The 125,220-nt window shown below is 34.3% G+C and overlaps 5 protein-coding genes and 3 non-coding genes across 8 annotated transcripts; 3 read left to right on the forward strand and 5 right to left on the reverse strand.

The window, feature by feature from the left end:
* Window positions 1-11,267: 11,267 nt before the first annotated feature.
* Window positions 11,268-29,246, forward strand: LOC149415263 (neprilysin-1-like). The gene is made up of 14 exons (XM_089642838.1): window positions 11,268-11,313; window positions 15,455-15,551; window positions 17,007-17,101; window positions 17,175-17,287; window positions 19,515-19,701; window positions 20,332-20,605; window positions 22,410-22,689; window positions 26,744-26,938; window positions 27,068-27,404; window positions 27,731-27,779; window positions 28,040-28,107; window positions 28,191-28,321; window positions 28,600-28,755; window positions 29,070-29,246. The coding sequence occupies exons 1-14, from the start codon at window positions 11,268-11,270 to the stop codon at window positions 29,244-29,246; spliced, it is 2,205 nt and encodes a 734-aa protein (XP_089498964.1).
* A 2,312-nt stretch (window positions 29,247-31,558) lies between these two features.
* On the reverse strand, window positions 31,559-68,194 carry LOC149415264 (uncharacterized). Its single transcript, XM_089642839.1, has 7 exons — window positions 68,141-68,194; window positions 51,292-51,430; window positions 48,552-48,710; window positions 47,510-47,701; window positions 46,399-46,596; window positions 44,804-45,136; window positions 31,559-31,692 (listed from the first exon to the last, which is right to left on the reverse strand). Exons 1-7 carry the CDS (start codon window positions 68,192-68,194, stop codon window positions 31,559-31,561), a joined length of 1,209 nt encoding a protein of 402 aa, XP_089498965.1.
* On the forward strand, window positions 39,367-39,438 carry TRNAD-GUC (transfer RNA aspartic acid (anticodon GUC)). The gene has a single exon. It is a non-coding gene; the product is annotated as a tRNA-Asp (tRNA).
* On the reverse strand, window positions 54,228-54,299 carry TRNAD-GUC (transfer RNA aspartic acid (anticodon GUC)). Its single transcript has one exon. It is a non-coding gene; the product is annotated as a tRNA-Asp (tRNA).
* TRNAD-GUC (transfer RNA aspartic acid (anticodon GUC)) lies at window positions 67,348-67,419 on the reverse strand. The gene has a single exon. It is a non-coding gene; the product is annotated as a tRNA-Asp (tRNA).
* Window positions 68,195-78,056: 9,862 nt separating the features above from the next.
* Window positions 78,057-105,291, reverse strand: FucT6 (alpha-(1,6)-fucosyltransferase 8). Its single transcript, XM_089642245.1, has 10 exons — window positions 105,163-105,291; window positions 97,810-98,449; window positions 94,884-95,201; window positions 94,177-94,342; window positions 88,364-88,550; window positions 86,177-86,414; window positions 82,584-82,737; window positions 81,371-81,544; window positions 80,250-80,492; window positions 78,057-79,101 (listed from the first exon to the last, which is right to left on the reverse strand). The coding sequence occupies exons 2-10, from the start codon at window positions 98,058-98,060 to the stop codon at window positions 79,012-79,014; spliced, it is 1,821 nt and encodes a 606-aa protein (XP_089498371.1). The 5' UTR covers window positions 98,061-98,449; window positions 105,163-105,291; the 3' UTR covers window positions 78,057-79,011.
* Window positions 105,292-105,773: 482 nt separating this feature from the next.
* On the forward strand, window positions 105,774-112,327 carry LOC149415269 (V-type proton ATPase subunit D 1). Its single transcript, XM_089642246.1, has 6 exons — window positions 105,774-105,893; window positions 106,058-106,175; window positions 106,357-106,504; window positions 107,411-107,626; window positions 108,335-108,465; window positions 111,063-112,327. The coding sequence occupies exons 1-6, from the start codon at window positions 105,850-105,852 to the stop codon at window positions 111,147-111,149; spliced, it is 744 nt and encodes a 247-aa protein (XP_089498372.1). The 5' UTR covers window positions 105,774-105,849; the 3' UTR covers window positions 111,150-112,327.
* A 4,719-nt stretch (window positions 112,328-117,046) lies between these two features.
* LOC149415270 (uncharacterized) lies at window positions 117,047-123,159 on the reverse strand. Its single transcript, XM_089642289.1, has 4 exons — window positions 122,900-123,159; window positions 122,210-122,694; window positions 121,222-121,712; window positions 117,047-119,915 (listed from the first exon to the last, which is right to left on the reverse strand). Exons 1-4 carry the CDS (start codon window positions 123,026-123,028, stop codon window positions 119,677-119,679), a joined length of 1,344 nt encoding a protein of 447 aa, XP_089498415.1. The 5' UTR covers window positions 123,029-123,159; the 3' UTR covers window positions 117,047-119,676.
* Between the last annotated feature and the right edge of the window lie 2,061 nt (window positions 123,160-125,220).

A 125,220-nucleotide genomic window follows, 5' to 3' on the forward strand; every position in this document is an offset into this window, starting at 1 on the left:
CCTACATCCATGACATTTTCAACAATTTATTCATAAACGACCAGTCTGTTAAGAAAACCTGTGCAGTGTATACCGTGAAGTAACCCTGAATGCGTTTAATTAAAGAGCTTGTGCAGTAACAAATCCATTATATCGATTGAAAAGACCAATATTAAATCAGAATACTTTTCATTTCTAACTGTTAACCACAGTTAACCCAATAGTTGTGTCAATAATAAAAAGTACACAGTAAAACTAAAAAAATATTAGAAAGGGATTACAGAAATCATTAAAATAATTGAAAAAAATCTCTCTGGATTATACATCCCCAGTTTACAAACATAAAAAATATTACATTTTATTCGGAGGTAAAATATTTGCCACGCCTGCTAATGCCCAGCTGAGGGGAAGGTCGGTCATCTCTGAATTTTACCTCGATCCAGATCTGATGTTAGATGTATAAAAGGCTACAGCAACCACCACTTGATATCAGTTGGTTTGTGAACAGTTCAGTTCAGTGATCTTACAGAGTCCAAGCAAAATGCAAGCATTCGTAAGTAAATCGTTGAATGTAGGGATTACAATTTTTATTTTTGTAAAAAAATATTTTTTTAATTTACATTTACAAAGCAATACTGGACGTATTGTCATATTAATTAATTAAGTACAAATATCAATGAATTGAACATTTTAAATTGAAATACCTACTACCCTAAATATGCATTGGCAGTCCGCATTTACTTTTTGACACTTAAAAGGCAAAATTAGTTAATGAGTTCTTTTTTCTCAACTTGTTATGTGAACAAATTCATTTCTCCAAGCCCTAACCAATGTAGCGTCATTGGACGAACGGATTCATCTCGCCGCGTATACGACTTCTTTCAATTCTAAGAGCTTCGTTAGTTCAACTCCGTTCATTAAGAAGTAATTTTGAATAACGAATGACATTATTAAAAAAGATGTGTATTTTGAGAGTTTTTTAGTTTGAGAAAGCCGCGCTAAAATTTATCTATCGTTGACTATGCTCGCAAATATCTCTAACTGGCTGATAGATGACGAATTTAGTCAACTTCGTATTGACATAATGCTTGACCTCCTGATCCTGTAAGGATGTAGGGATGTATGGCAATAATAATTGTGTAGCTCCTATCTATCCAAGCACGTTGAATCCTAAAAATTATAGTAGCGTTGGTAATGTAGTTTTAGTGATTTGTCTTATATGTAGTTTTGTACTAGTTTTTATTTTATTTTATGTTACTGTTATACACTTTAATAGTATTGTTTTATATTCAGTTTATCAGTTTACAATATATATAATAATATCATGCTTTAAAAAAGTATAATATTCGATAGTTCACTAGGTATATTCTGTTCTTAAAATCCATGCTTAAGCCCGGCTGGGCGTAAAATAAAATAAATAAGATAACTGACTATATGTTTTGATGGTAAGTCCTTGTTGGTTTTGCGAGTTGATGTTCCCATCAAGGTGGATCATTAGAACCCTATAAATAGTGGAGATTTTGATAGTGGAAAGCACCAATTGGCTTAACATTTTCTACAGCGATTGGTGCTTTCCATTCCTAGAGCTGCACGTTTCTTCTGAGGTGAAAGTGTTATGTTTGATCCTTCATGCGCCCTTATTCAATTTCTACAAAAATATTGAATAGTTTCCAGGCTTCTTAAGGGTTTTTTCCTTCTGTGCGCATCTAGTTTTTTCTCATGTTATTTGAACATGGCATTTTTTTCAGATCCTTTTCTCTTTGGTGGCCGCCGCTGTGGCCATGCCCTGGGGTCCCGAACTGTCCCACGCCCCCGTGGCCTACGCCCAGGTCTCCCAACCCCAGATCGTCAAGCAGATTGTGCAGCCTCAACTGATCCAACACGTTCAGCCCCAGATCGTCCATGCTGCTCCTCAGTATGTCCATGCAGCTCCACAATACGTCCATGCTCCCCAAGTCATCAAGACTGTTCAAGCCCCCGCTGCCAGCTCCTATTCTAGCTTCTCCCAGGTTTGAAATACATTGTTTTCATCATTCACACTCCATTGAGCCAACATAATTATTTTTATTCAGACCTGTGGATACACTATATCAAAGCACAATGGAATTCCATGAGAGCTTAACAGCGCTTCAACAGCGCTTATAGATTGATAATTGTTTCGGTTATCGGGGTCTTGCAGTGCCATCGCAATGTTTTGCATCAAATAGAGTTATTGCAAATTGTTTTTATACTAAAACGAGCCATATTTGTAGGAGCAAAACGATACCTAACTGGGGTATTCAAATATTTTCATTCTTCACCTCAACGTGAAGTAATTTCAGACTACCTTGCCCAAAAGGGCATTCTGTGGACATTTAATCCTCCTGCCAGTCCGCACTTTGGTGGGCTGTGGGAATCCGGAATCAAATCGGTAAAACATCATTTAGTAAGAGTTGTCGGTGATACTTCCCTAACATTTGAGGAGTTTACCACACTTCTTACTTCCATCGAAGCTATTCTAAATTCACGCCCTCTCTGCCCCTTATCGGTCGATCCAGAAAATGTCGATGCCCTTACACGCGGCCATTTTCTGATAGGAGGATTCCTTTTGGGACTTCCCGAATATGACCTGTCCGATACTGAGTCAAACCGATTAAGTCGTTGGCAACACATACAAAAGATGTCTCAGCACTTTTGGCGACGTTGGAATGTAGAGTACCTTAATACTCTACAACAACGTGCAAAATGGTTGAACGACCAACCCAATTTAAAGATTGGTCAATTAGTGCTAGTCAAGGACGAACGACTTCCTCCCATGCGATGGACTTTAGGGCGAATTATCGTAGTTCATCCGGGGAAGGATGACATTGTTCGAGTTGCCATTAAATACTATTATAAAATTCACAATCGGTTTTTTGAACTAACTGCCAAAAACTGGAACTGGATCTAACAAAGTAAATATTATTTTTTAATTTTTGTGTTACTCCTCTATTTTTATATTTAATGCACTTATGCATTTCTTTTCTTCATCTTGTGTGTGTTATAATGTTTATTTATTTCCTTTATGACTCATTTCCTTTATTTAAAATAATTATTCATTAATCCAATATTGAAAAAAATGCGTTGCACAATCTCCGAATGGAGCCGGGAATAAAATAATTAATGTATTTAGTTTCATATCAAAAGGCGATTATTTTTAAATAGTTGAACACTTAAGCATTCTTACAATTTGAACCGTGGAGTGCGCTAAGAAGTCTGTGATATAGCAAAATGAAAAGGGAAGGAGTTGGGATTTTTTTTTAATTCTATGCTTTGTTACAATGAACAGATTGCAGACATTCCTTTCATTTTTCAGGTCCACCATTCCGTCCCCGTCGTGAAACAAGTGTACGCCCAGCCCATCGTAAAACAGGTTGTTGCTCAACCCGTGTACACCCAGCAAGTCGTGAAGCAACTGGTCTCCGCCCAGCCCTCTTACTCTCACAACCCCTGGTAATCTGTCATAGACCACCAGCCATAGTTGACAGAGACGCAAAAGAGACGATATTCATCAAACTCTTTGTCATTTAAAATTTTAGCGGTCAGCTGCTATATTTTGACATGGATCAAAATTTACAATTCTTATTTTGATATCTGTCAGCCTCTTCAATCCTTCCAAAAAATGCATCCTTATGTTTTATGCTTTCTTCAACCAATTAATTTATTTCTGCAAATTGAATCACCATTATTTATTGATTATTTTATATATTTACAATGCCACATTTTCTTAATTTTTGTAAATTAATATACTCTTCTCCTGATCCCTTTGTAATTTCATAATATTCTGTGAATATTTTACCGCTGTACAATTTCATAATTTGTGGTCTTTGTTATATTTATAAAATAAAGAAAAATGAAATGTAAACAGAATGGTTTATTTATTAGACTGGAAGCAGGTTATACAAATGTCTTGGTGATAGAAAAATATATTATAGTTCATTAAACTTTAAACAAGTGGGTAAGTACTTTGAATTCATAAAATAAGGTATCGATTTTCTAAACAGAAATAATAAAAGCCTTTTTGATGAATATGAACGCCTTCCTTCTCCCTCTTTCTTTCCACATCAGTCAACAATTTGTCACACTTTGACAGGTTTTCACTGATTGACAACTGATAGAGGACTAGACAAACATGTGTTTTGTGTTTGCGTTTAACAGACAGTGGCCTAAAGGTGGCCAATGGGGTTACCAACCTCCAACAGGATTTCAGTTTGGCTTTCAAAAGCTTAATGTTATGTTATTTTTCGTGTTCGTAAAAGGCATTTACTTTGTGGCTTGCCATAGTTACAATATGAACTCAAAATTTTATTTTAAACCAATTTAATTTAGCACATCTCCAATGGTTTCAGAAGTGTCTCTCCTTCATCGGGAGGATATAAAAACTATCATTAACAGATGCAATATACAGAAGAATAAGTTTTTATACAGAATAATTAGGTTTTGAGTGGTGAAAAGAGAAGAAGTAATTACAGGGCAGCTCACTGAACATATGTTCAGAAGACTGTTACAAGATAAATTAGTTTTTCAATTTACTAAAAATCTTATTTACAGATTTTATAATTTCAGTTGATTCTAAGTTTTATAATTTATGCCTTTTTAGAATATTTTACAGCCACAAACTACTGTATCAAACGTCTATTTTTCTAATGTCTTCTGTGAGAATGGTTTATTTATTTTTTATGTCTGTAAGAGTCATGGTTAAACCTATGCCTCTGTTTTGACTGTCAGATTTTTATGAAAAGATAACAACTGCGTGATTGTTCAGATTTATTTATTTTAAATCTCATTATATATTTTTAAGCCGCTTCTTGAAAATTTTTTATACGGTTTATTTTCAATAATGTAATAGCGGATACTAGAGTTGCAGGTAATGTGATTTGAGGTTATGACGAGTACGGGAATTAAGCGTACCAGTGCACCCTGATAAATTCGTAACTTGTCGTACGGATGTGAGTCTTTATGAAGTTGTATCATTCAGAGATACATCCGAGAAACCTACTTGTAAGTAAATTATGGGTAACTTAAAATTTAGGTAGGTAGGTACTAACATTATCAAAACAAGAGAATGTATGACATAGAAGTGAATGGTTAAAGAGGTCATGGACGATCAGGTGTGACAAATACTACAATACAATGCACGCTGTTAGGAACACTAGAGTTCACAACTTTATAACTTGAACCAAACCGTAAGTCTCCGAGCAACGTCAGCTAGTTATTAATAAATGGAAAAATAATTAAAAAATTTAACGTTTACCATTTTGAACATAAAAAATGTATAATATCTCAAATATTATTATCATTATCACCCTTGCGACATTTCCTCGAAGCTCGTTAGGAGAAAATCAATTCACGGACTCGGGTCATTTGCGGCCGAGGACGTAAATGACCCGAGTTCACCTGAATATTATATTATATTGGACACGAGGGATACCCTGATTGTTTGATTGTCTGATGTATGATTGTCGATTGACCAGTAAGCGTCAACTTGACACCGGGCAGAATGTTGACCGATCGATTTTAATTTATTAACGGCTTGGCTTGGGGTAAAGTTTAATGCCTACGTGCTTTTAATGTTTGTATTAAATGGGTGTTTGGTTTCCTACAATCAATTATTTTAATGATGGTTGTACTAACAGATAGTACTCGGCTTAGCAACAATATTATCATAATCACGCTTTTGAAACAACAAAAATTACTTATTTATTATTGTAGAAAGCAATAAATTTGTGGTTTGACATTTTATTTTTATTTTATTTTATTAGGAACATTAACAGGTTTATAACATAATAGTGAGATATGCATAGAGAGAGAGAAAAAATAAGTAAAAGAATTAGGTTACAACCCAATAACCAATGTTCACATCATGCAATAAAGATAAAGAAGGTTAAAAAGCAATAAACAAACAAAGAAAACAAAGAAAGGTTAAAAACAAAGAATTGTTAAAAACAAGGAAATAATAAGAGAAAATGTAAATATATATATACACGTATAAACACATACATACATATATATACATACACATGCATATACACATATAAATACATACATATTTAATAAAATAAAATAATGTTTGTTTTAAAACCACGAATTTCTAATAATTTTTAGAACCGATCGGTTTCGCTTTACTCAAGCATCATCAGGGTATAAATTATTTTTAAACAAGAAGTGCAAAGTGTGGGCTTATATATAAAAAAATTGAGGGCTAATATTTTACATACTAACGGGCATGGTAACAGACTCAATAATCTAGAAGCACTGAAAATAAAAAAAACTGTAAAAACCAAAAGTCCTGTTCTCAATAATCAATTAGACATATCAAGTAGTCCAATATTAGGTTTGTTTCCAATTAACCCTTAAAAAATGTCCAAGTTCTCCTTATCAGCCCATGTCAGTTGATGCTTTGTTTCTCCAGATATATTATTATAATCCATTAGTCTACATAATTATCTTTCGGTTTTTCCCATGTCTTTTGTACTTGTGTAAATGTATTGTATGATTTTGTCTGTGTTTGTTATATTTATATCATGTTGTATCCCTCAATTTTTTTATATATAAGCTCACACTTTGTACTTCTTGTTTAGTAATAATTTGTACCCTGATGATGCTTGAGTAAAGCGAAACCGGTCGGTTCTAAGAATTATTGAAAACTCTTGGTTTTAAAACAAAAATTATTTCATTTTATTAAATTACTTATTAACATTACGTAGATACCTAACTTATTATTATTATTATTTTTTTAATGATAATGAAATGTTTATAGACAATTTTTTATGCATTGGAAAACAATTTTTTTACCAGCATTAATTATTAGCCTGTATATATTAATAATATGCTGTAATATATTTCACCAATAAATGTAGGTATAATATATCTCAACGCCATCTAGTTGGAAATTTAGCATTAACAATGCCTTTCCTACAAACATAAAGCTGTTTTTTTTTCAGGTAAAAATTTAATTAGCGATAATTGTTAAAAATACTAGTTCATAATTAATTATTTTAGGGTTTAGAATAAGCATTCGAGCAGCTGACCGGTAATTAGTAGGCTGCCGGTTCAATTCCCGTCGGCGCCATTTATTTTTTCTCTGAACATTTTTTTATTTGTTTGTGCGTTTCAATTTAGTAATTAATACTTATAATAATTAATTATTTATGCCATTTTTCTTAGCTTTTTTAAAAATAAAAAATTAAAATTTTACAATTCTTTTCATTATTTTAATGCATAACTAAACTGCCTCATAGTATTTGTTTAGTTATATATTAAAGATGTCCACTGACTCAGCATAATGATTTCCCTCCAATTGTAATTAAGGCAATTAGGAGTAAATACATATAGAGAACATACGAAGCCATTCTTCGCAGTATCCCGGAATATAGCTCCATTATTTGGGCACCTTCTGAAAAAAACCATACACTAGAAATAGAAAAAGAACAAAAGAGGTTTATTCATTACCTGATACTGTACTTAATAAAATTATGTTATAACAGATTAACTCATATACGCCCAACAATTATACTCGTGGGAGACCACATGCATTTTTTTTACACCGAATGCGAAGACTTCTGCCTATCAGAACGCGCGAATCAACAGAGCGACTCAACTGAACGATTCCGCATGAATATCGAAATTTTCAATAGAAATAATCCTTAATCCTTTAAGGGATCAACCATTCGAGGGATCAACTATCCGGAGGTCAACTGTCCGGGGATCAACAATCCTGGAGATCAACTGTCACGGAATCGTATATATTATTTTTGATAAAGTGCGTAACTCTATCTATAACCCATTCCTCTTGTAATACTATAGCTTAAAAGCTTGTTTAAGATGCCACACGCATGAACAGTTGTTCTAGCACAGCATATAAGAGGAATAGTGTCATTGAAAGAAATTTCTATTTACTATAGATATTAGTCCGTGCGTCAGTATTCCTTCTAATTAGTTATTATTGTTGTTACATACTGCTCTGACCACAAATTATTTGTGAAACTCATCAAACTTCGTTATGACATATTTTATTTCTTTTATGTATGTGTTTGGGTTCGTCTTGAGCCTTTTGCATGGTTCATACTAAAAATTTATTTGATATTATTATTGATTTGCAACTGGTTGCTAAAAAGAAAAATTGAGTGTATTTTTTACAGTTACAGCGGGTACCTACTTACCCTTAATAAACAACAGCAAAAAATTACATAAAAACAATCACGCTGTTAAAACTACAGTCGTTTTAATGTAAGAAGATGATGAATGGATCAAAAAAAAATTCAAATTTAGAAGGAAAACAAATCCAACAAACAAGGTATGGATCATTAATTGAGCCACGTGGTCTCGTGACGTCACCAGTGCCAGCCTATCGCGTCTCCGCATGCAAAGAAGCTTTTAATATATTTATATTATCTTACAGTTTTCCTATTTTCACCAAATAGGAAGGTTTTACCATGGGAAACTCCGGGAAATAAGTTTGGATAAAATCATTAACATTGTTTCAATGGTGTTTTATAATTATAAAGGATTATAGAGTTCAGAAAGACACTGAGCAAGAAGAAGACACATTTAACTCGTCAGGCTAATTGAGAACAAACCGGTATTATCCGTAGAGTCAATTTGTTCGCTTTTCGGAACAGCTCATATGATCTCATAGAAATCATCGTGTTTCCATTGATAGAAATATGAACTTAACAACGGTGTTAGAAATTAAAAACACCAAGCTTTATCATCAAATATAGAAGTTTACCACAGAATAATTCAAATGTACACCTCTATGAAAACAAAGGTTTCGACCGCAATTTGACATAAAAAATATATGTTTGATTTAAAAAATATATTTTGTTAGAAAATTATATGTTTATTTATAATAATAAAATGTGAAAGTGCATTTCATCACCTTTCAAAAATAGTTTTTACTTTTTAGGAAATACGCAAAAATTCTTTCTGACAGCATCTTCAAGAAATATAATATGCCAGAGGCCTGAAGGGTTGAGATCAGACAAAGAAGGTTTTTTTCACTCTTTTGTTCGCATATAAATAAATAAGAAAGTACATTTAAGCACACCTGAAAGCTGATTGTCAATGTTTGATATGTAGCAAAAAAAATCTCTATAATCACGACAATTGTGCATTATCAATATTTTTATAGCATGTAAAATGTAGGTTTAGTAAACACACGCGGTGATAAAAACAGTAAAATGTTCCCACAGATAGATATGATCGGTGCGGATGTTTCCAACTTCATAAAATGCCGTGACTGAAGGCTTTAAACTCAACAGGGTTGAACAGAATCAAATACTTATTTATTTAATGACGTTATTAAATGTTAATTTGATAGTTAAATGCATAATTATAAAGCAATTTCATCTCTTACCAGGACTAAGGATGCGACTACGCAGTCTAATATCTCAGTCATATAAAGCACAGTTAAAAGTTGCTTCATAAAACTGTTAAAACCACTGGACCTTAATTGGCCACATTTTAGCCAATTTGCTCACACTGGCCAAAATATGGGCAATTTGAAGTGATATTTCATTATAATTATATTGTAAGCTCTTTCGCGTTGAAATCTTATTTTAATCAGAAAACTAATTTAGTAATTTAACACTCTAATAAAAGATTTCTTCGTGAACCGAAATTTTTGAAATATTTAACTTACAAATCATTTTTTATGTGTTTACATATTAAAAAACGCATGTTAGAATTTAAATTTCTAGCAGTGCTTCTCAACTAGGCCATAGACATAGATGTACAATTTTTAGGAGTTATACATTATTATAAAGGAAAATAAAAATAGCTTTAATAGAAAATAAATTGAATAAATTTTGTCACTATCAAGAGACAAGTCTCTTGTGAAGGTGATGGAATTCTAGCTCAGTCATTGTAAAGTCATGTAAGTAAATAATAAAATTTTGTAAATAAATGGCAAAAAATATATTTTTTTAATTTCAATAATTACAAATTTGGACGCTTATCGTAGTTTTGAGTAATTTTTTCAATTAAACTGAATTTAAATATTTTAGATAATTTTCGTTTGTTAAAATAAGTTATTCCTAGACAGATTTTATGTAAATTGCATACAATGTTGAATAAGAACAAAAAACAGTTTCAGCTGTATTCTTTATATATTGTAGATATTAAATAGTTACAGGCAAATCATCACAAATAGGACACTTTTGAATGGATAATATCGAAAGCTTAGAAAAAGCTTTTTGATTGGGAAAACCCGTCCTCAATCCACACTTACTTCACAAATGCTCAAAGATTCCGGGTGGGCAGCAAAGTTTGTGCAATATGTTTAAATTTAGAGTCACGATTCAATTCGACACATTTTGGCACATTTTCATAGAACCGTTTTATTAAAAAAAAAAATCAAAACACATCAAAAACCAATTAATTAAACGAAAATATTTTTTATGCAGCCTGTGAAAGGGTATCTTTAAAATAATTTACCTGTACTTAGTTGAGCAAGGTATTATTGATTTAATCATAATATTTCAAGGCTGATATACGAATGGAACATGGGGGCGGAAAACCCAACATTTTAATAAAACAAGAAGATGCTATATTTTTTGCAATTTTTAAATTCTTTATCTATTACAAACTTCACCATGAATCCTGCAATGGATACAATACAATATAATACATGTCAATAGTTTTCGAATGTTTTCACTATCATCTGCAAAGTTTTATTTTTTAATAAGTGTATATTTAAAAATGGGACTCCCTCATTTCTAAACCAACCGATTTAACAAGTAATTTTCACAGCCCTTAAACATGAAATGGAAAATACGGCCTAGGGAGGGGAAAACCACCCCTCCTGGAACATGAACTGTCACCAAAGTAGGTACAGGGTAGTCTCTTGCCAACCACCAACTTGGCAAGTAGTTAAATCAAACGTAAAACGTAGTCCACGTTTTACACTGTTTTCAGTAAGAGTTAGTTTCGCTGAAAGTTTTGCAATTTTATTAAAATTTTAATACAATAGAATTCAAAGTTTTTACAGTGTGATATTGAACAGCAAATTTGAAAGCTTAAAATACTATTTAAATTCACGGTCGCATTGTTAAAATATAATTAATCATTATATTTGTTACCTATAATATAGTGATTTTATATACGTTGAAATTTTATAGAAAACTTTGAAATACTTCGACTACTAATCAAGTTGAATGGTAGCGTGAGTAAGTCTCGTGATATCTTAACTGTGATAGTTTAACGTCAAATGATTACTCGTTGAAAAGAAATCATGTTTTACGCTCGTTAATTGAATTAAATTAATGAAGATGAATGCTTGGAATGATGCAGACGGCAAATCTATTGCCGTATCTGGTAAGTTACGGAATTTTTAATACATTTACCAAAATACACAGTTATTGATAATAATAATAATATTTGGTCAATTTATATAGCGCTATTTTCGTGAAAAATCACCTCAATCACCTCAAGGGCGCTGTACAAATATATTTATGAAATACTAAATACAGCTGGCTTACGACTGGGATTCATAATAACTAGTGACTTACACCTAAGACATATTTCTAGTGACTTATGACTAAGGCTCATAACTACTGACTTAAAACTAGTGACATACATCTAAGACTTATATCTAGTGACTTACGACTAAGACATATATATTTACATTTGTAGAGACTTACAACTAACATACTTAAAATTAAAAAGACACCATTAAAAATATTTAATACTTTTTTATTAAGAATCTCTTTATTAACCGTAACCCGGTTAAAAACGGAATTGCAGGCCCTTAACGAATGAATTTATATGTGTTCTTATAAATTTTAGTAAAATATGAACGTATTATCACGATGTTCATAAAAATCATAATATTTCCGAATTTCGTTACTAAACACGTGTGCCGATATGATAGAAATTTACTAATAGTTTATCAGGAAACGGCCTGCATATCCCGTTTTAAACCAGATTACCAATAATTTTAAGAGATTTATTTATATATTAGCAATATTAATTTTTCTCCGTGTAAATAAAAATATGTAACTAATATTTTTATTGGCTGCCATCTTCATGTATGAGTGCAAGATCCTGAGAGTGTCTAGAATAATTACATTCAATTAAATTTGGAAGGGATTAAAACCCACGATCTTCTGCTTGCTAGTCGAGAGCTTTACCCCTCCACCACGGAGGCAGTTAAATTTAATTATTTATCTATGTTATTACTAACTATATATCCAGATAATATACACGACCATACATACCTGGTAGGTCACTTGAGATTAACACTGTTTAATTGTTTATTAGCGAAATTTAGATACGGTTCGCATGCACAGGACATAATTGGAAAATTGGACATTATTAGACTTTCCGGTATTTATTTTAATAATATATATTTATGTTCTTTAATGAGCGTGTTTAGGAAAGGAAAAGCAACTTATAAGCTGGGCGGTACTACAGTACAAGGTTTTGATTAGAATTTACTTTTTGTCTCTTTGTCTCTCGGTATACGACAGATTTCGAATAATGTAAATCCAATAAGAAAAGGGTGATTATGATGTATAATAGGCAATACAAGAATGCTACTCTCGGAAATTGTATATTTAATTTAAGGGTGTAACAGCTTTAATTGGTAAGTTAGTTAGATTTGCATTCTGTCGGACTTTTTATGGGTCCAAGTTAAAAACCCTCCACATTACAAATTAGTTAAATGACCAACGACGACACAAATAATTTCAAAATACCAATACCTCAGATTGATTGATTTCGTGTTAATAAACGAAAGTACTACAAATTAAACAAGATGCTTATTAAGCTAACAGCTTTTCGGAACTGGAGAAACTTTGTACGGCAGTTATCATTAAAAAATATTGACATTTTCTTTGGAAATTATGATTAGACATTGGAAATGGAAACAAGATTGATCGGTTTTTTTTATATGATACCTCACAAGAGTGCTCCTTATCTGTAGAGTATAAAGGCAGGGGAACTATGTCATCACCCCGTTAGGCACCGTTGCCAGGCGGGTTAAGGTAGGGGGTGTAGGAATGGATTTATTATGTTGGGTCTTGAAGAAGCCCGGATTACATGAAGGAGGAAAAACTGATGCCAGTAACTCGTTCCACACACGATCTGTATTACACAAAAACTAGTCGAAGAAGCGGCCCGTTCTTATTTACTGTGTATCGCTCGTGTACGTCGAGGATCACGCACGTACGCCGGTGCACCAATGCTGCTACCTCATCAGAGTAGGCCCCATTGAAATACATGTAGAACAGACTCAGCATGCCCACATTTTGTTTGTTACATTAGATATGTAAAATCTGTTAATAATGGATGGTTAATCAGTCGGACCACCCTCCTTTGCACAGAATCAAATAGGTTTATCAAGTATTGTGGGGCTCCAGCCCTGAGGCGGCTCCCAAATTCATTTTTAGGCGTATCTATAGTGTTTGCAGCTGGCCATTATTGAAGAACTTGCCAGCCCTATACAAACGCCCAGTTTCTTGGAAGCTTGATGTTCTGGGACTTTCATAGAGCCCTATTTTCAATAATTATAATTAAGTAGATCGTCCGTCAGTGGGTATCGTGTTATTTAAGGAGAACGGGAGGGTGAAATATATATTACACAAAAATAACTGAAGATTTGAATTTGTAAATATGGAATAGGTACGTGGCACGAAACGACTTTTGAATTACGAGGAGTCAAAAGTGTTTGAAACAGCCTTGACCGTGGAGTGATTAATTCCTCATTTTAATGAAAATGAAATCATTTATTGTAGACTTGTGTGACCTCTTGGCACACAACCAGAAAATTGTTTCTTCGCAAACAGCTGTTTATGTTTCTACCTCAAATGTTAATGCATTTATATGCCACGGAATAAAATATGGATTGTTACTGCATGTGCATAATTAAGGAAATATAGTATACAGTTTTCATATGATGCAATACGTCATGGTCTTCGTGTCTTATAAAACTGTATAGGTACGTATTGCAACGTTCAACGTTTATCTAAAAAACGTAAATGACTTCGTAGTTCATCTTCGTGAATGCATTTAATTTTATTAATTTTCCCCCGGGAATCATTAATTTGATAACCAACACCTCTGCCATAGGTCACCCCAAGAGGTTAGCTACGTTTGGTGACTTAGCAGGGGTGCCCGGGTTCATGTGCTGGGTATTGTCTAGGTCTTAAATGCGTCTGTCCACCAATTGTGTGGCGAGCCGGATTTGGAGAGACTGATTGAAGGATTTCTTTTTACCTCTCCAGCAGTACTCTCTCGACCCATCGCCTTGCACCGCAGTGTGAACGAATGTAATGAATTGACAAGAGAATGTAATGAATTGACAACATGAAAGTGTAATGAATTCAAACATCCGTCACATTTGGACACACTCACCCCAGATACCTATCCACCTCCCATACCCTGTTCCATCCCAGATTTCATTTCTATCCTTCCTTTCCTAAAAAAAAACCCTCCACACAGCATCCCCAAAGATGACACAAGCCCTGAAGGAAATTATTTACCTCAGAGCCTCCTGTGTGGAGTTAATGTAAAAAAAAATAAAAACCATTTTTCGTCAAAAGTTTTTAGTTATTATTAATTAAATAGTGTACATCTTAATACAGATAAAGCTATATTTTAGATAATAATATTTATCTCTTTACTAGTGGAATGACCTACCATTCGGTTTGAGGCACGAAACCGGTTATGAAAATTAACAAATCATATTTTTTTCATAATTTCTATTCTAATGACCAATTCACTATTACAACAGTCTAATTTAATATATTGACTATTATTTGTGTTGTTTTTCGTCAGTTTTAATCCATTATTAATGCCTTGTAGTGAATATAGTTTTATGTTATCGGAAAAACAATTGTTTATTTCGGAATTATTATTTTTTAATTAACATTTACCGAGTGAATGTAATTAAAACTTCATGAAAGTGAGATTTTTAAATAACAATAAAATTGATCCAGATTTCAGTTTTTTGGGTTATTCTTTGCGAATTATCATTATAATGTTTATTTCTAAGAACGAGATACAAAGAAAAGTCACAGCTTTTTTGCGAAATTCCTTTAAAAAAATGTGTTCAGTGTGTTTTTATTAAAAATAAATTTTATTCACTTACATTTTTCGACCTTTTGATTAAAAATGTTTGTGAAAAGGTTTTTTTCAACTTATTTCATCTTTGAAATTAAAACATTGAACGTTTTAAATATATGAGAATATTTCAAATATAATGCTTCTTTACAGAGACTACCTACTTTAGCAAAACTATAAAGCGCCCTTGAGACGTTTTATTACAAAACGGCGCTATATTATTATCATTTATTATAACCAACACCTCAAGGCGATAGGTCACCCCAAGTGGTTCGCTACGTTTGGTGTTTAGCAGGGGTGCCCAGGTGCATGGGGAGAGTTTTGTCCGGGTCTTGGCGACAGATACTTCTGTCAGATGCTTTCTGATAAGAACAAGGAATATTATGTTTTTCAGCAAGCAGTGCCGTATCCCCCCCAGTGGACGTTATAAGAAAAAGACCTGACACTGTAGCTGAAAGTTATTTGGTTGCAGTCAGCTCCAGAACTGCGAGGTTAGTTCAGAAATAACAATTATAATGGACAATAAAATGTTGATGATTCGATGACGAACTTTTTGTAATTTTTTTAATGTGATTAACAAATATACAATTCACTCAATCAACGCACAAATAATAATGATATTTTATTTTAACCATTTGAACATCCAAGTTGGCAAATTACTATTTTATTATAAACTTACACACACATACATACATTTTTAGTGTTACATTTTTTTTCTTTTGATTAATATGGCTCCTACAAATCCAGCTTGAATCTACCAATTGGTGCAGACTTTATTATTTTTGGCAGCGCATGTTAATATTGCACTCCTTCTTATGTTGTATTGTAACTGTGTTGTACGTTAGCTTTGTCCTTTTTACATAAATCCTTTTTATTTCGATTTGGTTTTCTTGATTGAATGAATGATTGAATGATTGAATGATTGATTGATTGATTGAATGAATGAATGATTGATTTCTTAATTGATTGAATGATTGATTAATTGATTTTATTATTTGTCAAATGAATGAATGATTTATTTCTTGATTGATTGAATGAATGATTGATTGATTGATTTCTTGATTGAATGAATGAATGATTAATTTGATTTATTTCTTTGTTGAATGGATGAATAATTGATTTATTGATTTCTTGATTGAATGAATGAATGAATGATTGATTTCTTGGTTGAATGAATGATTGACAGATTGATTTCTTGGTTGAATGAATGTTTTTGACTGATTTCTTTATTGAATAAATGAATGATAAATTGATTGATTTCTTGATTGAATGAATGTATAATTGATTGATTGATTTTGTGATTGAATGAATGAATGGTCGAAGTCATTTACAGTCTAATTTCATTTCATGTCCTTGTGTTATGTCTACGAATGTCTTTGTTGTATACAGAGTGTTAAGGGACGTGCTCCTTGACCAGTATTACCATTATATTATTACACTATTTCGAGTAAAAATGTAAATTAAATATTTCGTCTCCGGTGACATTTTCGACGAGCATACACAATCAGTAGACATTGGACAGTTAGGGTTGAGTGATCACTTGGCTGAGTGGCCAGTGAAAACATGTGAAAGAAAAAAAAACACACATCAAAAAATTCATCGGATTCGAAAATTTCTTTTGTATATTTTTCTCCAAATAATATCAGAAATCACTGATTAAAGTCAGTCAAGTCACTTAACACCCTGTGAAATTGTGTTTGAAAAGTATTTTGGTAAAAGGTTTTATTATTTTATATAAAAATATTAAAGGCAATAAGAAGCTATTCAGAAATTTCGTATCAAAAAATACATATTAATCTTAACAACCTAAAACATGGAAAGTTACTACTTAAAGAATTATAATAAATCTGATTGAAAGGTAGTTACTATTCTATCATAAATATATTAGGTTATCAAAAAAGTTCCCGCCGCAAATATAATTTTTCAATGCCTCCAATTTGTTTCAGATTCAGGCGAAAGCAGCAAGAGAAAATTTTCATCGTTGTCCTAATTATTTTAATAATTATCTTATTGATATTTCTCATTGTGATCTCTAGCTACTGTAAGTATCAAGTAGTTCAATAATAACAATAGTTAGTTTAACAATATTATATTCAATTGAATTTTCATTTCAGATGTTGCTGACCAAAAACGAAGCATTTGTCAAACAAGAGAATGCGTCAGATCGGCCTCAAATCTCATAATGTCCATGGACCAAAATGCTAATCCTTGCGAAGACTTTTATCAGGTAAATACTAAACTCATATGATCAAGGTTCTCGCGGCCAATAGTACTATTACGTTGTTCGAACCACTTTTCCTGATAATGGACACATCAGATTGTCGGAAACGCTGGCTAAAAAACAGAACAACAAGAACAACAAGCAAACATTTATACAGATTTATAACAAATGTCTGCAATTGCTTAAAAATTTTAATGTGCCTATTTACAAAATAGATTAGTTATTTATAATTGGATTGGTCTCAATTACCTTAGAACATCTTCCAAGACCCAGTATTAATAAATAAATAATTGAACTCATAATCTAATCTACCTCATAGCGCAATCAAGCTAAACAATTTACTGTATTTTTAGTTGCAATTTCATAAAGGTAATATACATTATACCTCAATGTATACAATACATACATTCGACAGTTCTTATACATATGTTATGTAGGATTACTTGATACTTAGTGTTATTTGATGGCATAAACTGTGCCTAACAACTACTGTCGTTAGAGTAAATGCAGTAAAGCCCATTTATAGAAAATCGATCAAAGATAGTGCATGGTGATTATTGAAGGTGATGCACTGGTAAACATAGCATATTACGTATCTACAATTATGCAGCTCGAGCCAGTTAAAACAAAAGTTAATTGCAAAAGGATTGAAGTCATGGTGGTATCATATATTATTTTGCAGGATAGTTTTGATGCCCTTTTTACTTGGGGAGTAAATATTTTTCAACTTTGGCATATATCCTGAAAAAACACTATAAATTTTACAGGTGCATTCAATTGATTGGATAAGAATGTGACCTGGTCACGAAGGTTCCATTAGATACCAAAATGATTAATAATGCATTTTGTAGTTGCAGTTGGTTTTTTACGACCCGCAGTTATTGATACACCTTTAGCAATATATGAAATCTATAGTATTCACCAGCATTTGTGTAACAACGGTTAATATAATCAACGTCTTGTCAAACGTACTCTACATTAGGTGCAATTGATTTTTACAGTAAGTGTTCTTTATAATTACCCATAATCTACTGCCAATTTCGGTTCCATCGCCAAATTTATTTAAACTAGAGAAATTTATATAAATATGTCGAACATCAAGGAGTAAAAAATGACCCAAACAAAAAATGAGTTGGATTTATGTGCCTGTTAGAATTGTGTATCGTTTTTTTTATATAAATCTGATCTGCCTATTTAAAGTAGGTACGTGCGTTGTATTTTTGTATTTTAAATCAAAGCAAGTCATGTAACCAATGCAAGGAACCATAATTGCGATCTAAAGGTTAATTGTAAGTAACTTCAGTTTCATACACGAGTCCCATAGTTTATATTTTATATGTGCTTTTAGAATCGAGATACTCTGCACTTTGCACAAATTTATGTACGTACTGTGTGCATGGTAAAGTTTAGAGTAAACAATTGATCGACTGACCGCATGCTATTTGGAGCCATCAATCGATAGCGAGTTGAACGGTTTACAACATTTATAATGATTGTCATATACTACCTACTTCTCTTACGTCTTTAGTCTTTACATAATGGAACTGACCAGGTTTAATAAATTAAATTTCAAATTACAAACGTTTTTTATAATGTCTATTGGTAAAATATATTTAAAAACAGTTAGGCACACTAGTTAACATTAACAACACTTAAAATTAATTTACAAAAATTTACAGGAAGAGAAGGGATCATAGAATTTGTTCATGGAAAGGTGGCTACAATTTATCTTTTTGTGTATAAATAAGAAAAATCAATAAACTTCTAAAAATAATATAATCCGTACTGAAAGGAAGTCCAAATTTTATTTTTTTTTTATTATTTAATATTAGAAAAAATATTTTTTTTACATAGATAAATACAGGATATTAACGAGATATAAAACAATAGAAATTATAGTCTTTCCTCACCATAAAGAGACAATGCTCTTGTGTTTGGTGAGGGAATTCTAGTTCAATTATGTATCTACATGTTAGTATTAAAGTAAATAAATTATTTAGAAACAACACAAGATTTAAACAATATTACTTCTAGATGTAAGTAGTGAACGTATTTTGGACTTATAATATTTTAAGGTAATTTTTTAATTTAAGGTGAAATTCCTGAATGTTTTCGATATTTTTTAAATTTAATGGAAAAAATTTATTTTCCATACTTATTTAAAGAAATCTGAAAGCATCATTTTAAGTTTTATCAGGCTTTGAGCTATTACTTTTAACAATTTTATTTTCAGTATGCATGCGGGAACTGGGCCCAGGACCACCCGAGGCCAGATTTCCTCTCTTCCTACGACTGGTTCACAGACAAAAGGAGGAAAGTGGAGCGGATGGTTCGAGATATTCTATCTACCAACATATCCAATAAGGACCCCCTTCCTCTGAACCAGGCCAAGGCGATGTATGCAGCTTGCGTTGATACCAGTGAGTGTGACATCAGAAACTAGCAGATGAATTTAAAGATTCATCATTGTCATTATTCTAACTTTCTTCTTAATCTTTCTTAACTACGATATCTTCAACGTCTATTTTCTTTGTGAGTTCATCTGTTTTCATCTACCTTAATTGTTTCCTTTTTCATTGGCCTTCTTCGTCATCCGTCTAGCTTTCTCGTGGTGTCTTTATCAGCCATCTGGCTTCTCCTCTCCAAAGCAGGCAGTACTCGGAAAGTCATCAGCCCACCCCAATGATGGCCGACATCTGTTTCTCTCACTCAACCACTCCGAAAACTACAAAAAACATTTAAAAACTATTATTTAAAATAATAATAATTGAAAAATTTTATATGAATCGTTAGGACACCATACCTAAATGATTAATTACGAAACTCTATGTATGGGCGTTCAGTATTATGAGGTGACAATTTAACACAATACCATTAATGTACTGTGTTTGTTGATTGTCCTTTCTGATTCCACGATGATTAATGATATCAGAATATCTAGTTAGTTAAGCACGTTATAATAACATTGTATTTATGCAACTGCACTAATTACCTAGTTAATGTAATGTCGTGTCACTTTACTGAACCACAAAACTTGTTTTCGTTTACAGAAACTTTAGATAGTCTTGGAGTGCAACCAGTAATTGATTTCTTGGCTAGTGTTGGACTGCCAGCTTTGCCTACCTTTCTAAATATCTCCAAGGAATCGAACACAACCACTGCTACTGTCTCATACAAATTTGACTGGTTGAAAACAATTATAAAGGTAAAGAAAAAAATGGGAATGGACGTTTTTATTGGTTTCGATATATTCCCCGACTCGAAGAATAACTCACACAAAAGACTTGCTTTGGGAGAACCATCTGATGCTGAAACTATTCCAAGGTAAGTTTGTTCAAATAAGATTACAACCGATGAATGTTTAAGATCGCTTGGCAAGGAACAATGGCTGCAAGAATGTTCGAGGAACCTAGAACGGGCTTACAATGTAGAGGGTTCATTTTTTTCTATTTTCATTGGTGCTTCTGATCAAAACATTGACTGATTCGCATGAAAAATAGTGAAATTGTTCCTTGTGACTAATTTATGCTTCAGACGTTTTCCTCAATTATTTCTGTAAATATTTCGTCTTCATATTTATTGCGGATACCTGCCTATGAAATACTAGTGTGTATATGTACATCTGTTTCTACCTGATATCGTACATTGCCATTATATTTGATCGGAAAGAAAATTTCACAGTGATCTAACAAACTTCTGTATTTGAATTTTAAGCAAAAAATGGTCAGACTTTTGGAAATCGCATTTCTAATGCTACGTATACATACGCGCGCCGAACTGCCGAACTGAACCTCAACTTATGGGAAAGGAACAAAGCTTCGTTCTTTTTTTACGTTACTCGGTTCGCGTTTAAGTATACGTACCATTAGGTTCTTCTTTATTCTATGTATCATATAATATAACATAGTATTTTATAAATCGTGGATCTTTACTTAAAGTAGTTTTATGTTTCATTTGCTGGAACAAATAATTTACCGTGTATTATAACAAAAAAATAATAATAGCTGTTCCCCACCATGAAGAAACTTTAGTATCTTGTGTGTTTGGTGATGGAATTCATAATAAAGTCACGAGTAATAAATGAAATATTGTAAATAATAGTAACAAGAAAAGGAATGAGAAAAAAGCAAAAATTATTGATAATAGAAAATTAAGAACTTTTTCAAATAATAACAAATATGGACTCATAAAATTGTTTTAAGTAATTTTTTAATAATTTGTATTCATGAATATTTTCGATAACTTTTACATTTAAAAGAATGTGGTTAAGATAAGTTATTCCAAGATAGAAGTAGGTATTTTTAATATGCTTGTTGTTCGATTCGGGAATTTTAGTGTTATTCTGATATCTTACTGATATATGATAATTTGTTGATATGATAAGTTAATTAAATGTTTTCTTAGTATTTATTGATTTGCAATTGCAATTGACCGGCATTCAAAGAAGGTGCGGGTTCAATTCGCGTCAGGGGCATTTATTTTTCTCTGAAGATTTTTTGAATTTATATTTATGTTTCAAGTTAATAATTATTGCTTTTAATAATTTTTTACCGTTCGTACTTTGCATAAAAACATTGTCTTGTAAAAATAAAATTTTCCCTTCAATAAAAAATAATAACAGTTAAACAGATTGACGGCCGGCGTGGTCTAGTGGTATACGCTTTTGACTACAGATCCGAAGGTCGCGGGTTCGAACCCGGCGTGCGCAAATAAATTTTATTTGATTAATTTGTGTTATTTCACAATTAATTAATTTAAAATAATATATAGTATATTTGCGGCACGTTCCAGAGTGGAAGATACTCTCAGTATCGCCCTGGTGTAAGACCACCATTCAGAATTGAAACGTTGCTTGAAATGGCTTTAGCCGTGTTTGGTGACCAGATCTGAATAGCCAGGTACTTCCCCACCTTCCTCTTCCCCATCTCCCTCCCCTCCCCAATACCCTCAGCCTCACAACATACCCCAATTGGGGATGCCATAGTCTCACTGGCTCCAGACGGGAGCAGTTGGGACTCTTGTGCGGTATTACTGTAAAAAAAAAAAAAAGATATTTTTGAAAAAAAGTTTTTGTAAAATGAATCAATTGTGATAAACATTTCGTATGTTTCTATCCTTAACCTTCTAGCTACACAGAGCTAGATAAAATGTTACCAACAATAAAGAAAAAAATCCTCTTCCCGAAAATAACTTCAGAAGCTCCCGAGGATGATGAAGTCGAGGAAGAAGAAGAAGAGGAAGAAACTGTTTACAGGAAGCAGTACAAGATCATGTATAGAGGAGTTATAAAAGAGTTCATTAAAGTCGTGGATCCTAATAAACTAACTGAAATGACTGACGAAGAAGTGGACAAGAATGTGGATGCTGCTTTAAAAGAGTATATAAGTTTGTCGAAGTTATTATATGCGGTAAGATGATTGTTTTGTGCTATGTATCTTTACATTATAATTTAGGTTACATTCACAATTGGGCCCTTCGTACCACGAAATACTTACAAGCTACGTGACTGTGACGCAACCACTAATAGCCTACCAATATGCTACTCTGTAAAGCTGGCTTCCGTATTCCTTTTTTACAAGTGTAGCCGTAGAATATTAATATCAATATTAATATTAATACAAAAATCTGTTAATGAAAAAATAAGAAAATACACAGATTTAGGAAATGAAATAAAAAGAATTTGGCATTCTCAGACTATAAAAATATTACCATTCGTTATTTCGGCTACTGGCATTATACCTAGCTCTCTTATTAAAAATTTAGGCGTATTACATCTATCAAAAAATTAAATATAAAGATGCAAAAGTTCGCCATTTTGAATACATGTAGGATAACGAAAGATTTTTAAAATATTTATGTTGAGGGATCAGTAGGATTTATATGCCCTGTTAGAAGTTCTACCGAGCCGAACCCTCTGATATGAAAATATCTGGAGTCGGTGAATTATTTTCCCATTTGATCTCTGATGAGTTGACGTGTTGTTCTTGTATTGTTTTGTATTTATTTTGCTTATATAATGCACTTGCATAATGTTGATTGACTAGATGATCATTTGTGGAAAAGTGTGTGGAAGGGTTTAGTTTTTCCTATGGGGAAGATTTAACCCGGACATAAAATCGGAAGTTATCTAAAGAAGATATTGAGTTTACCCATACTGTTTAGTATTGAAAGAGTTTGGGATAATAATACCTACCATCATTTCCCATCATATACTATCATACCTACTATCCATTTCCTTCCTTAATACAGCCTTACCCACATTGGAAAGAAAAAGATGATTTTGTTGCATTGTAAATTGTCGCAAGTCAGTGCATCATTCGCATTTGTGGCAAGCTGTTGCATTCGTTGTGTCGTCGTGAATTGGAGTCGTATATTCACATGCTTTGTGCTCTGTTTTGTGTACAGTGCCAGTTCCTTGAGAGCCATACTGCAGGGATTCATGGGAATTCAAGGTAGGCTGTTTCCATCATTCCACATTTCCCGTGATATTCAAACCCAACTGAATGTGCTTTATATTTTTGCATCCGTGTTGATTTGGTTTACAGTCCATTCCGTGTAATAGAATATGGTACACATACAATGAAAAAATGTAAATTGTAGGTGAATTGGTCGCTGTCAATAAACTACATGAGAATGATGTCAAATTGACTTTTCTGTCTAACTTCAATCCATGCCTTCTCCGCTAAATCCTTTCTGACGTATTCCGGTAAATTATACTTACATAATTTGGGTAGAGGACTTAGGTATCGCCACTCCTGGAACCATTAATTGGATAACCAATACCTCTGCCGTAGGTCACCCCAAGTGGTTCGCTATGTTTGGTGATTTAGTAGGGGTGTCCGGGTTCGTCGGGTGATGTGTGTTCAAGATGCGCCTTCCCACCATCTGCGTGGCATGCCAGATCGAGGTTGACCTGGTCGGCAGGTTATGCGAGCGCGGATGAGCTTGCTGCAAGGGAGATGCAGGCCGGCGAAGATGTCGTAAGACCATAGGCGCAAATGCGTTCGAGAACAAACCAGCAAATCGCGAGTAGGTAGATGCGCCGTGCATACAATTTTTCACTAGTAAGTTTTAAGGCGATGCGGGTTGCATATATAAACGTTTCCGATCCTTCTAGTAGCTACCGCTACATATTTATATGTCCGTCACTGCTGAAAAAACTAATCCCTAGATTCCTATCCAATCCTCATACCTTTTACCTCTCCAAAACTTCCTCTCTTTCTTTTCTTTAAAAAAAACCCCTCCGCACAGCATCCCGAAAGATAAAGGCCCTGAGGGAAATTATTTTCCTCTGGACCTCCAGTGTGGGGTTAGTGTAAAATAAAATATATAAATATGGATATTTTTCCACTTCCAGAAAAAAAATTCTCATCTTCGTTGTTACGTGGTGTTCCACAATTTTGAAATTGTGATTCACCACAAAACAACGAAGATGGAAAAATCCATAAAAACTAAAAATAAAAACTATAGCAGACTTAAGATCATGCGACGACCAGTGTTTTTTTGATATATTTTCCTCTGCGTGCAGTTCTATCTTTTATAAGCATAAACTTTTTAATATAAGTGTGTTTGTTGGAAGTGACTTGCCAGGTAAGTATGTTTTGGTATCATTTCTAAATAACAAATGTAGATCCTAGGAAATAAATTGTACAGCGCCCTTGAGGTGATTTTTCACAAAAACGGCGCTCTACAAATTATCCAATTATTATTATTATTATTATTATATAATTATAATAAATTCATTGTGTACCATTCCTGTGAATCCCTACTCCTTCCCCCAAATGTTATGAATATAAACCATAGATTACATATTTGTACACTCCTCTTCCATCCACAAGCAAATGCTTTTAATGGAAGTGTAGTATAAATAAAACAAAATATAAAAATAAAACAAGTGGAAAAACGTTTTAAATTTGTTTCAATTTATCATTATAATGGAATACCACCACGAATAGAAATACTAGCAAAATAGTTGGGCAGATATTCACTGGCGGCGCGTATTCAACGAGCACAAAACTTGAGTCGCTTGTAAGTATCTCCGTGTACGAATAGCCTTAGTATTTCTTTAATACCAATGCATTATTTTTCAAGATCGGCGAAGAATTCAAAAACGCTACAATGAATAATACTTCAGATGGCGAAAGTTTATCCAGCGAATCCTTCGACGTTTCAGTGGAAACTCTTCAGAACGAAACAAACATTCGCTTGAAAATTGCCAATTTTTCCTTTGTTGAAATATGGGCGCCGTATTTGCTTGGAATATTCAATGAGACCAACGTGAAATTGAATTTTAAAAATGACACGTTAATGACCAGCGAATATGATTTCAATTATTTAATGAACCTGGCTGTGATTATACAAGGAACAGATCCTTTGATATTAGAGCTGTATTCTTGGTTCCAGGTGAGTTCAATTTGATTCACAATTGGCAAAAATTTTAAAGATATGTTAATTCGAATAACTCAATCAATAAGAGCTGGTAGACGAGCAAGATAACTTTTAATGCCTATTACTGAAATATTGTCGTAATGTACAAAACAAATTAAGAATACAATAAATGATCTCCTGCAAATTTCCACCAAAGTCGCATAAACTTATATTAATTTACATTCTTCACTTTCGAAATTATTACAGTTTTGTTAGCGGGTGGGTGTCAAACAGAGACGCCCATATTGTTTTATTTATTTTGAATTTCACACCCAGCTTTAACGTGTTTTTTTTTAACAAAAAGAATATCAAAATGAGCATAACATCAAAAAAAATACTACACCATGTAAGACGGAAAAATGGTAGATTGGGAATACACGGTGAAATAAATAAATTAAATTAAAAAGTCGAAGCAGACCTAGGCAGTTTGTTTAATTAGGATTGTTGTTCTGTTTATGTTTAGTGAATGGTATATTAAATGTGTAAATTTCCCAAATTCTGTACGGGAGTATGTAATTGTGATTCCGTGTTGGAGTTGTAACAGAGCGAGAAGAAAATAGATTTGGCCCGGAAATATTGTCGTAATTAATGTCAGTAGTCAAGCGACCTCATCGTCAAGACATGGCAATACGTCAACAAGAATATACAATACCCGACAAGCTTGTGCAATATTATCAAATAATACGGAGATTTTGACAGAAATACCTTACGGGCAAGAAATTTTCGTAAAAAGTTGTTCGTTTACCAGAGCCTACGTATTTATAAAATATTATAATCGGATCCCCATCAGAAAAGAAAAAAGACCCCTTCTGAATACTTCCTCTGTTGGCAGTGCAGTACATGCGCTGGAATGCCTTGTTATGCATTTTCTTGAGCACCACCCACAGTCTCTTACAATTCTTTTCACAGAACTTAATGTTTTCTCTGAAAATTATTTTTAAACCTACTTTACCGTTGAACGCGTAAAATTTTAAGAAATCTCCAAATCGATTTTTTTAAACCGAAATTTAGTTATATATGTTTTGTTTCTTTCAGGTGGTTGATATATTCATTCCCCATACCAGCACAGCGATACGCGAAATGTACGAGAAGTACATGAAGGTGGTAACGGGGTCTGAAGGGACCATTCCAAAGTCCATCCGGTGCGCCAGTAGTGTGAGCGTGACAATGGGAATGGCCGTGGGCTATGCGATTGCTGATGAAAATTTTCTAAAAACGACGCTTCCTAAGGTTTGATTACAGCTTAGATCTACCTAGCTTTTGGTAGCCACTACGAAACAACGATTCGATTCTGAATGGTAGACTTTCTGATTTTTGAAGCGGACTGAATTCTTACAAAACAAAATCTTCCACTTGCAGGTTCTAAAAATGTTGCATAACATCAAAATGGCTTTCGAAGACCTCATCATGTCCATTAGTTGGATGGACATACCAACAAAAGCAGCCTCAATCGAGAAGGTCAGATACATGAAAAGCCTTATAGGGTTCCCCAAGTGGCTTTTGGAGCCAGGAAGGCTGAAGGAATATTATTCTGGGGTGGTGATAGACCCCACCAAGCACATTCAGAACCAGCTTTCGTTGATTTCTGTGGCTTTCAACAACAAACTGAACTATTTCAGGAATCCCTACGTATTCAGCTGGGACACGGAACCGACTGAAGTAAATGCGTATCATACTTTTCAAGCTAATGCCATAAGTGAGTAGATTTTCTTAAACTCCATTTGAAAAAATACCATATTTATGTAGGCAATGGCTGTTTGTGATTCTCATCGAGTCATCCTACCCATTTTTCGTCAATGGTCGAACCTTTGCATGGGTATTCTTTGGATAATAAGATCAGATATTAATCAGTGTTTTATAAACTGGATGTTCAAATAAATACATTTATAGAATGGCGTCACTAAACTAGATCAAGTTAATGAACAGCACTACACAATGTAATTTATTATTATGTAGCCATTGTTATATTCAATTATGATGTTGCGACGATCTGTTAATATTTGTACATTTCAATGGACGCAGCTGTACCACTGGTTATGTTACAGTACCCATTTTATGACTTGGGATTGGAGTAAGTTTACAATAACTTGTGTATTTAACTTATTTTCCGACTCTTGGAAATTTGAAATGTTTACATTTCGATTCTCAGAATTACACTTAAGTTGGTTTGTTTTTTTTTTCTAACAATGAATTTTTTCCTGACATTATTGTTCTGGTTATGCTTTAGAAACATTACTGTAGATGGGTCAAATAAATAAAAATGAACAAATTGGCTTTTCTGAATATTTCTCAAATTGTGTGAAATGAATAATATATTTATTTATGGCAAAGGGCACTGAATTACGGATCAATCGGAACCGTTCTGGGACATGAACTGACTCATGGATTTGATAACTACGGTACGTCTAAATCATTAATGAAAAAATAAATTACAAGTACAAGAAACAATTCTCACCAAGGAAAAATTGCGTATCGCTTTCAGGACGCAAGTACGACAAACTCGGAACCTACGTCCAATGGTGGACCAATGCAACAATTTCTGCCTACGTCAATAAGACCAAGTGTTTCGTCAAACAATACTCTGATTTCTACTTGCCCGAAATAGATGAATACGTAAGACGATCTTTGAATAATTACGATTCAGAACACCAATTTTTAAGCTTTTTAGTTATTTCAAAACTGGAGCCTGTTATTGGATATACCTCAAATCAGTCCAATAAGAGTGCACTTACCTACTTTTTAATAGCTTATGAAGATTTCTTATTTATTTAATTTCAAAGTTTTTTATCGTTACTTGAACATAACGTCATGAAGTTACTGTGTGGAATATTATGTTTTATCACTCTTTTCTCGGACTCCCTTTATAACTAACGTCTTATAACTATATTTAGGTAAACGGTAACCTAACCCTCGGAGAGAACATAGCTGACAACGGTGGGGTTAGATCCGCCCTGAAGGGATATTGGAAAGCATCTTCAGAGGATAAAGTCCTTCCAGGGCTCGCATCTCTCAGCAGTGATCAGCTGTTTTTCTTGGCTTATGGAAATGTAAGATATAGTGTCCCTGCCATGTTTTCAACAACAGTAACAGGGTTTCTGCACCACCTGATTTATAACGATTAAAGTCAGCACTATTGTAAATGTATTGATAGCACCGGAGAAAACATTAATAATCCACAAAACTTGCCAACATTGTTGACTCAATTTACCACAAATTTCACTTTTTTCAAAATATTTTACAATTTTCGCAAAAACCGAACTATAAAGCATCCAAAGACATGTCTTGCTGACTCATAAAACTCCCTGATATCACCATGACAGACAATTCGATATTTGTTCATTGAAACAATTTTGATTTTCAGCTTTGGTGTGGTATTCGGACACCTAAATCCTTGTCCTACGAAGTTAAGGATGAACACTCTCCAAGTCACCTAAGGTTGAAGGGGGTCCTCCAGAATGTCCCAGAATTTGCAAAAGCCTGGAACTGTCCCACCAACTCAACTATGAACCCAGCAAGGCAGAAATGCGTCATATTTTGAAACCCTTTACAAAATTTCATTATTAGACAGAGTTACCATAACTCAAATTTGTTCTTCTCATGTCAGCAACTGATGAGAACTTTAGGCTCACCTGCTAAACACCCACCCCAGCACCTTCCCTTACTGTCTAATGCTACGGGGATGGGGTGGTGCGTACTTCGTGGTATCAGTAGGCAGAAGTTCTTGCCGGTGGAGACATCTTAGAGAAATAAATTTTCTTTGTTTTACTTAGATAAGGCTACACTTCTTTATTGTGTGGATTTCAACCAACCAAAATTGGCATTCACAGTTTTTACCAGGTCAGTCGGGTACATCTTGTTACACATTTATTAACCTAAAACAACAATGTAGTAATGAAGATGCTTATGATTATGTTGAATATATTTATTAACTGTATTTTTTGGAGCAAGTGGACGAGTTTGTCTATTTGACTAGTAGGTATCTACATATTAGGATCTTGTTAAATACGCTAGTTGTATGTGAATCCTTGGAGAAAGTGAACGAGTTGTAGTACTTAGTAAAATTATGCGAATTCTTGGAGAAAGTAGATGAGTTTTTGTATTTGGCAAGTAGGTATCTATGTACGTATTGTCATATCTTATCTTGTTCAATATGCCAGTGAAATGCAAATACTTGTAGAAAGTAGATGAGCTTTTGTAAAGGATATGGCAAAAGTAATCGCCCGATGTTCTTTTGCGGCAATTTTTTTTTATGATAAACTTTGGTAATGCTTGTTATTCCGCGTTTTTGTGGAGTAAACCGATTTATGTCTTATTGATTTTAATTCTGCGTTTGTTTACTTTACAAATATTAAAACCGAATTAACATTTGCCGCCATTTATAACAGTTATAGCGTTTTTCAATAGGGTGATTACTTTTGCTCCACATGTCTTGTCGATTTGTATTCTATGTTTGTTAACTTCACAAATGTCAAAACCGAATTGACAAAACCGAAATGTTATAGCGTTTTCCAATAGGGTGATTACATTTGCCCCACCTGTATTTGGGAAGTACGTTCACGAGAGATAAGGCTGATAAGGACATTTATAGAAAGGTGAATGCAGGTAAATTAAATGGAGGACTGAATACGGTTGTTGCTAATAAAAAGAAGTGGTTTTTAACTTTAATACATTCACTAGTTCTGTACACAATACAGGGAGAATTGTGTGTGCCAACACAAGTTAAAGAAAAGGCCACATAAGGAACGAAACCAGATATATAATTATAGATAACAATTTATTGAAATAAGTTGGATTTTTCGTCCTTAAAATACTAAATGATGTAATCATACATTTCATACATTATACATTTATGTTATTCCTAATACTACGTACATATTGTTGAGCTTAACAGCTTTTGTTTTTAAATTGTAATGATGTTTTGCACCTTATAGAGTGATCGTGTGCTTATGTATAAGGGACCAAATTTTGTAAATAAATATTAATATTTCTTTAACACCTCTTTGTAAATAACGTTATTTATTGCGGAAAGTCAGGGGATTATCAAAGAAAATCTAAGAAATTAAGTTTACTTAAGATCAAACAACAAAAAAAACCAATTTATTTGTGTCCGTTGAAAAAACTATATACATATTAATATGACTGAGTCGTGTAATCTTAAAAAATAAACCTACGCTATTACAACATTCTTTCAGCAAAAGAAAAAGAGAATTATACCTTCGAAAACTTTTGAAAACCCCCTAAAGTTTCGCTACGTGAATATAAAACAATGTGAAAAATACATATTCATAAAATGATTATTAATTATCGCAGATAAAATTTGTTATCCTATTGAAGTAAAATATTGAGATAAATGACTGGATAAAATATTTAACATATTCGACCATTGAGTTGACTCCTATTTACCAAATGGACGAACCTCCATAGACCCCGTGTCCACCTATAACTCCCCCCTTGATAATACCGCCCCCAATAATTCCACCTCCAATCAGTCCATGTCCCGACAAACCACTGCTGATGATTGGAGAACCATGACCAATAAAACCAGAATCGATGAATGCTGGACTGCCAATATGACCTCCAATCAACGATGATCCACCAAGAAGTGAGATGTCGCTTTCAATCGGAATGGAGTGAACTGATTCAATAGGTGCGATGGATTCAATAGTGCTAATAGATGGAAGATGTCCAATTGAGCTTATAGATGGAAGGTGTCCAATTGAGCTAATAGATGGGATGTGTCCAATTGAGCCAATGGTTGGGATAGTTTTGATTGGGACAGAGTACGTGGCCTTAATCGTTGGGAGTTGGATGGTTTGGATAGTTTGGACGATTGGTCTACTCAACCCTAAGTCATGTACTCCCAATCCAAGGTTGTGTCCACTCCAGGGCTGGATTACTGGTGCACCCCATCCGCCTAGTCCACCAAGGCTTCTCTTTTGCTGGAGAGGAGCGCTCTTGGTGAGAGATATGCAGGCCAAGAAACCCTAAAATAAAAACAATTGGTTCGGTTAGCAAAGTTTTCCAACAGATATTTTACTAACGTTGATAATATATTAACATTTAAAAACAATTATAAGTGTATTAGATTTATTACCCGGTTTCGCAGCGATTTAAGCTAAATTTATTGGCTGGAAATAAGATCGAAAGAGCGACATTATTCCTAAAAATTTTAATCAAACACGGCAAAATCTTTAAACAAATTTTGAAATTGTTGACAGAAATCTGTTCGGATTTCATGAATCAGATCAGATCTCACCTTTCAAGAACTCTATCTTTCTAGGCAACCGAACATTATCATGATTTATTTTTGGGGTATTATGCCGTATTTCACTACCTCCTGCTTTAACAAACGTCTCGGTAAGCATTAGAGTATCATCGTCTACACATCTGCCCTGATGATGGACACTGTAATGCTGTCCGAAACGTTGGCTGAAAAAGGAGGTAGAGCAATACAGCATAATACGGATTTTTAAGTTGTTTAAATAAAAGTTGTTTTTCTTGTTTCTACTTATTATTTACTCAAAACACGAAAGTCTACAAAGCCAAGACTGGTAAGTATGAAATGAGATTATAAAAAAATAATAGCTGACGTGTACTCGGCGTTTTTAAGAAATTCGATTCTTTCGTACATCATTTTAATATATCTCATACGATTTAGCCAGCGTTAGAAATGTAAGGGCCCGAAAATATTTTTTTGGTTTGTTTGCAAAACATCGACTTTTCTCTACTTCTATAAATACAGGGTTTTCCAATAAGAGGTGTTATTTTGAATGCCCGCTATTTCGGTAGATGTTACTTTTGAAGCTGTCATTTTTTTAATATTTGACAAGTAGAAACTATGCCATTAATAAAAATGAAACGATACACGCTTCAACAACGCATTGAAATTATTAAAATTCACTTGAGTGAATCAAATGCAAATCATCTTGAGCGATGAGGCCCATTTCCACCTCGGTGGCTTCGTCAACAAGCGAAATTGTCGCATCTGGGGCTCGGAAAACCCAAGAGTTATTGTTGAAAAGCCTCTTTATCCTTAACGTGTGACTGTTTGGTGCGGTTTATGGTCCGGCGGAGTCAATGGACTTTACTTTTTCGAAAATGAGGCTGGAGCAACAGTTACGGTGAATGTATTGCGCTATCGAGAGATGATTAATGATTTTTTATGGCCGGAATTGGATGGCATTAATCTAGACAACATTTACTTTCAACAAGACGGCGCTGCGTGCCACACAAGCAACGAAACCATTGATCTTTTACGATTGAATATCAAAATAACACCTCTTATTGGAAGACCCTGTATTTAGAGATGAAATTATAATGAAAACCTAGTGAAATATTACGCACCAATACAAAAACTTTTGCGACCATTTTTGGTTTATTTTTTAAACTTGAGAATAAACAGAAGTAAACAGATGTCTTGACTGTAGTTGCACTACCAATGATAAGAAGAAATGGACAAGCCAGCCTTTTATACGAAACGTTTAACAAATAAATGATTTTCAACAGTTCCAGTTTTCCGAATAGGACTTATTATAATTTTGATGCAACAGGGAAATACTGGCAGAATGCGCCGCTGTTATTCAGAGTAGTGGAATGGTACACTAAACGTGTTGCTGGTTAATGTACTGTCGATTGAATCTACTTGTTTCTTGTAACATGTGTTCCACTTTTAAATTAAATAATATATTATATGTAATAATAATATTATGTCATTTACAGGGAGAGTTGGCTTTTCTGATTAATTAATTTTATGTAATATGATATGTTGTTATATAACTCTGTTCAATTTGTTGTTTTCTTTCTGAATCATATGTTGTTAACCACAGAGGTATTTATCACTTAGTTAAACGGATATTTCATGGATTCATAGTTTTTGATGCGAAGAAGAATTAGAAGTTGATTAATGACAGAAACAGCTGATCAAATTTCATGACGCCAGAAAAGACAGGCACTATAATTTATTATTGCTTTTTTTCTTGATCAGCTTTCTGCAAAAACTTTTCTATATCTTATTTAATTTATTTTCCTTATTTATTATTTAAATCTTGCCACATAAATATTGTAATCCCGGTGAGTCAGAAAATTAATTTGGGATATTATGAAGAATTTGCAATATACGTCGACTTATATTTTTGAATGCGAATACAGCACAAGAGTCCCAATTGCCCCCAACCGTCTGGTGTTAGTGAAACCATGGCACCCCCAATTGCGGTATGTTGTGAAGGTGAAGGTAGCGGGGAGGGAAGGAGATAGGGGAGAGGAAGGTGGGAGAGTACCTGATAAAATATCTACCACTCTGGAACGCGCCACTAGTATCTCAATATATATATTTTTTAATGAATAAATAGTATAATAACACAAAATTTTATAGTATTATTTACTTGCGCACGCCGGGATTTGAACCTGCGACCGTCGGATTGTAGGTTGAGAGCGTTGTCCCTCGACTACGGAGAGGAGATGGAGATTTAATTTTGATTATGGGATATTTAACATATTTTAAGAAAAATCAAAATTATAAATTTCACATCGACAAATAAAGAAGGGAGGTAATAAATATAAATAAAAGATTATAAACTTAAGTAGAAAACAACAACACAAAATAACAATAATTAAAGTTATACAATAAATAACACATATACAGGGTGTATCGGCACGTACCCGACAAACTTTAACCAGCTATTCCTTAGCACATTTGGAGTAAAAAATGTTATGGGCACTTTGCTGTCCGGTAACATTTTTTTTCTTTTAAAAACAAAAAATAAATAAAATTTCCACACTCCGTTACTGCCCCCAGTATAGGGGTAAAGTACTTGGCAACGCCGCGCTACTGTCATCTCTTTCACACGTATTCTGTCTCAAGTCCCGTGTGGGCTATTATAAGCAAGTGTGTCGAAAACCATCTTCGCTCTTTCCTACACACTAAATAATAATAGTTAAAAATGAGACGAATGATGCCATACCATTGTTATTGTAAAAGCGCGCCAATACGTAAGTATACAACGAAACTCGAATAAGAATTGCCAGGTGGGTTTTTTAATCGCTTTAATCTGACTTCAAACAATAATTAAACACGTAAAAAATTTATTCAAATATTTCCAAGTATTATTTAATATAATATTACAGTACAGTACTTTGAACCTTCGCAATAAATTTATTTGATTTTAAGTTTTGTTTGTAGAACTCCATTTCAATTTAGAGATTTTTTTAATTTTTAACAGTCTTATTATTAAATTTATAAAAACAGTGTGTTTATAAACAAGTTCTGCTAGTTGTAATTATTATTACGCGTGACAGCTGTTTCACCTTCTGACGGCATTATCAAACTGTGGTGAAGCCACTTACAGATGACGTAAGTGATAACTTTCTATTTTTATTATCCTGGCTTTATTGATTTCCGAGTAAATTGTCGTAAATTATTATATGCTAATTCCTATTATTGCATTGTTTAAAATTTCACTTAATGTCGTTGGTATTTCTAACTGATGACTCAGGGATTTATTTCCCTGAATAATTAAGTATTTTGGGGTCTAATTATCATGCATTTCATTACATCCGATATATCTACACAATTTTTATGTTGAATTGGGGAAAGTTTTATGGCTAAGGGAAGGAGTGGAAGGTGAGGAGACCTGGATATTCAGATCTGGTCACCAAATACGGCTAGTCATTTCAAGCAACGTTTAAATTATGAATTAATTAATCAATTACAAAAAAGCGTGGGGTTAAGAATATTTTTTTAAATTATAGTTGTAATTTATTGTCGAGTTTTTAAAAAATTTGCGATGTTTTAAATAAAATTTAATAATTATTATGTAAATAACTTAGCAATCTGGCAGCATTCATTTGCAGGTGGTCAATCCAATGCAGTCATGACGTTTGTGTGAGTGCTTTCCTTTGTGTGAGTGTGTTGCGCAGCAGTTTTATATGAACCGTTTTTTTATTCATCAGGATTGTTTTTAAAACTATACATTCTTTGTACCTTCAAATTAGTGGAAATAAACTTAAGTGTGTCAAGCTGCTCGTTATGTTCCGGTAATTCTGGAAGGCTTTTAACATAAGCAATAATATTCATAAATCACATTCCGCGATGTTGTAAGTAACTAAATTTATTAAAAAATATACGTTGTAGGATAGCCTAGCAAGTAACATTTTGACAGAGCACTTACGGTGATTTAAAAAACAACGGCGCTGTTCAAATAATCCAATTATTATTATTGATAAGTACCTAAGTGAGGAAAATTGTTTTTAAAAGTGCTCAGAATTATTGGACTTCGATTATAAATTCAGGAAACCTACTAATTAGTTTCTTAGTTTCAAAATTAGACTATTTAATACGTGAAACGCGTAAGAGGTGAAACCAGAGCATTCCAGAGGTGAAACAATTTAGATACAAAAATAAAACTGATGTGTACAATACAAGAAGACAATCAGTGATTCGCATACGAAAAATGTGAATAATTATTATTGTTAAATAAAATATTTATTTTCTGGTACTGGATTATGTAATACGGGCTTCGTTCGCAGCGGCACGCGAGTTGCGACGTTGCTTTCAAATTTTGACAAAGGATAAAACAGTGGTGACATGTGGTGAAAATATGTTTAATTATTTTTTTATTTAAAAAAAACGTTACCGGACAGCAAAGTGCACATAACATTTTATACTCCAAATGTGCTAAGGAATAGCTGGTTAAAGTTTGTCGGGTTAGTGCCGATACACCCTGTATATCTACAAAGCCTTTGACAGAGTCTGGCACCGGGCGCTTATCGGGAAGTTACCATCGTATGGGATCCACCCAACCCTGCATAGTTGGATTGCGGACTTTCTGAGGGGAAGAACAATTCAAACCGTGGTTGACGGCTCTTCTTCCTCACCGCACCAAATCAATGCGGGGGTGCCACAAGGATCTGTGCTGTCTCCGACGCTGTTTTTATTGCACATCAACGATCTCGTTGAATGTGCACCAATTCACTGCTACGCTGATGACAGCACCGTTCACGAGGGTTATCTTTTTGACAGGCCCCCTTCCACCTATGATGTCCGAACAGCTCGGGAAGTTTTGAAGCAAAAAATTTACCACCACCTCGAGATGGTTCGTGCCTGGTGTAAGGCCAACTTGGTCAGTTTCAACGTCTCAAAAACCCAAGCGTGTCTGATTTCGGCAAAGAGGGAGATCAATGACTGTCTGGTGCAATTTGATGGGAGCACTCTCCCCAATAAAGACTCCATTGAAATGCTTGGAGTTACTATATCAGACCAGCTCAAGTATCGGGGATCCATAGAAGCCCGAGTAAATCAGGCCTCCAAAAAGTTGGGCGTCTTGTACAGGGCTATGGAGATTCTTCAATAGTGACCAGCTGCTGACCCTGTACAAGTCTCAAGTCCGCCCAACTATTGAATTTGGGAGCCACCTTTGGGCTGGTGCCCCAAAATACTTAATAAACCTGCTTGAATCTGTGCAAAGGAGAGCGATCCGTCTGATTGACAATCCGTTGTTGACAGACCGATGTTTCTCTAATGCATAGACGCAATGTAAGCATGCTGTGTCTGTTCTACAGGTATTTCAATGGAGCCTGCTCGAAGGAGCTAGCAGCATTGATTCCTGATGCACCGGTGCACGTGCGCGAAACTCGACGGACACGAACTGAACACCCGTTCACGGTTGACGTTGGCTTTTTTTTTATTTTTATATTTACTCCACACAGGAGGCCCTGAAGAAAATAATTTCCCTCGGGGCCTATGTCATCTTTGGGGATGCTGTGTGGAGGGTCTTTTTTTGGAGAGGAAGGAGTGAACATGGGTCTTGAAGAGTCCCATGTTGTAGGAGGGAGGAAACACAGAGGCCGGCAGTTCGTTCCACAGCCGAGCTGTTGAACTTAAGAACGAATCGTAGAAGCGACCCGTTCTCATGTGACAAGTGTCAACTGTGTACAAATGTTGGGCGCGCGTTTGGCGTGTATCCCGACTACGCACCGGTGCCGAAGGGATCAATGAAGCTAGTTCCTCAGAGCATCTTCCATTGTAATGCCGATAGAATAAGGACAGCATACCTACCTGACGCCTGTGCTCTAAAGATTGCAGTCCGTTTGTTAAGATTGGGGAATCTATCAAACGGACCGCCCGTTTCTGCACAGAGTGCAGAAACTTTTGGCTTCATGAGAACGGGTCGTTTTTACGACTCGTTTTTTGTTTTGAAGTCAGCTCGTATGTGGAACGAGCTACCGGCATCTGTTTTTCCTCCCTCCTATAATCCGAGCCACTTCAAGGCCCGCATTAACAAATCCCTTCCTACAGCCCCTACCTTATTCCGCCTCACAACGCCGCCCAACCGGGTGGTGACATAGTTCCCCTGTCTGTACACTGCACAGGCACTGCTCACACTCTTGTGAGGTGTCACATAAAAAAAAATAATAATAAAAATAAAAAAAAACACGTCAACATAAACCCAAAGAGGAATTTTGTTGAAAAGCATATTATATAGGGATGAATATCAAGGTATGTGTTTTCTAAAACAAAATGGCAAGACCAGAACGCTTACGAGCAAGTAAACTCGGCAATTCTGACAAATTGGCAATTACCAAACACTTATTCGAATTTTGGATTTATTCCGAAAAGACCCAAAACGCATGGCTCACGCCTAACTACGGAGGCAATTGAAATTCATAAATATCACCGAATAAACACAGAAAACCATTTTAAATTACATTGTAATACCAGCTCTTAGAGGATTGGAGCTGGTTAATGAAGGATGAACTATAAGGAGAACTGTAATCATGTCCGAAACGTTGGCTAAGGAAGGATGTAGCGTAACACGTCATAATACCCCAAGAACAATATTTTTTTTTTAAATTTCTGTTTAACAATGTTTATCTATTTATATATATATATTTTTTATTTTACCCTCTAAATTTTTTCAAAAATAATTTGTAAATTCTTGTAAGGATATTGCGCATTTTTTTCATATCTCTATTTGTATAATAATATTCTTATGTATATATTTTTCCCCTATTTATAAGTCAAAATATTTGTATATTATGATTTTAAGTGCTGTTTAAGTCAATTCGTGAGAAATAGTTTGGATGCAGGTGAATTCTCTGGTTGATGTTTTGTATATTCTTGTAAATTGATATCTGTATCTGTTCCACCCTATTAAACAAAAAAAACAAAACAAAATTCTATAATGAGGGGCTTAAATAGCGGAAAACGTCGATTATTTATAGTATCAAAGTACCAGCCTTGAGGCATTAGGACTTTTTAAATATATCTATTTGTTTTTCACTTTCATTTTCTTGAATGGATTAATGCAAATCTTGGAAGCGGAAATTAACGCACTTACCCACACCCGATCAAGTTGAAACTCTGCAGATGGACTCCTTGTCGATAACAATGCATTCTATCAACTGTTTAGTGACAATTAACGAATTACTCACAAACACTCGGATATACCTATACGCATTGCTGTGAAATAGGATGACATTACTAATATTGGTCCTACCTGCAGTTCTTGGGTTCAATTCAAATGACATTTTAAAATCGATGTATTATAGTGAAAAAAACCTACTATGTTTAAAAACACTAAAATGCTTTCTTTTTAAGACCGATATATAAGACAAAAAATCATTGCAATGTTAAATTCAAAAATTTGCCACTCGATTGAGTATCTTCAGTAGTATAGTGGTAAGTATCCCCGCCTGTCACGCGGGAGACCGGGGTTCGATTCCCCGCTGGAGAGAATTTTTTTTAGGTTAAACGCGACGCTCGTAATATTCTACGTGTTCATAGATGGCGTTAATTAATTTATTTTTATTAAAATTCGACAATGTTACGACGATGTTTTTTGTTTGCAACCCGTGCGTATGCAATATGAATAACAGTAGATAGTTTTGTCCATATAAAAACAGAATTCCTTAAAAAAAGCATACAAATACAATATTGTATCGGTGATTCAATCCAATATTGTATTTGTATTTTGTATGCCTCTTATTCGTTCTTCTTCTTCACTGTCAAAGAATAAGGTTATGTTCGCCATGTTTTTACTGTACAATTTTTTTTTTTAGGAAATTACCGATTTTTTAAACATTATAATTATTTTGTTTAACACTGGTTCACACTTATTAAACAGCTCATTAATATTATTACGAGTACAACCATTCCTTGGTAATAATAAATCTACCTACAAATGACCTCTCATTCTAGATCAAATGTTTGACACTACATTTATTTTTAAATTGGTGACGCAATCATCTAAACCAGGGGTCTCCAAACTACGGCCCGCGGGCCGTATCCGGCCCGCCAGTGTCTTCCATCCGACCCGCGACATCTTATGACCAGTGTCATCAAGGACCCGCGACAGCTAATGGCTAAGACCTTGCTCAGAAGAGGCGAAAACTCCGCGAATTTTTTAAATAAATATGCTCGTTGGCGAGGTACTTGGCACCAATACATTGCGTCCACAAGTATCGCGCGCGAATATATCAAGAGGATTTTTTTGAAAAATCTTTATTTGATTCGCAATGATATCAAGGTCTGAGAAACGAGTATCAAAAATTATCTTCAAAGCTACGTTATCTAAAGCTATATTTTCATCCCTGAAAATTCTATTGTCTACCCCCCCCCCCTTCCCTAGGACAGAATATATGGGTGTCTAGAAATTAAAACGGTTTTGGCCCTCCGAACTCACTGGAGTGGTCAATGTGGCCCTCCAGCTGAAAAGTTTGGAGACCCCTGATCTAAACGGTAAACATAGATTATTATTTTAACAAGACATAATTATATATTTTTTTAATATATTGTAAGACAGATTAATCATTCATTATCAATCATTCCTAACAATTGGGAAGACATATGTACAAAGAGTTATTGTTTGTATCAATTATTTTATAAATTTTATTCAACAACACTATTCCTCGCGAGGACTTGAGAACGGTTTTGGATAAATATTTGACATTGTGAATTTTATTGTACCTATCAACTGGGTGCATTTTATAAGAGGAAGTACTGTTATTGTATTATAATAAGTATTCGTTTCATTTGATCGTGCCATGTATTCCTCGGGCGTATTCGACTTCTGTGTCTTTTCTACCATTCTCTGATGTGAATCATGAAAGTACGAAATCCACATTTTTAATGTTAAAAAACTACATTAATTCGACTACATATCTCATTCCAGTGCTTTTTCTTTGAAACTTTTTCTACCTTTCCCTACTGTATAAACCAGATTGTTACTTTAGATAATCTACATTATATCGCCTCTAATTCGACTCCATATCTTATTTCCGTACAGAGATAATGCGTAAAGTCTTCCTCGGGCGTCCCCGACTTACTCTCTTAATTAATAAATTAATTTATTGGACAATTTATATAGCGCCGCTTTTGGGAGATATCACACCAGGGGCGTTTTACAGTTGATGCAGGTATTACAAGAAATATAAATACTACAAAACTAAAGTGAAGTTAATAGAAGATGGAGACTCTGCAGCAAGAATCGTAAGTGGTGAAGAAACTGGACCAGCTGCTGCAGCGAGTCCACCGCGTCCACCAACAGTGCCAGCACGAGGTTCGTCATCCGTCCAGGTATGTGTCTGCTGCTAATAAAGCGCTGACACAATATCTTCACATAGATAACATACTTCGGCAGCACCGCTGTGACACGGATACCCAGGTACCACCACCTTCCTCTTCCCTATCAACCTCCCCTCCCCAATACATTCACCTCACAACATACCCCAATTGGGGATGCCATAGTCTTACTGGCTCCGGAAAGTTGGGACTCTTGTGCGGTTTCAAATATAAAGAGAGAATTTAAATAGAGTCAGATTATTTTTAACCCAGGAATGTTAATTTCTTTATTTTTTTTTAAATTCATCCTCATTATCTTCTGACACCCTTTTGGCAGCAACAGGCACACCGCAGTGTTAACACTTCTGGCACCAATAAAAACAAACTTTCAGAGAAATCATTTTTATGTACACAGATATATGAACTGCAATCCCTGCTCTCTTAAAAACAAGACACCATTCTTAAATTTGTATTTAACATAATCCTCACATGAAATTTCCTTCATCACCTTTTCAGATGCAAAGCGTTTCTTTCAGGTTAATTTATTTCGTCATGAGCACCTTCGATACATTAACAATTTCCATATTAGACTATTGAAGTTAGTGTGGCACAGAAAAACGTCGCACTTATTCTGTGTAATTACCAATCTGTGTATCTTATTACAAAAAGGTGTTTCAGTAGCTGAGAAAATACAACGTGTTTCACATTTTTCGCTAAGGTTGTAAATTTCTAAACATTCTTAACTTATAATGTTGCTCTACGAATTAAGCAACGCGTTAAGAAATTTACAGCTACTACAAATAAGTACATCAAGGTGAGTCAACGTATGGAAAAAAACCCTAGAATTGTGATCTTTAATAAAGACATTTGACGCCGAGGACTCACATGTGCCAATGAAATTCATCTGTTCCAAAAAGGCTTTAGGTATCGAAAGACGTCCGTTGGATGTCACCCTTTTTGAATCACAAGTGTCCCCAGGTAAGATAAAATCAACCTTACTTCAGAAACACAGATAGGTACACAATACTATTCTTTATAGAATATCTCTTCGGTGACGGTTATACTTACGTAAATGCATGTGGCGGTTTTCTCTACAGTGCGTTTGCGCAATGAACTCTCATAAAAATAGTAAGAAAATTAGACAAACTTGTATTATAATTTTACTACACTAAAAATCCACCCGTTCGTATTACTACTACCCGAGAACAAGTCCGTAATGAATCGTTTAAAAATTTTGTTTGTGTGCGTTTAAAAATCAGCGACTATTTGACTTTTTGCTTCAAGAAATAGTTCATACAAAACATACTCCGCTGCACGGAGAAAAATAAGTACTGCTAATTTATTAAGAATCTCTTCAAATTATTGGTAATCCGGTTAAAACGGGATTGCAGCCCTTTAACGAATGAATTTACAGGTTTCCTGATAAACTTTTATTAAATTTTGAATATATTTAGCTGCACGAAGAAAAATTTGTATTGCTACTTTATTAAGAATCAATTCAAATTATATCTATTGGTAATCCGGTTATTAATCGGATTGAAAGCTGTTTCCTAATAATATGTTACAAGTTTCCTAATGAATCGGAACACGTGTTCGAGCACCTGCTAATTTATTAAGAATCTCTTAAAATTATTGGTAATCCGATTAAAATGGGATTGTAGGCCTTTAATGAATGAGTTTACAGGTTTTCTGATAAACTTTAATAAAATTTCGAATATATTTAGCTGCACGAATAAAAAATAGTATTGCTAATTTATTAAGAATCAATTCAAATTGTTGGTAATGCAGTTATTAACCGAATTGCAAGCGTGTTTTCCTAATAAAATGTTACCAGTTTCCTAATGTATCGGAACACGTGTTCGACGAAATGCAAAAATATCAGGATTTTTACGAACACTTGTTCCGACATCATGATAATATACTCGTATGTGTATTTTACTAAAATTTCATCAGGAAACCTATTAATTCATTCGTTAAAGGCCTGCAATCCCGTTTTAACCGGATTACCAATAATTTGAAGGACTAGCAATACCGATTTTTCTACGTGTGTACGGGTGTGCAGCGACTATGAGATAACACCGACTTTGTACGGAATAGTATTTTGCAAGAATCGATATATCGACATAGAGATGTTTGTTATTCTAGTAAGTTATCTGAAACGTAACATTTCTAATATGAATTGTGATTTTCGATTTAATCGCCAAATCGTATATTGTTGCTATATGTAGGTCTCTGGTGCATGTGATGTCATGAAATTCCTTTAGAGAAAATCAATTGTGCAAAAGACAAACATAGGATATACGGATGAGTGATTTTTTTCTCCTGTTTAATCTCCGATTGAACTCCCAATGACTCCCAAGGGCTACCAAACGTCGCAGGTAAATTCACTAGGGTGGATTTTATGTGACATATAAAATATGAAATAATTACAATTTTTATTTATATTTTTACTAACAATATTTTTATTAAATCAACAATAAATAGTGACAAATAAATAAATAGTGAAAATAAATAATGAGTGACGATAAAAAACATTCCAACAAAATTAAATAATACTAATCAAAAACCTACTACCATTTCATTCAATAAATTTCTGAATATTCAATATTAATATTTTCCCGTTGTGTGAACAGTTTCCACCATGAAAACTAACACAATTCAATGAAAACTTTAACATCTGTAAATAAATAAATAATTCATTTCGAAAAAAGCATCTAGATAAGTACATACTTTAACTTCTAATATTGCCTAAACGTGGCTAAAATTTATTGCAATTTACAGGTAGGTACTTCAAATAAATAGTTGGATAAATAGAAGTAATTGAGAACACCGTTTATATATAGGTACCTACCTACTAACATAGATTACATAATAGTAAAGGAAGTACCAACTTAATAAAAATATCTGATGTAAACACACCCGCTTATTTCATCAGTCTATTAAGAAATGAACGGCTTAATCAAGAAAGGAGTATTGCCTATTTTTTAAATACTTAATTTAGTTTCTTTTTAAAATACCTTCATCAGTAAGTGTGTGTTTTTTCAGTACTCCCTAATTCATAAAACAACTTCAAAGGGTTCAACTGTAGAACTCAAATTTATGTCATTTTCAAATTTGGAACTGTTGTTTGAAGTATTCCGACAAGCGATAAAGTAGGTACGTACCTACTATGTAATGTTTGTAACAGAAATTTATTTAATTCGCCATTTTCAAAATTGGAACTGACTTGTCAAGAATGACCGTGATTTTTTAGTCAATAGATTAGAAAAATGTTATTCAAATGAATTTACGAGAATTATTTGAATGACAAATATTTGCATCAATGTTTTTCATGAATCAACTATCCTACAAAAAATTTGCTAGCTTTAGAGAATTAAATTGAGTTATCGACACGGCTTACATAAAATTAATCTCTTATGTTTCATTATCGTCAGTGCTGATCGTGGCGTTTACGCCATTTGTGCTAGTAACACCAGTTGCGCTATTTGCGTTACTTGCGGTATTTGCGGTATTTGCGGTATTTGCGTTATTTGCGTTACTTGCGCTACTAGGCCTGCTTCCGCTACTTTCGCTACTCTCACTACTCTCGTTACTTCCACTGCTTCCGCTATTGATGGGTTTCACGCCCAGCACAGTGGTGTCTTCTTCGGAGTTCTCCATCAGCATTGAGGAGTTGAAGTTCATGTCGATGATGGGCTCCGAGGGTGTTTTGGGAGAGGTGGTTGTGACGGGGAGCATGGGGGACAGCTCGCACTGTCTACCTTTGAAGCCAGAAGGACACTCGCAGCGGAAGAGGCCATCTTCTTTGGGGAGACTGGTGCACTTTCCGCCGTGTTGGCAGGTTCCGTTATTCATCTCGCAGTGGTTGAGTTCTGAAAATATTAGAAATGATAAAATTTAAAATAAATTAAGCAAAACAACATTATTGTTAACAAACATTCTAATTTCGGTTGTCTGTGATGTACGTTAGTCCTGCGTGAAATCTGGTTCAATGAACTCAAATTTGCTTTGTGGTGTCATTTAAAAAAATAGAACTGATTGTGCGAAGAATTCCGACAAGCGATAAAGTAGGTAGGTACTTTGTTCTTTTCACAGTCGGTTCCAATTTTGAATACTAGACTTAAATTCAGATCAAATCCGTCGTACCTGAACCAGAGTTACGTTCAAAGAGTGACGGACCAACAACTGAAATTAGTATGTGAGATTAAAAAAGAAACTCTTAACTAAACATAAATCTAAGGACGTTCTGATGTCACTGAGCTAGAATTAGGGGCCCCTAGGTAATTATCATGGTTTATTTTTAATTTATAATCTCAAATCACACCTAGGAAAGCCTGATTGAGGCCAAAGGACCAAGATTAAAAAAACAAATAAAATACCTTTGGAGAAGCAGTAGACTTAAAATTAGTTAACTTAAAATTAAAAATAGTGGACAAGATAGACATCTCTGGTCAGTTATTGTATAGATTTTTATTTTCTGCAGGTATGTAAGTGACAATGAAATTAAGTCATCTGTGCATTAAGCAGCTGGATTCATCTGAATTATGTTGTTTGACAAAAGAGGGCACCACTATTCCCGTTTGGTCGATTTACGAATAAAAGATTTAAATATTTTTGTCACAAGAAAGTGACAGTACTTTTTGAATTACAATGTGTTATTTCAATTTATTCTAAATTCTACTCTCTTGAGAGCTTGTCGTGACAGATCATTATTTCATGGTGCGAATGCAAGTTTTATTGTGCTGATTGCAATTCGCTGCCGAATTCGGAGAGTAACATTGAGAATAAGGAATTGCTGCCAATCTTAATGCGAGTGATATATTCGGTGAGATCTCTGTTTTATGTATTTGGTGGATGGATGATAATTTGTTACGCGGCCTGCAGAGTGAATTTTGAAATCAACCTTTTTTTTCATATTTTCATAATTAATTATTCCCTGATGGTCTGTGTGGCTTACAATCCAGACCATCACCAACCTTTGATATTAAAATTTTGAAAAGAGCCGGTGTAGAAATTGTGAGTCTCTTTCCAATGAGTGGACATGTAAAATTTCCTAACATGGGCATTTCCAGTAGATCGCACTGTCAGACAGTCATCACCGGGAATGATTATAAAGGATGTATTGTAATGTTACCTTGGTCACATAGCATTCCACCCCATCCCTGCTGGCACAGGCAGTCCCAAGGCCGGCGGCACATGCCGTGCTCCTTGCTGCAGCCAGGGTAGGCGTGGCAGCGATCGCACTTGGGACCCATCCAGCCCACGCGACACCGGCACTCTCCGGGCCGGCGGCAGTAACCGCGCTCATTGTGGCAGCCCTGCGAGCAGATTGCTGAAGAAGAAAAAAAACATTTAGCTCGTGTTTATTAGTTAGTTGCTAACTTCAACGCTCGTAGTATGGACCATCTTTGTATAAACATACGTTTATATATACAGAGGCACCAAGGGCGTCTGAGAGAGTCACGGAAATGTCGCCAAACTTTTAGGCATCACATGTCAAGAGACATGATGATTTGGAGTTGTTGGAAGCCGAAACGACCCATGTGTTCCCGACCCAAATATGAATAAATACGTTCATTAGATGGGTACCTACATAAAATTACAAGGTTTTAGAGGTGTGAATATATGACTACACTTATCTCTTCATTTTTTTTATTTCCCGCGATAAACTATTCGTAAAACACGAATATATTATCGCGATATCGGAAAACGTATTCGAACAAGCGTTCCGACATCGCGCATCGTGATGATTCGAAATATACTAAAATTTTATCAGAAAACCTGTTAATTCATTTGTCAAAGCCCTGCTATCCCATTATTAACCGAATTACCAATAATTTGAAGAGATTCTTAATAAATTAGCAATACTCATTTTTCTCGGATGGACAGGGTTCTATTAGCGTTCCTGGTGAACATGAAAAGGAACGTCTTAAAGCAACGTGACTTTAGGACTGTTATTTCAAAACATTCCTGACACGTTTCACAGAAGTCAGATGATACGTTCCAAATCAGAGACTGGTGACAAGGTTGGATGTCACTGTGGAGGAGTTTTGGAACCTACACTAGACACACCACTAATGTCTGACAAACATTTCAGATACCTTATCATCGATGCTGACACGGGACATGATGAGGTTGGGTGTTGAAACGTTCCGGTCACGTTCCAGAGATGTACTAAAAGATTGTTGCAAGGATTGAGGAGAATTGTTAACAAGGAAGCACGGTTGTTTTAGCTTTCCACTCACGCGTCTGGCACAGCAGGCCCGTGTATCCTGGTAAGCACTTGCACTCCAGCGGCTTGTCGCAGTATCCCTGCTGGCAGCCGGGCAGCGGCTGGCAGGAGCGGCAGTTGGAGCCCGCCCAGCCCAGGCGACACGTGCATGCTCCTGGAGAGTTGCAATAGCCGCGGGTCGGATGACAGTCCTCTCGGCACACCGCTGATAAACAAAACAGAATATCTTTTGAATTTCTTGGATTTTACTCAATTATTTCAATCAAATTTATATTCAAAAGTTTTCATTTTCATTGGTGAAGAATAGTTGGGAGGTTTTTTCTAGTGATATGTTGTAGTTAATCGACGTATTTATCAGATATCTACAATAAATATTAATTTTTGAAATACGTAGGTATTAGATATTATTTTATTTTTTGTAATATTTTTCCGACTTTATGTCCGGGTTACATCTTCCCCACAGGAAAAAACTAAACCCTTCCACACACTTTTCCACAAATGATCACCTAGTCAATCCACATTATGCAAGTGCATTATATAAGCATAATAAATACAAAACAACAATTCAAATCACCAGAGATCAAATGGGAAAATAATTCACTGACTCCAGATATTTTCATATCAGAGGGTTCGGCTCGGTAGAACTTATAATTGGACCTATAAATCCTACTGATCCCTCAATATAAATATTTATAAAATCTTTCGTAATCCTACATGTATTTAAAATGACTGATGTTTACATGTTTATGTATAAATTCTTTGACATATCTAATACGCCTAAATTTTGAATGAGAGAGCTAGGTATAATGCCAGTAGCCGATATTGGATATTATTATTATATCTAATGATAATAATATCTAGAAAGTTATGTTATAAAAAGATTACACACCATTGGCGACTCTTATGCTATGTTAGCTGATGTTTTTAATATGCCTCTATTGTAGTATAAAGCTCTACTAATTAAACATTTTAGCAGTGAATATTTGACTGTCATGTATGTAACTGGCACTTGTGCCGTTAATTCTAAATAAATAAATATTTTCTACTGGACTTACGTTCAGAGCAGAAGAGTCCATCCCATCCCCTGTTGCAGATGCACTCGAAGGAGACGTTGCAGTAGCCGTGCTGACAGCCGGGCAGTGCGATGCATTTGTTACACCTTTCACCGTAGAAGCCCAGCTTGCATCTACACTCGCCTGGACGCTTGCAGTAACCTACAAGTCAAACAATGCACCATTAGACTCAACAATAACATACCGAGAAAGTTGGAACTAGCAGCCATTTAGTTGGAAGTTTATTAACACTATTTCAAGAACATTGTGATTACAATAAGTTACATCCGAAATCTTTTAGTCAATATTTTTCATCGGGTGCTACTGATGAGCAATCAAAACAGAAGTAGGTATTGATCAAACCTGCAGAATGGAAATTAAATAGGTACTTTTGAATTTTAATAGTGCACTTCTAGATAAAAGGAATTCTCTTATGAATGATAAGAAAAATTTGCCTACGGCGCAAGTTTTTAAGGAAGGCTTTATATTTGCAAATCCGTGTGCGAACAGCAGTTGGCGCTAACAAAAAAATGTCCAAAGCAGTCCACAATGGAGTACTGGTGCTTACCCTGATGTATGGAGTGAGGCATGGAACTGGCAGAGGAAGGATGAAAGTAGATTGAATGCTGTAGAAATGACATCTTTAAGGCGTATGTGTGGTAAAACCATGTATGATCGTGTGAGAAATGTGGAGATCCGCAAAGTATGATAGGCTGATATAAGCGTAATGAGTAAGATTAAGAAAGAGACGCTTAGATGGTTTGGGTATGTAGAGCGAATGAGCGAAAAAAGAAGTGTAAGGAGAATATATGACGCAAATGCGAATGGTAGCAGAAGTCAGGGACGCACGAGAAATGCATGGCACGATAAAGTGACTCAGATACTTGAGTCGGGCCATGTCAATAGTCAGAATAATAAAAGAGTATGTACGAGACAGTGTATTTATTTATTTTTTATTTTTTTTAAAGAAAGACAAACATTCCCAGGTTACGAATAACCCAACAATGTTTGAAAATCTCCTACTACCACCACAGAAAGCCGAAAATGTTGCTTGTGTTGTGATGGAGGACTTAGCCATCCGAGGAATCGAACACGCGACGCTCGGGTGAGACCCAAGCGCTATGCCCACTCAACCACTGACCGGTCATGATATGAATGTGGATGAGACAAGGAGTGTTTTGGAAAGAATGTAGGTGTTATGACCCTTGACCACCGAAAATCTCAGATATTGTGTGACCTGCATCTACTCAAATCTCAGATAATGTGTTACCTGCAACCACTTAAATCTCAGATATTGTTTGACCTGCATCTACTCAAATCTCAGATAATGTGTTACCTGCATCTACTCAAATCTCGAATATTGTGTGACCTGCATCTACTCAAATTGTTTTTTTCCCGATGACCGGTTGTTTAAAATGGATTTACAGTGATTTAATGGGACCACTGCTTTTAGCGGTTCTTTTATAGTCAGGCTGCAATATACGGTAATAAAATTAAGCATAAACTGTAGCGAGCTGATAATTGGTTATTTATTAACATTTTAACGGTGTTTAAACCTGTAGGCCGATGAGCTGATAGTATGCGGGATGAAAATATAATACAGGGACGTGCACGGAAGACTGCTTATAAAATACATTATTGTGATGAAAGCCCTGAATTAGAGCATTCGTACGATTTTGTATGAATGGCATTGAAGCCAAATCTAGGGTGATGGGAAATTGCCTGTCAGCATTGACTAAATACAACAATGCCTGTATAATACATCAATGCTTGGGATGGCAGCCATTGAGGACTTGAGGACTAACTTTTAAAATGTTTTGTATGCAAAATGGTGCATAATGAACCATTACATATTTTTTATTTGTGTGTTATAATCGCGCATGATTTTTTTGGGTATTAGATGAGACAAGGAATGGAATAAAAGATGTTTTGGTATTTTTCATTCATCCCTCACCCCGCGGCTTCAAATTGTTGTCGAGTGGCTCCTGGGCTTTTTAGGTTCACCGCTTGTTACCCGTTGTCTTTGAATGGTATATCCATCCGAGCGTTTTTTGGCATATTATGGCAAGCTTGCAAAAGTTTGAGCGATCGCTTGCAATAATGCCATAATGTATCAGTTGTATACAACCTAAATAGTATGAAACAAGATCGCTATCCACATCTGTCTGTTTGTGCGCTTAATTCTTTTAAACTACGTATCGGATTTTAATAGGGTTTTTACTATCATTTAGAGAATTTCTTCTGAAAGGCTGTCAACTAGTATGGGATAAACGGTAAAATCTAGTAAGCAACTCATATGTATCCATATTAATATTGGAAATTGAACCCGCAGCCTTCTGATTGCCGGTCAGATGCTCTACGTGTACTGTGTCTACTCTTGTGCGAATGTATCGACTATATAACCCACTGCAGATGGATGGGTCACCCACCAAGATTCAGAAGTGGAAAGATTCCAGTCATATTTAGCAATAGCTCCCAGAATTTTCAAAAGTTATTGAACTCTTGTTGCAACTTGACTCAAACTTTATTGTCCATTGTTTTTTGAATACTTATTGTTTTATGTTAACGCATTATTTTACAACCATATTGGATGAGAGGTATTTATTCTTTGTCATTTATTTGGTTTTTTTGCTAACCCCTATTTGTTGCGTACATTCATAAAATAAAATAAGTAAAAACGTTGTCAGACATCACGTAAGTTCATGTTAAAGAGAAAAACACAGTATATAAAATATAATCGTACCATTGAGAGGATCGCATCCTCTTCTGCAGATTGGCACATCACAGAGGTCGCCTTGCCAGCCGGGAAGGCATTTTAATTCGCCATCCTCGTCACAGCTGTAGTGGCTGTATTCGTTCTGGGAGGCTGGGATCTCACATGCCTATAATATCAAAATTAAAAATAATTAAACATCGAAGAAGAAGATAATATTAATAAAAATAAAGTAACAGTTGCAATTTGGTATCACTCAAGAGCTCAGCGAAGACGGGATTCGGTAGCTTTAGTTACAGCGTTGGGAGAGTTGGAGGTCAATTGGAGGTAAAAAAGTGTAACCTAGATTCTCGCTTCGTGTCTCATCGAAATATAATACATCAATGTGTTTTGTTTGGCTTTTTTGTGAATATTTTGTCCTCTTTATTGAATAATATTACATTGATGTTTATAACCTTACAAATTTGTTCCGATAAATTCAATAATGAATCATTATTTTTTTACATTTACTCAACACAGAACCCAGTCCCGACGATAATGGTTTTCCTCAGGGCCTATGTCATCTTTGAGGATGCTGTGTGGAGGTTCTTTTTCAGGAAAGGAAGGAGAATAAGTTAATAATAATAAGTTAGTTATAAGGTATGAGGGGTGGGAAGGAATCTAGAAGTCTGTGTGTCCAGGAATGACAGAAGTGTGAATCGTAAAGACGATGAGTCGAGAGAAACCAGCTGGAGAGGGCAAAGGATCTCCCCAAATTGGCCTCTCCCGATCTGGCCCGCCGCGCAGCTGGTGTGCAGGGCCATCCGCCGCCCAGATTTGAACACATCTCACCCGATGAACGGGGGAACCCCTGCTAAGTTACCAAACGTAGCAAACCACTTGGGGAGACCTATAGCATAGGTGTTGGTTATCCAATAAATGGTTCCCGGGGCGGCGGCACTCATACCCGCCTCCCAAGTTCAAATTATAGAAGAAGATATTGTTGATAACAAATCTCGATGACATAATAAATATATAAATAATAATATAATCATGTTGAACTTTGCAACCGTTTATAAAGATGTGAGCCTTATAAATATTGGAATTAATTGAAGATATTACTAGCAAATCTTAAATTGAAATACGAGATGGTTAAAAATGATTGAATATAACTAGGTAGCTCAGTAGGTCAGTTCGGAGAGTGTTGTCCCGACAAGAGGAAAGGATCTGGGTTCAATTCCTAGTTGCGACCGTTACCTTTTTATTATCTCTGTCGTTTTCTGTTTCGTATTTCACTGAGATTTTATATTAATATTATATTCTGCTTCAATTATTAAATATTACTTTGATGTGTATCATTATTATTTTATTCATTTATTTTAGTTTGTTATAATAATGTGCGTAGGCATTTTCAATAAATTCCATTCTAGAGTTTATTTATTTTGTAAGAAACAAACAGCTTTTATATAATATGCAGTGATAGATATAAATATACAAGTTAATCGTAGTCAAGCCACAGAAGTTTCTTATGTTAAAGTGCAATAGAAATGAAGTTTTAGTTTCTTAAAATTAATTTGGTGTTAAAGGAAGGGGAGAGGAAGAGGAAAATAGGAAGAGGATAGGAAGAGGAAAATAGGAAGAGGATAGGAGATGCTGCCGATACATTCCATACACTCATATTAATAATCGATCGTACGCATTACTTCATATCGATATTTCTTTAGGTTATTACCAAAAATGTCAATGCTGTAAAATTTGTTATTATATTGTGCACATATGCGAGGAATTGGGGAACTTTTTCGAATGTTTGTTCAAAAAGTGTTCAAAAAGTTAAAAGTGCAAGCAATGAAATGTCATTAAGCAGATAGGTACTTGTGTTATCGCGTGCAGTTCGATATATTGTCATACATTACTGCAGTGGTATGAAGTATTGAACGTACAAGTATTTGACCACCAGAAGGATTGCTGTCATGCAGTAGGTTTACATAAGTTTACGGAAACCATTTGTTACAAACTTTTAATTTCCGGATACCTGTTTTTGTATGTTGTTTCGTTTGATGGAATTTTGAGCTATTGGTAATTGCGTATTATTGAAATAAGGTAATAAAAAAATACCGATTTTGAATATACTCATATATTTCTGTATTTTTACTCTCAGAATTAATAAATCGTTTTCTAAAAATTATTTAAAAGGTTTACTGTGTAGGTATACGCTCCATGATTGGCGAAGCTTAATGCTAAATCACTATTTGATTCATCTTTATAACGACGTGTACATTATGAATGCTAAAAAATATGCTTTAGATAAATTGAAGTTTTCCTATCATTTCGATTGAGTAGAATACAAATAAAATAATAAATTAACCAATAAAAAATTAAATTGTAAACTACTAAAAAAAAATTTTTTTCAACAGAAAAGTATGAACGCGTAAAGGAAACAACTTTTAAAAAATACAGTATTATAGCTAAGGTTATCTGTGATAGATTCACTTGATTAACTTTTTTGCTTTCTAATAGAATTATTTACAAAATAAATCAAAACCAGTTTTGTGCTTGAAATCGAACGTTTCTAGACTCCGTTTGTCAAGCGATTTTAATGCCTATTACCTACAATATAAGGCATACTAAGAATATACACATTTTTGACTTGTAGTTTCCTCTTAAATGCGTACTTTGATAATAAGAGGGAGAGGTCGCTATACAGTTTTATATTGTGTATTCTATGTTGATCTGAGTTTTTGAAATCATTTATGGTTATCTTTTTAGTTTTATAATCGTTGAAATAATCATTGAAAATTCGTTTGTTCAATTTTTAATTACCGTATTATTTAATTGTATAATAAACAATATTTCTCGTTCCTAACCAAAAAATAATATTATCAAAATTTAACGCGTTCATAAAAATATGAACTGTATATAAAATGAGGTTTTTATAACCGGATACCATTTAAAAAAAACTTTCAGTGTTGGCTTTATTAAAAAAATATCTCTCCAGCGGGGAATCGAACCCCGGTCTCCCGCGTGACAGGCGGGGATACTTACCACTATACTACTGAAGATACTTACACAGGCGCTAAATTTTAAAACATAATCTAATATTGGCTATTATATACGTCAGAGTAAAAACAGTTAGGCCGGGAATACATGTCAGATTTTTACATCAGTTTTTCGATCGGTTCCGATCCGACTATCGAATCGGAGGGCCGACTTAAAAAGGCGTCGTAGATTTTACTTCCAATTAGATTGTCTCATATAACTGGAATACACGTCCGACTTTTTCTTCCGACTCGCCAGTTTGCAAATGAGTATTGACACACAACTACTTATCACTGCAGTATGCAAGTATCAACGCCTACGTAATTATATTATTATTCAATTTATTAAAAAAAATAATTCTGCTTTTGCAATTATTATTATGCGTGACAGCTATTTCGTCTTCTTAGCATTATAAAACGTGATAATGTCTTCAACGGCACATAAATAATTTATTTATTTATAAATTGAATAATAATATTATTAATTAAAATACCTCCTCCTAAAAAAACTCGACGGTCTCCGTGATCGAGGGGTAAAGCTCTCGACTAGCAATCCGGAGGTCGCGGTTTCTCGGTTAACTCTATTTGATCAAGTTGTGTTATTTTTTCATTAAGGCGATGCACTACGTCGTGTTATATTTTGAATCGAGCCTCTATCAATAACATACCTTACTTAGATGTTGATAAGGCTTAAATTCCCGCTTCACACCATCCACCTGTTTTGATTTATGTAAGAAAAAAACATGGCCAAAAAGTGCCTTTTATTTTATTCTGTGGATGTACAGGCACAAATATTTAAATGTTTTTCGATCATTTTATAAATAACTTAATTTGCCACTCTATACAATAAAACCATAACCGAAAATGGGTTCGAAAGTAGAAGATTTTGAACTTTAAAGCAGTTTTCATAGGTCTTTACATTATTTTTTCTGGGCTTATAAAAAGACTTAAGTATCCAAAAAATACTCAATTATTTAAATTCTATTCGCAGTATTTAATTAAAGCATCTGAAACATTTCTAGGCGACCAAATTTTCAAACCAAAAACACATGATTTTAAATTACTACGTAGTGCATCGCCTTAAAAATAATGTTAAGTATATTTATATTTACGTCCCAGAGCCGAAGATGCTGTCACTATCGCCCTGGTGTAAGACCACCATTAAGAATTGAAATGTTGCTTGAAATGGCTTTAGCCGTGTTTAGTGACCTGACCTAAATAGCCTGATTTTTGTTCACAACTTCCTGTTTTCCATCTGCTTCCCCTCCCTATTACCTTCAGCCTCACAACATAACCCGATCGGGGATGCCATAGTCTCACTGAATCCAGATGGTTCGCAGCAGCTGGGACTCTTGTGCGATATTCAGATAAAAAATGGAGTTCTACAAATTAAAGTTCATAACAATAAATATGCATCAATGCCTTGTAACGTAAGGAAGGAATATCATGATAGGCAAATAAAGCACTTGGGGAGGAAGTCTGTATACAGGGTGTATCGGCACTAACCCGACAAACTTTAACCAGCTATTCCTTAGCACATTTGGAGTAAAAAATGTTATGTGCACTTTGCTGTCCGGTAACGTTTTTTTTTAATAAAAAATTAATTAAACATATTTTCACCACATGTCACCACTGTTTTATCCTTTGTCAAAATTTGAAAGCAACATCGCAACTCTCGCGTGTTGCTGCGAACGAAGCCCGTATTACATAATCCAGTACCAGAAAAGAAATATTTTATTTAACAATAATGATTATTCACATTTTTCGTATGCGAATCACTGATTGTCTTCTTGTATTGTACACATCAGTTTTATTTTTGTATCTAAATTGTTTCACCTCTGGAATGCTTTGGTTTCACCTCTTACGCGTTTCACGTATTAAATAGTCTAATTTTGAAACTAAGAAACTAATTAGTAGATTTCCTGAATTTATAATCGAAGTCCAATAATTCTGAGCACTTTTAAAAACAATTTTCCTCACTTAGGTACTTATCAATAATAATAATTGGATTATTTGAACAGCGCCGTTGTTTTTTAAATCACCGTAAGTGCTCTGTCAAAATGTTACTTGCTAGGCTATCCTACAACGTATATTTTTTAATAAATTTAGTTATTTACAACTTCGCGGAATGTGATTTATGAATATTATTGCTTATGTTAAAAGCCTTCCAGAATTACCGGAATATAACGAGCAGCTTGACACACTTAAGTTTATTTCCACTAATTTGAAGGTACAAAGAATGTATAGTTTTAAAAACAATCCCGATGAATCAAAAAACGGTTCATATAAAACTGCTGCGCAACACACTGAGACAAAGGAAAGCACTCACACAAACGTCATGACTGCATTGGATTGACCACCTGCAAATGAATGCTGCCAGATTGCTAATTTATTTAAACAATAATTATTAAATTTTATTTAAAATATCGCAATTTTTTTAAAAAATCGACAATAAATTACAACTATAATTTAAAAAAAATATTCTTAACCCCACGCTTTTTCGTAATTGATTAATTAATTCAGAATTTAAACGTTGCTTGAAATGACTAGCCGTATTTGGTGACCAGATCTGAATATCCAGGTTCAGAATTTAAACGTTGCTTGAAATGACTAGCCGTATTTGGTGACCAGATCTGAATATCCAGGTTTAGAATTTAAACGTTGCTTGAAATGACTAGCCGTATTTGGTGACCAGATCTGAATATCCAGGTTCAGAATTTAAACGTTGCTTGAAATGACTAGCCGTATTTGGTGACCAGATCTGAATATCCAGGTTTAGAATTTAAACGTTGCTTGAAATGACTAGCCGTATTTGGTGACCAGATCTGAATATCCAGGTTCAGAATTTAAACGTTGCTTGAAATGACTAGCCGTATTTGGTGACCAGATCTGAATATCCAGGTTTAGAATTTAAACGTTACTTGAAATGACTAGCCGTATTTGGTGACCAGATCTGAATATCCAGGTTCAGAATTTAAACGTTGCTTGAAATGACTAGCCGTATTTGGTGACCAGATCTGAATATCCAGGTTTAGAATTTAAACGTTGCTTGAAATGACTAGCCGTATTTGGTGACCAGATCTGAATATCCAGGTACTTCCTCACCTTCCACTCCTTCCCTTAGCCATAAAACTTACCCCAATTCAACATAAAAATTGTTTAAATTATCGGATGTAATGAAATGCATAATAATTAGACCCCAAAATACTTAATTATTCAGGGAAATAAACCCCTGAGTCATCAGTTGGAAATACCAACGACATTAAGTGAAATTAACAATGCAATAATCCTATTATTGCATTGTTTAAAATTTCACTTAATTATTAGCATTAGCAAATAATATTGGGATTAGCAAATAATAATTTACGACAATTTACTCGGAAATCAATAAAGCCAGAATAATAAAAAAAGAAAGTTATCACTTACGTCGTCTGTAAGTGGCTTTACCAAAGTTTGATAATGCCGTCAGAAGGTGAAACAGCTGTCACGCGTAATAATAATTACAACTAGCAGAACTTGTTTATAAACACACTGTTTTTATAAATTTTTTAATAAGACTGTTAAAATAAAAAAAATCTCTAAATTGAAATGGAGTTCTACAAACTAAACTTAAAATCAAATAAATTTATTGCGAAGGTTCAAAGTACTGTACTGTAATATTATATTAAATAATTTTTACGTGTTTAATTATTGTTTAAAGTCAGATTAAAGCGATTAAAAAACCCACCTGGCAATTCTTATTCGAGTTTCGTTGTTTTTACGTATTGGCGCGCTTACAAGCATCAGTCGTCTCATTTTTAACCATTAATATTTAGTGTGTAGGAAAGAGAGAAGACGCTTTTCGACACACTTGTCGAAAAACTTGTTGAATGCCGACGGGCATACTCTTCTACAGATTTTATTAAATATTGATATGTAGGTAATATTGATGTGTAAATGAATGACATTGTGAGAATTTTACCAATAAATAATAAATGAAAATGCGGACATGTAGTTTATGTTAATTTTTTATTGGAGCATTTGTTCGAAGTGACTACCATTATTTTCGATGCAAGCGTGTAGTCTTGTTATATTTTGATTATTTAAGTTTGCAGGATTTGCTTTAATTTCTGCAGCGGCTTCCATCACTCGTTCGAGCAGTTGCTCTCTTGAGGCTATTGGCTTAGCATACACTTTTTCCTTGAGAGCCCCCCACAGGTAGTAATCCAGGGGGGTCAGGTCGGGTGATCTTGGTGGCCAAGCAATGGCCGGACTTCCACGGCCTATCCAACGACCAGGAAACTCGACATCCAAGTAGTTCCGCACGGCAATCGAATAGTGTGGTGGGGCTCCATCGTGCTGGAACCACATTCTCCGTAGTAATTCGAGGTTCACATCTTCCAGAATCTCGCCCAGTTGCACTTGTAAGAACTCCAAATACATCGGTCCATTTAGTCTGGGAGGCAACTCGATTGGACCGAGTATTTGATTTCCCAGGATTCCTGCCCACATGTTGATGGAAAATCTGTCCTGGCTCGACGACTCCCGAACAAGCTTGGGGTTTTGTTCAGCCCAATGGTGCAAGTTGTGCACATTTAGCACTCCTGTTTTAGTGAACTGTGCTTCGTCGGTAAACAATATGTTTTTCATGAAGTCTGCATCTCTTATGACATTATGCAGCATTCTTCTGCAGTACACGACTCTGGAAAAGTGGTCATTCTCCATGAGGCCTTGGCAGCGCCTATAGTGAAAAGGTTTGAGCCCGTGCTTCTTCAGAACTCTCCATACCGCCATGTGTTCCCTGTGTCCTATCATCAGAGCGACCCGACGCACGGACAGCGTGGGGTCTTCGGTAATTAAGTTCAGGATTCTCTCCTCAACTGCCACAGGAACGATGTTGTGTCCTCCGCCGGCGCCTTCAATCCGTCCGATGCCACAGTCACGCAATTGTTGATACATCTGAAACAAAACAACAAATAACAACTGCTTTTATTATTCAGCTCAGTAATAATGTCAAATAAACAATCGCGGGCTTTTTCACTCATTTTATTTTTAAAGAACACTTATTTTAGGCACATATCAGAAAACTTACGTTTTCTCTTCATTTATTTCATTTTTTTATAGTAAAATGTATAACAAAGTGTTTTAAATTATAATTTTCTTAACTAGGTACGGTTGATATCTTGGATTCACAGGGGTGAAATTGAATTCAAGTAATTTAAATAATCCCATGGTGAGAAAGGGAGTGAATTCAATTGCAGTGAATGATGCATTTATTAGAGATTAAAATTAATTAACTTTTTAAAACGCCGTTTAGTGACCACTGAACACAAATCACCTAAAGTACAATTTACATTTTTAAAGTTGGTGGCCCCTTGTTATGTTTTTAATGTTCCCAGTTTAAATTTCAAAAGCGCTTTTTGGCATTATCAATGAATGTAAATAGTTTCAATAAACAATTGATAGGGTACAAACCTGGACAAAGGTAGCATGGTGTGGGACGCGTCTTCCAGGAAACCTCATGCGATACTCCCTTACGGCTGCTCGTGAATTTCCATTGCAAAATCCATAAACAAAAACAATATCTGCTTGCTCGGCAGGTGGATAATTGAGGGGCATATTTCAACAGTAAAAACTTAGATAACAAAACAAAAACGAAACTAGAAACTTGATGACATGCGAACTCCCAAAACAGCACTGACCACTGATACGAGACGGGGTGGCGGGAACCACACGGGACTTGAGACAGAATATGTGTGAAAGAGATGACAGTAGCGCGGCGTTGCCAATTATTTTACCCCTATACTGTGGGCAGTAGCGGAGTGTGGAAATTTTATTTATTTTTTGTTTTTAAAAGAAAAAAAATGTTACCGGACAGCAAAGTGTACATAACATTTTTTACTCCAAATGTGCTAAGGAATAGCTGGTTAAAGTTTGTCGGGTTAGTGCCGATACACCCTGTATAAGTTTCGCTAGACAGTTTGGAAACGACTGAGACCTCAACAAATCGAACACGATAATCGGACACGCATTTGGTTCATCCGATACTATTGTCTGATCAAAGAAAGCAAAATCTGATGTGTATTCCCGGCCGTACTACAACATACTGCATTTATAAAAGGTGATTTTAATAAAAAAAACTAAAGCCCAGTTAATTCGCAAAAATTTACTTGTGCCAGTTCACGGCTGTTACAGCTCTGTTTTGTTTTTTGCTCCGAAAACGCTGATTCTAGGTGCGTTTATGCATTCTGGTAAATTCATATTACCAGAATTAAGCTTAACTATATGATAGCTGTCTTCTTCTGCTGTTCACAATTTGTTCAAAAGCTGAAACGGACTTAGAATCGTAATTTTACGGGGACCTTTCAGATGTCAAAAAAAAGGCGATGAATGGCCATTTTATGATAATGACACATTTTAATGGATTTTTTAGATTTTGGAAAAGTGCCCATTTCAGAATAACTTGCAGTAGGTATCACTAATCCTTTAAGAGTATTTCACAACCCTCTTGATAGCCTTGTAAGGTGGTGGGATACCCCCTGTATCCAAATAATTAATGAATCGTCGGACAGGCCCTGCACGATTCTTTGTTTCGCACAAACTCTTTTGGACATGTTTCAATTTCTCACAACAGCACCAACGGAAAACTAAATTGTTTTCTGAATGCGAAAGTTCATCAAATATAACAAAATGATTTCTAATGCCAAAAAGAAACCCAATATGCTGGAGAAATTTGCTGTTTTCAAATGTATATTATTATATGTATATCAGATATCAGGACCGTGGTCAGACGCTTAGGAATTTGTGCATACTTTTTGATGCACTACAACGCAACGTACAGTGCAGGGCTAGGATTTATACCGGTCAGTTTCCATTAGGTTAGTTTATTCAAATTAGGTAAACAAAATCTTTTTTGTAGATATTTGATTTTTATTTTCTTTTGTTATAATTGTAGGAAATAATTCATATTTACTTTGGCAGTTTTCCCTTAGTTTCGAATTCTTACCAAAGCCGTACACGGAGAAAACTTGCTGTTATTAAATATTGCTAATTTATTAAGAATCTCTTCAAATTATTCATAATCCGGTTGGTAACGAGATTGCAGGCCTTTAATGAATGAATTGTTAGGTTTCCTAATAAACTTTCAGTAAAACACGTGTTCATAAAAATTCTAATATTTTCGAATCTCGTCATTGTGTATTATCAGGATAAATGCAGGTACATGAATACGTGTTCCGATGTGTTTACTAAAAGATTAAAAGGAAGCGGCCTGATTTTAATAAATCAGCGATACTCATTTTTTCTCCGTGTAGTTGACGAAATTGAGGAGCTGGCAGTACTTACTTAAAACACCGTTCCAAAAAATCATGTAAATGATGGCGAATGTTTTTTCTAGCACAATTGAAATATCAGCCTCGCTGATCCTTAGATCTCAGAATGCACAATAATAATAATAAAATAATAATTGGATGATTTGTAGAGCGCCATTTTTTATGAAAAATCACCTCAAGGGCGCTAAATACAATACATCAAAAAATAAAAGAAGATATTATATTCTGTCAAATGCTTAGCTATAAAAAATATCTATTTTGTTCTGAATTTAACGGAAAAGATGAAAGTAATAATATTAAATTATTTATTGACGTTGTACTTATCTTGAAACTGGTGGGATGTTTTAGTATAAACAAATAAATGATAATATAATGTAAACAAATAATAATGAGAAAAAAAACAACTTCGCCAGATGACTTGCTACTAGAACATGAAAAAATTGACTGTGGAATCTACCCACAAAACAAAGACTATTAAAAGTAATGATAAAACAAACCTGCTTCTTCCATTTCGGCACAAATTTTGCAGGCCAAACAGTGGGCAAAACAACAAACAAACAAAACAAAAATAAATAGTTCTTCATCATTTTAACCAATCACTAAAAACACAAATTTAATTTCTGAACACAACTCATTTCACACAATAAAAAACAACACAAAATTAAAAAACGATATGTTAAATAATAATTCGTTCTACTTTTTTGTGTTTTGGGTGCACTTGAAATTCTGAAATAAAACGTTCTTTTTTTGAAAGTTTATTTTCGATGAACTTGAAATTCTTATAATAAAACGTTCTATTTTTGAAAATTATTTTGGTAGCTCTTGAAATGCTTAGAATGATATTAATGAGTTAAATAAAACGTTCCTTTTTTAAAGTTTCTTTTCGATGAACTTGAAAGTCTTAATATAAAACGTTCTATTTTTTAATGCTTTCTTTGAGTGAACTTGAAATGCTTATGTTAAGTGTTTTTTTAGTTTTTGCACTGTTCGAACTGTTCCTTTTGAGATTTGGATCTCGAGTCCCGTTGATAGGGAGCGACGATGGGTAAGTGAGGAGAAGAAGATGTTAATAAGAAAGCCCCGTTGGACGGTCGGACGGGACGAGGCGTTGAACTTGAAACGGTGTTTGGAGTACCGAACCAGTCGCGGTCACATTATTGATGAGCTACGTATATCGTATATGTCATAATAACAGGATGCACAGAAATAAGAATCAATAATTGAATACCTGCCATTATTCATTATTTACCTGTCCTTTTGTCAATTGATATAGCATTGAAATAAAGTAAGGCAAGTGACACGCCTACTTATTTATCTGATTACTTTTTAACAATGAAGTAATCTCTTTTTTTGTTTTGATGAAAATGTATTGTATTTGAAGAATTTACAGCGACAGTAGAATAAGTTTTTTGATGTCTCTAAAAATGACCAAAATGGTCATAAACTTTCAAAAATGGAAAATCGACGTTTTGATCGTAAGCAAAAATATTTAGTATTTTGGTGTTTTTCTTCGGTATTTTCTTCTGATCACCGGGATTCATGTAGACCAATTTTTAAAAATCTTAAACTTCTGACAGTGACGGACATATATATAATGGAGTTATGCCTGTTAGTACGATTATCTCCAGAAAAGTTCCCACAAAAAAACTCACACGCTACAAGGTTCACAGAAAACTTATTAATCCCAAAAGCAAACAAAACTATTTTTCAAAAAGGACCACACTATAATGGCCATTAAAGTATATAAAAACCTTCCACGTAGCATCAAACAAATAACCGACATACTTAAATTTAAATCAACACCAAAAACATTTCTTTTAAATAAATGTCACTACACCTTAAATGAATACCTTTCATGAATTAAATACCTCTATTTTTTTATTTACTGTTATTTATTTGAACATGTAATTGTTGGGTTATGTAATATAATGTGTATTTGTTGGGTTAGCTGGAAGAAATAGGATGTAACCTATAAGCTATACCCTTTGTACTCTTTCTGTGCAATAAATTTTTTTGAATTTGAAAAAAAAAAGAATTTTCGCTGTGGGAAATAATCTCATATATCTTTATTACACTAAAATAAAGTGACTATCCGCGTCTGTCTGTTTGTGCGCTTAGTTCTTCTGAACTACACACCGGATTTTGATAGGGTTTTCACTATCATTTACAGAATTTCTTCCGGAAGGTTTATATATATAATATATACTACATGTGGGTATATAGAGTGGAGGAAAGTTGAGCAATGTCAGGTTTTTGTAAAATAAAGTAAATACTAAACCTCAGAAATTAAGTGCATAATATAACTTCTAAAGAATCTTAAGCATCTAAATCATTTGAAAAAGCGAAATAATCTTTATTTTTTCAAGATGCTGTAAGGAATTTATGACCAGAACCGGAATAAAGATGGAACAACGAGATCACTGACCCCGGGCGTGATATCTAAAGGGTGCAGAAAGTAAGGGCAAAAAAATTATATATATTTAGCCGACACCGACTTTCTCCATTGTCAGAACGAGATGTTACGCCTAGTCATAAGATTTATAGATATTATATCTAAATCTTAGGTAATATATAGGTACATGTAGTTTTTTTATTTTTTTTACTGACGTGTACCCGACGTTGGGATTTATTCTTAGGAAATAGACACATCATTGCGGACTTTTCTGTAGGTCTTTTCTGATAAAAACATCGACCTTTCTCTACTTTCTATAAATATAATATTCATGTATCATATATGTCAACCTTCCGGAAAAAAGTCTCTAAATTAACCCTATCAAAATTAGTCGGGTAGCTTAGAAGAACTAAGCGCACAAACAGATAGACGCAGATAGAAATTTTTATACTTTACTATTTAGAAGTATTATTGAAATATATTGTGGTGAGGTATGTTGTAGGGAACCGGTAGGTCACAGAGAGAATTAGTCACCACTTCTGTGAATAGGTGATAGCAAGCTGTTTAGTATTCCGAAGCCAACGGGTCGAGAAAGTTCGGATCACGTTACTTGCTCACCTCATTTCTCCTCAGACCTGCGCACCACGATACACATTCAGGCGATGTACCCACAATAATATAACACAAGGCGATGCACTACGTCGTGTAATATTTTAAATTGAGCCGCTATCAATAACAACCCTTACGTAGATGGCGATAAGCTTTAAATTGCCGCTTAACACCATCCGCCTGTTTTGATTTATGCAAGAAAAAAACATGGCCAAAAATTGCCTTTTAATTTATTTTGTGGATGTTCCGGCATAAATTTTAAATTTTTTTCGATCATTTTATAAATAACTTAATTTTCCACATTATACAATAAAATCACAACCGAAAATGGGTTCGTAAGTAGGAGATTTTGAACTTTAAAGCAGTTTTCATAGGCCTTATACATTATTTTTTTCTGGGCTTATAAAAAGACTTATCTAAAAAATACTCGATTATTTCAAAGGCCAAGATGTATTTTACTCGCAGTATTTAATTAAAGCATCTTAAACATTTCTAGGCGACCAAATTTTCAAACCAAAAACACATGATTTTTCATTACTACGTATGGCATCGCCTTAATACTAGTACCAAATTACCACTTTGAGATATACATATTTATGTACATACTAGCGCAGGTCCGTTAAAATCACGGGATAGTCACAGAGGCGCTATTGCCTACTATTAGTAGCAGTGACCGGATTCGCTAGTTTCCGGTCGATCGGCGTTAGAGCATTAGAGGGATCGTTGAAGGTCAAATTGGACTAAAATTGGAACCGATTTGTCTCATTTAAATATGATATATCAATGAGGATAGTATGATTTCTCGGTAAAACAGTTCCAAATTTGCGCTAGTTTAAATATAAACTCTGCAAAGCATTTTCAAAAAATCTCTACTAAGCAATTGTGGAGAAAAACAATTAAGAGGCTCTTACGAAATTAAGGTCGCTACAAAAATTGTTACCTTCTGGGACGATAACATCATAATGAAAAGAATCCACGAAGACTTTACAAATAATTGGCGATGCATGCAGAGTGCACAACAGACTGAGCGAAACCTACTTTCCACGGAGAGATATCAAAATGACAGAGTGCATAACTGTAAGCGATCGATTGACACGTAGAAATCTGCGACACACTTCTGTATCTTGGTGTAAACAAGCAGTGGCGTTGCTGGTTGCACGTTGCGCCATCAAGGAATATTCTAAATCTAAACAATTTACGTTTGGTACTTTCCGAATTTAGGGTAGGTACTTTTTTAAATGAATTTTGGCTCAATACTCAAAATTGTTCCATGTTTAAGTTCTTTATGGAATACCTACTCTTGTAGATATGTACCTAACGAATTCAGGATTGGTACTGTTTTATTGAATATTTGAAAGTGTTCCATTTTTAACCTCTTTTAGAAATACCTACTCTTGTAGGTATACCTGACGAATTTAGGGTAGTTACTTTTTTTATTGAATTTTGATTCAATATTTGAAAGTGTTCCATTTATGGAATACCTACTCATGAAGATAGGTACCTAAGGATTTTAGAGTAGGTATTTATTGTTGAATTTTGGCTCAACATTTTTTTAAGTGTAAAGAATAATTTAGGGCTAGCATTTTGTTTAGCACTTTTAAAATCGATTTAAGGTAAATGTTTGGAAGTGTTCCATTATTAATATTGATGTAACGAATGAAAGGTAGTTTTTATTCATTTTAATCAATATTTAATTATTTGTTTTGAGGAAAATAAGGTTGGGGAAAAAACAGTGAATAAGAAAATAATCAACTTCCGTATTTCCAACTAGATTTGAATTTCTGGACAAATTCTGTTATAAATAACTATTTTTATAGTCATACAAATAATACACATATTATTCTACGGTCAAGTAACGTAAACCAGTTTGTTGATCCAATAATTGCTATGAAAACTCGGATTATGCGGACACTCGAATATGGACATAACTGGTATTCTATAAAAACTAGTATCGCGCTCAGAGAAATGTGATATAATTATTTTTTTCTAGTAACGTAATATAATATCCATATTTTTCTTCGAATAACATTATATAATTTGTACTGTGTGTGTCACAAAGAAATTTATAAATATCTCTGTTTTAGTAAAAAATATCCAAGCAAATCATTAATTCAAGAATTAATTCACCAATAAAATATTTATTACATCGCATATTTATCATAACTTATAAACGAAATTCACCAATAAAATCTGAATACAAAAACTAAAATTGTTTTATCTTCGGTTTTTTGAATATTTTTATACGTTACGCCTTTGGTATTTTTCGGCAATAAAGCCAATGATGATGTTAAATTGATTAGTGGTGTGGTAAACTAATAAACATCTCCGGGTCAACGAATTTTTTCTTCTTATTTACCAAAACAAATATCCGCTACATGGATATCTCTATAAGTAAAATACAAATATATTTTAAAAAACTATTATATTTTATTAAAAAAAATAAAATAAACAAATTTGGGGGACAAAGTTATTTTTTGTTTTCCAAGTACATTTCTGGGCAATTCTTTATTGTTAATTATTTTTTATGGTAGGTACTTTTAAGATCCAGAGATAAAACGATTTCCGGAATAAAAACACTTTGTTTGAAATTTAAAATGTTGAATTTGTTGATGTAAACTTTAGCACAGGACGACCGGCCAAATTTAATTTATTTGTCCAACATTTTTGTACACGGTTGACATTTTATTCGTGAGAATTAATAAAATTTAAGGTTTTCTCGACATGATATTAAAAAATAAAAATAAAAAAACAACAAAAAACTCTCTCCAGCGGGGAATCGAACCCCGGTCTCCCGCGTGACAGGCGGGGATACTTACCACTATACTACTGAAGATACTTGACAGAGCGTCATTTTTTACTACATATTGAGCGGTTTGATAAAATAGTGTGTAGATAAACAAACGAACAAATCAGACCAACCGATTAGTGATTACAGATAAGCCTTGAGTGGTTTATTTATGGATAAGTCTGATTACCAATTACGGCGATTACTCAATAAATATTATTTCGCTTTATATTCAAATCGATCGCAAAGTGTGCGTTCATTACACGTTAAATAATGTTTATTCTGGAAACATTGGCAATTATTATATACGTAATATCATTACATATTAATTGGAACGGGAAATTTATTTTGAATTTAAAAAATACGGCATCGAACGTTCTATGGTTCTAAGTAGTTCTAAAACGTGTAGAGACGTAGTGCCCTATAGTAGGGTATATTCATCAATGCTGATCAATGCCATCTAGCAGTCAATAGCATAAACGTAGTGCAGAAGGACTTTCGAAGTTTAAATTACTATTCAAACGATTCGTTCATAGATGGCGCTATTTATAATATTATAAATAGTTTATATAAATAGGTTCGATTCCCCGCTGGAGAGAATTTTTGTAGTTTTTTTTATTTTTATTTTTGAAAAGTTGAATTAATTAATTTTATTGTTTGTTGGTAGACATTGTGGTATTAACATAGAGCCAAAATTGGCGTTCGAAGTATGGGCCACTTACATTAGTTCATTGTCTGCTGTGAGATACCACGGGCTTCAGTCGGTTACAAGCGCTTGCTGGGCACAGGTCTCCGGCGATAACCTCAAAATGCCGACGTGCATGCTGAGATAATGCACAAGTCGTACTTGAAAAGACAGGTAAAACAATTTCATCGGTAAATAGAGTTTTGTCAAAATCAGTATTCATGTAAATTGGCTTTTTGAAGTTAAAAACTTGGAGCGCTTGAAGTTGGCGCGTCATTAACAGAAATGTTCTGTCACCGGTGGCTCTGTTCGTTGAGTTTGTTCATGTTCGGAAGGATTTGGGCAACATCGACAGCTGCCACACCCCCTTCCTACTTCCCTAAGAATATATTATAAGATGCTCTATCTATATACTTCAATGTTGGTTGGTGGCACAAATGTGGAGTATGAATATTATGGTAGTTTGTCCGTATGAAGTGAGTTTTTTTCTTTTTGAGGAACTGGTTCCATATTAACTGGAACTGCAATGTTAACCCATTTCAGGTTTCTATAATCTCAATTTTTCCTTACATACTCCTGGTGGAATTGATCAAACATTTTAAGGTTAAACGCAACGCTCGTTGTATTCTACGCGTTCACAGATGGCGTTAATTAATTAATTTTGTTTAAATACGCTTTTGCAAGGTATTGCTTTACAGTATTAAGACAAATTATTTGTTTGCGCCCGTATATACGCAATATGAATGTGAATCAATAGTTTTGTTCGTTTAAAGACTTAATTCTTTCGAGAAAGGCACACAAATACAATATTTTACCGATGATTCAACCCAATTTTGTATTTTTATGCCTTTCTCGATAGAATTGAGTTTTTATATGGACAAAACTATTTATTCATATTCATATTGCGTATATGAGGGCGCAAACAAATAATTTGTCTTAATACTGTAAAGCAATACCTTGCAAAACCGTATTTAAACAAAATTAATTAATTAACGCCATCTGTGAACACCTAGAATACAACGAGCGTTGCGTTTAACCTTAAAATATCGAACTCTTTCTTGGTTCAGTGGTCACAGAGGTTCTATAATTCTAACAAAGGCAATTGAATTTCATCAGCGATAAACATAGAATAAACAAGGACGGTCTTGAGCCAAACGGCGCCTGGTGCTAGTAAAAACCCCGAGGGCGCTATGCTTGGTTATCAGCACCTTGGCAGGTCAAGGAACTACATTAGAATGATATTAAATGGACTTTTCTTTCCAAACTCAATCCACACCGCTAAATCCTAAAACATGGATATTTTCCCACACCACTAAAATCTAATCCTACTCTGCTAAATCCTAAAACATGGATATTTTCCCACATCGCTAAAATCTAATCCTACACCGCTAAATCCTAAAACATGGATATTTTCCCACATCGCTAAAATTACACCGCTAAATCCTAAAACATGGATATTTTCCCACACCACTAAAATCTAATCCTACACCGCTAAATTCTAAAACATGGATATTTTCCCACATCGCTAAAATCTAATCCTACACCGCTAAATCCTAAAACATGGATATTTTCCCACCTCCAAAACAAATATAACATTCAAGTCATGTTCAGACATTGTTTCCGTCAAACGAATAGTAGATACAAATGTAACTCTAGCAAAATAATATGGTGGGTACTCATCAACTTATGCTACGCGCACGAAAGTTCAGTTGCTTATAATCTCCATTTACGAATGACCTAAGTGTAGAAAAATCACCTAGACAGTGCAGTGCTTTTCTTGTTGAGATCGGTCGAGTCTGATCTTGTTGAGAGTTATTGAGAGAAAGTTAAAATTTTGTTTATTTTCTTTTTTCAATTTTCAATGTTTCTGGCTGTCACTCTTCAGGAGTTTTCTAGGCGATCATTTAAAATTATAGAGAGAGGGAAGGTGAATTTTGCATTAAATTAGAAAATTTCAAAAACATATGGAAGATTTGAGTCGAATTTAGACTTAGGGATGAGACATTGAATGGTATTTTTTTATATGTTTTTTTTTTATTTCAGTAAGATGAAAATTGGCAGCATTTATTGGTTTGGCCTTGGAGATATAAATTTTCGCCTGCAATGTATTGTTTTTTGCGTTCTATAATTGTTTTATAAAAAAATTACCATGTTGGAAAAGACAAATAGGTTTTTTTTATTTGGTACAATATTTTTTACATTTTAAGTTTTCCAGCAATGTAGGCCTCACTGGGTGGCTTGCCCGTGCTGAGGCCTTCATTTTATAATATGAAAATATAATCTACATAATACATTTAAAGAGAAAACAATACATTTAAAGAGAAAACAATACATTTAAAATTAAAAATACATAATAATATATTTAAAATTAAAAAATAATACATTGAAAATAGTGTGTTTGTGAGTGATGTGTGTTTATATTGGTTTTGTGTGTTACATGTAGGTTTAGTTTTTTTTTTTTGCTATGATATTTTGGTAATATTGTCTTTATTGTTCTTTAATCCATTTTGTAATTTTTTGTGTGAATTTATTTTTACTTTCCTCAATTTTAATTTCAAATTTTACACTGTTGAAAGCTTTTATAGCATGGTATTGGTAGTGTCTTTGTCCAAAGCTTGAATTTACTGTCGGAGTTTTTATGTTTTCTTTGTACGCTAGTCTAACTGGTCTGTTAGTGTTATTTTGTGTATTATGTGCGACACAACTGACTGCAAATTTAACAATGTCAAGCTGAAGGCACCCTACCCCTTGCAGACCGCAAACAAATTTAATTGGACAAATTGAAAATGGATACATTGGCCCTTCGGCAAAAAAGGTCGATCATCACTGACCTGAACGCCATCTGCTGAGTGATTGGTAATTCCTTGCCATATTACACTTGTATCGCGTGCAAAGAACAATATTGTGAAGGGATGAATAAGGGAGGGAAAGAAGTAAGAACACAGTTAATACAAAAAATACTTTTTAATGGACTCCCCGAACACCATAGCACAAGTTTCTCCTACAGATATAAATTTGCACACTATTATTTGAACATTAATTTTGAGATTCATTCATTCAATAACTTCATACACGGTGCTTGGAAATTTCCAAATAATCTAAAAATAATAATGGTGATCTATACATTGATTTAGCAGTAGTTTATCAAAGATTCATACCTAACACAAACAAAAAATATAATAGAATAATATCAAATGAAGAATTGCAGTTATAAAAATTAAATTCAATTTTTTTACACACAAATAGATCTTAGAAACAAAGGGAGATAGGGCACGAAAGATGCACAGATAAAATATAGGGAGACCCAAAGGCTAGGCGTAGATGCAATTTGCAGCACAAAATATGTGTAAACAATGTTAATGACACTTTTATGCACGTGGTTCCATACTGTAATAATTGTTCTTGGCCCATCTCCCGTTTCTATTCACTGTTCGTGGAGGAATTTGTTAAAATATACATTCATTAATCTCACACTGCGACCAAAAAGGAGTAAGCTTAGAGGATACAGTGCCATATATCACGCACAGATAAGATCCATTGATTTAATTTAATTTCAACCATATCACATACATACCATCTGCCAAAATACATAATAATAATTAAATGAAACAATTTTACAAAAAAGGAAATTTTGATTACGGAGAAGGCAAAAAAAAATTTAAAATTATGCAATGTGGAATTAACATTAAAAAAAATTATTGCACATATTTCATTTACTTCATTTGCCTAAATGTGTGTACTTAGTCAAAATTGTCCTAAAAACATTCTTCAAACAATTATTCTTGAAGAAATGCAAATATTTTAAAGAATCTTTACACCAATTTCATTTGGAAAACTTAAAACGATTTTAATCTGCTCTTTTATAGATGGCGCTAATTTAATTATTTTATGAAAAAACCCCTTTTGCGAGTTATGCTTTAAAAATATTACGACGAATTATTTGTTTGCGTCAGTACAGTATTGTGGTTGGCGTCGCGTTTGGGTCCCACCCAGGCGTCATGAGTTCAATTCCTCGACTGACTAAGTCCTCCATCACAACACAAGCAACATTTTCCGCTTGCTGTGTTGGTAGTAGGAGAGTTTCAAATTTTGTCAGGTTATTCGCAACCTAGGAATGTTGTCTTACTTAAAAAAAAAAATGTATTGGTGATTCAATCCAATATTGTATTTGAATGTCTTTCTTGAAAGAATTAAGTTTGTATACAGACAAAACTATTTATTCATAATTATATTGCGTATGTACTGGCGCAAACAAAAAATTCATCTTAATATTTTGAAGCTTCTTGTTTATAAAATAATTAAATTACCTCCATCTAAGAAAAAAACAGATTATGAACTCTTTTAATTATCCTCTTAAGGTTAAACGCGACGCTCGTTAAATTCTACTTGTTCATAGATAGCTTTAATTAATTTATTTTATTAAAATACGCTTTTGCAAGGTATTGCTTTACAATATTAAGGCAAATTAATAGTTTGCGCACATATATACGCAATATGAATACAATGAATAATAGTTTTGTTTGTTTAAAAATTCAAATTCCTTCGAGAAAGGCATATAAATTCAATATTGTTTTTTTCGAAAGAATTGAGTTTTTTACAGACAAAACTGTTTATTCACATTCATATTGATTATGTACGGGCGCAAATAAATAATTTGTCTTCATATTGTAAAGCAATACCTTGCAAAAAAAGTATTTTAATAAAATAAATGAATTAACGCCATCTGTGAACACATAGAACATAACAAGCGTCGCATTTAACCTTAATAGCATTCTATGCATAATTTGATAAATACAATACGTGGCGACATTTTTTGCCTAATAATAACATATTATATTTGCTCCATTGTGATTATATAAATATTATAAATCTGCGCACATCATAAACAATTTTTTAAATGATTAAAATAATCATTAATCCCTGTTCAAAGTCCCTTAATTACATAATATATACTTTCATATGCATTTGAAAATACCTACCAATAATATTTTCAAAGTGTTCTAAGTATGTATCAACAATTTTGATTAAATTAAAGCAGTTCAAATGAAAATATTTGCAGCTTAACCATAAAATCTACGTCTTATATACATTATAAAAGCTTATGTTAAATAGTTGTGCATTTTATCTATCAAAATACAAAAATACTATAAAATTTAGCAATTACAAATGTAGGTATAATAAATTATTATGTACTACGAATAATGGCCAAACAATAAAACACTTTGTACATTAATTTATCTTAAACCATCTCACATGTACCCAGCATTGCTCGGAGACTTTTCCGTACTTTCTATATATGTATATACCTTCCGGAAGAAATTCTCTAAATGATAGTGAAACCTTATCAAAATCCGTTGCATAGTTTAGAAGAACTAAGCGCACAAACAGACAGATACGGATTGTGACTTTGTTTTATACATACTATTTAGAGTTTGTTGTTTTATACTATTTAGAAAAGTTATCCTGGATATATTAATTATATATGTACCATAATTTTGGGTTAAGGGAACAATACAAAACAACATTTAAGTTCAGTCAAACTCTGTACATATACTTAATTTTACATCTTTCTAAAACAAATTGAAATAAATCGAGGGCTTAATGTCAAACAAAGTTATCTACTAAAAAACATACCATTAATTCGAGGGCTTAATGTCAAACAAAGTTATCTACTAAAAAACATAGCATTAATTCGAGGGCTCAAAGTCAAATAAATTATCTACAAAAGACACCAATATTAATTATTGTTATATATTTTGTTTTTTTTTTAGATAGTGTCGTTTAACTTTAAGACTTCGAATTAAGGGAATAACTTTTGGTAGATAACGTTGTTTGGCTTTAAGCCCTGTAATTGCTTGCATTTTTTTTTGTAGATAACATTGTTTGACATTAAGCCCTCGAAATATGGATGTTAAAAAGTCGAGGAAAGAAGCTCTTTTCATTGCATTAACTATACAGAATAACTAGCGTAAGCAGCAATGTTTTTCTTTTTTAAGTTCCCTGGTTACTGATTATGAATAACATTACAATACTTGAATTCCTCCTACCCCCATAATTATAAGCGGAAACTGTTGCTTATGCAATGATGGAGGTCTTAACTAACAGAGGATTGAACCTGTGTTTCATGAGTGGGAACCCTATGGTTAGAACCCCACAACTACTATACAGTAAGTTTTTAAAATTATAATACAAAGTGCTTTCGTTTTCGAGTAAATCGGGTTCAAAGTTGGAATTTGTTGGGATAGTAACCTCGTAGCAAACTATTTTTTCAAATTTGGCATAAAAATTCCAGCTTTTGACTCGATTTACTCAAAAACGAAATCTCAAATAAAAAAAAATTTTACCACAAAATTAAATCCAAATGTGATGTAGATTCACTACCACTTACACTTGTGCCTCTAGTTTCTGGATACCGTGTACAGGCCCCTTGGTATTACAAGGTTCCAATGACTTAGGATAATGAGTTCTAGAGAATGATACAAAGGGCCGAAGTATCAAAAATAGAGGCAATAACATTACAGGGATACAGAGTATTGTAATAAAATATTGCAAAAAACATACATTAAATTAATATGTAAATACCCTAACTAAATTTGCATACGTACTTTAATAAAATAGTGTACCATTAAATTTAGTTCTATTTACATTAATTATTCATGTTTGTATTGTTTATAAATTGTACAAGAAAAAAAAAGACTAGTGTGTAGATAAACATTAATGCTAGTTTGACTTTATATATAATCAAACATAATGTTGTGTTGACACATTAACAATAACATAATCAATGCCATATTGTTAGGTTAAATTGTATCCATAATAAAAATCAGTACATACACGTTATGTATTTCAAATCATTAATTATAATGCTGTCGTAACCAGCAGCAGCTCGTGACTTTTAAATGTGATAGAGTGCTTAGGTTCGAAAAATTCGACATTATTGATGTTGTTTAGTCTAAAACTAATTCAATTTTTTGTACGAAGATTTTCAGGAAATTTCAGTTTGGCCGTGCGCCGAAGGAATTCCTGAAAATCTTCATACACATCACCAAATTTTTGAAAAAAAAAAGAATTAGCACTCTAGTACACGCAAAAGTCACGAGCCGCCACTGGACGTAACCTCTCCTTCTTTCTTGTAAACAATGCATGTAATAGAAAGAGAGGTCACAACAGAGCTCTTAATTGACAAGACTGGGTTAAATCAAAAACAAAAGGATACTCATGCGACTTTGACAGTATGGAGTTATGAATGCAGTTTAGTTTTGTCATTAATCTGCTAATTTTAACGAAAATGTACCATGCGGTCTAAAATTTATTTCAGAATCGTTTACATACGATTGCTTCCACTCCACGAACAATTAAAATGCATTGTTCTCGATAATCAAATGCCCTTTACGTTATCGGGCGACGATATGCATTTAAAATGAGTAAAGAAAGGACTAGGCCTGTGCAGGCATTTGCTTCACATTGGATAACTGTTAATATTATTAGCTTCACGTCTACCATTAGAGGTCTGGTAATTACGCAACATGTAAGCCAAGTTTTACGTGCGTAATTTTCAATTCACCGGATAACTGACCTTGGATATGATTTGAGATTTTTACGACAAAAATTATTATGGTTTATTATTTGTTGCGCTTCCTCCTTCTTTAGCCAAAGTTTCGGAGAACATTACAGTGTCCATCATCAGGGCAAATGTGTAGTCTGTTTATTTCTGAGCATTCTAATTGCCGAGCACTTAATTGAAAAACCGACTTTTACTTTGCATTTGTGCCTAAAGTACTGGGAAGGCCCAAAACGCATTGAGCGTGCCTAATTACGGAGGCAATTGAAATCCACAAAACACCCATAAATTTTAATAGGGTCTATGGAGCTAATCTTATTAGTTCTTGGTATCAGGTTTACACCAAAACTAAATGCAGAAAACCGTATTAAGAGAATTAACGCTTGCAACACGGTATCACTTCTACATACATAAACACACACTTCAGCACAATACACACATCTGCCCTGATGATGGACACTGTAAAGTTGCCCGAGACTTTGGCTAAAGTAGGAAGCGCAACACAGACATAATATGTTATACCATAACCCAAAAAATAATCACGCTTTCTGAAATTATTTATAATCACATTGTGAGCGTTTTTTTCTCAATATAAAAGTGGATAATACAATATAGGCTGTTTATAAGGCCGTTATATTGATATGAAACTAACAATTGCTACAAATTCATACAATGGGGTATTTTCACAAAATTTGAGTACTGTTAAAAATGTGTGGAAGATTTAAAATTTCCTTTCATAATTATTGATTTTAAAAAAATATGTATCTAAAATTGCACATTCCGAAATGGTTCCAACTGGCTACAACGTCAATATGACATAGAAAACGGCAACGTCTGGTAAGACATATATCACCAAAGTCGATCGGCGTGATGTAACGCAGCCGAATTGCAGAATAAAAATGAACATGTTATTTTGGCGGCAAATCGAAAATGACACAGCATAAAATAAAATACCTGCATTATTGTAAAAAAGACAGTGAAAATACCCTTTTACATATAAAGATATTGGAAACAAGAGGTACTTGTGCGTTAATGTATTTTGACATAAAATTTATTCTTTCCACAAACATATATATTGGAATGAGTTTACGTAATATATTATAATCCTGTTCTCATAAAATATTTTGTTTTATCATTATCCTCACACAATGATACTTTAAATAAGTAGGTACACATTTATATACAGTCATTTTGAAAGTAGGTAATAAATTATAACAAATAAAATGAGTTACATATGTATTATCCAACGAGAGATTCTACCCGTTGTACGCGGATACCAGAACAGTTTTCTTGCAAAAACACACATCACTGAAAAAGAACAGCGTACATGGGCACCTAGCATTGAAACATTTCACAAAAATGCGTTATTAAAATTAGCCAAGTATTATAATTTATGAAATTGCAAATAAATGTCTTGAGAGATTCACAAATAATATTCTGAGATTACATAGCTAGGAATGTGAACAAAACTCCAAGGTGATATTATATATAATTATTTCAACAAAAAATACAATTAACCTATAATCTGATTACAAAATGCCTAAAATTTAATTTGTCAAATAATAATTATCACAAATATTATTTATTAATTTCAATGATTGCTTTTCAAAAAATTTGCGACATTCAATCCAACACAAAAATAATAGTTTAATTTCAAACATAACTATGAAATAATAACTTCAACTAACACCGTTGAGCACTTTGATTTGATACCATTTTATAAAACTTAAACCCTAATACAATTAAATGAACAGTAAAAGAACAAAGACTTAAATAAAAAAAAATATATTTTTCACTCATGATTATAAAAATAAAATTGAAGATTATTGAGTAGAATAAACCTTTTGACCCAATTGTTATGGCGATACAATAAAAAGTGTGCATTAAATTAGCTGTGCCTTACATTTCTTAGTATTATGGCCAATGTAATTTTCACAGCTACTTTGTCGACGCGAGCTATAGATTTCCAGGAATCCTATATCAGGTGTTATAATTTTTTTTTAAATCATAAAATTTATAAACAAGAGAAATCTATATTTTGGTAAATCATAAAATTTATAAACAAGAGAAATCTATATTTTGGTAAATCATAAAATTTATAAACAAGAGAAATCTATATTTTGGTAAATCATAAAATTTATAAACAAGAGTAATCTATATTTTGGTAATAATAGAAGTTTAATTATGCTAGCGTCCAAAAATATTAGGTGATAACGGAAAGTACCCATATTTGGGTAGCTATCACTCGGGTGGTTATAATTTGACAAAAATACATTATCGGAACATAAGAAATGTAATTATCAATAGACATCCAAATTAATAGATTAGCCCATCAGGAAAAGGGAGAACAAACCAAGTTACGGGGAACGCAGAGGGGGCGCGACCGTCTCCATTCCTGTAATTTGTCAATAAATGAATCTTACAGAATACAGGTAACTCGTATTGTAATATCACTATTTAGTATGCGAAAATAAAATCTTACAAATTACTAGTCTTTTTACAATGTGGCACGCAAATTGCTGGTTGCCTAAAAAACTTAGCTACAAATCTCAAATCGGGTAAACAAAAGTTTTAATTTTTAGCATCACTATGCAACCCGATTTGAAGGCTGTTCGGTTAAAGAAGAATATTCAGATCCAGCACAGAAAAGTCCCACAGTGGACTACGCTCCGAATCGTTATCCTACTTTAGCAAACATGAATTTTCTGCCCAGGGTATGGTTATTTCAATGTGCGCTCTTCGGCGATCAACTAGTTACTTATGTCGTAGTTTATTCAAGCATTCTCAAACCCCCCTGGTGCCAAAAATATGGTCACACGGTTTGTCTACAGCTTGTCGAAATGATATCAATATTTCATGTCGGCGAGACTATCAATTGGTTGCTTGTATATCTAACAAAATAATTTAAATAAAAAGCTCACGTTAGGTACACAAAATTATGTAAAAAAACCTGTCGACAGTGAAAGTAAATGATTATTCTTTTGCAGTAAAAAATACATGTGTAATATCGAGTCATAATTTAAAATGGAATATATTAAGACAATTTATATAATGCTGATTTCGTGAAAAATTAACTCAAGGGCGCTATACAAATCTCGTCTTAAAGCACAATCGGGTCTTCAAAAGTACCTACCCAGTTTAATAAAATAATAAAGTCGTCTTTGTTCCGATACCGTTCAAATAATATAATAATATATTACTCTGATGCGTAAAGAGTTCTTGCTAAACTTTTCCAAGTAGATTGTATCCACATAATATTCACTACAGCTAAAACTGTAACGAACGTTTAAAGTTTTATCACAATATTATACTGACACATTTTGAATAATCGTCTTTGCCGTGTGTTTAGTTTGATTATTTAATTTAGATGATAAATATAGTAACTAGTTAACACTTAAGCAGGAACCAAGGGAACATCCGTGTACGTTGGGAACTCGGCTATGTCTAATTTGTCCACAGTTTTGAAGGAAGGGAAAAGGCCAACCTGAAAAAAAAAAGAAATAATTTACCCCCAAAATTCTAAAAAAACATTGTAAAAAATCAACCTGTAAGAAATAAATATGTATTTAAAAATTATTTTTTCGGTTTGATTAAGGATTGAACCTTCCTCCCCAGGGACTGAAGTCGACTATGCTGAATCAAATGAACTGAAAGAATGGGTAGGACCGACATTTATTCAGTGCATTAGGGGCCGTTCAAGTATTATGTAAGCACTATAGGGGGGCAGGGGGGTCTTTGCTTTGCTTATTTTTGATGACATGGGGGGGTGGGGGGGTCGAGATAGTGATTACGTCAGCACTGCTCAGCAGTAGTTATGTTTTTTTTACACATTAGCAACCCGCACATTGTCTATGTTTGAAAACCAAATACATATTCGGGGATTCCCACAAATAATTAATACGTTTAGGTACTCGCTTAGAAGCGAATGGGGGAAGTACCCCGCGCTACTCACTTGTCAAAATTTCTTCCATCAATCTATTGATTCGTTTCAGTACGATTGACGATTTGACATGTTGTAAGCAATTCAAAGCAAGTTAATATTTGTGTTACCGTTGATCCTCTTTCGCCAAAGTTGAATTGTTTATAAAACAGAATACATTAACAGAGAAATGCATATAGGTACCAATTTTTACGTAAGCCTGGGAGGGGGGGGGGGTAAGAGCTTTGCTTACTTTTGGTGACAAGGGGGAAGAGGGGGTAAATAATTGTAATAAATCTGCTTACGTAATACTTGAACGGCCCCTTAACTGATGTAGTGTCATCCAATTTCACAGAAATTTGCATTTGATTGCCACCAAAAGTTGATCGACAAAAATCTATTTGCTGAGTTTCAGCTCGATCCGATGTCAGGAAGTGGGTTAAATTAAATTAAATTTAAAAAGAGACAATTGCGCGTGTATTTTGCGAGATATTTATAGGTATCGCAGACAAAATGGACAAAAACTCAGTACTGCCACACAGAGTATTGATATTCTGATGAAATAAAAAAAAAATTACAGTAAAAACAGCATACTGTAAAAACATTCATTTTCAAAATTGCTCGATATAAAGAATCTTTGTTAAAATTAATAAGTAGGCGTCAGCAAGAGAGAGTTGTTAATATTATCTTCATTGAATAAGTAATGTATTTACCTGGTTAGTTCTCTTGTTCATGCCCTTGCTGTAACCGTTCCAATGGTTACCCGCTATCCCGATGATGTCCCCCGTCTTGAGCTGCATCTCCTGGGGGTTCTGCGGCTGGGGAGCGTGGGGCAGCACGGCCATCACGTTGTGCGCGTTCTGCCCCCCGAAGTAGTGGATGTCATCCAGGGAGGTGAAGCGGTCCGACGCATCAACGTGGAGGGTCTGCATTATCTCATAGGCGGCGCGGCAGACCTAATGAATGAATTAAGAAGTATGTATAATAATTACTGCAAGGAACGCTGTGACTTCTGTGGGGGTCTATCCTCTCTGGTTGCCCCTGCGGAGAAACGGCGTAATGATTACGTAGTTAAACATTATTAATGGCATCAGATGGCTTCCTTTAGTTGGGAAAAAGAAACGTGGATCGACAAAGATGAGAAGGTTGAAAAGAACTGACTGTTTCAAAGAATGAAGAAATAAATTAATAATTAAAATAAATACGACATTTCAGTGTGAATCGATTTAGATTTACAAAATAATAATACTAATTGGGACAATGTATAACCACGTGAAAATACATTTTTCGGCATTGTACCGCCACAGCTGTCTTTCAGATTCAGATTTACGAAATTTTATGATTTACTTTCACAAAATTGAATGCTTTCGAATTACACGAAAATAAATTTAGTGGGCGGACCAAAATAAATTATGAATTACGAATTAACGAATTTCAAATTAACGAATTTCGAATTAACGAATTTCGAATTAGCGAATTTCGAATTAACGAATTTCGAATTAAAAAACGATCACTGCAAGAAAAAAATTTCTGGGGATATTTTCTTGGCGAAAATTATCGGGGTTCAAATTAACGGGATTCTACTGTATGTGCAAGTAGCAGCAAAGAAATTAAGTAAAAGTATTTTCACATCGCCATTGAGAAAAAATGTTGCTGTGAGAACCAAACATAAAATTTTACCACATCCAAATTTTAATTTATTTAATCAGGGGATATAGTGACAGTAAAATAACAAAAGTTTTGCAAAATGGAGTTTATGCAATAAGTTGAACTAGTTTAAAAAAAAAATTAGAAATAATCTTCACAATAAATTTGATAATGGTTTGTGGCATACCTGACTACTGAAGGTGCAAACCAGATAGTCGCACCGACTCAGCAAGTGGATGTCCAGAATGATCCCGTGCAGCGAGTTGTCGCTGTATCGCGTCGAGACGGCGGCAGTTTTCGCCACGTCCGTATCTCCTATTATCTTATAGTTGGGATACTTCTTGACAGCCTCCAAAATCACCTGAAAGAAATACGGCAAACCCATATTACGTCAAATTTATAAATGATTATAATAAGAAAAATTTAAAATAAGTAGAAATAGAATAAAGAAGAATATAAGAAATGCAATGTGAGCATGTTTAGTGATCCAAAAGTCTGGCCAATTGGGACTTAAATTTCAAATACACAACTACACAATGTCAGGCAAGTGTAAGAGATACAGAGAGCGTGCCAAATGGGCTACAACCAACAGATATTATTAATTCAGTGGCTACATTGGTTTCCATTCAAATCTTCATGAAAGGTATTTCTAGTGTACGACAAACTATTCATCCAATAACAAAAGGTACAATATTTACATTCTGACATTCTTAAAATCTGGGAAGTTAGTAAAAAGTCTTAAGACAAAGAAGAATTAAATACATCCACTGCTTCAGAAATTTCTTTTAACAGCACCATTCCTCATGTCATGCTAGAACATCTGTTCTGCCGTGTAGTTCTTGTCAAGAGATGATTACGGCTATATCTTGTGCACTTTCAGTGTAGACCTGGTGTAATCCAGAATCGTAACACTTCTTGATATGGCTTTAGCCGTGTTTAGTGATCAGATCTGAACAGCCAGATTTCAACCTTCCTTCTTTTACATCTTCTCTGCTCACTTCCTTTAGCCTAACAATATACCTCAAATCAGGAATGCCATAGTCCCACTTGCTCCGAGCAGTTGGAACTCAGATTAAAATAAATGTGTGCGGCTGTGTGTCTGTGATTAACTCTGGTTCATTGAACTCAGATTTGCTTTGAATTTATTAATATTCATTTTTTAAATTGGAACTGACTGCATGAAGACTTCTGAAAAGTGATAATGTACCTACATACTTATAATGTTTTTGCGAAATGCTGTTTTTGTAAATTGTACAGCCTTACCAATCAATATATTTATATATTAATAATCTGCCATTAGTATTTTCACCAGAATAGCCGGTTATATTCAGAGAAATGATTTTTTGAAGATATCCTTAAAGATACGTCGGCACTCGAGAGGTTAACGCTAAATTGCTTACTTTAGGATCGTCGGAAGCGAGGTAAACTCTTCTTTTATCAACTTTTTGGACCATTTCTAATTGATTGAAGTACTCTTCGACATGCGCCATATACTCGTCTAAGGAGTGGAAGGCAGCTTCAGTTCCAACTTTATCCGTGCGCCGAACGTGAACTCTGTAAAACAAACATTAAAAATATTAAATAATAATTTTTTTTTAAAACTCGTGTTTGTAAGGGGAAAGGGATTGTAATGAACCATGTAATTTAATACAATGTAATGGGAAAGGGATTGTAATGAAGCATGTAATTTATAACAATGTACAGTAGAACCTCGTTAATTCGAACCCCGATAATTCGAAAAAACGCGTAATTCGAAATTTTCGCCAAAAAATTTCCGCAGAAAAATTTTTTCATACAAAATTTTTTTTAATTCGAAATTCGTTAATTTGTAATTCGAAATTTATTTTTATCCGCGCACGAAAATTGGTTCGTGTAATTCGAAAAAATTTGATTTTTGCGAAAATAAATCATAATATTTCGTAAATCTGAATCTAAAAGTCAGCCGTGGCGGTAAAACGCCGAAAAATGTATTTTTACGTGGTTATACATCGTCTTAATTAGTATTATTATTTTGTAAATCTGAATCGATTTACACTGGAGTGTAGAACTTTTTCGAATTTATTTCGAATATCCGAGTTTGAAGGGCCGAGAAAATACGTTTTACACGGATATATGTCGTAGTTTTACGAGTTTACACCAAATATCTAAATTTAAAGGGTCGGCCGCGACGGAAATCGGCCGCGAAAACTCGATTTACGCGTAAATATATCGTATTTTTACGAATTTATTTCGAATATCTGAATTTTAAAGGGCCCACCGCGACGGAAATCGGACGCGAAATTTCAATGTACACGGAAATATATCGTATTTTTACTAACTTTACTTCGAATATCCGAGTTAAAAAATACGGCGCGGTGGAAATCGACCGAATAATTTCGATTCACGCCGAAATATGACATATTTTTACGAATATACTTCAAATATCTGAACTTAAAAGGCCGGCCGCGACGAAAAACTGCCGATAAAATTCGATTTACGCGGAAATATTTCATATTTTTACTAATTTACATCAAATATCTGAATTTAAAGGGTCGGCCGCAACGGAAATCGGCCGCGCATTCTCGATTTACACGGAAATATATCGTATTTTTGCGAATTTATTTCGAATATCTGAATTTAAAAAGCCGGCCGAGACGGAATACGGCCGCGAATTCTCGTTTTACGCGGAAATATATCCTATTTTTACGAATTTAAATTCAAATATTTGAAATAAAGGGCCGGCCGCGATGGAAAATTACCGCGAAATCTCGATTTACACGGAAATATATCGTATTTTTACGAATATCTCAATTTAAAGGGTAGGCCGCGACCGAAATCGGCAGCGAAATCTCGATTTACGCGTAAATATATAGCATTTTTACGAATTTATTGCGAATATCTGAATTTAACCAGTGAGACTATGTCATCCCCAATTGGTTATGTTGTGAGACTGAAGGTAGGTAGGTAGGAAGGTAGAGGGTGGGAAAGTACATGGCTATTCAGATCTGGCCACCAAACATGGCCAAAGCCATTTCAAGCAACGTTTCAATTATCAATGGTGGTCTTACACAAGGGCGAAATTGATAGTATCTTCCACTCTGGAATGTGCCGCAAATATACTACATTATTATTTTAAATTGATAAATCTTTATATATCTCTTAATAGTATAAAAGAAAGTTGCTATCCGCGTCTGTCTGTTTGTGCGCTTAGTTCTTCTAAACTACGCAACGAATTTTGATAGGGTTTTCACTACCATTTAGAGAGTTTTTTCTGGAAGGTTTATGTATATGTATAATACATGCATATTATATTTACAGAAAGTCGATGTTTTGTAATCAAGTCGTAACAATAATCTTATCTACTAATCTTAAAAAGGTTTACAGAAAAGTCCACTTTGGTACATATCCATCTCCTAAGGATAACCCCTAGCAACGCCGGGTACACGTCAGCTAGTTGTGAAATAACACAAATTAATCAAATAAAATTTACTTGAACCCGCGACCTCCAGATTGCTAGTCGAGAGCCCTACCACTCAACCGCAGAGGCGGCTAATGCTAATTAGATTCCATAAACCAGACAAGGAAAACAGATTTGATTCATAACAAAATACATAAATTAATTTCTGCAACCTTATACACGTGGTTATTATAATTTATGTAGTTATGGACTGCGCTTAGTATCTATACATATACATGGTGTCCGGAAACTCGTAGTAAAAGCCGGAAACTGGAGAATGTATACCACACGGGGAACCCAAATAAACATAAAGTATTTTGATTTGAGCATTTTTATTTTTTTTCAAAAAAAAAAAAAAACCAAAAAAATATATTTTTCGGCTATTTCAGGGTTTAAATTTTTTCGTCACTATTTGTTTTACTTTTAAATTTTTAAATAGTTTTAATTAGTTGGGTACTTTGATCTTCAGTAATAATTTATAAGAATTTTATCAAAAAAAAAATCAACTTCTGACTCGATTTACTCGAAAACGAAAGCTCAAATCAAAAAAAAATATACTACAAAATCGACTCCAAATGTGATGTAGATTCACCAGTTTCCCGCTTGTACTACGAGTTTCCGGACACCATGTATAAGTATAGTATGAGATCATAAAACTCACTACATATTGAGGGTTCTGTGACAAATCAAAGTGATACAAATCATGATAGAATAGGTTTTTTCCTTTCATTTATTATGACTTTATATTGTTTCTCAAAAGTGTTCTGATTTGTCCTGTTACCGTGTTATTATTATTTGAGCTGGCTGATTGTGCCCATATCTGATTTCACAATAAATTCAATAGTAATTGAGTTTTTTGTTAAATTTAAAATAAGTTAATCCTTTCATCTCTCCAAATAAGAATCCAATTGAGCTTAAGATTGGTTTATATTAATAAATCGATGACATTTTGTGGAAGTTTGTTCTACGCATCCACTACTCTATTTGCAAGGAAGTGTTTTGTAGGATTGGATATAAAAGGTGTCCATGACGATGTGTATTTTTGTTAGTGAAAATTTCTTGGATTACTTTATTTGTTAACAGGGCACTGTGCTAATATCATTCTCATTGAAAAGTTGAAAGCATAATTATGTGTAGGTAGCTTTTTTAAAAATAATTCAAAAATATTCAAATTCAAATTTTTATCAAATAATTGAAAAATAATAATAATAATTTAATTAATTACATTTTGGCCCATCTTTCCTTAAAAAAAAAAAATAACATACAGATTATAGAAAAAGAAGAAAAATGCCTTCCATACAAATTTGAATGGAAGCAAATGTTCCACTTAGCCCAATAGCCCAGTACTCCGTCTCACTTACACTCGCCTAACATCATAGATTCCATCCCATTTGAATTTCGTAAACACAGTTTTGTATTGGCTTAGATTTAAGCTTTAATTAGCCTTAATTTAAGCCTAGATTAGGCAAATATTTGTATCTCGAAACACGCCCACAAGGCATTTCTTGTGTTCTCCTTTATTCTATGATAGTTTTAACTGAATAAAAACAAACTAACCCAACGATGGGGCCCTTGAACTCCATCTTCTTCATGGCCTGCTCGAGGAAGTTGGCCGTGGAGGGTTGTGGCTTCAGCAGAAACTTGAGGAACTGACCGAGCCACCAGGCGGATGGAGCTCCGTGAATCTTGCCTATCCTCGGAGCCAGGTCTGCTGGGATGGCCAGCGGCAGGAACGGCGGACGCGGAGATAGAGCGTCGATTATAGGCAGCGTCAGGACTTGGGAGTACCATTTGCCTTAAAAAAATCAAATGAATGCATTACATTAAACAGGAGAATTCATCTTCTTTCTCTGCTCTTTCTTATCAACGGTTGGATATCATCAAAATGAGATGAAAGCGACATTTTTAAATATTGAAATTATTTCTTGAACAAATAATCAAAAATCATTGGCTTGTCACTTATATTGATTTTCTGTTCAGTGCTTGTAATATTGCATAATATTATCAAACTAGCAGATAAAAACCAGCTGCCGTGGTTTGAAAATTTCAATGGTTCTTTTTGAAAATAACAGAGGGCGACACTTCCATTTACAACAATACTAAACTGTGCAGTCATTATGATAATAACACTATCAGATAAAATAATACCAATCAATGTCAAACAAACCCGTTATGCATATTTATTACTTATTATTGTAATGGTTGAATGTATCTCCTTACAGCAATTATAAAAAGTATTGGATTGAATAATATTATAATTACAAAATTTAATTTTAACCTTTTGATTTTCCTCATCAATAGCTAAGTGTCTTTTTTCATCGATATTAATTACCTTCTAATGCTGTAATGGATATATTGTGTCAGTTCCTTCCTCTTTGCATAAATAAGTACTTCAAGATATATAAGGCGTTAATAATAGTAAGATGATAATATTATAAAAATAATGTTCTCTCGCACTAATAGGTCATCTCAAAAACCAGGCAAGTGTCTAATTAGTGAAAGCAGCAGATTATAGTGAATACAATCAAAAGATGATAAAAATTAAAGGAGGTATTTCGTAAAAACAAAGCTATCCATTTTTTAGTTTAGTCGCTTGCGGTAATACGGGGGTGAATGAATTAAGAGCTGTATTGCCACGCGATTTGCTACGCACTGCGTATGATCGGTCCAGATCGTCAGTGCTATGTCATCGGTTGACCTTAAAATTAAGGGGTATTGGCAGATTGAAACATCATACATTTGCTAGAATATATACAGAGGAAATGTCCTAAAATAATGATAATGAACCTCGGTGACTGGTAAAATGGTCAGCTCGACGTAAGTTAGACGGCAGTATGGTAACTGAGTGTAAGAGTAAGTTAACCCAACCGTCGGTGTAAAAAAGCTAGGCGCTTGTGCGTAGGTACGTGGCGAACTATTGAATTTGAAGCACGAATACTGGCAAATTATAGAGCATATTTTTGTGTTATCAACTAGTAAAAATAACGGTGGAGAAAAAATATTAGAGCGACGGTTTACTGAGAGAGTAGAAGTTTCGATCCATAGAAGCCCGAGTAAATCAGGCCTCCAAAAAGTTGGGCGTCTTGTACAGGGCTAGGAGATTCTTCAACAGTGACCAGCTGCTGACCCTGTACAAGTCTCAAGTCCGCCCAACTATTGAATTTGGGAGCCACCTTTGGGCTGGTGCCCCAAAATACTTGATAAACCTGCTTGAATCTGTGCAAAGGAGAGCGATCCGTCTGATTGAAAATCCGTTGTTAACAGACCGATTGCCTTCTCTAATGCATAGACGCAATGTAGGCATGCTGTGTCTGTTCTACAGGTATTTCAATGGAGCCTGCTCCAAGGAGCTAGCAGCATTGATTCCTGATGCACCGGTGCACGTGCGCGAAACTCGACGGACACGAACTGAACACCCGTTCACGGTTGACGTTGGCTTCATGAGAACGGGCCGTTTTTACGACTCGTTTTTGTGTAAGTCGGCTCGTATGTGGAACGAGCTACCGGCATCTGTTTTTCCTCCCTCCTATAATCCGAGCCTCTTCAAGGCCCGCATTAACAAATCCCTTCCTACAGCCCCTACCTTACTCCGCCTCACAACGCCGCCCAACCGGGTGGTGACATAGTTCCCCTGTCTGCGCACTGCACAGGCAGGGACACTCTTGTGAGGTGTCACATAAAAAAAAATAAAATAAAAAAATAAAAAATTAGAATGTTCCATCTCCCAAAATTATTAATATTTACCCGGCCATTGATCCTTGGTCTCTCCATCAGGCGATGTGCAGGTATCGGAGAGGGGTTTGAAGATCTGCTCCCAGCCCCCGCGGTGGTACCTCCAGCCTAGCGAGTGCAGGATGAGGGTCCTCTCGGTGGCATAGGCCAGCACGAAGCAGTACACCACATGGTGCAATTGGCAACCATAACCGCAACCCTTAAAATAAAAAGAAACAAATGTTTTGAATCAATCTATGGTGACAATTTCTTGTTCTTCGTACGGTAGAGGAATTGATGGAGGTCAAAGTAGGATGTCGAGTTTTTCTGACTACCAGATTACTCATCCATTAGCCTCCATCTTTTATAATCCTTGGCTACTAATCCGGGGTCCCTAGTTTCAAATCTCAGCGTCCGCAAGCAAATTTAATTTCATAATTGTGTTTTTTATTCATTTAAAATAATAAACGTTCTATTATCTTCCTTTTTTGTAACAAATAGAGATAATGATATCCTTACTGGGATCTCCCGTGCTGAGGATTTCATTTACATATAATAAAAATTTAGTAGTATGGATAATATGAAGTTATTATAAATATATTATTACATCATCACTTTTGGCTCTACAACCCCTGGTGGGTCTTGGTCTCCTCAAGAGTCTTCCTCCACTCATCTCGATCCCGCGCCAGCTCTCTCCAGTTTCGAAGCTCCAAGGCAGACAAATCTTTGAGGACGTTGTCGCTCCATCTTAACCTTGGCCTTCCCAGGCTCCTTCTCCCTTTCGGTCTTGAGCTCAGCATGGACTTTGGTTCTTGATGCTCGGTCATTCTCTCCACATGACCTAGCCACCGAAGTCTTCCCAGTTTTATGAACTTTGTGATGTTTAGCTCCTTAAACAGAGTATAGAGCTCATTGTTATAACGTCTGCGCCAAAATCCATTTTGTAGAACCGGTCCGAAGATGCGCCTCAAAATTTTCCTTTCAAAAACGTCCAGTGCTCGCTCATTCTTCTTAGTTAGAACCCACGTCTCGGCTGCGTACGTAAGCACTGGTCTAATTAGTATTTTGTACACTAATACCTTGGTGGTTCTGGAAAGCAGTCTGGATTTTATTTGTTTTTGTAGGCGGAAATAGCAGCGGTTTGCATTCACGATGCGCTTCTGGATCTCCTCTGTAGTGTTGTCATTGTTTGTTATCAGGGAACCCAGGTATGTGAATCTTGGTACCGTTTCAAAATTTTGGCTTCCACATACGAGAGATGGGGTTTGTTGGGTACATCCTACGGCCATGTATTCGGTCTTCTGCTGGTTTACTACAAGACCCATATTTTTGGCAGAACTTTCAAGATTTATGAAGGCGTCTTGTAAATCATCGGGATTTTTCGCAATTATGTCGATATCATCAGCGTAAGCCAATAGTTGCACAGAGTTGTCAAATATCGTTCCTCTTTTCTCAATATATTATTACATGGTGTTTTTTAGTGCAGTTGGGTGATTTCGGTTTCAGTCTTCAATTTTGGTGTCAGTATATTTTCTATTTCTGATCTTCCTACGTTTTGTATCCAACTTTTTAATTGAGATTTAAATGTTATAATATTTTTGTGAGTTTTGAATGAGAGCAGAATTTTGTTGTCGAGTTTAGTACCATAGTATAGGAAACTTTTTGCTTATTTTGTAGTTGCTTGTTGGACATGTTTTTGACCTTGAGATCTAGTGTTTCTAATATACGTGTTAGTTGTTATTTCTTGTGTTTTGTATTTATGAGTATAGAGGAGTTATGTTTTAGAATAGAGTTGTTTAACTCTTTGCACGCAGCCGTATCAACTGTTGTTACGGCAAAAAGTCCATACTCACACGCGGCTGTATCAACTGTTGATACGGCAAATTTGAATGCCGATATTCCAGCGGTCTTTTGACATAAATTTATTTCCCGCTCGCTTGAACTTTCGTAGAACTATCACGATGCTGACATCTACAAGAATTTCTTGAAAATAAAATTGTATTTCATTAAAAAACATCGATAATCAAGTGAGCCTCTTCGCGCCTTCGAGTGCTATAGTTTACAATTTTGTCAACGGATGGCGTTAGTTCAATTTTGTTATTATATTAATTGACATAAAATTTAAGTGTCCAGTTTTAGAAAAAGTTTTCATAACAAAAAATGATAAGTGCTCATGGTGTCCCACTTGTGTCTATCACCTAAGTACACACACGCCGAGTGAATGGCGGGACCACATTCAAAAGATACGGTACGTCTTTGTATGAAATTTTATGATTTTGTTTTTATAAACATCTAAGAGTGTTGACACACGAGGATTTGTTATCATATTGTGGAGAATAATCTGTTCTGTCTATATAGTCCAATAAATCATGCCAGAATGCTATAATTTGACATTTAATTGCGTGCATAGGTATTTGAAAATATGTACCGCGTACGGGTATAGATAAAACGGAGCAAATTAACGCATTCAAAAGGTTAATAGACATGATGTTAAGATTGTTGAAGATTTCGTCAGTGCTAGTTCTTACAGGGACTATAGCTTTTTGGATTTTAATTAGTGATTTTACGATGTTGTCATTTGCACTGCCCCATCCAATAGTACCGTATTCCAACAGTGATTGGCCATATATAATATATTTGCAGTTTGTTCGTGAGTGGGTAGATACTTTCAGATTCTCCCCGGTGAAAGATCACCATTCAGAATAAAAGCTTAAAATAGCTTTCGCAATTTTTGGTGACCAGATCTGAAGAGCCAGATACATCAACACCTTCCTCTTCCACATCTCCTTCTCCTCACAACTTACCCCAATTGGGGATGTCATAATTGCACTGGCTCCAGACAGACAAGTGTGGTACTCACATAAAAAAAAAAATAATATTATTTTATGAAAATGCATACTAATCCGTTCCCGTTTATGAAATATGATTCAATTTTCTCAACCATGCATATTACATGATTACTTATCAAATCACAATATGAATTGTTACGACTAACTCACATACATACTTCCATAACATTTGCCTACCTAGTAGCATTGTAAATTTCAATATTATGCAACACATAATTGTGTTTTGCAAGCCGTAAACTCTAATAGGTCGTAAATCGAATTATATAGTTATCAAAAGACATTAAACGCAAGGTTTTCTGAAAAACCAAATATGAATATGATTTATTTTTATGAAAAATATATTAAAAATTCCATTTATTTGGATTTTATTGCAAAGCGGAAATATTCCGACTTCTGACTTGAGTCCTGAGGGGTTTATACTTTCAGTATTTATGATTTATTTATAATTATTAAACGAACTATGCAATAATTACAATAGCGTATTATCCAAGGTTGATATTTTCAGTTGCGAACTTACCAAATACAAGAGGTCCATTAAAGAATATTTCTCTGATGGTTAATGTTACGTCTCTATTGTTTATATTTCTATTATAATTTGATTTATATCTACAACCTCTCTCCATGGCTATAAATGTATTGATAAATTTTGTAAATTTTTCGTTTTATTTAATATTTTGTTTTGTATAAATTTTTGAATTCATATTCTGTCTCAGTAAAGGTAAAGTAACAAGGAGGAAATCCATAATTGGTTTATTTTGGCTATATAATACTTATGTACAAACTGAAATAAATGAAAACTGTCGATTTCACAAAAATTAATAAATAAATAAAAATTGTAGAAACAAAAATTATATTGGTTAAAGTGATTTACAGAAGATATCAATATTTCATAATTGGTACCTGCTAAGTTTTCTTGTTATGTTTTATATGTGTTATGTAAATTTAATAATTACTAGGTGATGTGTGTAGTGCATAAGAGTGCAGGTATGTGTGTGTATATGTATGTACATTGTGTGGAATAGCGTTGTATGTCTATTCAAAATTCTGTGTGTACATGTCATATCAGCTACTGCACGCCTTTGTTGCAAAGATTAAAATATACATTCAGTGTTATTGTTGAATTTAGAGGTACGATATTTCATAAATTTGTTTTGAATTGGTTCTATGCCATCGATGTAGTTTATATTGCGGATTCCAAATTGGCGAAGCATATTCCAGAATAGTTCTGATGGAACATGCGAAATATTTTTGATACTTTATTTTTTCAATATTATTTTTGTAGGAAAGGCTTTGTTAGTGCTAAATTTCCCACTAGATGGCGTCGAGACATATTATATTTGTTGGTGAAATATTTTGACTTGTCAAATATTATTATTTTTTTAATGATAAACTAATGTTAAATATGGCCCAATGCGTCAGACGAATACAAATTTCTATAGCTTTCGATAGTTTGGAAATAGGATATAATGTCGCGTTTGGTGGCTGCAATTGCATCGCAGTGTTAATCAACTTATGCATCATTGTCACCCATAAAATAGATTTATAGAAATTTAGATTCAGCGACGGTAATTGGTAGAAATGAACCAACACGGTGATATATTTGTTGTTGGATTTTGAAAGTAGGCATATACTGATCTTGGAAAACTTTGTCGGCTCCAAAAGATGTTATTTGAAAAGCTGAATTATATTTTCGAATTTTCTGCAAAAAGTGTTTACAGTCACCCGAAAGCAATGACAACAATGGATCAGGTGGTGGATGCAATGTCGGCAACTTTAAGTGTACCGCAATGCCCACACACTTTAACCATTTTTCCTATGTGGGTTATAAATGCAGCAAGATTCAAATCAACATGTACTGTTCGTCGAGATCAGGTAGCTCGTGAATGTTCTGGTCTTCTGATCCTGATGAGCGCGATCTGGTGGCCCGTGAAGTTCTCGTTCGATTCTCGTTGCTTGTTGGTCGTCTGATTGTGATGCGCGCGATAGGGTAGCACTTAAACATACTCTTTTGATTCTTGCGGCATGTCGATCTTCTGATTCTGATGCACGTGAATAAGCAATTCAAAAATGATCTGCTTCGTTGCTCGCTTGTCGTTCCTTGTTTGTTTGAGAAGCTCGAATTCGCTTATTTCTTCGTGCTGCGCTGGTAGATCTACTAAGTGATGAATATTTGTAAGAAATATTTTTTAACGATGAAAGTAAAAAAAAATAGCGCTTGGGATAAACACTTTCCATTAAATTTCACTCACATTGATCGGCATCGATGATAATAATGTACGATAAACTTCGAATGACATGTGCCGTTTGACGTTTGCTGTTTATCTTTTGCCGACTGTCCATGGTACAATACATGCGCCACCTACATTAATAACCTAAGTTAATTGTACTATGCCTATAACCTTTGCGCAAGTGCAAGCAATAAGTTGCAAAATGAACGGTATGGCAGCGCATAAAATATGAACAAACAAACATACATTGATTTTTATATATAAAACCTACTGTAAGTTAATTGTACTATGCCTATAACCTTCGCGCAAATGCAAGCAATAAATTGACAAAGTTTTATCGTAATCGGATGAACGGTATGGCAGTGCATAAAATATGAATCAACAAACCTTGATTTTTGTATATAAGATTTTTAACAGAAAAATATTATGATTGTCATTTTTTAAATTGGAACTGATTTTCAAGAATTCAGACCACCCCAATCTATGAATTTTCACAGTTATGTGCTAGTATTAAATAAACAGAGTGATTACACTATTTTAAACGGTGAAGTTTATGTAGCGACAGCACTGACTTAATAATTTGGAAGTCGCGCTCCTAGGACTGTATTTAGCCTTGAACCACGTGGCGAAATTGGTTTCCATTCCACATGGAAGGCATCTCTAGTGTGTACTATGTATTCAGTGGTATACCCCAATTAGATGTACCATGATCCCACTGGTTACGGGCAGCTGGAACTCTTATGAAGATTCATATATCAAAAAGGACTACCTTATTAAGGGTGCAGACGATCTTCTTGGCTTTGGAGCAGTCTGCCGGATTCTGCAAAGAATGGAGCCTCCGCTGGACCAGATCACTGAGGGCGGCCGACTCCGATTCCCTCCATCTCTCGTAGCCATCCACCTCCTGGAGGGTGTGGAGATCACTCAAGAGGGACCTGGGAAAAACAAGTAAACGCTGAAAACAAACCCAGTAGAAAAAATATCTAATACATACAGAGAAACTCTTTCATAAGGGAATCGGAAAAAAAATTCTTACATGGGAAAACATTTTGAGTGATTTAACTTGGCATTTCAACTGTCTGTAAATTTATTTGTTACATTCCGATTCAAGATGATGGCCGTGTTGGATACTATCTTTATATCACACCAGAGTTCGCATGATCGTGGTTACTTTAGATGGTTTGGGAATATGGAGCGAATTAATGAAGAAAAGAGTGTGAGAATATACGTCGCAAATGTGAATGGTACAAGAAGTCAGGGACGCTCAAGGAAGAAATGGGACAATCAAGTGAACCAGATACTTGAGTCGGGCTAAGTCAAGAGTCCAAATAACAGAAGAGTACATATGATAATGTGAATGAGGCAAGGAGTGTGTGCCAAGACCGAGTCATCTCTGCCTACCCATGTGAGAAAAAGCGTGATGGTTAGTTAGTTAAAGTAAGGAAGTGAAAAGGTTAAAAATTATTACAGTCGTACCTTTTATGCTCTACTCCGAGATTGAGGATATTCTGAAGAACCTTGGATAGCTCTGGATTCTCAGAATGGTCCATGGTCTGCGCCTTGACAACCTCCGCGTGTACAAAATTCCAGAATTCCCGTGTATTTGTGCCGATTTTTTTCCTGACGTTTTCATATTCTATTGAAGGGTTGGATTTCTGATCAATGTCCTTGCGCCACGCCGCGCTCTTCCCAGATTTAGCGCTCTCGAGAATGTCGTTGGTGTTGTCCAAGGCTTTGTTCACGGATTCGTCCAGTTGTTTCACCATCTCTAATTGTTGTTCTTTGGTAAAATCTCTGAAATACAAAAAAAAAAAAAACAGTGAGATTTACAGTGATTTGACAGAAAACTCATGTCATCTTACAGACCTTTTGACCTCCAGCAGGACTATCCCGACACATTGCCTTGCAACGCAGTGGGAGGGATAGATTTGAACATCTGTCACTCCTGGACACACTGACCCTACCTTTTTGAAAACGCACAAGAGTCTTGACCCACCCGCAATCTCCGAATAGCTAGTCACAAGCCTCACCCTTCGACCATGGAGGCTTTCAAAAGTTAAATTGATCAAGCATTTAAAAATCCTTGATCAGATTTTCGATTTCATTGGTGTGTTTGGAGCCTAGGAGTAGAAGGGTCAGACATAACCACAGCCAAGACTTCACCTCATGAACCCGGGCACTCCTGCTAAGTCACTAAATATGGCGAACCACATGGGGTGACCTATGGCAGAGGTGTTGGTTATCCAATAAATTGATCCCGGTGTGGCAGTACCAATATAGAATTGAGCTTAATCAGTTTACATCTCAACGACACTAGATAATTAATAATTAGTATGTTATACCAATGACAGCACGGTCATTATAACAATATGTATTAATAATTAGTATGTTATACCAATGACAGCACGGTCATCATAACAATATGTATTAATAATTAGTATGTTATACCAATGACAGCACGGTCATTATAACAATATGTATTAATAATTAGTATGTTATACCAATGACAGCACGGTCATCATAACAATATGTATTAATAATTAGTATGTTATACCAATGACAGCACGGTCATCATAACAATATGTATTAATAATTAGTATGTTATACCAATGACAGCACGGGCATCATAACAATATGTATTTTATATGGCAGTTCTTAGTCGAAGTATGATACAATTAAATATGGCCAATTGTGAGGCAGAAAGTAGTGAGGAGGGGAAGGAGATGGGAAGAGGAAGGTGGGGGTACCTGGCTATTCAGATCTGATCACCAAACACGGCTAAAGCCATTTCAAGCAAAGTTTCGATTCTGAATGGTGGTCTTACACCAGGACAATACTGAGAATATATTTTAATCTGGAACGCACCGTAAGTATACTATATATTATTTTAAATGAAAATTTTTTTGAAATAACACAAATTAATCAAATAAAATTTACTTGCGCATGGCAGGATTTGAACCCGCAACCTTCGGCTAGCTAGTCGAGAGCCTTCCCCTCGACCACGGAGGCAGTCAAAACTACATTAGAGGTCTAAAATTATAATAGACTAATTTTTTGGAGCAATTGAAATTATCACAAATGATTGTTGGGTTGCATACACGGAAATTCCATTCCGATTAAATATAATGATATTCAACATAAAATTCACATTAATAGCAGTAGATTACCTTAAAAGTATTCACGGTTCGAGCATAATTCGGTGATAACAAAATAAAAAGCATTGCAACAATTCATTCACCCTGGTAATCTGCAAGCCCCGAAACATATTTTACGCGTCGTTTGATGTAAGTCAGAATTATTCACAATCACAGATTTATTTTACACAAATCATGATAGACTTCACAACAGTATGAAGTGTCCAATTTAGATTAATTAGAGTAGGTCAAATATGTATCAGCAATTTGATAAACTATTGGACATACATAGTTACAATGTCATTGAAATATATTATGGTCATTTGAAATTACATGTGTGCATGTTATATGGAGCTATAAAAGTTTTTTTTATTACCTGAACACTGTAAAATATAATATGACTAATTAAAATGTAATACTAAGGACGGGTTATTTCACAGAATTTGAACAAATCATCAAATTTCCAAGTTGATTTGCATTTTCTGTAAAGGTTCTATTCAAGTTCTATTTTTATAGCATTATTGGCAGTTGCTTCACAAAACTGAATTCAAAACAGAACTTGAATAGAGCCTTCATAGAACTTGCAAATCAACTTTGAAATTTGATATATATTATAAGTCCCATTTGCTAAAAACTGAATGTCACCCTATCTGTTTTTATGATCTACTTTGCTTCTTCTTTTGAATAATGATTAGTTATGGTTCAAATATTGTTACAATATACTGTCAAATTACCCATCTGGTAACACATCTAATACTTATTTTTTCTTTAATTTCGAAATATTTTGTGTTTGTATGTAGAATTACTTTATGTTTGTGATTACTCTTATGTTTGCTTCACTCAAATGTAAATTATTAACGTCGATACAGGCTTAGTCCTAGTGAGGTTGATTTTTGGTTGGTTGATGAGAAAAAAAAGTGTTTTATGTATAGTGAGATGCAATAAATAAATAAATAGATGAATTGTTCAAATTCTGCGAAACAACCTGTCCTTAAACATGATAAGAGAACATAATTGCCTTTTATTGAAAAAAAGATCATTAAAAAATCAACCTGTAAAAAAACAAAGTAGTTTTTACTACAATACATCTACTTTTAAATGTTAAACTCCTCAGGCTTCCTTGTTCGGTTTTGGGAATAACTCTACGGTCTCATAGTAATCGTTGCGTTTCCCTTACCGTCATAGTTAGAAATATGAAATAATTTATACAGAATCAAATCCCACCCTGGAATGTAGCGAGATGATAATAATGATATATAATTACTCACCTTAAATTAAAATCGTGGAAAAGCGACTTCAATTCTTCATTTTGTTTCTTGACCATTCCTATTTGTAGGAAGGCCTGGGATAGTCGATTGCTTACAGGTTCAATACTTGATCGGTCCATCTTACTGGGGTTGGAACAGAGCATTGGCAGGGAGATCATGAACATGAAGCATATCCAGAGAGCCACCAGGAATATAAGGACCTGACCCCAACGTCCGAAAACCGCTTGACGATGTAACATCTTCATTTTCATAAAGCTTGTAAAAAGTTGATAAATTCTACCGTTACATGAGAAAATATTTGAGTATCTATAACGATCTTTGAGATTCAAGTTTTAATAAATTTCTATTCTAATGTTCTGTTCGATTAGCATTCCCACGAGAAAGCATAAGTCTTCAGTACATATAAAAAATGAGCAAGTCTAAATTTGCATTAATTAAATTTACTTTGAGTAAATGCAAATCATAAACACGAGATTTTTAATAAAATAATTAAATATAGAAGAAAATAAATATGTAAACTGAGGATTCTTAATTAATTACTACACTATTTTCATAATCTCATAGTGCCCTCATTGCATTGCAAGGTTCATTGAGTTATCTCCTCGCATTAGGCCCTAACGAGATTCCATATGATCCGCATCTGAAAAACAAAAATTAAACAAATGAAAATTACAGTTTTTTTAATTGGTTTGACAAAATGTTTTCATGCATGGTTCAAATAAAAGAATACACCAATTAGGGATGCCATAGTCCCCGGGGCTCCAGACAGTCGGGAGCAGTTGGGAATATCGTGTGGTATTCAGATAACGAAAAAAATTATGTACTCATATTTATCAAATATTTGTGGTACCTAATTATTATTAACACAATGTTTGCGGGTGGTTTTTTATCTATCCACTCCCCGTACAGCGGGAAATTTTTTCACGTTTTACAATGATAGATATTTTGAACGAAATTCGTAATATATTTAGAATAAAAATAATTTGTAACAGCGGGAGGCAGAAACAAAAATTGAGAACGTTTTGAACCAACGAATATCTCTACAACACTGAAGAAATGTAAAGATAAAAATTCAATTTTACTGCTATGTTATTGTATTTCAAATGCATGTTTTATGTCCAGTCTACTATTCGGCAATAACTCTACGAATTTAATTATAAGAAATTTTATTACAATTTTATTTTATAATCGAAAAAAATTACAATGATAACGGAATTTTAACACAACATCTTGCGTCGCCGCTGTTGGTGACGACTGTTGCTAGTTCGTAAGTTGTAGTTTGTTTATTTGTTGATTTCCAGCGTGCTCGATTTATATCGTTATATTTTTTTCGATATCTTCCCTTTTGCGAAGCAGGTATTTTTTGGTACCTATGTATTCAAATACTACAAGAAAAACTCCATTTTAGACTTTACACCAGTGAACCGAAAAACTGGTAGAACAAGGACAGCATTCCCACCTGACGCCTATGCTTTAAATATTGCAAACCGTTTGTTAAGATAGAGGAATCTATCAAACGGACTGCCCAGTTATGCACAGTTAAGTATTTTAGGGCTCTAGAACAGAGGTGGCTGCCAAACTCAATAGTAAGGCGGACATGCAATTTTTTTAAGGATCTCCCACAAACAATGTGTAAAATAAGGTGGTGACCGGGTATGTCATCGAAATGACAATTCAACACACCTCCAAAAAGTGAAATAAAGTCATGAAAAGTGATGATGAAACAAAAACTAGGTTAAATAGGTAACTATTAAACCTAGTTTTTGTTTCATCACTTTTAATGACTATCACCTTTTAAAGGTGAGTTAAATTGTCATTTTGATGAAATATCAATGAACCCTTAATTAGTGGGCGGTTGAAATAATGTGGACTCCAATTACAATACTCGACAGTTAACGCCATCTGTCGTTAACCTGATAGACTAATTGCAACGAGTGCCATCTATGGGTGAGCTCTTATATTAATATCAAGGATATCACAATATGTAATAAACAAACCATTATGAATTAGGTACTCTAAACCAGAAGGTTGTTGATCGGAGTCATTTCACTTTTAATTACTCTATATCACTTTTTAAAGGTGAATTCTCAAGTTATTGTTTTACAAAATTATCTTTTATTTACTGTCTGTATCTCTGTTTTCTCCATAAATAAAATAAATTTAAAAAATATATCATGGAACCAAATAAGGTATACCAAAATATTAGTTTTAGCATGTTGTGAATGGGATAAGGATTCGATGAGGTGTAAAAAAATCACTTATGATATTTCTAGAAATGTGAAGTGACTTTTTTAGCAATATTTCAACGATCGGTATGCAATACCGTGAATTTGACACAAAACATATTGTTCAGGAGAGAGATAAAACCAAAACACATATTATGCAGTGTTGTCATTGGAAATCACATATGCGGTTTTACACATGCCTGAACGAATATTCGGCGCTCTGTGTAGGAATGTACTAAAAAAAAATTATAATAAATCGAACGGCATTTAAATATTATTTTTATGAACAATGAAAATTTGCATCAAAAAAAAAAAAAAAACACTCTGGTTTCAGATAAATTCAACAAAAATTCTGGTACATATGAGGCGTGTTGAAACAAAGACAGCAATCTCCACCATTGGTGTAAAATGAGTTAGATATGGCGATGGATAGAGAATCAAAAATACTATCGACTGCTGCAAAGGTTTCGGAGCATAAACGACAATATTCCATACATTTTTGAATTTTAATATTTAGTTCCACAACAAACATGGCGATTTCCTTCAGGTTACGGAACAAAAACAGCAGTTTTTGTTTGGCCAATCAGAGACCCAGAAATATGATATTTAAAACCGCCACCCCATACAAAGTGTGAACAGCTGGTGTGATACATAAGGTATTGGAAAAATACAAAAAAAAACATTTATTGCATTTTACTCAAAATGAAAAGAAGTGGAGATTGCTGTCTTTGTTTCAACACACCTCATATGTATCAAAACAATTTCACTCAGTGCTTATGACATGTTTGGGGATGCTGCGCAAAGGGTATTTTAAGGAAAGGAAGAAGAGGAAGTTCTGGTAAGGAAAAAGGTATGGGGAGTGGGTAGGAATCTAGGGATCAGTGTATCCACACCTCACAGGATGAACCCTGACACCCTTGTCGAGTCACCAAACGTAGCGCACTGCTTGGGGTGACCAATAGCAGGGTGTTGGTTATCCAATAAATGGTTCCCGGGAGCCTCCCAAAATGAAATGTTGACATAGATACAGAATGCTCTGTTTATAGTCAACCGCCGAAAGGAGAGGGCTTCAGAAGAATTAAACATTAGAAATCATAAATTGTGGAAATCGTTAATAAATTTACAAAAGTATAAATCAAAAAATAAAACAATAAAGTAATGATTTCCAGTTTGCACCATTAACAGGATGCTTAAACAAAGTCATTCAAATCACAAATGATATGCTAATATAAACAATGACCCAATCCAATACAATTGGTATGGATAATTATCATTATCAGAGCTATATGGTCAGATTAAATCTTTATTGACATTCTTTCCATTTTGGCACATGGCCAGTCCTAAAAAAATATGTGTTTCTTTAACCAGTGAGCAGGTCAATGTGGTTGAATATTTACAACAAATATATTAATTTTTTGGTAAATATTTACCTAACTGCCGCACTATTAATAAGCGTAGATTATGGAATATACACTTTGTTTCAACTTGATTAGTAAAAGCAACTATTTATACAAGGGTGTATCGGCAAGTACCCGACAAACTTTAACCAGCTATTCCTCAGCACATTTGGAGAAAAAAATGTTATGGGCGCTTTGCTGTCCGGTAACATTTTTTTTCTATTAAAAACAAAAAATAAATAAAAAAATCCACACTCCGTCACTGTCATTTGCATTGTTTCTCGTGTTCACCAGCTGTTATTAGCAAGTGTGTCAAAAAGTGTCTTCGCTCTTTCGTACACACTAAATAATAATAATTAAAAATGAGACGAATGGTGCCGTGCCATTTCGTTGTGATTGTAAAAGCGCGCCAACGTAGGTACGTACGTACATTATTCAACGAAACTCGAACAAAATATTGCCAGATGGGTTTTCAAACTTTGACAAAGGATAAAACATTGGTGAGATGTGGTGAAAATATGAATAGTAAATTTATTATAAAAAAAATGTTACCGGACAGCAAAGTGCCCATAACATTTTTTACTCCAAATGTGCTAAGGAATAGCTGGTTAAAGTTTGTCGGGTACGTGCCGATACACCTGTATAAGCAGAGATAGTAAAAGATGAATTAAAGATCCATTTTTGGTCAAAATTTTCCTTATAAAACGATCTTCTGCCGCCATTTTTCATTTGTTTGGTATGGATTTACGTTTGCAAAAGCCTGGTTTCAATCTAAATATGCAAAATATATTTAAATATTTCGCAAAAGATACAAATCTAATAGAGAGGAGTACAAAGACGATTTACAAATATACCAAGAGATTTGAAAGACCGGTAATATGAAGATAGACTCAAGGAACTAAGATTAAAAACATTAAAAGAAAAAAAAGAAAAGAGAAAGGGAGACTTAATAGATATTCAAAATTTTATGCATCCAAGAAATCTCTTACAACAACAAAAATTTAAATCTCTGCAGACACTCAAGAAAATTAATAAAACACCTTTTGCATCAAATCCTAGGAAACACTTTCTTACCAATAGGGTAGTGGATGTATGGTAAAAACTTCCACAACATGTCATCAATTCTACTAATATAAACCAATTAAAAGCTCTGTTGGATTCTTATTTGGAGAGAAGAAAGGATTTACTTATTTTAAATTTAAAACAATTTAATTACAATAAAACTTATTGCAAATCAGATATGAGCGCACAAGCAGAATGTTTCCTGCTCATTACATAATAATAAAACCCAAAATAAGAACCTAACATCCTATTTTATGCACGTAAATAGTTGATTCTTGCAGTAAATTATGTTTAAACGAAGTGTAATTTCCATAATCTGAGCCTAAAAGTGCAGTGGTGAGTTAAATATTTATCTTATTGAAATATAAAAAAATTGTTAATTGTTTTCGTGTTTAATTTGTAGATCTCCATTTAATTTTTGTTAAATTTAATATAAATAAATGTTTGGTTTTTATTATTGTTACAGCTGTTTCGGCTTTCAAGGTCATTTTCAAAGTGTGGTCATACCACGTTTAGATGACTTATTTATACGATTCTATGTTACATTTTAATTTTATGATGTCTAAAATGATTTATTACTGGTTAAACCGATTTACTGATAAAATAATTGTGACAATAGATTTCTTATTCTGTGGGGTATTTTAAAGTCTGTTCTCCCCACATTAATGTAATCTTGATTTTTAATAATGACGTGATTGCTATTATTAACTTTGGAGGGTCAAAAAACAATTGAACTAAGGGAAGAACCGCCCCTGCCCAAAAGCGAACAAATTAACCTGAAATGTTAAGTTTATTAAGTCAATTTCTTTCTAATTTCCTTTTATGACTTATTCCAAAAATCTATATTCTTATAGTTACTTCAGCCATGTTGGGTCTATTTTGTTTTCCACATAGTACATCATTTGTCAGTTCAGAAGCACTGCTTTATCGACTAAATTCTAAATTTAAGGGGATACATTTCCTTTACGTATATATTACATTTATTCAAACATTGTAAAATCACTATGTGGTGTCATTTCAATAATATGAAAATAAAATACTATCTACACACCACTATTTAATCAAAAAGGATAATTATTTATGTTAAATAAATTTTTACATATAAATACAATGGGGATACCTATATTGATAATTTATTTTTACATTGATACCTATATTGATAATTTATTTTTACATAGATACCTATATTGATAATATATTTTTTTCATTGATACCTATTTGGATAATTTATTATTACATCAATACATACATCGATAATTTATTTTTACATTGATACGTATATCAATAATTTATTTTTACATTGATACTTATATTGATAATTTATTTTTACATTGATGTCTATATTGATAATTTATTATTACATTAATATATGTATCAATAATTTATTTTTACATTGATACCTATATAGATAATTTTTTTTTACACTGGATACTGATAATTTTTTTGTTATTTAGACATCTTAGTCACTCCTTTAATTCTTATGTTAAGTTATACAACTTTTTGATGTATACATACACATGTTAGTTTTTATAAATAAATGCAATAATGAACTATTTTTGTATTAATTTTATTTATTTTAAATAAAAAAATTATAATAATAATTAATTAATCAGCGCTCATCGTAATATTTTTGTCTACAGATACATAGAAAAATACTTGTCTATTTGTTAATTTTCATAACATGTTTATCCTGACGAAGAAATCATTGGTTTCGAAACATGTTGACCCTTTTTGATTAAATAGTGGTGTGTACAATTTTATTTTCATAATATATTACATTAGCTTTCCTTAGCAATGTTTGTGCAATTCAAAGTATTGGCTTCTTGACAGTAGTTAATAATTGATTAATGATGTCGTAAAACCGATTGTAAGCGTTGTACTAATCCAAAACACAATAAATTTCAAATGACGAGAGTTAACACTAAACAATAAAAGGTTTGATACCGGTAGACCTTTCAATTTGAATATATTACACAGTTACGAATAAATTTACAATGAAAATACGTTAGTTATAACACTTTTTAGTTTGTATCAGACAATATATTTGAATAGAGGTATTCAACACTTGAATAATAATTGTCAGTGGGTACATTGTACAATAGCATGTATTCAAAGTGTAAACACAAAAGATAGGCAATGAAATGGGAGTTTCATTTATCATTGAAATGGTTAGAAAGGACATTATCGAAAAGGTTTTACTTTTTTAAATAAAACTGTTTTGACAATTTTTAATAACCGATTTATAACTGAAGTAAATAATTCAATGTATTTTAGTTTTCGAAGTATTTAAAGCTTTATTTTTATATCCTATTAGATATATATTTTCAATCAAAAGTCTCTCCTGTGCATAATTTTTTAAAAAAATATTAGGCACTTGGGTTTATACTTATAAATAAATCTAATGACAAGTAAAACAAATTTTAGTACGAACTTGTTTGATGAATAATGACACCGAGGATGATTTGACAGCAATAAACCAGATCCATTATAAAATTTTCTATGAAGAGTTGGAACAGGGCTCGTATTCGATATCCATATAGGAATTAATAACACTTCAATTGTATCGCGAAAGTAACCCAGGAAATGACCACTTTTCTAAATCAATGTAATTTAACTATTGACAAATGCATTGCACCGGCTGTTCTAAATCGAAAAAAATATATACATACCCATTGATCACGCTGTTGTCCAAATAAATTAGTTTTCTTGCATTACAAAGAGCGCAACCTGATAATTCACAGTGGGAAAAGTGACATCGGAATTGTTTTTTGAGATTTGTATCACTCGTTACTTTATTCTAGGATTACTAAAATACTAAATACATAATCACTGCTACCACTCCAAGTAAACCAAAATGTAGTGTGGCCCGTTGAAAAATAAAATTAATCAAGAACTTTGTTTTACCCTAGAAATAAGTATTATTCTTGTTTTATGTTAAGAAAAAAATAAAATAGTTCTGTAAAAAAGTTATTGTTTCATTTCAAATATTAAGAAAAACCACAAAAATTATTGATTGCTTTTTATGAAAATATTGAAAGAATAAATTTCCACGATTATTACCACGGTTTCAGAAAAATACTTTTCATAAATATAAGTGCTGCATTTTTCTCCTATATATTTATATATGCGTAGTATTCCTGTTCCTGATATTTTAATAAATTCTTAATTATTTTTTGCTCCAACACAACTCATTACTTATTTTGTATCGATTAAATAAAAAAATAATAGTCAAATAATTACGGGAAAAAATTATAATGTTGCCAGTTCAAAAATAAATAATATCACAAGGTGAGCAAACGAAGTGTCAGCTGACTCGAGCTGACTTTTGGCTGCTACTTGTACTTGTTTTATCAATCATGGCTTCTGGTAAAGAAAGGCTGCCCATTTTCCCCTCTCGGGGGTAAGTTAAATCTTTTATAAATCACTGAATTATTTAAGGCAAATGCTTATCAATGACCTATCATGTTCGCTTAGATATTATGATGCCTACTGTTTGGGAATCAATATGAGGGAGTGTCAATCATCAGATCAGACTCACAATAATTACATATTATTTTCTTTCAGGGCCCAGATGTTGATGAAGTCTCGTCTGGCTGGAGCACAAAAGGGCCATGGTTTGCTCAAGAAGAAGGCCGACGCTCTTCAAATGCGTTTCAGAATGATCTTGGGCAAAATTATCGAGGTAGGAATGGCTTTCCAAAAAACTTATTTTATCTGACTACAAATCTCATTTTCTTAAACTGAAATATTGATAAATCATACTAAATAGACCCATTTCACATCTTGGCCATAACTTTATCTTACAACAAAATAAATGTAGTTCAATATTTACCATCCTTTCCACCCTTAAAATGTTTTTCCAGACCAAAACATTAATGGGAGAAGTTATGAAAGAGGCAGCATTCTCTTTAGCTGAAGCCAAATTCGCTTCGGGAGACATCAACCAAATTGTCCTCCAGAATGTCACTAAAGCCCAAATCAAAATCCGTACTAAGAAGGACAACGTCGCTGGTAAGAATATTTCTTTTACTCACTTATACATTCTTCAATCGGATTCTACCTAGCAAAAAACAACCATTTTGAAGCAAAATTATTGTGTTTTTTTTTGTAACATTAATTCCACACAGGAGTCATCTTTGGGGATGCTGTGTGTTTTTTGCTGTATTTTTTTTCATGACTCTGAAATTTAAGTTAGAAACAATGTTTTTTACTACAATATATCTATTTTAAATAGTCTTAAAACATTAAAAAAATATTTGGTTTGACTGAGGATTGAACCTTCCTACCCAGGAACTGGAGTCGACAACTCTACCAATCTCGCCAAATGTCGATCGGGTAGGACCTACATTTATTTTGCGTATTAACTGCTGTAATGTCATTCAATTTCAGAAATGCATATATTTCCGCATGTGTGTATGTGATTATCACCAAAAGTTGATAGAATTTATTGTCATCGACAACGAGTCTATCTGCAGTATTTCAGCTCGATCGGACGTCGGGAAGTGGGTTAATTTCCGCTTCCAAGATTTGCATTCATTCATTACCGAAAATAAAAGTGAAATTAAAAAAAGATGTATTTCAAAAAAGAGTTTCTTGTGATTATTTAATTTCACCTGTTGAATGTATAAAAATGGAACTAAAGTCATTGCATTTTTTCCCCTTTGGACATGGACATTGAACGCATATATTTTCTGAACTCCACCAATGACAATGAAGTCATATGAACAAGAATTTAAAAGCAGTTACCGACTTATTCATGTTTATAAAAGACCTTTGACTCCTAGGCACCAGACAGGTCAATAAAATTGTTAATCTGTTTAATCATTTTCACCAGAAGCAAGGAAAAATTGTGCTTACATTATTTTATTTCAATAAATAACATGTACTTATTTATAATTGAATTTTTTTTTCTTTCAGGTGTCACGCTGCCCGTGTTTGAGTCGTACCAAGACGGTACGGATACATACGAGCTTGCAGGTCTGTCCAAGGGAGGACAGCAGATCACTAAGCTCAAGAAGAACTTCCAGAGTGCTGTAAAGCTGCTGGTTGAGCTGGCATCTCTGCAGACGTCCTTCGTGACCCTCGACGATGTCATCAAGATCACCAACAGACGTGTCAATGCTATTGAGCATGGTAATTATATCTTATCATCATCATATCAACTGTCTACTTACTATACACCCTAGATACTTTGAACATGTTGCTTGTCAAACTGGGAATTGAAACTTGATGAATCTCACTGGCAAAAGGCAAGGCAGGAAAGCATCAGAAGATCACTGATCAATAACTGTCAACAATACTCCGTGCCTTGCAGGACCGTGAGGAGTGGAGGAGCGTGGTTCGTCAAGGCGATTGGAGTAGAGTTTATTTTATTTAAAGCAGAAAAGGTTTACGCATAAGAAATCAGGCCATGCACCCATTGTGCTTTTACCCATTTCACCTCATTCCTTTAACAGTAACCCGGTCCCTTGGATTCAGGTTCAAGTGCACCAGGGGTGTCATTGGGTATTTGGTTATGACTCCTGGTTCCACAATGAGTCTTTCCAGGTATCTGAGCCTTGTTCCCATCAGGGCGGAACTTTGGCACCTATCGGAGTAGGGGCTACTATCCTCAGTCATCATCATCTTCTCCCCCTTGTCGTACTCGAGCCGTGGACCTAAGGCTTAGACAAATCGCCTCCTCTGCTATTTCGGCGGCTTCAGTCTATTCGGGTCGGGGATCCATCACCTCAAAAAGGGGCCTCCTGGTATCCCCGTCCTGCGTTGCTACAGGGCCCAGCCTCTTCTCACAGTCTCTGGAGTTGCGTCTCCTAACTTACATATTGTTAATTATTTTTCTAGTGATCATCCCTCGTATTGAGCGCACCCTGGCATACATCATCTCCGAGTTGGACGAACTGGAAAGAGAAGAGTTCTATCGCCTGAAGAAGATTCAGGACAAGAAGCGCATTTCCAGGAAGAAAGAAGAGGCTGTAAGTTCCATAATGAAAATATCTATATTCCTTTGCCGTTTACTGATTACATAATCGCGTCCGTACAGTCTCAGTTGATGTGTGTAAATGATGCACAAATGGGGCCTTAATGGTATAACACACATACAAACTGCAGAAAATATTATAGAAGAATGTCCACTCTGACTGTTTTTCCGTAGGCACATCTGTGCTGAATCAATTGTCTCCCGATGCCATTGACTTGCTGAATAATCTCAGCATCATTATGTATTTCCTCCACCATATGAAGAAGAGGAAAATTGTAATATTATTAGTGGAGATAGAGAAGACCTTTCATTCTTATCTAGTCAGAAAGCTAATGCATCGAAACAAAGTTATCTTTTCTGAAACTGAAAGATGTTGCTTCGATTCTCGCTTAGTAGGTTTACCTTGACTCTTTTGGTAGTGAGTACAATACAAAATGTGTTAGTAATTTGAGGGCTGAAAGTCAAACAATGACTAAATATCTACAACAAAATATTCCAATAATTCTAGGTCTAAAAGTCGAATATGTTATCCATAAAAACACATACTACATAATAATTCATTTTCATTTATTTGTAAGAAACAAACGACTTCTATAATACAGATATGAAGTTAATTAAAGTTCCAAAAAGTTTCTTCTGCTAAATTTGCTTTGAGATTTAAGTCATAAGTAATTAGTAGGTGAAGGGGAGAGGAAGAGAAGGAGGAATATGGGATAAGGATTGGAGATGCTCCCGACATGTTCACTACTCGCATATTAATTAATGATCTTGTGCGTTACTTCTGTTCTATATTTCTGAAAGTTATTGCTAAGAATTTCCACATTATGAAATTTTTTGTTGTACTTTGCACAAATACGGAGAATTGAGAATATTTTTCTAATGTTGGCTCTGCATTTGGGCAAATGTAAGAAATCGGTTTGTCATGTTGATCTTGATGGTATATGAATTTTTATTAAATTGGTAAGTAATCAAAATTAAGTAAGTAAATCAATTCGAGGACTTAAAGTCAAACAACGTTATCTACAAAAAATGGTATGTCTTTTTGAAGATAATGTTTGACTTATAGCCCTCGAATTATTGGTATGTTTTTTTTTTTTGTTAAACTGCACAAGAATCCTTAACCGTCAATGAGACTAACGCATCCCCGATTGGGGTATGTTGTGAGGCCGAAGTTTGTGGGTAGGGGAAGGAGATGGGCAAGAGGAAGGTGGGGAAGTTCCTGGATCTGGTTACTAAACATGGCCAAAGCCATTTCAATTCTGAATGGTGGTTTTACCCCCAGGGTGATATCTTCCACTCTGGAATGTGCCGTAAATATACTTTACGTTGATTTAAATGAGTAAATTTTTAAATAACACAAATTAATCAAATAAAATTCTATAGCCTTCCCCCTTGACCACGGAGGCCATAAGATAATGTTATTTGAATATAATGCCTAGAATTCTATGATTTTTGTAAATAGCATTGTTTGACCCTTGAATCGATTTACAGCAAATATGCAACACAAGATAAGAGTTTAAATGTTTTTTTTTCTCTTGTGTTTATTATTTCTTTACATTGTATCTTTAATTGTTAAAATAATTTTCAAAGTTTTAAGTTTTTCCGTCACCAGTCTCAAAAAGCCTATGTTTTTTTCAACCGTTGCTGTATTTTGTATGGAAGTCGAGACATTTTTTATTCTTAAGACTACCTGCTTTTAACATTGAAAAATACTAGGTAAAAAGTTAGCATCTAGCCACTAATGTTATTGTATTGAACCAAAGTGTAAAAATACATCCATGACTGAACCTGATAAACAATTTACGGGTGTTTAAAAACCTGCATTACTGCAAAAGAAAAATACATTTAGACCACATATACAGGGTGTCCGGAAACTCGTAGTACAAGCGGGAAACTGGTGAATCTACATCACATTTGGAGTCGATTTTGTAGTATTTTTTATTTTTATTTGAGCTTTCGGTATCGAGTAAATCGAGTTTGAAGTTGATTTTTTTTATTTTTTTTTTAATCAAATTCTTATAAATTATTACTGAAGATCTACTAATTAAAACTATTTGAAAGTAAAACAAATGAAGAAACTCGGATTTGAAGCATTATTTTGAAATCACCCTTCATTTAACCCGGTGTAGTCATAAAATATTTCTGCTCTGCAGGGATAAAACATCTGTTATTCAACCCTAAACACCAGAAAAAACTTTAACCCTAAAATAGCCGAAAAAAATATTTTTTTGGTTTTTTTTTTTTTTGAAAATGCTCAAATCAAAAAACTTTATGTTTTTTTGGGTTCCCCATGTGGTGTAGATTCTCCAGTTTCCCGCTTGTACTACGAGTTTCCGGACACCGTGTATATTACTCACGTAGAATGGTTGTGATGTCCGAATCAGAAGATTCAGTCTTACCAACCAAGCCGTATGTTTTAATGTGATGGTGTTTTATTCGTTTTTAAACGACGATTTATAAATTTTACGTATGATAATACATAATAAAACATATTTATTCAGAATCAGTGTTTATTGATCTACGTGAATATGTACTTTTTACGCCATAATATTTTTCACTGGAGTTCCAACTTGAATTTTTTTTTTTTTTCAGCGAGTTGCCCTGCTACTTGAACAAGGGCAAGACGTCCGCGATGTTGCTAACTTGCTGGATGAAGGAGACGAAGATCTTCTTTTCTAGTTACTCTCTGATCAACTTTATGTAAATGACAACACGTCGTCAACTCTCCGAGGGAAGCTGTCATTGATACTGCATCGCATTACGGCATCGATATAGAACACTTAGATTGGCCCCTGCTGTATAAAAAAACACCCATAACTACTATTGATATAAGTATGTAGTATCCTGTTGGCAGTTGCCATTTTTATATGGTGTAGATCGCAGGCTAGGTTTTTTTGATACCAAAAAGGTTATTTATTATTTCTATATCGATGAATCATAATAAACTTGCATTGGAAGGAGTTATTGCTTAAATTGAGCGTACATATTTATGTGACATTCGTTTCATACTGTTTTATTGTCATGTTCTAACTTTGTAAATAATTATAGATCACACACATATATACATATTTATTAGAAGTATTTATGTATAACTTAATTAAATGACAATATTTTGATTGTAGGTTGATGCTGTTGATGATCAGTATTAAAATCCTTCACCTCAACTGCTTTCAAACTTATAAATTGTATTGTCTAACTTCAATTTTTTATTCGTTTATCCCTTCCGGTTGTCGTGCCGACTTATTGCTTCCATTGCCCTTCTGCTTTTGCAAACTTCCATACTATGCAAACTGTTTGCGTATTCCTAATTTAAAATCATTGAATATTAAATATTATTTCATTCATTGCTAAAACTTGGCCTTACGACATTTGAAGTATATAATATTATGTATTTGAAATACATACAAAGTATTTATTCCGACAATTTTTATTCCCTGTTATTGTGCATTTGAAATTTTGCTTGTGACACGTATCATCATTTCAATGTACAGTTTATTTCAAGTGTCGCCATTAATCACATATTTATGTATGTACATTCCTTATTAATACATAATGTAAATTTTCATATGAATGAATTGCCTATTTATTTAAAAAAAGTGCGTACCTAGGTATTTTTGCTGTAACTATTGAAAATTGTTATTTTATTAAATAATATCATTAATGCCTGTTTGAATACAGTTCTGAGATTCCAGTGCTAGTAAAATCTAGTACTTGATTAAAAAAATATATAGTTTTTCATTTCACAAGTGGCAAAAAACACTAATTGCGTAAATGAAATTAAAGATTTTAACAGGTTTTGTATATATTATTATTATGTATATCTATTGTTTAAGTGTAGTCCATCGTTGAATAAAGTTTAAAAATCCAAATGTGGATAAGTTTAGTAATTGTTATAGAATGTGAGTTTAAATAAATAAAACTTCAGTTACAAACTGTTTTTTTTTTTATTGGTAGCCTTTATTTTCTCTAGAAGGCATTAGACAACCTGTATTCTCCTTTTCCCAATTGTTTATTTTTGAAGGAGCATAATATTGTCATATCTCCGGGTTTCTTACAAACTCTTTAATTAAATAAAACTCTTACAAAGTGCTCTGATATCTCAATTAGGGTGACTGGGTATGTCATCAAAATGACAATTAAACACACCTGCAAAAAGTGATTAAACCTAGTTTTTGTTTCATCACATTTAACCCTAGAAGCCTAATCTATTTTATAGGTACATAAAGCCTTAACATACGTCTTAGAGACGTGCACATGTAAATGACAGCCTGTAGGCCAATATATACCTACTTGTGCCCTATTCTTTAATGGAAAGTTAAGGTTGGTATATAAACTAATAATAAAACACAGTTTTATCAATGAAAACTACTATCACAGGTATTTAATACAACGAATCAAATCATTGTGCTTATATTCAAACAAAAAAATCATCTTCTTAAAAATCAACTTGAACATATATTTTTTTTTTATATAAACTTATATTTTTTTAACATTAATTTCTTATTCATAGGGCAAACATTAAAAGTAATCATGATTTTAATTACTAGCTTTAATTTTAGAGCAATCTACATAGACATCAACTTTGTGCTCAGAAAATACTGACTTTTTGCACTTACAGCACTCAAATTTCGACATTCTATTTTTTTTAGCAGCAAAAAGCTCAGTATTTATGTTTGTTTGGGCTCTGGTTCTCGTGCCTGAAGTTTGTTACCTGAATGAGTAGGTTTTGCGAGAATTTGGTTTATATTTTGCCTTTTTGTCTATATAAGTCGGAGTTTCAAGTCTCATCTCCATCCAAGGCATAACCGAATCTGTGCTGAGTTGTTTAATGAATTCTCTTTTGTTTGATGGTTTAATTGATCATTTTGTGGCCATAAATTACAACAGAATTGACAAAAGCCATGTTCCAGATGCTATAGAATACAGTCATTGACCATCTATTAGTTTTGCGGCTGCACCACATTGAGGAGCACATTTGATCAAATTTATCTACTCCTCCTTTTGTTTGGTTCTAGAAATGAATCATGTCTGGTTTGCCACTTGAATTATTAATTATTGCATTTTCATCACAAGATAAAAGCTATACCATATTAGCAGGTGGTAAGTACGATAGAAGTGTCAGAGGGCCATCAAAACAAAACGTAGAATTGCCAACAGGTCGAGATCTCGAGCTCTTCAATTTTTCGTGAATTTCCCGCTTATTTGATCGAATAGTGCCCAGTAGATTTAATTTGTAATTTGAGCTGGTCCTCGAGAGGTGCGGATTTCATTCATACCTGAAGTTCTGTGAGATGATTGACCCCTATTTGCTGACCAAACATACGTGTCCATTCTTACCGCGAAGAGTATTTCCAGGAACACGATAATTTCGGCATGAGTTGGCAGATTGCAAAGCATGAGCAGCATCAAATGCTAGTACTAATTTTGAAATTTTGAGTCGGCTTCTTCAGTGGGAGCAGATTCTTGTAAAGGGAAAGCCTCTTCAGTTATATAGTTATTCTCATCTCCGCTTTGAATTTCGTCCAAACTGGCTGTCCTCCTCTTCAGGAGCTAATTCTCCCAGAGAAAGACTATCTTCTTAGTCTAAAATTTTAAAAATATCGTTACTGTTTAATATATTAGACCATGACATACTGGTATCTGAAACAATGCCAAAATAAACATAAAATGGATGAAAAATTAACGAAAGTAGAAACATATAATCTCAGTTAAAAGTTACACAAAGCCTAAACATACGTCTCGCAGGCGTACTATACCTCAAAAACTCAAAAATGGCTGGACTTACCTTAGTGATGCAGGTACCATCGGTGAGCTCCTGTCGGCCACTAGGTTGGTTAAAGAGCACGAGGCGCTAACTTCAACCGTTAGAAAGAGAAATAGAATTTAAGATTGTGTGTACGCCTCGCAGGCGTAGATAAGGCTTCTAGGGTTAATGACTCTATATCACTTTTTAAAGGTGTGTTGAATTGTCATTTTGATGAAATATCATGGAACCCTTATTTAGTGGGCTGTTGAAATAATGTGGACTCCAAACTAAAATACTCAACAGTTAACGCCATCTGTCGGTAACCTGATAGACTACTACGAGTGCCGTCTATGGGTGAGCTCTTATATTAATATCAAGGATATCATATTAATATCAAGGAATTAGGTACTCTAAACCAGAAGGTTGTTGGTTGGAGTCATTTCATTTAAATAATTATAATACCTGTCATAGTTAGATGAATAAAAATATGTCAAAACATGACGTGAAGAAAAGATGTAAGATTAAATAGAGATAATAAGTATATAATATGCGCACACTTCACCACAATCATTGATTACACAACTGCCCTGATTATGGATGCTGTAATGCTGTCCGAAAAGAGGTAGCACAACACGCAGTGGCAGCTCGAGCTCTTCTTCGATGATGGGGACCAACAGTTTTTACAAGAAGTCTACTAAAATCTCACTACCCATAGAATATAATGGAAAAGTCATTCCTGAATACAAAATAAATTAAAATTTATATCGGCATTTACCAATTTATTGCTTTGTATAATAAAAATTACACAATATCTTGCAAGATTATCACCGAACTTAATTTGAATGCGCACGATTCCCGCCCGAAACTACAACTTTCTTGAAATAAACAAACAGTTCAGTGTTATTTGGCACAAGGGGATTTAATGGACTGTCCCCACGGTATTTGAAATTCACTTACAAGTACGCATGCGTAGTTACGAGGATTGCTTTACGATAGAAAAAGAAACCAAAGAATGTACCCAAATGCCTGAAGAGACATCTCGGTATGTACCCAATTTATGCGCAATGTTCTGCACACTAAGAAATGTATCAAAGGACTCGATTCGCGCGGCTGGTCACTAGTCGACTAGCTAATTAGAATTAGTAAACTTCAAGGCGTGGAGCGGAGCGAACACCTGTCGCTTGAGAATGATCCGGAGTAAGTTTTATATTATACTAACTGTACCCCGCCATGCATTGCTGTGGCTCAATCTGTCTGTGCAGATAGAGAAATAATAGCGCGTGTTATTTTTACGTCCAAGAGCTAGTGCTGTTTTTCAAAAAAGCATGTTTTGACCTGTCACAGGTGACATCGATATAATGTAGATATATTAAACACCCGCGTATTCGAATACAACGTTGTGTCCAAATTTCAAAGCTAGTGCTAACATTTTCATTTTTATTTATATAGTTTTTGGCAAATGTTATTGGCTTTTATGTTTATAGAATTCATTCATTTTAGTGGTTTTTTTCATTTAGCAGATTTCAGGAATATCTGGAGTGTCCCCACCATCCCCCTGTGGAGAACCGCCAACCCGCGATAATACACCAAAAATAAATCATTATTTATTTATTAATTTACGGACAATATGTCCATTAAAATAGTTATATATTATTATAATCTGTAAATTTGTTTGTGTCCTCTGTGTCCTATGTCAAGGTGGTAGCCGTGTTGGATAGTACCTTATTACTCCGCCAGAGTTCGCATGAGCTGTCAAATGGGAATAATCAAGAGTACGCGAGGTCTACTGCTCGCAGAACTTCTAGTATAATTTACGATGATTTTAAGATGTTTTCTAGCTTTGTGAAATCACTCTAGAGACAGGGTCTGTCATCCAGTAGATTTTTGAAAATCCAGTTTTACAAATAAAAATTTGGAAACCTATTGTTTTATGTCTTCATCAGAAAACTTTCACCTTAATTCAATGTGTTTTGGAATTATTTTCATCTTGGTAAGTACCCTATTTTAAAAGATTGTTGAGAAAAAGTAAAGAATCCATGTTGGGTTTCAATGGGGTTCAGAATGTATGCAGCAATCACACGAGGACAGTACAATGCTGTTTTATCCCCACCCACCCACTGTCCTAGTGTGAATAGAAGTTTGGAAGACAGAACAATGAACCAAGAAACTGTCCCAGAGATAGACGGGCAAGCTATCTCCGCAATTTAGAGTCTTACCCCCACCACCGCGCCCGTCTGCGTAGTCCGCGAGAAACGCGTTTTGACAAGACAGTAGGATAGAAAGATAATATTTTTCGTGAACTCACTCGTAATGCGCGTAGTCGTGTATCCATTTTGACAGCGTTCTGCGTTTGAACTACGGAAGAATTGTTGTATTGTCCCATTGTCTTGGCCCACGCAGTCGAGGCTGTTCATAGATCAGTGACAGGACCATGACAGGACATTATTGTATTGTCTTCTGTATTGTCCTTGTGTGATTCCGGCATTAAACTGTTTTCTTCTTCCTTTATTCCTCCCGAAATAAAATTGTTTTTGGAAATATTAGAAATATTAGGTAGTAATAGAAAATTTAAATGTTGGACCAAGTTTTGCGTCAAGATCAGTTTTTACGGAAACTGGATGACAAAACTGGTAAAAAAGTAATACAGGAGAGAAAGAAAACTTTGATAAGCTGCATAATATATTTTAATAAAAAGACGTAAAACATAAGTCCTTGACGTACAATCAATAAGTACTTTAAATAAAATTATAATAATTAACTAAGTGTTTAAAAATAGTTGCACCTACAAAAAAAAATTTTTTTAACTTAACAACAAATTGCGTTATAATATCACTATAATTACATTTTTAAAACTCAATTCTCACATTGCACAGATTTTAAGTAAAAGATCAAGAAAAAATAAATCAATTACTTTATGGTGTATAAAAAAAAACTTTTAACCAATAAACATACTATAATATTATATAATATAAGTATGTATGTACATTAAAATGTTTCAAAAATTGCACCTAGCATGTAATATATATTTTAAATATAATATAGAAATTGCACTTAAAAAACGTTACTTATTTTAAAATACTATCCATGACTAATTAACAATCAAAAGAAAATTTATAATACCTTAGTAGCCGCCACACAAAATAATAATTTTTCATTAATAATGATATTACACCTCATTGGTACAGTGCAGATCATAGATATAGAAAATCTAGATCGGCCCAAGCAGTTCCAAAAATTACAAGGAATTCCAAAAAAAAAAAGTTGACTTAATTAATTACATAATAAGCCTGTGACAGACCACGCTGTAAGCGCGCTATGTACTCGTGGCTTGGCCTGTTTCAGCATAGACCAAGCTATGATGCGTATAGCGTAATCTGTCAGCCCCATTATGCAAAAATTCATACATATCAAAAACAAAAATAACTTAATGCTCCGGTTGAAATCAACGCCGCTAGCTACGATGATGAGAACGACAGGTGACATGGATACTTGATGGTAAGCACCTTCCCCGCTAATTGGCACTTCAAATTGGGCTCATTTGGAGGGTTTAAAAAAAAATACTGTTTTTTTTATTTTTTATATTAACTCCACACAGGAGGCCCTGAAGAAAGTAATTTCCCTCAGGGCCTATGTCATCTTTGGGGATGCTGTGTGGAGGGTCTTTTTGTGGAGAGGAAGGAGTGAACATGGGTCTTGAAGAGTCCCAAGTTGTAGGAGGGAGGAAACACAGAGGCCGGCAGTTCGTTCCACAGCCAAGCTGTTGAACCTAAGAACGAATCGTAGAAGCGACCCGTTCTCATGTGACAAATGTCAACCGTGTACAAATGTTGGGCGCGCGTTTGGCGTGGATCCCGACTACGCACCGGTGCCGAAGGGATCAATGAAGCTAGTTCCTCAGAGCATCTTCCATTGTAATGCCGATAGAATAAGGACAGCATACCTACCTGACGCCTGTGCTCTAAAGATTGCAGTCCGTTTGTTAAGATTGGGGAATCTATCAAACGGACCGCCCGTTTCTGCACAGAATCAAGGGTTTTTTTCAGGTATTTAGGGGCTCCGGACCAGAGATATGGCTGCCAAATTCGACAGTAGGGCGCAACAATTGTTAAAATTAATCAATGAATACTGAAAACAAAATACAAAAAATCATAGGAATTCCTGATTTGACATCATTTATACATTTGAAGTAGCACTTTCAATGGCAAGTAAATTTTAAACAGCCGATCTAGACATTCTACTTAGACGACACAAACAAAAATATTATCCAACTTCCGCAACTAAACTGTCACAAGTCAATCTGGGATAATGGACTTTGAAGTCTTCCGAGATGCAAGCTTTTTATTGTTTGAATTCTGCTAACCTGTCACAGAGCACAATAATTGTTTAGAGTTCTAAACTATTAAATACACACAAATAAAAATCTTGATTCGTGTCCTTCTTCATCTTATTGTGGAGGTCGCAGCGGGATTCTGTCTTTATTCTGCCGGTCAATGGCATCGGGAACCACTTGGTTCAGCACAGATGTGATCCAGGAAGCTGACAGAAGGGACATTTTTAGTTTGTATTTATCTACATTCACACAATTTAGAATCTTTTAGGCCCCATCTGTGTATCACATAAGCACAGCGACTGTAACGACACCGAATGCAAGTTTAGTGACGCCCCATTTGTTCCGAGGGAGAGAAAACCCTGGCAATAGTTGAGTCCACAAAGAAGGTGCTTATTTTCCAAGTCTGCGGTCTGCCATGGAGTTCGACACTCCTCTTCAGGTTCTCCGTGTATGTTTTCTATGTGTATTATATGATACACTGTTGTGACTGAAGTAGACTTTTGCCTATTATCATTCATAGTGTCTGGAAACTAGTAGTACAAGTAGGAGATTAAAAAATACATCACATTTTGAGTCGATTTTACGATATAACTTTTTTTGATTTGAACTTTTGTTTTTGAGTAAATCGAGTCTGTAGTTGAAATTTTTAGGTCAAATTTGAAGTCGCTCGGGATTTACCTTCAGCTGTTTATTGTCTTTTAATGTTTCTTCAAACGCTTCGAACTGTAGACATGACTACAAAAGTTTTTAAACTCTTTAGTTGTAGAAAAAAAATAAAATCCAAATTGAAAAAAAACACAACATTTTTTGTGTTCTCTATACGATGTACATTCCCCAGATTTCCGCATACACCAGTAGTTTCCGGACACCGTGTATATCCATATAGTTAAAATGAAAATCTCCATCATCCCAATTTGACATACTTAGATTTTTTTACAGTATACTGCCGTCATAAACTAAAAGGTAGCTAAGAATTTGCAAAAGTTACATTGTGATGTAGTTTTTGTTGTAATAGTTGAAAGGTCTCGTATGTCAGAATGTGACTTTTGCAAATTCTTAGCTGCCTTTTAGTTTATGACGGCACTATAATCACGAATGTGAGATAAATTAATTTTTATATAATATATAAATCAACAATCTCTTAACAACTTGAGATAGTTGGGTTTCATCGTTGCTTTCATAGTGTCGTCGAGTTCAGACATTCTGTGCTGTTTCATATGACTCTTCATGTTTCCTCTCTGGGCGTAGCCGCGCTTGCATATGGGGCATTTGTAGGGAGTTTCACCCGTATGCAGTCTCATGTGCTCTTTCAAATAGTCGTCGTGGAAAAATGCAGAGTCGCACATCGTGCACACACTGGGGCGCTCACCTAAAATGAAATAAATTATATATTACTCATTGATTCTAGTATGTATTCATTTGAAGCTTGCCCAAAAGTAGATAAACCAAAAAACTTTTTTATTCAGAATGTTTAAAAAGGGTATGGGGCAGTGAATAAGATGGGGTAGAGAAAGGTTGGTAAGATCTGGTCACTAAACATGCCTGAAGCCATTTCAAGAAAGGTTTTGATTGTGAATATGTACGAAGTTATCATTCTACGTAATATCTTTTTTAATTGACTGATGTCAATATGGTTTGATAGAATGAGAAGTGTGAGTGCGTCGTTTATGAAAATTATGTACATAGATACTAATATAAATGTATGCGATTCCATCTATTCAAACTACGAATTACTACCTGTCTTCCTCCAATTTCAAAAATATATTTTCTTATTGAATAATAATTGAAAAATATATAACAAAAAAAATGCATCTTGTCTTTCTTTTTGGACATTTATTTGATATTTCATAATTTTGTGGATGATTAATTGTGTTAACCTAGAAATTTCCGACCAAAAAGGAAGTGCAAATTTCATGGCTCCAAAGCTCGCTTTTCGAGAGTTTTTCCCCATGAATGATAGTCTGAATTCTTGACCAAACAATTACAATTTTGAAAAAGACAAATAATTTTCTGTTAAAAATAGTAATAATATACTAGGTACCGGTAAGTATCTAATTTATCGATTGTCTGAATTCTTCACAAATCAGTTTCATTTTGAAATTGACACTACCCTAAATCAAATTTGAGTTCATTGAACTAGAGTTATGTGGAACAGACACACAACCAAAATAAGTATTTCTTATAGGAAAATGAGTGTTGAAACACAAAACTACCCAATGAATAAACTAGCGATGAGTCGTTCATGAAAGAGCCACACAATTGAGTTAGTACGACTCCCGGTGAACCTTATCACGGCTCAATTGAATGGTTACTCTTTTTTATCAGGAGATATTTTAGAAAAAGAGCGCCATTAAGTATTAATTGCTATTACATACTCAGACTAATACATCTGGACTTGGGCATATGTACCTGAACCTGCCAACTACCGAGCATCTTATTTTTCTTACGGTACGAGGCGGCGTACCGTTACCAAGGAGTCGTATGATCATTCATATGCTGGGAGCCGGGGAGTCGTATATGGGGAGCCACACCGGGAGAGCCGTATCGAGCGAGCACAGTATTCTCATTGCTCGTACGTTCTGAGCTCACGGCTCCAGTTCAATCGAGTCGACTCTTTGAGCCGTACGAAAATATTGAGGAATACGATATCACCGGAATAAACAAAGAAATCTTACCAGTATGTACAGATCTGATATGAATATCAACAGACTTCTGCGTCCGATATTTCTGTGTGCAAAAGCTGCAATGCTTCCAGACCTGGGTTCCTGAATGCGATTTCATGTGCTGTTTCAACCCAGATATAAACGCATACTGCTTGCCGCATTCGTTGCAAATAAACTCCCTTCTCGCACTGTGACACCTCTTCACGTGCCGCTGCATATAGTGGTCCAATTTGAACATTTTCTTACAATCAGGATCCTTGCATTTAATATTTCCTTTCATCTCTTGATGCTTGAGCATTATGTGGTACTTTAGATGGTATTTAGATTTGAAGGTTTTACCGCAAGTGTCGCAGAGGTTAACGGTTAAAGATTTTTCTGTTTTAACTTTATTTTTTTTGCGAATCTTCTTGGCTCTGATCAGTTCTTCTTTTTCTTTAATTAATTTAGGCAATTCGTCAAGTTCTTTCTTTGCTTTATCTATTTCTACTTGGTCGGCGTCAAATCTAAAAAAGATGGGTAAATTTAAACAGAAGTTTGAAACAATGTAGAAAAATTATTTTTTTATAAAAAGAAAGACAAAAATTCCTGGGTTACGAATAACATGACAATATTGGAAAATCTCCTACTACCACCATAGTTAGCGGGAAATGTTGTTTGTGTTGTGATGAAGGACTATTAGCCAGCCGAGGAATTGAACACACGACGCCTGGGTGCGACCCAAACGAGATATCAACTCAGCCACCAACCGGTCATTACACAAATAAAGTCTGTATTTTAGAAATGGTATTAATAGTATTAGTAGGTATAACAATAACAATAAATTTAATACCTAATAACTTTTTTCCGTGACAATCTTACAATTTTTCTAATGTACGTAATAAAATGCTTTTTCATTCAAATACCTACCAACTTTTCAACACAATACGTAAGTGGAAAGGTTATAGGCAGTTAAGTTAATATATAAAAAATAAATAGACATAATAAACAATTATATATGTACCTCCAATCTTTGCCATTCCAAATGCACATTCCTTCAAGCAAAGACGTGGCAATTCTATTTGAAACAATTTTTTTTCTAGATGTTCTGGATTTTACTAATTTTGATGGCCTAGAACTAGATTTTTCTAATTTTTCCTTTTTCACAAATAGTAAACTTTTCTTTTCCGATGATTTCCATTTTTTTTTCTTTTTGCCACTTTTCTTTTTTCTGACTTTGACTTCCTCTTTGATTTTGATGGTATGAAATAGTTTGACATCATCGCTATCATCAAAGTTCTTCACATCATCATCAGAATGATAGCCGGCAAACACGTCATCCTCCGGGAATACTAAATCTAAACACTCGGTCTTTATTGCGTCTTTAGTAATGCAGTTTCTCAACTTGTAATCAGATGTTTCACATATTTGTTTGAATTCAAAAGCTGTATTTAGCATATTATGACATAGTGAACATATTTTACTTGGATAACCATCTTCCTCGCAAATCTAGAAAAGGGATTAATTCAATCAATTTGTGTATTGTTTAGTTTATATAAATATTCTGTGTTTTAAATATAACTTGAAAAAATTATCTTTTCATGTATGAATTAGATACAAAATGAGATTTAAGAAGACTAAAAGTCTGGAAATAATACTAATATTATCAATGTTTACAAAAACAAACATATTTCAAGCTTATGAATAATATTACCTGTACTGCAGAACAAGCCATAATCTTCAGAAATATTTTTATTTCCTCTACATCGTCGAAAAGGGATAAATGAGCACCTTCATTCAAACATACTCGGCAAGTATTTTTACAACCTTCTTCTATCTCCATCGCAGATACTATTCATCCAAATCTCCATTCAATAGTAAATATTAAAATTTGACAGATCTGACATCCTAACCTCAATGGTTTGACACAGTTTGACAGTACTTAAACGCCAATCCGAAACAGCGTAGAATGCATTTAGAAAACGCAGCAGTTTATGATTTACGTAGGTACCTAATTAATGATCTTGTACTTTTTTCCTCTAAGTGGGTGAAACCAAGCTTTGCAGAAAATGGATTGATTGGCTCACTTTTCGGGAAAAAAAAGTATCGGGCTGCTCTCAAGCTCTTGACGTAGCTTAATATCCAGCTGGAGAGGAACGACTTCGTTCACCCACTAGGTATATGATATAATTTAGTAATAAATCTAAGTTATTTTCCTTACACTTATGTTTGTGCACATGAGTCGAAATCGATATAATATTTTTTTAACCTTAAAAATGTGGTGATAGGTAGTGAATGGTAGAAAAAGTCAGGGACGCCCGAGAAAGACTTGACGCATTTGAAATACGGAAGCGAATTAAAGTTGATGTAATGTTTTTTCTTTAACAGTACCTATCAATATGGTTGAGAGTAGTGAAAGGTAAAAAACGTCGGGGACGCCCAAGGAAAATATGGCGCGATGTGATAATCGAAGAAAGGGGCATAAAGATAGTGTGTGATGTGGAAGTGAATGGTAAAAAACGTCGAGGAAGACTTGGGGCGATCAAATGAAACAAATACATTCTTTAAAAAAAACGTTTTCAATTCTGAATAATGATATTATGTTGTAGTGCTTTACACACGTACACGTCAGTTATTATACATAATTGTTGGTTTATCTTTCCACACCCTTTTGCAGATTTGTACATACCACTACATACTTTGAATACATCAAAATTACATATTTTTAACCGCTGTTGAGTTTGGCAGCCACCTCTGGTCTGGACCCCCAAAATACTTGAAAAACCCTTGACTCCGAAATGGGGGGTCCGTTTGATAGATTCTCTTGTCTTGACAAACGGATTGATTTCTTTGTCAGGTGGAAATGCTGTCCTTGTTCTACCGGTATTTCACTGGAAAATGCTCCACGGTACTAGATTTATTTATCCCTTCGGCACCAGCGCATATTCGGGAAACATGACTAAATCGGGCCCAACATTTATCTCGTTCTTGAGTTCAACAGTTCGACTGTGGAAAGATTTTAGTGTATCCTCCTACCTACAAAATAAGTCTCTTCAAGACCCATTTTCACAACCCCATCTTACCAAAAAGACCCATCTGCACAGCATCCCCAAAGTTGAGAAAGGAGGGCATTCCGTCTGATTGAAAATCCATTTTTGATCGAAAACAAATTTGAAACTAAACACTGAAGTAGCGCCTTTTGGTTTTAGACCATTTAGCACACGGTCTGTCTTTCTCACAAATTTTGCCTGAAATTGTATATCGCCATCCCATTTGAATTTCATAAATATGGTGAAACGGGGTTTTGTATGGAAATGTAAGCCAAAATTAGACTTACATTTGAATCACGAAACACGCCTCAAAGGCACCGCTTGTGTTATTCTTTATTCTATTCTCTCAAAACAATATATTTCACACTTCTAAGGAGTAAGTGCTCCCGATTTTATATGTACCTAGTTAATCTGGCTGGAGAATTTTGCGGTGCCTGCCTTAGGTAATTTGCCTTAACTTTTTGCATGCATGGCACAACCCTATAACGTATCTCAAAGCTAAAATCTACTCAACCTTCCTTTAGGTCATGCATCAAGTATACACCACACACACGCAACTTTGTGTAAGTTCATTTTCGAGAACCGAAGAAACGCACACGAAATGAATATTAGGTAAAAAATTAGGTATTGAAGACAAATTGTTGTTTATTTCACAAACTGACAGTGAAATGTTTTTAAATACACCTATTTGAAATTCAATTTTATTTTTATGATTGAATGAATATTAATTGAAATCTTGGAAGTCTAATTTAACCCACTTTCCGACCTCCGATCAAGCTGATACTCGGCATAGACTAGCTGTCAATGACAATGCATTCTATCAACTTGGTGGTATTCCGGCAGACGTTCGCGCACACACGCGCAGTTCTCTGAAATTAGATGACATCAAAGTGTACAGCAGCTAACATACGAAATAAACATCCTAACTATGCAATTAGAATTTGGCTTAATCGATAAAGAAATTATTTTATTAAGTAAGACTTGT

The sequence above is a fragment of the Hesperophylax consimilis genome, chromosome 18 (assembly GCF_061612785.1).
Source record: "Hesperophylax consimilis isolate HC1 chromosome 18, BYU_Hcon_1.0, whole genome shotgun sequence".
Lineage (NCBI taxonomy): Eukaryota > Metazoa > Arthropoda > Insecta > Trichoptera > Limnephilidae > Hesperophylax > Hesperophylax consimilis.

Excerpts from the sequence above, each read along its gene's own strand:
- LOC149415264 (XM_089642839.1), bottom strand. The coding sequence starts at position 68,194 with ATGCACGTCGGCATTTTGAGGTTATCGCCGGAGACCTGTGCCCAGCAA. Across the intron at positions 47,702-48,551 it reads TGGACTCTTCTGCTCTGAAC|CGGTGTGCCGAGAGGACTGT; the intron begins GTAAGTCCAGTA and ends TTTGTTTATCAG. Across the intron at positions 45,137-46,398 it reads TGGAATGCTATGTGACCAAG|AACTCAACCACTGCGAGATG; the intron begins GTAACATTACAA and ends TAATATTTTCAG.
- LOC149415263 (XM_089642838.1), top strand. The coding sequence starts at position 11,268 with ATGAATGCTTGGAATGATGCAGACGGCAAATCTATTGCCGTATCTG. Across the intron at positions 17,102-17,174 it reads CATTGTGATCTCTAGCTACT|ATGTTGCTGACCAAAAACGA; the intron begins GTAAGTATCAAG and ends TTTTCATTTCAG. Across the intron at positions 27,405-27,730 it reads TTTTCAAGCTAATGCCATAA|CTGTACCACTGGTTATGTTA; the intron begins GTGAGTAGATTT and ends CAATGGACGCAG.
- LOC149415270 (XM_089642289.1), bottom strand. The coding sequence starts at position 123,028 with ATGGAGATAGAAGAAGGTTGTAAAAATACTTGCCGAGTATGTTTGAAT. Across the intron at positions 121,713-122,209 it reads TGGAATGGCAAAGATTGGAG|ATTTGACGCCGACCAAGTAG; the intron begins GTACATATATAA and ends CATCTTTTTTAG. Across the intron at positions 119,916-121,221 it reads TATCAGATCTGTACATACTG|GTGAGCGCCCCAGTGTGTGC; the intron begins GTAAGATTTCTT and ends ATTTCATTTTAG.
- FucT6 (XM_089642245.1), bottom strand. The coding sequence starts at position 98,060 with ATGAAAATGAAGATGTTACATCGTCAAGCGGTTTTCGGACGTTGGGGT. Across the intron at positions 95,202-97,809 it reads TTCCACGATTTTAATTTAAG|AGATTTTACCAAAGAACAAC; the intron begins GTGAGTAATTAT and ends TTTGTATTTCAG. Across the intron at positions 80,493-81,370 it reads TTTGCACCTTCAGTAGTCAG|GTCTGCCGCGCCGCCTATGA; the intron begins GTATGCCACAAA and ends TTCATTCATTAG.
- LOC149415269 (XM_089642246.1), top strand. The coding sequence starts at position 105,850 with ATGGCTTCTGGTAAAGAAAGGCTGCCCATTTTCCCCTCTCGGGG. Across the intron at positions 106,176-106,356 it reads TCTTGGGCAAAATTATCGAG|ACCAAAACATTAATGGGAGA; the intron begins GTAGGAATGGCT and ends ATGTTTTTCCAG. Across the intron at positions 106,505-107,410 it reads TAAGAAGGACAACGTCGCTG|GTGTCACGCTGCCCGTGTTT; the intron begins GTAAGAATATTT and ends TTTTTCTTTCAG.